Source organism: Capra hircus, chromosome 19, assembly GCF_001704415.2.
Source record: "Capra hircus breed San Clemente chromosome 19, ASM170441v1, whole genome shotgun sequence".
NCBI classification, from domain to species: Eukaryota; Metazoa; Chordata; class Mammalia; order Artiodactyla; family Bovidae; genus Capra; species Capra hircus.
In genome coordinates, this window is record NC_030826.1 from 34,367,441 (window position 1) to 34,489,336 (window position 121,896).

Sequence of the window (121,896 nt, forward strand, 5' to 3'; positions counted from 1 at the left end):
TGCCCGCCAGCCTGGCCGTCCCACTCTCCTTGGCCCCCACCTCGCGTCCCCCCAGGCCCCTGTCTGTCTGGCGGGAGGGAGGAGCGCACCCCACGACCTCTGTCACTCGGTCTTTGCTCTTCAGTGATGGCCAGACCCCTGTCCCCACCTACTAACCGCCCCTCCACTAAGGGCTTTGTACATAAGGGCTTCTCCCCGCCCTGCCGGACCTTGGCAGAGACCTGGTGACTCCCTGGAGGGCAGGGGCCAATACCACATCACACCACTGCTGGAGCGCCTCCTCAGCCCACCACCTCCTCAGCCCACCACCTCCTCAGCCCAGCCCCTCTGGGCTGGGCAGGCGGTGGTGGGGAGCAGCGAAGTGGGGGTGGGGGTGACGAGAGTGCATCGAGAAGGGGTTTTATGAAAGACTGCCCTGCCTCCAGGTCCTGGGCAGAAGGCTGTGCAGGTCCTAGTGGTCCAGGGGTCATTAGGACCCCGGGGGCCAGAACAGTCACCCCAAACCTGCCATTTGTAGGTTGTCAGCTGAGGAGGAAGAAAACAAGTTCCTGGTCTCTAGCCCAGACCTCATCCATCCAAGTGGCCAGAGCCCCTCCACGCTCTTCCTTCTGCCTGGGAATCAGCATCTAGCAGTCAGGCGTGGGAAGCACTGGCCAGGGACAGCTTCCAGTCTGCCCAGTCCTGAGGGTGCCTGCCTGGTGCCAAGAGCAGACCACTCCCAGAGACAGACCCTCTGCTGACTCCGGGCTCACCTGGTGAGGATGCAGCAAAACCTGCAGGTGCCAGATCCCCCAGCCAACCCTGAGCACCCCAAGCACCCCCTCCTCTCTGGGCTCTAGCCCCACCCACTTCTAATATGCAGATGCTTAGTCTTCAATTATCTGGCCTGGGAACCAGGGTTACTCAGTCCTGAGGCCACTGCATGCACCATTAAAACAAAAAGTCCCAGTTCCTTCTGGGACCCCCGACTCAACCTTAGCGCTGCCTGACCCTCAGCCTGTCTCTGTCACATCCTGACTCAGCCATCTCCTCCAGGCAGCCCCCCAACAGGCCAGGTGGTAGGTGGGGCAAAGGGTGGTGGTAGATACCCACTTTCCCTAAGGACAAGCACACTCACTCCCCTGCGCCCTTCACCACTGTCTCATTCTCACCTCGGGGCCTTTGCACTTGCTGATCCCTGTGCCTGGAATGCTCTTCCCCACCTTCTAATGTACCGTATGTAATGTATTTTGTAGGCGCTTTTGTTTGTCTGCTCATTGGCGCCTCCTCCATCCCTGGGATGGTGCCTGGCACAGATTCAATAAGTATCTGGTGACTGAACGACTGAGCCTGATCCAGACGCTTCCTCTTCTCTGAACCCAGGGCCCCTCTGGAGAACAATGGTAGAGAATGAAGAACAGTGGGGCAAGGACAGGTGGTATGACTCATCCAAGGTCACTCGAGGGCCCTTTATAGATTCTGGATTCCGATCACGTGTCCAAGGGGTTGGGAGAAAGGAGATGGTGGAGCTGCCGCTCATCCCAAAGGAGAACGGAGCCCTTTCCCAGGCAGAGGACAGACGCCCCCACCTGGCCAAGGCCCTTCCATCAGTGCTGTCAAGGCAGGGCTCTGCCCACCTCTGAGTGAAGCCAGGATCAGAGCCATCAGAGGGCTTGTCAAGAACACACAGCAGGACAACTGATCCCCACCTGACTGTAAATTTCCAGACTCTGGCTCAGTGCCAGGCCCAGAGCAGGCATTCAGGATGCTCTTAGCAAAGCAATGAATGAAGCAACAGCACCAAGATTCAGACTGAGGTGTGCCCGGCCCTGGACCCCTTGCTTGTTCTCTCAGCCCCTACCAGCGGGATCTGCAGGATGGTGGGCTGGGCCCACCACACAGCAGGTCTGTTCGTCCATGCTGAGGGGAGGCTGCCTGGCTGCTTGGCTCCCTGCTCCAGCCAGGGGTCTGAGTCCATGCCCTGCCATGTGAGTCCTGCTCCAGGCTTGGCAGGGAGAGGGAATCCTGCACTTGGCTGGCGGGAGAGTCCCATGGGCCAGGGTGAACATTCACAGTCTTGGTGAGGGGAAGCTGTTTCTTGGGGAGAGATGTGGTCAGAGCCTGAGAGCCTGGGCCAGGATGGTGCCCATTCGCTTGCTCAGCACTGTCTGCAGAGCCACTTTCCTACAGACCCAGTGTCCAGGTGCTGTTCAGGGTGAAATAATAAATAGGGGCCGAGGAGGGGGGCCGCCCAGGCAGATCATGCAGTCGGGGGGCTGCCAGATGCTGGGCTCACTGACAGGCCACCAGAGAAGGGGTTAGCCAGGGCCCACCCTCCTGGTGGGCACGAGAGGCAGAGAAGAGGGACACAGACTCCAGCCATCAGGCCCGGCAGGTGCTACCAAGACCCAGACGTCTCGTTCAAGCTCAGCCCTGGTGTGGTGACTCCCAGGCCTACTGGGCTTGGAGGGCTGTGGCTCGCGGAGGAAAGGACGCGGCACTGGACGCCTGGTCTGCAGGTGCGTGGGCCTCGGGTCAGAGGTGCGCCAGCAATTTCAAGTTTCCATCTTGTCCTCAGCTCGGCCACCCTTCCCATCTCAGAGCCAGGTCTCTGAGGGCCAGATGGCTGACTGGCCCCTGGCACCCAACCACTTGGGCAGTATTTATGGAGCACCTCCTATGTTCCAGGGACCGTTCTACGTGTGAGGAGTCAGAGCAAGGAGCAAAATGGAGCTCCCTTCTTCCTTGTCAGGACACAGTCACTTAGGTGAGGTGTGCTGCGACAAATAAATAAAGGAGGGCTTCCCAGGTCACACAGTGGTAAAGAACCTACCTGCCAGTGCAGGAGACATAAGAGATTCAGGTGTGGTCCCTGGGTCGGGAAGATCCCCTGGAGGAGGGCATGGCAACCCACTCCAGGATTCCTGCCTGGAGAATCCCATGGACAGAGGAGTCTGGTGGGCTACAGTCCATGGGGTCACAGAGAGTCAGACACGACTAAGTGACTGAGCATGAGCGTGGGGCTGGGAGTACGGGGTGGGGGAGCTGGTTTCCAGTCGGTGCCCAGGAACTGGCACTTGAAACAGGTGACAGCAGACCTGAAAGACGAAGGCAGGAGGCAAGCAGCTACCTGGGGGCAGAGCTGCCCAGACAGAGAGGACAGCACAGGTGGAGCCCAGAGGCTGGGGCAGGGCGAGAGCCCTCATGGAGCCGCCAAGGCTGGAGTGCAGGAGCCAAGGGGCACGTGGGAGGAGACGGGGACACAGAAGTGACAGGAGCCACCCACAGGCCCTTGTGCATATCTGTGAGGCCCCCGGGTCTCCTGAGGCGACAGATGAAGTATCTCTGGAGCAGGCCTCACAGGGGTGGCGCCTCACGGGGTGGGGCCTGGCCAGGGTGGGGGCTCAGAGAGCCAACAGGGCATCCAGTTCTGGGTTTATTTTGGAGGAAGGGCTGACAGCATTAGCTGTAGTGGGCAGCCAGGTGGGCATGTGGAGTGGGCTCTCCCATGGGCGGACCATTCTCCTACCCCTGTGACTGTCAGTGACCCTCCTGGCCATCTGTCAGCTTAGCCAGCCTCACTTCTAGTGGGTGTGCTGGAAGCCTGCCTGATCTACCATGGTGTCCATGCTGAGCCTCATTTTCCCCCTTTCATGCATCTGTGGGCAGGCCCACAGCCCTGGGGGCTGGCTGGGCTGGGGTCTGCTCACCTTGTTTGCTGAATGTCAGGCCAAAGGCCAGTTTTTTCTCCTCTGCCTTTGATCTATAAGGGCTTCCCTCATAGCTCAGCTGATAAAGAATCCGCTGCAATGCAGGATGACCCTGGTTCGATTCCTGGGTCGGGAAGATCCACTGGAGAAGGGATAAGCTACCCACTTCAGTATTCTTGGGCTTCCCTTGTGGCTCAGCTAATAAAAATTCCACCTGCAATGCGGGAGACCTGGGTTCGATCCGGGGTTGGGAAGATCCCCTGGATAAGGGAAGGGCTACCCACTTCAGTATTCTTGGGCTTCCCTTGTGGCTCAGCTAATAAAAATTCCACCTGCAATGCGGGAGACCTGGGTTCGATCCGGGGTTGGGAAGATCCCCTGGATAAGGGAAGGGCTACCCACTCCAGTATTCTGGCCTGGAGAATTCCAGGACTGTATAGCCCATGGGGTCGCAAAGAGTCAGACAGGACTGAGTGACTTTCACTTTCACTTGGTTCTGAACAATCTTTGATCTCTGCTGGCTGGGGTTTTCTCTGCTATCGCTCTGTTTGTCCATCCTTCTTTCCTAGACTAGAGCCCACCAGATGAGGTCGTATAGCTTCTGACTCAGACAGGGCAGAACCACCTGCTGCGGACACTGTCCCCTGGGCATGGGACCCAGCTGGGAGGCCCCTGACCTCTCTCTCACACACACACCCCTACTGGTAGACCCCCAGCCTCCCTCTGCTGGGGGGTCTCGGCCAGCACACCTGAAGCACCCCTCCCCCACCATCCTCTCTCAGCGTCCAGAGCACCTGAGATGCTGGACCATCTCGCTGAGCTTGGAGACCGCACGGCCCTGCCTTCTGAGGGCAGAGGCTGGTGGTTGAGGACAGGAATCAGTAGGAGAATGAAAAGGAAAGAGGGAAGACAGACAGACATTTGGGAAGCATGGATGAAGGCCAGAGGGTGGGGAAAGGAGTGAGGGTGAGAGACGGGAGCAGAGTGGAGGGCAGTGGGGACAGGGAGAAGGGAGGCTGGAGGAGAGGGCGGGCAGGGGTCTCCAGGCCCCTATCCCGCTCTGCATTCTCTGGAGACGGCACTCTTGGCTTCTGACTATGACCGTGGTCACCTGCCCCCAGTGCTTCTGGCCTGGCTGGGGTCCCGACTTGGTCCTGGGAGCAGCACCTTGCAGCCTCATGCCTGCCTGGTGCCCAGCGGGGCTCAGCAAGAGGCAGGGGCAGCGGTGTGGCTGAGGACTCACCAGTCCTCTGCTCCAGTGCAGACTGACCCCTGACCCCCATCACAGTGCCAGCACCCCCACCCAACCTCAGCCACAGACTGACCTCTGACCCCACCCCAGCCTGAACCCAGATGCTGGCAGAGGCAAACCATAGTGACCATCCCGTGGACACGTTCCTCCAGGGACTATGTGGGATGAAGGGCAAAGGCCCACTGCAGGGCCACTCACCCCCCAGGTAATAAGCACCATCAACTTGAGTGGCCCCCCAATAAGGCCCCAGACCTGCCCAGGCCAGTGAGTGCAGGCTGGACACACACACACACAACCAGGCCCGGGGCACAGCCCCAACAGACATGCGAAGACACACAGACGTGTGTACACAGACTGTCTCTGCCCCTCGTCCCGCTCCCTGGGCCACACAGCCCTCCTGCCTAGGCCCAGGGGTTCCCCAGACAGCCCCTACTTTCTCACGGGCCCTCCCTGGGCTCCAGTGGCTTCCTCTGCCTGCTGAGGTGGGAGCCCAGCAAGAGGCTGAGCGTTGCAACCTCCCTCAGACCCCCCACTTCCAGGAGAGAAGCTGCCCACATCACACAGTAGATCCTGGCCATCCAGACCTCCACACACACACACCCCTATCAGACACACACATGCACTGTATGCAGGCAAGGAGACGCACACGAAGCATGTACACACATGCAAGGGGCACAGAGCAAGGATACGCAGAGCCTCCTCTCTGTGCAGGCAACACACGCACACACGCCCACACCCGCCTGACTCACCCGTCTCCTACCCCACGCGCACAGGTGTCTCTACCTCTGGTGGTTCACGTGACCCCTCCAGCCCCTTCTTAGCTCAGCTCAGGGCTCCTGGGGTCTCTGCTCTCCCTCTCGAGCCCTCCTATCCATGCCTACCTAGACCAGGCCGGCGGTGGCATGTCCTTACTAGGGGCTGAGGTTGCACCCTCCCACATACCCTGAACCAGGAACAGCACCACCCCTGCCGGCCCCCGGGAGCAAGTCTGGCTCTGCCACATGCTGGCTGTGTGTCCCTGGGCAGCCCCACACCCTCTCTGAGCCTGGTTTCCACAGCTGAGAAAGAGGGGTGATGCTCCTGCTCGCAGGTGGCAGAGGTGGGATGGGGTGGGGGGACACGGGCTGAACAGCAGGCTGCTGATGCCTCTCTCCCTAAACTGAGCACAAAGCTCATGGTCTGTGACCCGGACAACCGCCCCAACTCCGCAGCAGCTGCAGCAGATGCGAGGACTAGCCCCTCCCACAGGCTGACGGAGCCCAGAGAGTTGAAGCAGCCACAACGGAGGCTGAGTGCTGCTCAGCCTCCAACATGGTCCCACACCCCCCCAGGACATGCGGCAAGAGACCACTGGCTGCTTCCCCTCGCTTTTCTCAGCCTCAGTTTTTTCACCTCTCAAAAGGGAGAGCAGCAGGGCCTGGCTGTGCCAGCTAACGGAAATGAGCGTGTGGAAGTCACCGGGGGATCTGCCTGCTTGATCTCTGGGGATAGTTACCCCTTCTGGTCAATGGAGAGAGCTGAGTTTTCAGTCTCTGGGATGAGGATCAAAGTCCACTTTCACAGTGACATTCAAAGGCTGCATTTGCACACCCTACTCAGCTACCTGCTGGGGCAGAGGCCCCTCAGCCCCGCTTCACCCCAGAACCTCATGGCCTCTGGCAGCCCAGTGAGGGCAGGGAGGGACTGGGGGGCCCCTGTGCCACAGACCCAGAAACGGGGGCTCAGAGAGGGAGCTGAGGGGGAGGAGAAGCAACAGGAGGACAGCGTCCCCTCCATATAAGGAAGAGTCTGTTCACAGGCAGAGCTGCCCAGGAACGGAATGGGCTGCCTCTGGAGGTGGGGAGCCGCCTGCAGCTGACAGCGTGCAAGCAGAAGGGGGTCTCCGGGTGGGGACACCACGCAGGCCAGGGGAGGGCCGTGGGCATCTCCAGTCCTGTGACTCGACCAAGGCCACGTGAGCAGGCATGGAATTCCAGAAGCCCGGAGTAGCCATATGAAAGCCCGCAGAACTACAGACGGCGCCCAGTGGGCCAAAGAAAGGCACCTCCATCGAGTCCCTAACCTCATCACAGAGCACTTAGTTTTCAGAGAGAAATTCCTAGTTTAGTTTAGAAGTTGTAAGGTATGTGAAAGTAGAAAGGAAAAAAATCCAGGGTTCCCCTCGCCCTGGGACAATTATCACTAAGTCAGTTTTGCTTAGAGTCCTGACGGGTTCCAAAGTTTTAAAACTTGGGTAGAATCCACATACTGTAAAATTCACCCTGTCAAAGCAGTTTTTGGTGTCTGCACACAGTCCTGCAACCATCACCACCATTTCCAGGACATTTTCATCAGAAGGAAAGCAGCCCCACCCCGCAGCAGTCACTTCCTCCTCTCCAGTGCCACAGCCCCCGACAGCCACTCATCTGCTCTCTATCTTTAGGGGCCAGGGCGCCCCCTCCTCCAGCCTCCCAGTGCCCACCGCCCCCCCTCCAGCCCTCCATCAGCCAAGGGATCCACTGAGACTCAAGTCAGATCCCGAGAACCATCAGTGGCTCCCAGTCCTGTGTGATCCAGCTTCCTCTGCTTCAGCCACACTGGCCTCTGTCAACCAGGTCCCACCTAGAACCTGTGTCTCCTGGTCTCTGCTTTCCCCACCTCTCCCAGTAGCTCCGCCTGCCTCCCCTCCTTGACCAGGACATATCGTCTGACATTCCTTCTGTCCCACCTTTTCCACTAAAATGGCAGCTCGCACCTAGCACGGAGTCAGAGGTCAGTGAATATTTGGGCTGTTTCCAGTAAAACTTCCCTGGTGGCTCAGACGGTTAAGCGTCTGTCTACAATGTGGGAGACACGGGTTCGATCCCTGAGTTGGGAAGATCCCCTGGAGAAGGAAATGGCAATCCACTCCAGTACTATTGCCTGGAAAATCCCATGGACAGAAGAGCCTGGTAGGCTACAGTCCATGGGGTCACAAAGAGTCGGACATGACTAAGTGACTTCACTTTCACTTTTCCAGTAAAACAGGCACATGCTAAGCCCACACACCCACAGGGCACTTGGATGAACTGGCAGTGTCTCTGCTGGTGGGCACGCCCAGTATAGACCACGCAGTGCCCCTCCTAACCCTGCCAGGGGTTCTCCTGACACCTCAGATCCGGTCGCCTGGGCCGCAGGGCCTCCGGACATGCAGCCCGGTCCCTTCCCAGGCCCCCAGAGCCCCCGCCACGCTGGTGGCTGCTGTGCCCTGTGCCTGCTCTCGCAGCCCTGCTAAAGGGTCCACCTGACCTGCCTGCTCGGGTCCCCCCGCACACCCCCTCTGACAGAGCTGGGGGCACCCTGTCCACCTGGCCTCCCCTGGCCTCAGCTACACCCAGCACAGTAGGGCTCCTTAGGAGGCAGGCTTCCTGCCCCGAGGGTTCTGCTATGACTTGTGGGTGAGAAGGGTCCAGCTGGGGTCAAGCTCAGCACCCACACTTGTCAACCACCTACTGTGCGCCAGCGGGAGGCACAGTGTTGGAAAACTCGGGGTTGGTGCCCGGCGGGTGGGGAGGTCAGATCTAGAGAAGAGGTGGGAGGGCTGGAGCCCAGAGGTGCTGCTGCAGTTGGGCCCACACGTATGTGTGTGGGTGTGCCTGTGTGTGTGCATGTGTGCGCCTGTGTGCCGGTGTGTGTGTGCGCCAGTGTATGCATGTGCCTGTGCATGCATCTGCCAGTGTGTCCGTGTGCACACATGCACGTGTTTACACGCATGACAGCAGGCTCCACGGTGGCCAGCGCCTGGAGCTCTCCCAGGGCCTTGGTCTCCCCACCTGTACGCAGGGCCCCCTGACTGCCAGCCTCCCTGGCCCCCAGCTCAGTCCGCCTCCCTATCCTGGAGAGGTTTCCGGTACTGCAGCCCTGCCTCCTCATCCATCAGGATTTTGCTGCATTCCTGTGAGTCATTCTCCAAACAAACCGTGCGAGGGAGAGAAGGGAGAGCAGCAGAGAGGAGAGGAGGGGAGGAGAGGGGAGGGGAGGGGAGGAGAGGGGAGGGGAGGGGAGGGAGGGGAGGAGAGGGGAGGGGAGGGGAGGGGAGGGGAGGGGAGGGAGGGGAGGGGAGGCTCGTTGGGAACCCAGCCCCACCTCCTCCCTCCCACCTGCTGCCCCTCCACACCCCTACCATGCACACATGGGGCCCCCAGAGTTCTGGTGTAAGTCTGGTCAGCTGTGCCATGGACTTGCTGTGTGACCTTCGGCAAGACACTTGCCTTCTCTTGGCAGTTGGAGAAAATGGCCCTGAAGGTCCTATTGAAGAATGCACAGGCTTCCCAGGGGGCAGTCTCAAAGGAGGCAGGGCTGGGGGGGGTGGTGTGTGCCCAGCTCCCTGAAGCAGCCTATCCCCACTTCCTTGTCTGTCTCTCCACCTCCGAGGTAAGGGAGGGCAAGTCCTCGGTAGGCACAGGTGCTGCTGGGCAGGTGCCAAGGTGAGGGCGGAGCAGCCCGTGCCAGTCACAGGGCCTAGGCCTGTCGCGCCCAACATGGGGCCAGCGGGGCCTCCAGCAAAAGGCCCATCTCCTACATCAAGAACGCTGGGCAGGTCTTCCCCATGGGCCAGGCATGAGGGGGTCTCCCGGCAAAGCCCAGCTCTGGGGAGAGGGTGATGAGACACGGTCAAAGCCAAGAGGAAGAATCCCCACAGCAGCAGCAGGGAGCAAGCCTCTGGCTGTATGTAGGTGTGCATACGTGTTTGTGGGCAGAGCAGCACCCGCAGGAGCCAAGGCCTGCTCCTCAGTGACCAGCTTGTTATTTTCACCGCGGCCACCAGGCCTGCCTGGGCTCTAGGGGCCACAGAGCCCAGCAAGTGTGCGCGTGATTGTGTGGCCAAGGCCAGCTGCATGTCTGTTCACAAGGTCCTGCAGGGTGTGGGAGGGGTGTGAGTGTCCCTGAGCTTGACCAGTGGCAGGGGACAGCTGGCGACCAGGGGAGTGCGGGCTGGAGGGCTTTCTCCTGAAACAACGAGTCTTGGAACTGCCTCTTCAGGCTCCCACCCTCTGGCACCAGGATAAGCAGATCCCCTCCCCAGGAGCTGCAGCCACACGTATGCCCCAGGCCCAGGGCTGGTACCCAGGGGCCCCTGAGACTCAGAGCAAAGCTGCAGGCTTTGTGCTCGGGCACCCCACAGACACGCCACTCTGGACCCGATACCAGGGTTCAAGGAGCCAGAGCAGCGACTTGCCTTCCCAAAGTCCAGCTGGTCCTCGGTCAGGCCTGGAGGCCACAGCCTGGTCCAGAGTGGGGAAGTCAGGGTCTGCAAGGGCACACAGAGCGGGTACACACCCAGGGCTGCATAGGATAGAGACTGGGGGGCAGTCGGGGTGCTCAGCCGCTGCTCCAGGCTGGGATGGGGGGCAGCCATGTGGTGGAGGGTCAGCTTACAGGTGCAGTGGAACAGGGGTAACAGGAGCTGGAGGCCAAGAGGCCCGCAGGAGGAGGAAGTGGGGACCGAGGCGGCTGGGGTGGAGAAGGGGCATTTCTGAGGGAATGGGAATGGCTGAACCAGAGGAACTGCGAGGGGCAGGGGTACTCCCAGCTCTGTTCCACACAGGCTGGGACAGGACCGTCCTCAGGTGGAGGCCGGGGCACAGGGGAAACCCCAGGTTGCAGCCCCACTCCTGCCGCAAGCCCCTTCTCCCTGGACCTGTCTCCCCTCTCATAAAAGGGGCAGCCCAGCCCAGCCCATCTCGAGTGCGCCCCCCGCGCCTGGAGCTGGGGGCAGGGGCCCAGGGCTCACCCCACCCCCAACAGTTGCAAGGTCAGGACACTGTGGGCGCTTCTGTCAGGGCCGAAGGATTTGAGACAGCACAGGCTCGGGTGAGTGGGCTGGCACCCGGCCCAGGGCAGGGGCCCGGTTTCCAGGCTCTGGGCCATCGCCCTGTGTCCCTCACCATGTCTGGAATCCCTGGTCCCTAAAAGGGAGTGTGGTAGAGACAGCCACCCCTGAAAGACAGGGACACAGGGACACAGAACCTCTCTGAGTCTCAAGCGTGACAAACAATGATCTGCTGGGGACGTCACAGCAGGTGTGCAGGACGTGGGAGACCATGACCACCCCCTCCTCCACAGACCCTCCCAGGAGCACTGAGATCTCAGTTCCGCCTGATCTGCAGCCTCACTGGGGAGGGACAGCAGCCAGAGGAGCAGGCAGGAAGACGCAGGAGCCCAGCCTTGCGATCTGGGCTGTGAGTACTCACATTCATCAGGGGGTCTCCTCCTGGAGAGGCCAGTCCCACCCCTGCTGCCTCCCCCAGGTCAGGCACACTTGGAGAGGATGCAGACCCACAGGCTGAATGGCCCTGGGGTCAAAGGGAGCAGAGAGGAGGGTGTAGGGAAGCTGGAGGTGGGCGAGGTGGCGGGGTGAGGCCTGGGATGGCAGGGTCCCTGCTGGGGAATGGGGTGGCCCCAGGGCCTGAGGGCTTCAGGAACCTTCTCTTGCTCTTTGGGCTCTGCTGACCCCTCCAGTCCCCAGGGAGCCTGTGAGCCCAGGGCAGCTCTTGGGGTGAAAGCCGGAGTTCAGCCAGGGCCTGGAGGCCGCTCCCAAGTCCAGACCCCCCGCCCCCACACTCCACCCCATCACACTGGCCCCTTCGTTTGTGCAACACAGGAAACACGTTCCTGCCTCAGGGCCTTTGCTTGGCCTTGTTCCCCCCAGACATCTCCCTAGCTCCTGCTCAGTGAGACCTTTCCTGACGCCTGAATTTAAAGCTGCAAACGTCTCCCCAGTCCTGAGCCCGTTCCCTGCACTGCTTTTTTCTCACTGCATCTATCACCTTCTGACATCCTCCCCCTAAAACAGACATTCCAGCAGAGCAGGACCCCCATTCTGTTTCCCAGCGTACACCCTGAGTGGCACCTGGCCCAGGGCAGGGCTCAGGAAACACACGTGCTCTGCTGTGCTCAGTCACTCAGTCGTGTGTGAGTCTTTGCCACCCCATGGACTGTGGCCTGCCAGACTCCTCTGTCCATGGGGATTCTCTAGCCAAGAATACTGAAGTGGCTTGCCTTTCCCTCCTCCAGGGGATCTTCCCAACTCAGGGATTGAACCCAGATCTCCCGCATTGCAGGCGGATTCTTTACCAGCTGACCCACAAGGGAAGCCCCAAGAAATACATGGGAACAGGTAGAACACCTGCTCTCTGGGAGAGGAAAGCCTCCACTCCAAACCTTTATAACGCTCCCCCTGCCGGAGGACCAATCGGTTTTCTCCCGAGACGGCCCAAGGAAGACATGTGCTGCCCCTCCCAGCCCAGGCCCGTCCCCAAACCAGTGGTCAGATCTGGGCCTGGAAGGGTGGTCACCCTTTGCCTTCAGTCCACTGACGAACCTGCATCCTGGACGTCACCCCTGGATGTTGCTCAGGCACTGACCACACTGGCCCCCCAACCTTCCCTGTCCCTGTGCAGGATGTCCCCAGGACCCACTGGCCACCCCCCTGGCTCTGCCTGCCTTTCTTCTTCAGACCCCGTCTGGCCCCTGCCCACCTGGGTCTTCCATTCAGCCTCCTACCTGGTCTCCCTCTGCAAGAGCTGGTCTTCTGTTTCACCCAAGATTCAGTCTCGTCCTTCAGCCAAAGGCCAAAGTCTCCTCCAGCCTGGCCGTGACCTGGCTCCAGCCCTGCTGGCCACACCCAACTTGCCCAGTTCTTTTGCCACCTCTCAGCCTTTTCTGGGACAGAACCCGCTACCTGACTCTGACAGTCTGGTGCCTACTACCCTTTCAGGTTCCCCACTCCACCCATCCCTCACTGTCGCTCCACACAACGATCTCCAGCTCCCCAGTGTCCTGTGGGCTCCCTTGAACCAGTGGACAGGTGCTCAAAGGACACTGCTGAATGAATGAATGACTGAAATGATTAGTGAGAAGATGAACAGATGAGACTGTGAGTGGACAGACTCCAGGAACAGGCCAGTGACAATGTTCTCTCTGCCAGATCTCCTCCACGGCTCACGGTCTCCCGCACGGACCTGGTGGGGATCAGACCTGAAGATGATGCTGACAACGCCCACCAGGCAGCAGTCCAGGTGGGCTAGGCTATGCTGCTGTAACAAAGCCCCCAGACCTCAAGGGCCCAAAACTACAAAGGCTTATTTCTTATTCACACTGCAAATCTGGCGGGATGGCAGGGAGGCTCCTGCCCCCCAAGGCATCACCTCTCTACCAAGCAAGAGGCCTGGTAGGTGGCCCTGGCAGCGACACACCTGGGCACAGAAGGACCCACAAATCAAAACTGGTCACGTAACCCCCAACCCAACCACAAGACGTCCAGCCGCAAGCTCTTTGTACTGTGGACTCAGGAGGATAGGAAGCCAGGATTTTGGGCCAAAAGCTGGAATGACACCTCTGATGACACCACCGTCAACATGAACAACAAAGACCACTCAATGCAGGGCTTCCTGTGCCCTGGATGCTGGGCTGAGGCCTGAAGTGCAAGTTCCCCTAATGCTCACAGTGCTATTCTGAAGTGGGCGCGGTGAACAGGGCTTCCGCAATGACGGAAGCCCAGGGAGTGAAGTGAACCTCTGAGATCACATGGCTTGGACCCTGAGGTCCCTGCATGGATGACATGCAGACCATGAGGTCAGAACTCGCTTCAGTGATGCTGGGCCCTCACGAACCCCACTGAGGCCCCTCTGCCGGGCACAGGCCTCAGCTTCCTCTGCCGAGACCGGTCAGGGGCAAGGACTGCCTTGCTTTGATGACCGTCCCCAGCACAAAGAGCCTCCTCACCCTGTCGCATCCCAGTCCCAGATACCCCTGACACGGGCTCCAAATCTCACGAGGAACGGAGACTGTGAGAGAGGCGGATGGGCCAAGGTCACCCTGTGGGGCTCCACGTGGCCAAGACGAGGCCACAAGTCCCTGTCCACCACAGCCTGACTGTCCCAATCCCTCAGCACCCACAGCCTCAGCCAGGGACCCCAGCAGTGATGGTGGTGATATACATTCCACCTTCCTGCCGAAAGGTCCACTGAGGGAGTGTCCCCAGTTCCGGGCCAGCGAGCCTATGGCCCTGACTGTCTGGGCCACGCTCTGAGGAGCTGGGCTGAGTGGCCAGCACCTGCTCCCAGAGACAGTCCCATTGGGGAGGCCATAAAGGGATGGAGAGTGGTGCCACCTTCCAGGATGTCTGAAAACAAGGCTGAGGGGCCTTCGGAGAAGCCACACTGCAGGGGGGTCTGTGCAGAGCAGTGAAGAAGAGAAGAAAAGAGGGTGGTGGGGTCAAGAGCAGATCCACCTGGAGCCAGACCCCACCTCACTCTGACCTGAGCCCCACCCCCACCCGAGCCTCTGTCTCCTCATCTGTAAATGGGGTGTGAGTGATACCTGACATACTGGTTTTGCCCCCTCCCCCCACCAACCTGAGCCCCAGATCACAATTCATCCTCTTCCTGGGCCTTGGGGCACCACGCCAGGAAGCTTACAGGTGCAGACTCCCACTGTGGCTGCCAGGAGAAGGTGCTCCTCTCACCTGCTCCCTCCCAAAGTTTCTGTGCCCAGGAGCAGAAAGAGCCCCCCTGCTTCACGCCCCCGCAAGCAGTGCCCCTCAGCCCAGCCTCTGAGGGTGGCTGTCCTCCTCAAGTCTCGAGTTTCCGAGTACCCTGCCCCACTAAAAGCCCCCACCCCTCAGTTACTGGGGTAGGGGCAGGAGAGAGGTGGGAGGCAGAACCTTTCACTGCCTGGGGAAGCTCACACTCACCCCGTCCCGGGCCTCAGCATCCATGCAGCATCTGCTACATGCATCCACCTTGAGAGAGAACTGCAAACGGCATGGCCCCCTCCCCAGGCCCGTGGGAACATGCACAGGCTTGAAGGGGCACAACTCACCCCCACATGAGTGACTCCAGCCGCTGCATCATCCTGCAAGCCTTGGCGCCTCCATCTGCACCGTGAGACGGGGCAGGGTCCCCATTGTGGGTGGCGCCAAGGGCTTCCCACAGAGCCTGGCACACAGCAGGTGCTCAACCACGTGAGCCTCACTTCCCCTGACAGGCCAGAGCAGAGCCTGGAGACTGCCCCCCAGCTTTCCACCACCTCACTAACCGGAGGGGACTGTCTTTCCAGCTGGGCTACCACTTGACACCCCTGGCAGTCTGCCCGCTCACCTCCGTCCTGTCTGCAAGGATGTCTGGGCTGGACAGGGCAGGCTGCCGGGACCCTAGGCAACCAGCAGAGGCCCGCCCAGCAGGCCCAATTGCCACTGAGCCCCACCAGGTCCCTGCTGACCCCCCACCCCCACCTGCCTGCACACGGCCGCCCACAGTACACACCGAGGGCTGTGCTGCTGGAGGGGAAGCGAGGGCTGTGCTGCTGGAGGGGAGGAAGGCTGAGGCCAGACTGTGTCCTGAGATGAGACGGTCAGGATTCGGTTCACTTCAGTTCAGTCGCTCTGTCGTGTTCAACTCTTCGCAACCCCATGGACTGCAGCACACCAGGACTCCCTGAGTCTCCTCAAACTCACATCCATCAAGTCAGTGATGCTATTCAACCATCTCATCCTCTGTTGTCCCTTTCTCCTCCCGCCTTCAATCTTTCTCAGCATCAGGGTCTTTTCCAATGAGTCCATTTTTCACATCGTGTGGCCAAAGTATTGGAGTTTCAGCTTCAGCATGAGTCCTTCCAATGAATATTCAGGACTGATTTCCTTTAGGATGGACTGGTTGGATCTCCTTGCAGTGCAAGGGACTCTCAAGAGTCATCTCCAACACCACAGTTCAAAAGCATCAATTCTTCGGTGCTTAGCTTTCTTTATGGTCCAACTCTCACATCCATACATAACTACTGAAAAACCATAGTTTTGACTAGACAGACCTTTGTCGGCAAAGTAATGTCTCTTTTTAATAAGCTGTCTAGGTTGGTCATAGCTTTTCTTCCAAGGAGCAAGCGTCCTTTTAATTTCATGGCTGTAGTCACCATCTGCAGTGATTTTGAAGCCCAAGAAAATAAAGTCTGTCACTGTTTCCATTGTTTCCCCATCTATTTGCCATTAAGTGATGGGACCGGATGCCGTGATCTTAGTTTTTTGAATGCTGAGTTTTAAACCAGCTTTTTCACTCTCAGGTCAGAGTTCAGAGGGACGAATCCGGCCTCCAGGAGGCAAGGAGCCACTGCAGAGGGTGGGCTGGCCAATGGGCCTTGGCCCCCACTTCTATCCGTCTGTGAGTTCATGCAGTTGTCGCCCCTCCCCTCTGCCTCCCAGGCCTTTACTCCAACTTCCCGCTGCCTGGAAGGCAGTACCAACCACTCTGAGGAGCTCACGCCCTCTCCTGACCTTCCCAGGCTGGGCTTAGAGATGCTCCCTGCTTCCTCCGAATTGTTCCTTCTCTCACTGGGGCACAGGGATCCAGCAGGGGTCTTCGGCAGGCAGAGCTCCAAGGAATCTGACAGGGCCCAAGTCGTAGTCTGCTTCCGAGGCAGCACAGAGTAAGAGCCACTCGGGAGACAAGGGGGTGCAGACCAGAGGGAAGGGGGCTGGGGTGCCAGGGGAAGGGGGAGGGCAGGGTGAAGAAGGGCATCTTGAGGAAACCACTGACCGGTCCTCCTGTGGCCCCTTCCCTTCTCCCCTTCCACAAGAGAGAGGACAGGGTGGGAGGGAGAGACCCAGCAAGAGAAGGGGCCATGGGCTGCCCTGACCTGGGGTCCCCTCAGCAGCTCACAGCAGGCTGGGGAGGAGCAGGGCTGGTCCCACAGGGAGCATTTTGAGCCTCAATGCTCCCAAAGGTCCCCATCACTCCCTACAGCCTCAGGGCCCACAGCCTGGGCAGAGGGCACAAGGCAGCCCCACAGCCCCCCACCCTTGTGCCCGCTGGGGGGCATGTGGGGGCAGGGCAGTTAGAACAGGCAGCCTGGGCTGCCCCACCCCCAGCACGGGGACCAGACTGCACTGCCCCGGACACAGAGGCTTGCCTCAGAGGGGCAGGGCTGGACCTCAGGGACGATGGAGAAAGCCATTGTTCAGGCAGCAGACTGGCCTCTGAAAGACAAGGAAGGTGAGGCCGAGAGGGAGGTGATGGGCCTTGGAGAGGGGACTTGGAGTCTGACCCCGAAGGCCTGGCACATTGTTACTGTGGGTGCGAGAGGGTGAGGCTGGATCATGGGCAGCAGGGCCTTGAACGCCAAGCCGGAGAAGGCCGGGAGGCAAATCAATTATTCTAACCTCCAGGCCAGCCCTACCTCAGTCCATCCAGCTTCCCCCCACCCAATGCCCTTTCCGGGTAATGAAGGCCGAAGGGTTGGCAGTTGGTAAGGGCAATTAAACCCGTGCTCAAGGCCATGAAGCATCCACGCAGCTCATTAGCAGATGAACAAGAGGATGCTCTGAGGGCCATGGGCCCCTGGGGCTGTCGGGACCCAAGTCAAGTCAGCGTGGAGTGGGGGACCCCACCCAAAGGAGCCCAAAGGAGCTCCATTCACAGGGGCTCCAGTCCAGGTCCTGAGACTAGGTCGCTGGACGGCGAGGCACAAGGTCCAACAGGTGTCTCTCTCCCAAAGAAACAGCTGGGTAAATAGGCCTGGAGTTGCATGTTACACACAGGGTCCCGGGCAGTGGAGACAAACCCAGGCTTCAGCCAGCAGGCACCTATTGATTCAACACCAGAGCAGCAGCTGACACTGAAGCCAGTTCTAAGCACTTAAAAATTCTCTCACTCAATTCCTCCTGTGACTCTAGGAGCTCATGGGTACTTCCTGTTGTAGTCCCCGTTTAAAATATATATTTATTTACTTGGCTGTGCCAGGTCTTAGGTGAGGCACACAGGATCTTCAGTTACAACATGTGGGATCTAGCTCCCTGACTGGGGATTGAACCTGGGCCCCCTGTACTGACAGCACGGAGTTATAGCCACTGGATACCAGGGAAGTCCCCTGTGACCCCCATTTAACAGAGGAGAAAACTGAGGCCTGGACAGGGACTTGATTCACCAGGTGCTCTGGCTCCTGAGGCTGGGCTCACAAGCAGGAAGCCACACCACCACAGGTGAGACGGCTGGGCCGCCGGGGAGGTGTGCAGACTGTGGCCAGGAGGAGGCCTGGGCCTTGGGCTGGGGGCCGCACCACCAGCTGTGGCCTTGAGGGAGGCAGATGGCAATGGTCCAGGTGAGCTGTAAACCGGAATTGGGATGAAATCTCCCAGGATTGCTCCCTGGCAACTCATTTGCTTTCCCCCCACTAAACACTGGTGAGCCTTCATACTGGGCGTGGGGGCCAGATGTGGCATGATGACACGCATCATGGCACCTGGTCTAATGCACAGCAGGGAGCCTGGCAATTAAAGGTGTCCAGGACACAGTCGCAGGCAGGGGAACAAGTGAACTGATGCCTCCCTCTGCCAGGGAGGGGCCTGATGCTCTGGCTTCACCTCTTCCAGTCTCCCACAGTACCCCCCACCCTGCCCCCCGCCTCTCCCAGTGGCCTATGTGAGAGCAAAGAAAGGAATGGTGGGCCTCCCGGGCCCCCTGGGGCAGTGCCTCTGGCATTCCAAAGTCAAGGCTGCTGCTGAGATATCCTGAGGGCCCTGGTGGGGAGGGCAAAGAGCACTGGGAGAGGAGAGACCTGCCTTCTGAGTTCCACAGGTGATGGAACCCAGAGGAGGCGGGCAGTGGCCTGGGGCCCACAGCACGAGTGTGGGTTTCCTGACTCCCTCAAGTCCTGGCTGAGCCTTTCAGGTGAGGCGAGCAGCCCCCCTGCCCTCCATTAGTTTGAGGAACTCTGCAAGACTGCTCCGGGTCTGCCTCAGCTCCTGATGAACGCGTGTTCCCATTCCTGTACAGGCCACATAATGACGCAAACAGCTGATATGATTACTGTCTTTCCTGCTTTTGGCAGCTCCATGAGGGTGGGGCGCAGAAACACCCAGATCTCAAGAGAATTCTGGTCACACACACAGTAGGCCTGCAAACACGTCTATAGGCCAAATGAAGCTGTGATTATAAACAGTCGCAGGGCCAAAGGAAAAAAATGTGTGCTGGGGTGGGCTCCAGGACCTCCAACCTCCACACAGCAGGCTCAGGGCCTGGACGCACCTCAAGGCCCCTGTGGCTGGGGGCTGCAAGCAAGAGAGGGGCTCACCCCCTTCCCCAGCCTGACCCTGAGGCCAGCCCACCCCCGCAGCTGCCGGCTGGCCTGCAAAGGTATGGCTCCCAGGGGGGCCCTGGGCATCCTCATTAGGAAAGTAGTGACAGACGCATTAGCTGCTGAGGTGGGGGGAGCTTAGGGCTGTCACGGGCTGAGGAAAACCAAATGCCATGGGCCACGTCTGGGCCGCATCTGGGTGAAGGGCTGCTGCCAGGAAAGGACAGAGGTGACGCCCTGGCGCCGTGCTGCCCCCAGAGCTGGGACTCCCTCCTGGGACTCAGGCCCCAAGCTGAGTGCCCCCAACATCCCTGGCTGTCCTTGCTGCCTGCCTCTGAGCAGGACTCAACTTGCCAACCAAGCTGGTGTCCGCCAACCAAGTCCTGCCTGCCCTGTGCCACAGGAGGATGGCTGGGAATCCACCCCCAGGGCACAGAAGAGGAAGATGAGGCAACAGGGGTGTCGGGGGTGCCCTGAGCAGAGCACTGCAGCCAGAGCCCCGCCCAGCATCAGGGCTGCCGTGGCCATCACAGGCTGTGTGATCTTGGACCCTGGCTGTCCCCATCCACAAGATGTGGGCCCGGACCACCCTGACCCGAGTTCCTTCTGGTCTCTGAGTCACAGGGCAAGGAAGGCTCAGTTCTGCTGGAAGAGTGCCAGGGGCTGCCAGTGTCTCTTCAGCCCCCAACGTCAGTCCTTCCCAGAGCCTGAGGCCCCGCCACACAAGGGTCACAGTACACAAGCGCGTCAGGCATCAATTCCTCCCGGGCCACGGCTGGGGCGGCAGACAGCCCACAACCAGCCAGTGCCACGGACTCTGCCTTTGACATGTAAGTCCTGCACCACACCACGTGCACACAGAAACGGGCTCACACACAACAGACACACACTCGGCACACCTGTGGCCCCACCACAAATGCAGACACACACACAGAAGAACATCTGTCCCCCAACCCTAATCCCATGTTGCGGACACAACCACAGACATGAGCACACAAACCTGCTTGCAAAACCCACTCCCTCAACTCATTCCTCAACCCCTCCCCTCCACACCCACAGACACCACATTGTACACACAGGCACACTCTCAGCAATCTTATACACAGACTCATATACACGCCTGGACACAGCAAGCATGTGAGAACTATCACCCTCCAGTACGGAACCCCCTCAAAGATGGACAGACACACAGCCCTGCAAGCCCAGAAACACAGACAGACACACACTCATCTTGGCGCTTGATTACATTCCATACGGCAGGCAGCACCCAGCCCAGAAGAGCGGCTCCAGATAAATAAGTCATGTTCAGAGCATTAATCTCAGCCCCAACCTGGCTGCCTCCCTGCTACAGGTAAAGCGAAATGGGGCTTCAATATTTCATAAACGAATAAACCTGCTAAGAGAACACAATTTACAAGGCTGTCGGCTGCAGACTCCCGACGGCCCTCACACATCTTTTCACTTTGGGAGCATGTGGTGGTGACTGCGGGTGGTGGCCAGTGGGGCATGCTGCCTGGTACCCCACTTGCCCCCCTCTTCCCGGGGTGCTTCCCAGGGAAGGGTGCATTCTGTGATTTTCCATCCACTAAATCCAGCTGCTGTCCAGGGACAGGGCCCTGCACTCTCTCCCCTCTTCCGCCTTCCTCTCAAGTCTTGGATGCCTTTTAAATGCCAGTCCATCCTTGGCAGCTCTGATTTTCCAAGGTCTGTTTCACGCAGGGATGGGATGCGTCAGAACTGAACTGCTTAGGAATGGAGAAAGAAGGCTGGTAGAGGGGATGGGTAGGGCCAGGGCAGCTTGGAGTTCAAGAGGCAGCTGAGCTGAGGGAGGCTGCGCCTGGTGCCAGGCCCACAGGCCCCTAAGGGGAGGCCAAGCAGCCCAGGGCAGCAGAAACCTGCTCCTAGAACATACAGTGGGAGCAGAAGGGGGCCCCAGGGCCAACCACGGGCTAAGTCTGCATGTGGCTGGGCAAGGGGGACCCGGATGTGACTGAGGTCTGGGACCTTGGTGTGGCCTTGCTGCTGGAGCCTGGTCTCCTCAGGGGCAACAAGTCTTCAACAGCTCTGCACAGGCTGGGTGGCACTGGCTGGGCTCGGTGGCCCCTGCCCAGACTGCCAATTAAGGAGCCAGGGCAAGGGTTCCTGGGGTTGGCAGATGGGGAGAGGTCCAACCAAGTCAGGAAGCAGCCATCCAGTCCGACTCCTCTCTGAAGCTCCCAAGATCCGGTTCCAGTTCTCTCCAGACTCACAGACTCAGGGAAAAGGAGCAGGCTTCACACAGGAAGGGAGAGAAGCAAGACATCAGATGGCTCACGGAGGAAGAAGGCAGCACCCTTTAACAAAAGACCCCAGGACAGGGCAGAGAAGAATCAAATGAGGCTGGCTTCAGGGCCTGGGAGTTTGGGTGAACTGCTTTCCTTTACATTTGCCTTACTTTCCAGAAGTCTATAATCAGCCCATCCTCTTTCTGTAGTGGGAGAGAAAGCTATTAAAACACAAGGGCCTTACAAAACCAAATATACAGCATGACTCCATATTTTATATTTATTACATCTATCGTGTTGTTTACCATATGTCTAGAGCAAAAATGCTGACAATGATTATGTTCTAGGGGTGGAATTATAAGAGGTTTTTGCTTGTCATCTGGCATTTTTAGGTTTTTCTAAAATCAACATGGTCATAACCTGGTGAAAGTGTTAGTTGCTCCTTCCTCTCCTACTCTTTGTGACCCCCATGGACTACAGCCCCCAGGCTTCTCTGTCCATGAATTTCTCCAGGCAAAAATATTGGAATGGGTTGCCATTTCCTTCTCCAGGGGATCTTCCCAACCCAGGGATCGAATCCGGGTCTCCCACATTGCAGGCAAATTCTTTACAGTCTGAGCCACCAGGGAAGCCCTTTATAACCTGATTTTATTTAAAAAAAAAAAAAAAAATGCTCAGGCCTGATAAGTTCTTTTCCACACCAAGTCTTCTCCCGCGGCCGCTGAAGTCCATTCTCACCCTCCCAGTTCTCGAAAGGCCAAGGACAGCTGACCCCGCCCAGGACACCTCTTCCAAGGCCCAAGGCTGCACCCTTCAGCGGCCTGCCCAGGCCATGTGCGGGCGAGCAGAGGTCAGCCGAGTGCCCGAGGGGAGACGGGGGGAAGGCCCGGGAGTGACCAGCGGGACACCGAAGGCGCGAGGCCCGAAAGGGCATCAAGCAAGGGAGGCGGCTGGCGAGGGAAGCGCAGAGCCAGGGCCAGACCCGTAGGGCAGTACGCGACGCAAAACAACAGACCCGGGCCGGGACGAGAACCCGGGGGCCGCCAGCCCCTCCGGAAGCCCCGCCCCATGCCCCGGTTCCCGGAAGCCAGGGGCCGTGAGGGGCGGGGCCTGAGCCACGCCCACAGCCCCGGTTCCCGGAAGTCGCCGTCCGGCGAAGGGAGGGGTGGGGCCTGGAATCCCCACCCCGCGACTGCGCGGGGCACGCCGGGATGGGCGCTGCCATGGCGACACAGCGGCCACCCCGCCCCTCCCCGCGCCCTGGCCTCCGGAGTCGCGGTCTCGGCCCTGGCTGGGCTCGTCCGGCCCGATGCGCCGAGGCCCCAGCGTGGCCGCTTTGAGGGCGCCGCTGGGAGCGAGGGGAAGCCAGGAAGCGCGGGCCTTTGCCCTCCCGAGGTCGGGGAGAAGAGGAAATGGCCCCCGAGGCGGTAATGCAGCTGCCTCTGTGTCTGGCCTGCCGGCTCCTACCAAGCCCCCCCCCCCCGCCCCAGGCGGGGCTGCGCGCGCCTGGACAGGCGGGCCAGCCCGGGCTGCCCTGTTAGGATCCAGGATTTGCCCCCCGAGATGGCCCCTCCACCAGCGCAGGGGATGCTGGGCTCCAGGGCCTAGGACCCGAGATGCCAGCCTCTGTCCACCCACATGCCAGGCATCTGCTACTGAGCAGTGCGAACCCCTTTGCTCCGCTGCCCTCCAGGCCCCCTCAGGAGACCCAGCCAAGCTGGCAGCCCGCCAGGCAGACCCTGATCCCTTCTTGGCCTGTATCCCTGTAGGGTCGGGGTTCACATGACGGGCCAGGCCAGTCGGGCCAGATGACTATCTCCCCAGTCCTGTGTGAGTGACTCTGCCCCAGTAGGTGGGCAAACAAGCCCAGATTTGTTAAGGAGTGAAGTGGCAGGGCTGGGACACAGCCAGGCTGACTCCAGAAGCCTGTCCACACACAGTGGCACTCCCTGCTCCCTGGCCGCCCAGCCTAGGCTGGTCCAGCCGCCTATCTCTGCCCAGAGCACTGGCCTGGCCTGCAGTCCCCTCCTCCCCCCTCCTCCTTCCCCTCCCACCAGCCGGCTTCCCTTCTGAGCCGCCAATCTGCAACCACACAAAGCCCTGTTTGTTTGCTTTCTCTGCTGCTCCCCCTGGATCCTATGTCTCTCTGCTACCTGCCGGCCTGGCTTCCTCTCCAGAAAGCCTTCCCAGACTCCTGAAAGGAAGGAGGGGCCAGTCATCCTCCCTAGAATCCACCTTCTTGGTGCTGGGGGTACCCCGCCAGAGCGGTCTGATGGCTTTGCAGCCCCCTCACTACCTCTCAGAATTTGGGGGTGCCTCCTGGGCAAAGCAGGGGAGATGCCTGCAGCCAGAGGCTGGGACTGGGGAGGGGAGCCAGAGCAGTCCTGCCAACCTCCCTTCTTTTGTGAGCAACGCTTGTTTTGTCAGTCGGGAAGGCTGCCCCTGACTTCCCTCCCAGCAACTCAAGGGGGCTGCCAGAAGATAAGGAGATGAATGGGGCCAGGACAGCCAAATTCAAGGAGGCGAAGGGACACCCCAGGTTCAAGGCCGTCACCCACCCTTGCTCTTCTGAGGGTACCCAGGCTCACCAGGCTCTAGGATGAAGGGTTACAGGCTGCACTGGGAGCCTGGCTTGGGAGGTACCCTCTCAGTGCCCACACTAGGCAAGCACCTGGGCAGATCTGTCTCCATAGCAGACACTCTCTGCAGTGTCTTGAGACACCCTATCAGCCTGAGCTGAAACAGGGCTTTCACAGACACAGAAAAATAAACACCCACATTCCACACCACCTTCTCTACCTGCAGAGTGGGGGCTGCCCTCTCTCCCCATTCAAATAATGAAACCCAACACTGATACTGCACAGAGATACCACAATCTCGCCTGGTTCCTTCTACCCAGGGTTCTTTCACTGCACTCTGTCACGCTGGGTGGCCCAGGGCAGGTCCTAACCTCCCTGGGCCTCTCTCTTCCCCTTCCTGTTCTCTTCCATGCAGTTTAACCCTTAAAAGCAACTCCAGGACAAAGGTGTGGTTGTGCCCACTTGACAGATGAAAGCAGGCTCTGACTGAGAAAGCTAGAGACTGAAACTGCTCTAGTCAGAATTCAAGCCCACTTCTGACTCCGAGGCTTAAAAAAAAAAAATCCCGCCAGGTCACAGTATTATTTCACAGAGATTATCTGCTGAATGGATGAGTGACCACCAGGAAATGAATGAGGAGCAGGCAGGGCCTGGCTTTGGAGCCCAACAGATTGTGGTTTCCAATCTTAAGTCTGCACTTGGTCGCTGTGTGACCTCACGCAGGTCACTTAACCTCTCTGAGCTTCAGTTTCCTTGATCCATAGGAGTTGGTTAATAAGGCTTAGAGAGGACCACCCAGTGCTGAGCACAATAGCAGGCACTCATTAAATGACGGCTTTTCTCCATGATCCCTCTCAGCAGCCAAAAAGCCAGGCATCCACTTATTAGAGGAACCAGGTCTCTCCTACCTCCACTTTCACCCACCTGGCCCTGCTGCATCCCCCCAGTCACCTTCTCTGGCCCTCTGCAATGCTCAGGCTGAGCTCCCCGGGCTCCTGTCCTGCCTGGGAGAGCAGGGCCTCTGTTTAAGTAGCCAGCCCGGGGGCCCCAGGGGGTCACTGTCATCCCAAGGGAACAAAGTCAGCACCGTCCACATCCTGCTGGACTCGAAAAAAGAGCCAATCAATTAAGTGTGATCTGGCCAAACGTCTGTTTTTCGTGCTATTTCGGTCCACGGTGGGGATTTTCTGTGCTCCTCTCAAAGGTGTCCTAAACCAGATTCCTTCCCACCTCCCTCATCCCTGTGTTTGAAATGAAAATATTGTTCTTCCTCTTCTTTTTTTCCTAGTTCTCTTTCCCATCTATCAGACAGATGCAAATGAGGGAAGGGGCAGAGCTGGGACCTCTCCGGAGGGCAGCAGTGCCCTCCCACCAACCCACCAGGCCTCCGCAGGGCACCCCCCACCCCAGTGCCCTGGAGCACAGCATGCTGGGAGATGCAGTTGCCTCAAACCAGGCAAAGCAGAGAGGTCCTTGGCCTTGAGGCTGCGTCACTCACTGTCTGCTGTTGCCCCAGACACACACCAGGCATCTGCCCCTTCTACCACACACCTCTGCCTTTCTGCTTCTGAGCCTTTTCTGGGGCTGCACCCCTCCACCCCCACCTCTACCTGGATGCCCTCCCCCAAGGCCTCCCCTGCAAGGGGCACCTTCTCAGCTGCAGCAGGGTCACAGGTGAACGAACCTACATCCACACAGTCATGTCTCTGAGGTCTGCTCACCTACCAGACTGAGGGCTTCACAAGGGCAGGGGCACAGCCGTGTCGTCATGTGGCTCCAGGACAAAGCTGCCCAAACCCCTCAGCACTGCTGACGTTTGGGGCCAGGTAACTTGTGGGGGTGTGTCCTGTGCATCCCAGGATGTTAAGCAGTGTCCCGGGCCTCAACCCACTAGATGTCAGCACCCCCTCCCCTGGTGGAGGCAACCAAAAACATCTACAGACAGGGCCCCAGGCCCCCCGAGGGACGAAATCACTCCCACTTGAGAACCACTGCTCCAAGGCCTGCACCCCAACCTCTGCCCCCCGCCAAATGAGCAAATATACATTTCTCCCTACCCCACCACCCACCAACAGAACAGGTGATTTTTATTTTACCTCTTATCATGCATGCATGCATGCAAAGTGACTTCAGTCATGTCTGACTCTTTGCGATTCCACGGACTGTAGCCCACCAGCTCCTGTCTATGGGATTCTCCAGGCAGGAATACTGGAGTGAGTTCCCATGTCCTTCTCCAACCTCTTAGCATCATCACATGCAAATTTCATTTCCCACCATATCAGAAGCTTCCACAAGACAGGCCCACTTGAGCTCAGCTGTATATCAGTGCTGATCCGCGGTTACCATTTGCTGCAGGAATAACTCAAAGCATCACAGAGCACCTGAACAAAAGCCAACTCTGTTCCCACTTCGGCACCCTGCCCTAGGCTCCTGTGTTACTGTGCTTCAGCAGCTAAATGTCTGGGCCTCAGAGTCTCTGCCTCATTGTAACAATTCTTTGTCCCATGCTAGTGAGAGGCTTACAACTTCACATCTCCAAGGAGCTGTGGCCCTCAAGAAGAAATCTTTCAAGTGTTTGGTGTTTTTAAAAAATATTTATTTATTTATTTGGCTGCACTGGGTCTTGGCTGTGGCATTTGGGATCTCCTCTCTTCATGTCAGCATACAGGATCTTCATTTGTGGCATGTGGGAGCTAGCTCCCCGACCAGGGATCGAACCCAGGCCCCCTACACCGGAAGCTCAGAGCTCCAGCCACTGGACCACCAGGCAAGGCCCTCAGGTGGTTTTTAATTGACATATTCTGAGAACTATTATCACTAATAGGCAACATTTATTAAGCATTTTGCTGTGCCAACTGCAGCCAAGTGCTTTGTAGGCATCCTTTCATTCAGTCCTCTTAGAAAAGAAACTACGAAATTGGTACCATCATTTCTGTTACCTGATATATGAGGAAAGAGAGGCTCAGAGAGCTGGAGGAACCTGCCTAAGAACACCCAGAGGTGGTCTGGTGGCCTCCGTCAATTGAAGGTGTCAATCGAAGGTGTCAATCGGAAAATTCATTCAGCTTCAGTTCTCTTTTTAATTTACTTGCCTGCATTGGGTCTGCAGCTCATGGGGTCTCCCTTGTGTCACGTGGGATCTTTCATTGTGGCAGGCGGCTTAGTTACTCCAAAGCATGTGGGAGTTCAGTTCCCCAACCAGGGGTCCAACCCAAGTTCCCTGCATGACAAGGTGGCTCTTCACCACTGGGCTACCAGGGAAGTCCCTCAGCTTCAATTCTTGATACTGAAGTTACTTTCTGAAGTCTGAAGCCCACCTGGTGCCAGGCAGGGTTACAGCTTCCCACGTGGACAGGCCTCACCCTCTGGGCTCCTGAAGCAGACACCTGTCCCCAGGGCTCCTTGGAAGGTTCGACCCCGGAGGCTGTGGCTTGCCGGGGTGAGGGCTTGGGGGCGGGAGTTCGGAGGGCTACCACCTGCTTCCTGGGTGTCAGGCCTCTCAGGAAAGCCCTGGCTGCACTGCCCTCCCTCAGCAGGGAGCGGGTGCCGAGATTCTTCAGGGCAAGAATAAAAATGAACCATCTTCTAGCACCTTCTATGTATTTGTATGCATTAAACAGGCTCTGTCTGAAGAATTTTACCTGCATCAACTAATTCTCCCAACAAACCCATGAGGCGAGTGCTGACATACCCCCAACCCCCCGCCCCATTTCACCAATGAGCAAAGAAATAGTAAGCAGCAGGGCCACGATGCGAACCCAAGACACTGAACTCCGAAAGGCGGGTGCTTATCCGCACCGTATTAGAAGTGTCTTGAGTTGACAGCTGTGTTCCCCGCACTCCGGTCTGAGCGAGGTACTCACTATGTGATTTAGGAACAAATGCACGAAGAAATGAATGAGTCTGTGGTTACGCTGCCACCCGAGTCCACCCCACAGCACCAGGGCCAAGCCCCTTTGCAAGCAGAAACTCTGGCCGGAAAACTAATTCTCACCTGCCCCAACAGGTGACCAAGACCCACACGATCCATCCACCTCTACCTGGCTGGGGAAGAAACAGGCAGCAAACTCTCAGTTTCAGCCCACGTCACAGCAGGACTGGAGCGGTCACAGCGACCTCTTCCCACAAAGTCCTTCAGCGGGAGGAATAACGACTTGAGTCTCCGCACAGCAGGCTCCTGGGGCCGGGGACTGCGCCCATGCGAAGGTGGGGAGATGGAGCCCCCAGCAGGATGGTCACGCCTGGACTGGACCCTGGGCTTTCCAGAGGACAGAACATGCTGCATGCAGAGCTTGGACAGGAGGGGCAATGTGCTGGGGGGCGGGGGTGACTTTCCTGCAGCAGCAGCTGGAACTCAAACCCTGTCCTGACTCCAAACCCAGGGCTGTGCCACTGCTCAGCTGTGCTGCCCCGACCGGACCAGACGAGACCGAGGCATGGTCTCCAGGGAGGGGACCAAGTATGACAGAGTCTGTACACCTCACGTGGGACCCCTGTCTGGGGCCCATCCCGGCCCTGAGCGGCCCCAGTCCCCCACTGACCCCCACCTCCCTCTCCCCCACTGGATCTGCTCCCCTCCCGGGTCCCTGGGCCCCCTTCCTGAGCCCAGTCACCACGCGGAAACTGGATGACTGCTGTCCACCAGCCTGGAGCCTCTCAGCTCTGAGCCCTGCAAGCCCAGGGCCAAGAGGTGGGGACTTGGCAGGGAGGGGGTGTCTGCTGGGTGAGTGATGGTCGGCTGGTCCCATGGGAGCCCTGGTGCTTCTGGCCCATCCTCCTGTCCCTCCTGACCAAGTGCCCTTTCCCACGTTGCTCTTTCCTCCCCCCCACCCACCCCCACACACACTCTTCACACAGATTCGAGAACCAGCAGAGCAAAAGCTCTCCGCTGGCAGCCGAGACAGTCTGCGCCTCCGGCCGCTGGCACCCACCCTGGTGTCACATTCCAGTCTCGGATCCCGGTGACCCACCCAGGCACAGGGCACGCTCTGCCTCAGTCCCCAGGGAAACAGGATGAGCCAGTTCTTCCCACCCGCCCCATCCCCCCTCCCGGGGAGTAGCAGGGGCCCCTCACTTGTCTCCTCTATGGTCTGACAAACAGAATCCTCTGACCAGCACCCTGAGAGTCCCCAAGATCCCAATAGGACCCCCAAAACAACACTCCGCCCCCCCCAGCTCACCTTCTCGCCCACCCCTTCCTGCTCGGAAGGCTTCTGAGTGCTCTGTGCTCCCCCGCCTCGCCCATGGAGCTGATGGGGCTGCAGAGAGGAGGCAGCCAAGCCCTGGGCCTCGATGCCCCGGCCTCCTGGGGAGGACAGATACCGACAGAATTACCGCTAATTCCGTGATGAACGCTATGCTTCAGCTGTAGACAAAGGGGGATGACTCAGTTCTGCCGAGGAGGTCAGAGCAGGAGACAGGACGTCTGTTTTGGTCCCAGGAGGCAGGGAGAAAGGTGCAGGGAAACCCAGGTGGAAGGAACAGCTGGGGCCAACACAGCACAGAGGCAGCAATGTCAGGGCTGTCTCCGGGGAGGTGGGGGTGGCGGTCTGCTGTGGCAGAAGGGGAAGGGGCTTGAGTCGGGGCAGAGCTGGCGAAGGACAGGAGAGGCCCCCACCTGGGAAGGACTCCTGAGCAGACCTTTATTCAGAGGCAACAGGAACCCCAGGGCGACACTGCCATGGTGGAGAAAGGTCACCCTGTAGTGGGGCCCACACAGGAGGGGGCAGGATGGAGGCAGGGAGGCCCATGAAGGGGCTGGGCAAAAGCTAGACTCTCCCGTCACGGCCTTTATGAACCAAGTCCTCCCTCTTGGCCACAGGCTCCATCTGCTGCAGCCACCAAAGAACCACTGGTGTGCTCCCGCCGCCAGGATCGCCCCCTTCCCCACCTACCTGGGCTCCAAGTCCCCTCGGCCATGAAGCTTCACCTCCACAAAGCCCTCCACCTCTGGCCAAGTGAAGACACTCTCACCTCTGGACTTCATGCTCAGGCTATCTGTCCCACATCCTGAAACTGATTCATGTGGTCCCCATCTGCCCCTCCTCACAGGAAAAAGTCCCGCCAAAGATGCTCCTTCCCTCATTGTCCCCAGCACACCTGCCAGCTCTTCCATGGGAGGCCCTGCTTCCGGCCAAGACCTGGCAGGAGCTCCCACTTGTCCCTTTGGGTACCTCATGGGTCCCAACCCTGGGCTGTGACCTTGCAGGCAGGTGTATTCTGCTGCTAAGTCGCTTCAGTCGTGTCCGACTCTGTGCGACCTCATAGATGGCAGCCCACCAGGCTCCCCCGTCCCTGGGATTCTCCAGGCAAGGACACTGGAGTGGGTTGCCATTTCCTTCTCCAATGCATGAAAGTGAAAAGTGAAAAGGAAGTTGCTCAGTCATGTCCTACTCTTAGCGACCCCATGGACTGCAGCCTACCAGGCTCCTCCGTCCATGGGATTTTCCACACAAGAGTACTGGAGTGGGGTGCCATTGCCTTCTCCAATATTAAGCACAGGACTTCGAAACAGTGGGCCCTAGAAATACCTGGTGGGCCCGCAAGCCCAGGTGCCTCTCCCATGGGAACACTGCCAACCTGCAGGGCTCTACCTGGTCCTGCCTGCTGAACCACATGTTGGGGGCCGGGGGAGAGACATCCATGCACAGCCACATGTGACTATTAAAGCATGAGGTACAAACACAGATGGCCATGGAAAGGCAGTGGTGACAATAACGGTGTCAGGGCCAGCTGGCATTTATTGGGACAAACACTGTTCTCAGATTCATGGGGTTGCGTGGACTCATTAAAGCTTCACCATAATCCAGTGAGGCTGGAACTGTTATTAGCTTCATTGTACAGATGGGGACACTGAGGTACAGAGATAACCCATTCAATACGTGGTAAAGCCAGGAATCACCCAACACCTTGCCCTGGAGCACCCCCCCATGACCCCCGCATGACCCCAGGAAGGGAAAGGGGAGCTGAGAAGAGCACGAGGCATGGTCCAGATCGGGGTAAGAGGAAGCTCTGTGTTTGTGTGTGAGACATGTATGCACAAATGAACAGCAAACCACATTCAAAGTGTTAACTGGGGTTACTGGGGGCACTTATACCCTATATACCTCTGGGTTATTTGCATTTTTCACAATGAGAACAAATTCATGTGTCACCTGAGTAATTCAAAAAGAGAGACACTGTCAGGGCCTCAATTCATGTTTGTCGAGTGACTAGAAAGCAGACTCATTTTCTAGGCCTGTTTTTTCAAAATCTGGGAATGACCCATAATCAGATCGTGACATCAATTCAGGGGTCACAGAATGCTATTAAAAAAATTAAATAGACTAGAACAGAAAATATCAGACCAGGACACAAAACAGAGGAAAGAGCTCTTTCACTCGACTTTCGTTTCAGTTACACATAGTGGGCGTGAATGAAGCTGGGACCTGAAATGTGTTTCTTACTGCAGGTCACAGGTGAGGGCTTGGAACCCGCAGTCCAGACCCAAGAGTCTGAGGAATCAGCCCAGGCCCTGCTGCACAGGCCTCCTGGTCCAAAGTGGCAGAGTGGGTGACCTCCTTGTGTTTAGGAAGCTGTCAGGACGCCTGGCTGTTGGAAAGGTCACACTCAGCCCACTCTGGATCACCCGCAGACACACAATCCTGGAACCAAGGCTTCTGACTGTGAGGGGCTCCCCCAAACCACAATGTCTGTGTCCACTCCCTCCGGGTCACCCAAAAGGCCACTGCTCCTAAAGACTCACTCCTGGATGCTCCTGTTGGGGGGCGGGGTGGGAAACTAAAAGATTCCTTTCCAGTTTCCAGATGCGAAGCCACGTCCCAGGGAAGCCTCTGGAAACGCAGCCGTGTGGTCAGTCGGGAGGGGCCTCCACTGAGTCTGCAGCGAGGGCCGCTCCCACCCAGGGTGGGCCTGACCCCAGGCAGAGTCGGTCTGCATGGAGAATCTGGTGCGGGCAGAGAAGCAGAGCCCCCAGCCCGAGGCTCCCAGGGCGCTGGCGCCTCCACATCAGAGCTCGCCTAACTCACCCCGCCTCCCTTCCCAGGGCAGCAGACAACTAAAAAAAGATAAAATAAAAAGAAGTAATTCCCCTGCTTTGACGTCAGCTCGAGGTCTTAACAGCCCAGCAGCGGCATGAAACTGGATTGCAACCAGATGTAATGCCCTTGAATCCTCCACACGCCACTGCGTTGGAAGACAAATGGCAGGGGGGAGAGCGGGTGGAAGGAACCGTGCGGGTCCCGCGTGGGTCCCGGATCAGAGCCTGCGGAAACCCTGGGAAGCCCAGGCCCGGGTCGCCATTCAGGCGTGCTGCCTCCCCTCCCCCAGCCCCCCAGAAGCGCATTGTTACTCCGGATAGAGTCTTCATTCAGGGCCAGAGCCCCAGCGCCACCCCCGTCGGGGGCTCCCCGGATCAGGGCACGACTCGGGCCGCGCTCCGGCCCCGGGCGTGGATTTGAGGACGACCCAGAGCCCAGGAGGGGAAATCGCTCGCTGGGAAAACGGGCGCCCCAGGAAGCTGGGGCCGCCACGGCCTCGGGCCTGCGTGGTGTTTCGCTTCCCCTCCGCCCCTCCTGGGCGGCCCCCAGCAACCAAGGCTCCAAAGTCACCCCCGCGTCCTGCCACCCCCTCGCCCCCGCCGCGCTTGGCGACGCCGCCTTGAGCCCAGCCCTCGCGTCCTCCTCCGGGTCTCCTGTCTCCCAGGCGCCGGCCCAAGGACCTGGCCGGTGGTGCGCCGCCGTCCGTCAGGGGACTCGCGTGGCCGGAGCCCCCACCGTGACGTCACCCCGAAAGGCCCCTGCGCCCCGGGCCTGGCCGAGACGGAGCTCCCCGGCCTCCCGGGCTGCTTCCTGCCCGGTCGCGCGGCCTGCGCACAGGCCCGGGCGCCCCTGCCCGCGTCGGGGCACGGATGGGGGCTCCCCAGAGGGCCTCACACGCCGCCCCTCCCCATCACGGCCCTCGCTGCCCCGGCTCCCACGCCAGGGCCCCGATAGGCCCAGAGTCCCCCAGAGAAGTCGGCTCCCCGCCCCCCACCCGGACGCCCTCACAAAGCTCGCCTCCGGTCCCGGCGCGGCGCGAATGCCCCGGTCCCTACCCCGCGCTCGGCGTACCCCCGGGGACAAGCACGCGCACAGCCCTCGCACGCGCGACCCTCGATCCTCGCGCCCCCGCCTCGCACCAGCCCCGGCCCTCGTCCCGCGGCGCGGGGCGCCCCCACCCCGCCGCATCTCCTCAGACTGCCATCCGGTGACCTCGCGCCCTCCGCACACAAAGCGACTTCCCCGCGGCCCCGCGCCCCCGCCCCGGCCCTCGGTGCTCACCTCGGCGCGCGCTCACTCGGGGGCCCGGGGTCTCGCGCTGCGACTTCGCGGCCCGGAGGTCCAGGCGGCCATAGGGGTCGGGGCGCGGCGGCCCGGCCGGCCCGCGGCCAGGCAGGAAGGAAGGTGGGCCGCGGCGCCCCCTCCTCGCGCCAGCGCTCGGGCGGCGGACTAGGCGGCCTGCTCGGCGCGCTCTCGCCCGGCCGCGCCTCGCTCCGCGCCTCGCCTTCCGAGCGCAGCCGCGGGCGGGGGCGGCGCCCAGGGCGCAGGGACCAGGCCCTGGCCGCGCACCTCTGGCGTCGCAGGGCCGCGGGGAAATGCGGTCCCCTCCGCGCAGGAAGAGCGGGCGGCGGGCGGTGCGCGGGGGGGAGAAGGCGGCGAGAGCGAGAGGAGAAAAGTTCCCGGCCGCCTGGCCGCGCTCGCTCACCGCCCGGGCGCCAGGTGGGCCGTGCGCCCCGACAGCGCCCCCTGGCGGCCCGCGCCCGCTGCGGGCCTGGGGCGGGGGTTTGGACCGGGGGACCCCAGGGGCCCTCAAGGACGCGGGGGCCAGGGCCGGAACCTCGGACGAAGGACGTGGACTGGCACCGGCGCTCGGGTGCTCCGTGCTGCAGCCGGGTCCCGGGGCCAGGCCCCTGCCTTCACTCACCACGGCTCTCCCTGTGACGTCCTCTTCCCCGTCTGGGAAACGTTCCGACCTCTAAGCTAGGACGCCGCCGCGCAGAGCTCTCTTCACTCACTGGCACCTCGGAGGGCTCAGAGTGAGCAGAGACAAGTGGTCCCTGCCGTCCGGGTGCTGGCGGCCTGGTGGGCAGGGACAGAGCACGCGTGAAAAAGGCCGCTCCCAGGAGCAGTGAGGGCTACTCGGCGAAGTGAGAGGCAGGGGTTGCTTAGCTGGCTGTGAGCGGAAGGAGCCCGCCACGTGGAGCCTCAGGAGCAAGTGCAAAGGCCCTGAGGCAGGTGGGACGGGGCGGGGGTGGGGAGGCGGACAGGCGGTGGGCAGCAGAAGTCAGAGCCTTGGGGAGGACCAGGGTCTTCAGGGCTACCTGAGCCTAGTGGGGAATTCGGATGCAATCCTAGTGCCATTGGCAGAGCCAGGGCAGAGGGATGTTGAATGAATGGGTGAGTGAACCTATTGTGACCCTACAGACCCCCTGGCAGTCCCTGCCCCAGGCCTCCACTCACCCAGGTCAGGCAGAAAGTCTCCAGCCCCCATCCAGCCTCTGGGGTCTGCTGGTCCTGTGGTTGGAGGGCCATCAAAGCCTCAGGCTCCCAGGGGACTCAGCCTCCTCACCTGTAGGTAAGAACACATGGTGGGGAGGGTGCCCTTATGCTGTAGACTGTCCCCCTGTCTGCATGTCCTGTCATCTGATCCTGGCAGCCCCCTGACGGGCAGACCCACTCCTTTTGTTTACAGGAAGCTGAGGCACAGGGTCTCAAGCTAAGTTACAGGCAAGACCTGCACCCAGAGCCCTTCCCACCAGCTCAGCCACCCACTGCCCAGGGCAAGGGTAGGAGCCGGACAGAATCAGGATCAGACGATGGACACTGCAGTTTTCAGCACAGGTTCTGGGGGAGACAGACCCGATTTCTAAGTCTGGTTGCTCTGCGCCCAGCTGGGAGGGTTTGGAAAAAAAAAACAAGTTAACTTGCTAAGTGTCAGTTTCCTCATCTGTAAAATGGAGGCAATAGTAGCGCCTACTTCCTGGGGTTCCTGAGGACTAAAGGAGGTAGGTGTGTGGAGCATCAAGCCTGGAGCCTGGAGGCTGTGAATTCTGTTAGAAGTGCTTTCTGTCACAAGCTGGGGAGGGGAGGAGGTGTGGGGACAGGGCTTCCGTACACCCAGGGGCTCCTAGCCCCTGCCCTCCCTGCCCTCACCTGCCCAGGGAGAACCCAGGGCAGTAGGGAGCTCGGAGGAAGGTGAGAAGAGCGGTGTCCCAGGGGGAGGAGGGGATGGCGCAGTCCGGGCACTAGTCGCTGCCATTCTGAGAGCACCCGTCGTGCGCCAGGTGCCTTCTGTGGCTGTTTCCTTGGGCTGCTGTGACAAATGACCCACACATGTAGTGGCTTAAGACAACCCTAGTTTATTCTTTACAGCTCTGGAGGGCAGAAGTCCAGAATCAGCATCAATGGGCTGAAAGCAAGGTGTCAGAAGGGATGCACCCTGGAGGTTCCAGGAGGAACATCCCTTGCCTCTTCTTTTTTGTTAAAATTAATTTATTTATTTTAATTGGAGGCTAATTACTTTACAATATTGTAGTGGTTTTTTGCCATACATTGACATGAATCAGCCATGGGTGTACATGTGTTCCCCATCCTGAACCCCCCTCCCACCTCCCTCCCCATCTCGTCCCTCAGGGTCATCCCAGTGCACCAGCCCTGAGCACCCTGTCTTATGCATCGAACCTGGACTGGCGATATATTTCACATATGATAATATGCATGTTTCAGTGCTATTCTCCCTTGCCTCTTCTGCCTTCTGGAGGCCACCTGCTTGTCCTGCCCCCTCGGCGCCTGCCCTCCAGGAGCCAGAATACACAGGAAGTCATTGCTCCTGTTGCCACACCTCCTACTTCCTCTCCTGACTTTCTTGTCTCCTCTTACTCGAACTTGTGATTCCAGTGGGCCGTCTGGAAAATCCAGGAGACTCTCTCATCCTGAATTTAATGCATCCTTAATTTAATCACGTCTACAAGGACCCTCCAGGGCTTCCCTGGTGGCTCAATGGGTAAAGAATCTAACTGCAATGCAGGAGACACAGAAGATGCGGGTTCAATCCCTGGGTCAGGAAGATCCCCTGGAGGAGGGCATGGCAAGCCACTCCAGTATTCTTGGCTGGAGAATCCCATGGACAGAGGAGCCTGGGAGCCTATAGTCCCTGGGGTTGCAAAGAGTCAGACACGAGTGAAGCGGCTTAGCATACACGCATAAGGAACCTCCACCCACACACCCTTTTTGCCACACAGGTTCCAGGTATTGGGACCCGGATATCTTTGTGAGCCGGTGGTCAGCCTCACACTCCATGCATCCTCTCAATGCTTCCTCATGACAACTCATTTTACAGGTCAAAGAATTGCTCAGAGAGGTAAATCCCTCATCCAAGGTCAATAGCAGGTGAGTTTGTTCACCTCTCCCATGGATGTTAATTGAGTGCCCACTGTGGGTCAGACACTAGGTTAGGTTCTGGGTTGCCATATAAAAGACACCTGTGAAACATGTGCTCTGGAGCCCAGTTACAAAGTGTCATAAACTGAGGAATTCAGGGAAGGCTTAATTGAGGAAGTCAGGGAAGGCTTCCTGGAGGATGTGACCGCTCAGCTGAGATCTGGAAAGTGTTCCTTAGGTCTCTTCAGAAGGCTGGGCAGCCTAATTTAGAGAGGGGAGGCTTCTGAGCAGGGGAGGGCTCAGACTGCTGGGGGCACCATTAGAGGTCAGTCAGCAGAGCCAGCCCCCAGGGAGATTTCTGCTGAGAAGCTACTCATCATCCTTCATGGGATGCAGGTAGGAGGTAAGACAGGTGTGGACCCAACACAGACACACAGTAAAGACAGTGTTAGTACTAAGGTGTTGAACTTGCAGCTCCAAGGTGGGATCCAGGCTGCCAACTTGTTTTAATTGGAAGGTAGAGCAGTGTCTAAAGATTTGGAATTAAAATAACTTTAAGGAGTCTAACCACACCCACATTTAAATCACGAACTGCCCCCCAAGGCACTGGATTTGAGAAACCATCCCCTCTCCCCAGGGGTCTTAAGATTCAGTTCTTCAGTTCTGCCTTGGCCTCCAATTTCCCCTGGGTTTTCTCTTTGGTCAGAAGCATACAGTGACTCGTCTCGGGGGAGAGAGGTCCCCAAGGGCTGGGAGACAGGGAAGGGGGATCCACCTCCAGACAGAAGCCCAGACCCCGAGGGACTGGCCTGTCAGTGGCCTACCTCCACTTCCACCTCGGCCAGTCGGGTCATCCGTGGTTCAGGAGACCAAGCACAGGGAGGGGCAGCACCGGGCACGGGGCATGCAGAGTGGAGTGGCTGCAGGTGTGTCCGAGGGCCCCGCCTGAGTTCAGTGCCCAGCCAGCCACCTCCCCGGGGAGGACATGCTCCAGGGCTGCGGCGTGCCTACACCGGCATCGTCTCCACCTGTGCGGGGCGTGCCGTGGGCCGCCCTCGGTGAGGACGGAGCCGGCGTCTACGTGCCAGGCCCTGCGCACTGGGGTCTGCGAAGTCGAGGCTCACCTCCGTTTGGTAGAGGAGAAAACAGAGGCCTGGAGAGAGCAGGAAACCCTCAGTCACAGAGGAGCAAGGTAGAAGGCAGCCGGGACTGGCCCAGTTGCCCCGCACCCACAGCACAGCCTGGCTGCACCCCTAAAGGGGCGTGGCCTTGGGAGACTTCGCTCTGGGGCTCCTCCCCACCCGGTGAGTCAGGCCCTTGAGGCTACACCACCCCCACGAGGAAGGCGGGAGAGGAGGAGGCACCCCTCTGCCTGGGGACTTTGATGGTGAGCAGGGCAGGAGAGATCCCTGGGCCTCCCACCTCCAGCAGAGAGGTGAGGAGGAGGTGATAGCCCTGCTCGGCTATGCAGGGCTGGGAGGCTCTGCCAGTGCCCAGGACTCCCTGGGCCCCATCACACGCCCATTCACTCCCCCACTTAATGCACAGGCATGGAGCCACGCCCATTCCAGACTTCTCTCCAGGAATGACCCAACGTGGGCCCCACCCTCAAGATACCCAGAGTCTGGACCCGTGCTGGGGGCCTCATGAGCCCAAGAAAAAAAACGCTTTGACCGCAAATCCCCTGCCACTGGGAATGAGCATTTCTTAGTAACAGAAGAAAACTGTTCAGTTGGGATTTTATTTTGAAAAAAATGAAGCTATGAAAATACCTACATTTTATCTTCCAGCAAACAAAATTTAGGTTAATTTGCTAATTCTTAGATTAATGTACTAATTCTCAGAATGCAGAAAAGTTCATTGGAGGAGGAATGGTTTTCCCACAGAAATGCCCAGGGGTCTTTCCTTGGCCCTTCGAGCACTAACTACTCAAAGCACCCTGTGCACCGCATGCCTCTGAGTTCTGTGACATTCAACTCACTCTGGAGTACAGTGTTGTCCTTCAAGCTGGGTGTTCTCATTCTTCACACATTGCTGGTGGAGCAAGAAAGAGCCTCAGCTTGTCAGAGACTGTCTGCGGGATCCCTGAGTTCTCCAGCATCATCTCCCAGCAAGTTCAGAACATTCTACAGCTTCAGCAAGATGTGAAGACTTCCTTTGTCATCAACTTGTATATGTGACTTGGACAGAAAAGATCCTGAGGGCAGAGGCGAGGAGACCTGCTGAGCAGGACGGATGTTTGAGTGGGAACTGAGTTTATAAGTGGCCAGGACAGCAGCAGCAAATGTGGTCGTGTTTTCACAGCTTTTACATCCAATGTGGATAATACTCAGCTGCTGGGGCCCACTGTCAGAAAGAGTCGCATCAGCCCAGGACTGATCGCATCTAAGGAACGTCAGGGAAGATAAAGTTCCACCTTGGCTCAGCTGCTGCGGATCTCTGGGACAGAACCTTGGTCTAACTTACACACCTTGTCTCTTGGTGGTAATAACACCTTGATTTCTCGGGGGGAGCATTCCTTCACACTTTCTGCCCACGTGGTTCAGCCGGGGCTGACACTGCCTCTGGGATGCACTGATGCTCCTGTGATGCAGGTTTAACCAATCAGAGTGCTCTGTTTCCCAGGCCACAGTGGCAGGTTCAGGGATGGCCACATGACCCAAGCCTGCTGGCAGTTTTGCAGGGAGCATCGAGCCTCGCTAGAACCTCCAGGGAATGTGAAGCTGGATGGCTGTGGGCCTGAGGATAAAGCCAACATGTTGGAGAGCAGCGCTGAAACACACAGAAACACCAGCTGGGCACCTGCATCCAGCTATGCCTGAAGCTTGTGATACACCTGAAGCCAATATAGTTTACCTGTCTGCATAAACAGCCTAAGGTTTTGCCTGGAGAAAGAAAAATTGGGGTGAGGAAGGCAGGGGTCTGACATCCTCAAAGACCTGAGGGTTTCCCTGGCCATCTGTATTCACATGCACACTGATTTCCAGCAGGTGGAAGAACTCTTCACGAAGCAGGACCTTCCCATAGTGAGAAGTGTTCAAAGAGGGCTGTGCACTGGCTCAGTAGGGAGGGAGACCCCCTCCTCAGGGCTGTGCAGACAAGGAGCCTGTGGTGAAAGGGAATTAGGTTGGCTGCAAGGACCATGGTCCTGTCATTGGATGAGTATGGCCTGGGACCTCAGACCCGCTTTAGTGGACAGCTGGGGAGCATTAGTGACTCCCGTGCTAAACTGTAAAAATGTTTAGGATCGTCAAGAAGGTCCAAGAAGTGTTCGGTGATCACCACAGCATCCACCACTGTCAGCTCAAGAAATAAAACCTCACCTATGCAGCTGAGCTCCTGGTCACGGAGCCGCCTCCAGCTGGAAACTCTCACTGCATGTGCACCGGCCTAAGGGTGATGGAACCCACAGGTCTTTCCTAAACAGAGAGCGAGAACTGTCCTACCTTCAGGCTCTGCAGATTTTTTGTTTATTAACAGTGGTGAAAATAAAAGTGCTTGTTGTTATTGTTCATCGCTAAATCTTATCCAATTCTTTGCGATCCCATGGCTGCAGCACACCAGGCTTCCCTGTCCTTCATCATCTCCCAGTTTGCTCAGATTCGTGTCCATTGAACTGGTGATGCCATCCGACCATCTCGTCCTCCGCTGCCCTGGTCTCCATTTCCCATCAGTCTTTCCCAGTATCAGGGTTTTCGTGCTTAGCTGCTAATAGAACATGTAGTTTTCCTTTCTTCCTTTCTTCTTCCCTCTTCTCTCCCTCCCTCCCTCCCTTTCTTCTTTTTCCAAAAATGGTTTTATTTATTTATTTAATTTTGGCTGCAGTGGGTCTTCATTGAGGCATGCAAGCTTCTCTAGTTGTGGTGTGTGGGCGTCTCTCATTGCAGAGCCTGGGCTCTAGAATGCACAGGCTCAGTAGCTACAGTGCTCAAGCTTAGTTGCCCTGTGGCATGTGGGATCTTCGTTCCCCAACCAGGGATCGAACCCATTTCTTTGCACTGGAAGGCAGACTCTTAACCACTGGACCACCAGGGAGTCCTTCTTTCTTTCTTCCTCCCTCCCTTCCTCCTTTCTTTCTGGTAATAAAAAACTATTACAAAAGCAGTCCTCAAACCCTTTTTTAATCTAGTTAACATAAAAACTATTCCACCCCCCAGGCCCTGGCCCCCTTGCACCCCTGCTCCGTGTCTGGGCTCTGTCTCCCCTCCCCACCCCACTGCCCGGTGTGGACAGTCACAGTGTCAGGGCTGAGACTGAGATGAGCCTCCCCACTCCTTGGCACGTCCCCAGGTGTGTGAGTGGTGTGGGCTCTGCTCTGGCATTAGAGGTAATGATGGTCATCCGGGCAAGTTGACCCAATCTCCCCCTACCCCTCCCTGCTCATCCGCCTCATCCAGGTGGTCATGAAATCCTGTCAGTTCCACCCTCTGCTCACCCCGGGCTCACAGCCTCTGTAACTTATTTCCTGTTTCAACACCCTGTCTACCCTTCTTACCGTGGCCTTATTCCTTCCACTGTGTTTGTCCCTGGCTTGCAAGGGCCCCCATACTCCAGGGCTGACCCATTCACATCCTTCCCTGCTCGTCCCTCTTGGGTGCCTTACAGGTCCCTCCATGGCCTTGTCTCCCTATTTTCCGAGCATACCCCCTGCTGTTACCTCTGCCAGAGACACCCTTCCCTCTTTGTCCTGTCTGGCTGCTCCCTCCACACCCTTCCAGGCTCAGATCAAGAGTGGACTCCTCCAGGAAGCCTCCGAGACCCCCGCCAGTCCCCTCGGTTGTCCTGTGACCTTCCCGGTGATCAGTACCCTTTGCGAGTCTCTCTGGCTCCAGGTGGTGAGTTACTTGAGAGCAGGACTGCTCTCCTCCTTAGGGCTGGGCAGACCATTTTTTGCACAATCCTTTTAAAAACAATACTTCTTGCTTTTTTAAGCTCTTTGCACCTACCAGCTCCTGTAAGCCTCCCAGGAGTACAGGGAGGGTGGAAGAGTGTGTTGGTTCACGTAAATTCAGGGGCACTGGGTGGGTTTGTGCCTCTCCCATGCCTGGCGTGACCCGTGACCACTGACCTGCCGCCCTAGGACTGCATTGATTGGCTCCTGCGGTCCTGGAGGTCAGCAGTCCAGCTCAGCACCACCGGGCTGACATCAGGATGCCAGCTCCTGCAGCTCCAGGGCACGGCCGTGTCTCCCATCAGGTTCTGGGACCGCCTGCCTCCCTCGGCTCGTGCCCGCACCCCACCTCCCTGCCTCTGTCATCGTCCCTCCTCCTGCCTGTGTCAGTCCTCCCCAGCTTCTTTCTGAAAGGACACTTGTGATGACATTCAAGGCCCACCCAGCTAAGGCAGGACCCTCCCGCATCTGAAGACCTTCCCTTGGTCACACCTGCAGGGCCCCTTCTGCCCTCTGCCGTCACACACACAGGTTCGGGGCTGGAGCGTGGGTATCTTTGGGCCATTATCCAGCGGCCGCAGGAGCACCCCTGCGCACAGAGCTGAGACACCCCCTCACCCCCCAGTCTGGCTCCAGTCTCTGGTCTGTGTGTATCACTTCCCGTCCTGAAGGTTTGCAGCCTGGCTGACCACACGGGGCTGGGCAGTCCAGGAGGAAGGAGGAAGAAAGCCCCCGGCCTGCAGGTAGGAAGAAACCCCATGCGGCCCTGTGGGTGGAGCGGGGGCACCAGTTACATGGACCTGGTGGGGCATCCCTCTCCAGGGCGAGCCACACAGAGGCGGTGACCAGGTAGCCTTCACGGAGGGCGGGGCACACCTGTCCCTTCCACCTCCTCCCGCCCCACACCTGGTGGTCAGCAGGTGCTGGACGATGGTTCTTCCAGAGGATGCACTGTTTAGAACATGTTGGGCAGAGGGCCGGACGGTTTCCCCCGTCTCCCACTTAGATCTCACAAGTATGATCTCTCATGTACCCATTCTATGGGCATGCAGATTGAGGCCTGTCTGCTGTGGTTGGTGTTTCTTGACCAAGCCTGTGCTCCCTGCCTTACATGTCCAGGCTCCAGGGTGCCCACATTACCCTGTAGGGACATACTGTCCCCCGTCTGATCTTGCAGAGGGGAAACTGAGCTTAGTGATCAGAGAAGTGTCACAGACACGGAGGCCAGTGCCTGGCACGGGGATGGGGCCAAGCTGGCCTCAAGAGCTGCACTTTGGTGTGGAAGCAGAGGGCCCCAAGGTCCAGGGTGGCTGGACCTGAGGGCGCGAGGGCCACTCCCTCTCAGGCCCACAGAATGGCAATGCTGCAGCCACCAGGCTGTGTGCAGCCACCAGACAGCAGCGCCAGCTCCGTGGGAAGGGGAAAGGGGACTGGGGGCGTCAGGGGAGGAAGTGGAAGAGGGGGCAGGGAGGGGGGAAGGGAGTGGGAAGTGAGGGGACGGGGGGGGGGGGGCCAGGAGGGTCGCCATAGTAATGGGAGCCAGCTCTGCTCTCAGGCCGGCCTGCCCCTGGGGAAGGAGATAAAACGTTTTCTATCGATTTCTGTCTGGAAAGTCATTGGTGATAAGCTCTTCCGGTGGAGACTGGAGGCCCGGCTGCTGGGAGCGTGCAGGGCAGAGGCACAGCCTGGACGCTTGGGTGGGGAGGTGACCAAGCCAGCAGGGCAGGCTGGGCGGGGAGCCACCTGCTGGGCCTTGGTCTCCCCTCCCGCCCGACGAAGCCCCCACACCTGGGTGGCCTGACTCCCTTCTCCGGCTGTGGTGGGAGAGGAGAGGCCAGGGACTTGGCGCGTGATGGACGGTGGAGCCATGCACCTGTGCCGTCTCCGGGACTGTCCGCCTGTGTCTGCAGCTTCTTGTGCTCCACCGAGGTCATCCTGGAGGAGGCGGCTGGCTACCCCCTGGCCTCGGACCAGAGGCCACAGGACCTCAACACCCTGACGTTTGCTGAGGGCTCTGGAGGAGGGGGAAGCCCCCAGTGCAGGGCTGAGCCCATTCACGTGTGTGCATGTGTGTGCACATGCTGGGGTGTGGGGCACAGGTGTGCAGCACTCCCATGCAGAGCAGGTGTGTACACCTGGCACAGACCTGGAGGGAAACCCAGGTGTGCCAGAAACAGCCTGCTTCCTTCCTATCCTTAAACCGACTTCAGTCTTGTGCTGAGACCGCCTCTAGCTGCCTGGCAGGAAATTGGATCTCAGCAGGTGTCCCCTCCAGGTAAGAGAAGGTGTCAAGGCCACTCTGAGTGCGGCCACCTTGCCTGGCAGGGCCGCAGGCCAGCACAGGTGACCACCTTTTCCTGGCTGGCAGAGACACCAGCAAAATGGCCCGAGGAAGGAAATGCCCAGCAGCCTGCCTGGGGGAGTGGGGGAGGGGTGGATAAAGCGCAGACAGAACTAGGAGGAGACCCTGACTGAAGTCTGGAGCCCTGGAAGCTGCTGCTCAGAGCGATGTCAGCAGCCACTAATTAAAGGAAATAAAAAATGTTTTCTGTGGTTCCCAGTCACAACAGCCACAGCTCAGGTTTACGCTACTGCTGTCCAGCACAACACAAGAACCACACTCATGAATTAAGTGACCTGCCCATTCTACAGATGGGAAAGTTGAGACCAGACACAGCTCCAAGCCACTGGGACCTTCAGCTCCCCAAGGCTCCATCTGAAGTATCCCCAGGGCGGCCTGGCAGAATGGCCCTGGTCACCCCTGGAAGGATGTAGGCTTTGGGACAGTGATCCTGCCCCTGTGGGAGGAGGACACCCGACTCTGGCTGGCCCGACTCTGGCTGGCCCGACTCTGGCTGGCTGAGTGGCCCTGAGGCTCCAGCCTTGCCTCAGGCTCGGCACCTCACTTCTCATTGGCTCAGTTTCCCTTCCAGGTGATGGAGCTGGATCTAACTATTCCTGAAGTTGGTTTCTTTCCAGTTATGCTCACCAAATAATTTTTTTTGTCATCTCGCAACTCAAAGACTAATTCGAGGCCATCTCATCCAACCCCTTTCCTCCAGTGCCTAATCCTTTTCCATAGCAACTCTGACAACTTCTGTTTGAACGCCACTCATAATGGGGAGCTCACTACCTTGCAAAGGGTGGCCAGGTTGCTTGCTGCTGGAGAATCCATGCTGGCTGAGATGAGGCCCAGGGCAGTGGTCCAGTTTTCAGCCCTGCTGACTAACTGCTGTGTGACCCTGAGCAAGAGACTTTCCATCTCTGGGCCTCAGCTCATCACCTGTGGCATGGGCTCCCTGGCAGTGCTCATCTGAAGGACAGTGAGGAGTCAGGGAGAGCACACGTGTGAAGTGCTGGGTCCACGCTGCGCCTGGCACAGATCTTGGGGAGTGGGCGTCTTGCCCCGGAAGTGGATGAACAAGTGCAGTTTCCACATGTCTGAGAGGCCATCTTGTCCCCAGGAAAGGCTGGCGCCAGGCTGTGGAGAGCCTGGGACCATTGCCACAGCCCTGACATGCACTGCTCAAGTCCTTCCTGGCTGCTGTTCACACCCAAGCTGGTGCTATCCGTTGTCATGGTGACGGAAGCCCATGCAGTCCTGGGCTGTCAGTCACCCAGGCCTGTGCTTGGGAGGCAGGCATGCGTGGTTTGTGTGCACATGTGTATGAGTGTGTGAACAGATGTCTGCGTGAGGCTGTGAGTGTGTACCCATCATGACATGTGGGCAGCAGGCGTGCGTTGTGTGTTTCTGGGTCTCTGGCCGGAGGCGGTGTGGACAAGCGGCAGCCCAGGTGTCTGATCACGGCCGTTGTGGTCACCCCTCCCCTTCTGAGCCGCAGTTTCCTCTGTGGACATAGCACGTTGTGAAAGACAGTCTCACTCGCTATTTCACATTTCATTCAGCATGTGTGTATTGAGGGCTGACTCTGCATCAGGCCCTGAGGACTCAGTGATCTCAGGTCCTCTCCTGGGCATCTTCAGTCCAAGGAGAGGTGGACAGACCAAGTCAGCTAATGAGTGCCCAGTGTGATGGGGGTGGTGGGGGCAGGGCTGCCAGCAGTGGCCTGAGGATGGAGGGACAGGCAAGCAGAGGGAACAGCAAGTGCAAAGGCCCTGAGGCGGGGCTGCTGTACTGGAGCATCATGGGCTCCAGCCTGAGGGGCTGCCAGGTCACAGGTGGTGATGGGAGTAGGGAGAGCGACCAGGGCTGTCCACAGGACTGGGCAGGCCAGGGCTTGGATGCCAGGCAGGGAGAAGGGATTTAGTCCAGGCTAAAGAAGCCTGGACAGCTCTTCACTTTGGAATGGCCCAGTGAGCCTGGGGACTGGTGTGGAAGACGAACGGCAAGGCGGGGTGGGCAAGAGGTGAGTGACAAAAGGTGTTGGTGGCAGACAGTTCTCCTCCCCTCCTGCCCAGAGTGACTCTGCTCAGACCCCTCTGCACACTCTGCTCTCCTAGGTGAAGTCAGAACCCTCCCAACTCGGTGAGAAGACGAATAACCCAGCTGAGACGAGCAAAGGTCCAGGTAGATGGCTTCCCAAAGAAGAGGTTCAGTGGGAACCATGCCTACAACAGCTGCCAACACGGCCACGAGGGAAAACGGGTAACACCAAGTTCCGGTGAGGATCCAGGGCTCGGATGGCGGGGGTGCTCACACGTGGCTGCGGGAACGTGAAATGTGCAGTCACTCTGAAGAACAGTCTGGCAGCTCCTTATACAGTTAAATATACACTCCCCATACGATCCAGCCTTTCCACTCCTAGGTGTTTACCCAAGAGAAATGAAAACATATGTCCGCACATATGCTCGTGGCAGTTTTACTCATAATTGCCCCAAACTGAAAACAACCCAAATGTTCATCAACTGGTGAATGGACGCGCCAAACGTGACACATCCATACAATGAAATATTATTCAGCGATAAAAAGGGATGAACTGCGGTACAGACAGAGCTGTCCCTGAGCTGGGAGCACACTATGCCAGGTGGAAGGAGCCAGATCTCGAGGCTGGAGACTGTGGGATTCTATTCACGTGATGTTCTGGGTGAATGGAGATGCCAGGGACAGAGAACGAGACAGGGCCTGGGCGTGGGGGAAGGCCAATCTGTAACGCAGGAGACCCAGGTTCCATCCCTGGGTTGGGAAGATCCCCCAGAGGAGGGCATGGCAACTCACTCCAGTATTCTTGGCTGGAGAATCCCCATGGTCAGAGGAGCTTGGCAGGCTATAGTCCATGGGGCTGCAGAGTCAGACACAGCTGAGCAACTAAGCGCAGCACACACTAACACCCGGTGAATTTAACTGTATGTCATTACACTGTACGGATCTGGTCACAAAGGCTGATGCTGACCACTTCCTACCATTTGCTAGAGCCAGGAGGAGGTCCAGAGGCACAAGCTTGGCTGCCAGGGCCTCAATCTGGCTCCGCAAGCAGAGCCATTTCTCAGTAAATGTTTGATCAACTGCTTAGGAAATAATTCCCTCCTCAAACTGAGGGTCCTTGCTCTCAACACCTGAGGATCAGCTGATCAACCGATCAAACAGGTTGGGTGTGCCGAGGAGTCGTGTGTGTGTGAGTGCACGAGTGTGCATGAGGCAGTGTTCCATGTGGACCAGCAGACTGCGGCATGTGGCCGTCACAGGGGCCCTGGCTCACTCCCTGCACCAGGCAAGGTGGCGTGGATGCCCCACTTTCTTTGATGTCAGGGTGGCAGGAGACTGGCTCTGGTCAACGAAACGTGAACAGAAGTGGGGACACCGTCTTCAGGAAGCAGCTTCAAGACCAGGATTGCAGTTCCCTTCTCCCTCTGCCCAGAGCTGCCCGCCCTCACCAGGACAGAGCCCCATCAGCCTGGGCCCTGGGGTGACTCTGATGAGGGTTGTCTCCCAGCCCCTCGGGTCAGACGTGCACCCTGAGAAGTCATCTCCTTTTCCTCCTTTCTGCCTGTCTCATCCTCTTGACAGTGCCTTTCACAGAGCAGAGGTTTTAAATTTCAGCGAGGCCCAACTCATCAATTCTTTCTCTGATTGACCATGACTTGGAGATGTATTTAAAAAGTCATTGTTCAGGACTTCCCAAGCAGTCCAGTGGTTAAGATTCCATGCTTTCACTGCAAGAGGTGAGGGTTCTATCCCTGGTCGGGAAACGAAGATCCTACATGCCTCCCAGTGCAGCAAAAAAACAAAAAAAGTCATTGCTCAATCTTTGATCTTTTAAGGCTTAAAAGTCACTGAGATCTCGGGGCTGCCTGCTATCACAGCACAGCCTCACCTGTCCTAACTAACACAGCAATTAGAACTGAATTGTCAAACTGTCATCTGGCTCACAGAGTCAGGCTACAGAATGGACTGTCCAGCTCTGCTATGACTGGGACAGTGGGGAACCAGGGACCCTCTTGCCACTACAGCAGCCCCCCAACACTCGCAAGCCTGGACCCTGGAGGCTGGGTGGCAGCAGCGGCAGCAGCAAACGCCTAAGGCGGGAAGAAGCCCCTTGCTCACTCTCCTTTCTGGTCTTGGGGGTCAGCACACTGTATGGTCGGGCCAATTTCTAATCTGGAACCTAGCTACATGGGATCAGGAGCAGGGTCCCAGCTTCTGCCTCTGTCCAGGGAGGCAGAGAAGGAGGCAGGAATGGTGCCGAGGGCCCCTTGACTCTGGTCCACTGTGGGGGTGGGGAGGAGGGTACCGCTGCCAACAGAAGAGGCAGAGAATGAGGCTGGGGGTGACTGGTGGGAGGGAAGAAAAGCCTGAGTGGGCAGGGGGCAAAAGTAAGAGGGAGCCAAGAGGAAGGGCAGGCTGAGGGTTGGCTCTGGAGAGGGAGGCAAACTGGGGAGAGGTGGGGGTTGGGAGATGATCCTGGCTGTGGAGGTTCAGCAGTGCCCACTCCCCCAAATTCATGTTCCCCTGGTCCCCCAGATGTGACCTCCTGTGGAAATGGGGTCTTTGCAGCTGTAATCAAGTAAGGATCTCAAGGTGAAATCACCATGGATTTAGGCGTGAATCCAATGGCTGGGGTCCTCAGAAGGGGAAGAGGGGACACAGAGACACGTGGAAGGTGATGGTCACCATCATTCCCGGTCAGTCAGCGACCCCAGGGAGCAGGGACCACCTGCCTGCATGACAGGATGAGAGGACACTGAAGACTTCCTCCAGCGTCCTGGCTTCCTGGGCCTGGGGATTCCTGAAAGGGAACAGAACCAAGTCCAGATTGAGGGTTAGGGACCACGACACAGCCCAGCAGTCCCAGAGATGCTGTATCCACGACACAGCCCAGCAGTCCCAGAGATGCTGTATCCACCTGCTGGCTACTCACAGGTTTGCTGACCTGCCTGTGGCTGATTCTCCACACCGGGCCTCTGGAAGTGAAAGCAGGAAGGACCCTGGGCATCACTGGGCTGGCCAAGCACGTGGCTGCCTCTGTATCTCGTCAGTGACACGCCTGCTGGTCGTCAGCACTGAGGCAGGGAGAGGGCTGTACGGGGCCCACTAGTCAGAGGCACCCTGAGCTTGAAGGGCCTACCCAGACTGGGACCTTGGGTGGTGTCCGCGAGGGGCAGAACCCCAGGAAGCATCGTCAGGAAGAAAGTAAAGAGGAACCAACCAGACAGTGTTGGTGACCAGGGCGAGGCGAGGGCAGTGGGGACCGTCCCCCCACCCGCCACCGCCACCGCCACCCAGCGGCCAGTGCCGGTCATGCTCCCACTGTCCACCAGGTGGCGCTGCTCCCCTGGCGATGACTCCCTCCGTCAGTTTCCAAAGCGCTGTTGACGCCCGGGTTCCACCTGCAGCCCTTATGTCTGCTCTCCCAGGCTTAGCTCACCTTCTAGTGGAGGAGGCTTGGCAACCAGCCCAGGGCGAGCCGCCAGGAGGCTGCAGAGCCGGGAACTGGGCCCGCCCGCCTGGACGCTGAGCTTTGGCGCTGCCTGGGGCTCAGGATCTGATGCTGAGCGCCTGGCCAGCATACCCCGCCAGCGTCAGCTTGCTCCCAGCGCTTCTGGGGGCGGCAGCCACCTCCCACAGAAGTCACTGCTCTGGAACCCTCATCTTGGAGTCTGCCTCCAAGGACACCCAGCCTGAGCCCCATGTGGGCCAGGGCAATTGCAATGTGGCCCGGTGAGGGGTAGGGAATGGGGGGGGGGCTGCAGCAGCTGCAGGACAAGCACCTGGTGTTGATCTGGGGACAGAGGTGGACACGGCCCAATGGCTCACCTGCCCGGGCAGTCTCTAGTCACAGCCAAGGGGGCCGATGGTGGTAGTGCAAGGACCCTAGGGCGTGATCCTCTCGGCACCTCATGGCATAGCCCAGTCCTCCTGCCTGTGATATAACCAGGGCTGCCCCTCTGCCTCTTGCAAACCTGGCCCCCAGATCCTCACCTGGGCCACCCCCAGGTGTGAGTGAGCAGATATGCTTACTTTCTAGTCAATACACATCCCACAGAAAGGACCTGAGAGTGGACAGCCCACCTCCCGGTGAGCACTGTGCGTGTCCGCCTCCTCCCAGCCATAGAGGTGTGTTTAAACACTTCTTTTGTTTCTGTGAGGTCAGCCCAGAGCTGGAGCTTGTCATCAGGGTGGTTTGGAGGGGTCAGCTGTGGAGTGGGTGATAACAGCACAGCGATGGGTGGGAAGGAACTGGTCAGGCTCATAAACCAGCCACTGGGTGTTGTGCTCACATGTCACCTGGACCACTATCTCAACAATCACACGAGGAGGGAAATCCTACCACCACTGAATCGATGCGGAAACTGAGGCTTAGGGGGATTTGTTCCGGTCACACAGCTCAAGGGCTCACTTCCTGCCAGCCCTGTTCTGAGCACTTCACCTGTGTTGATACTAATACATAGTTTTCCCAGTGAGCCTAGGAGGTAGGTAGTGCTATCATCCCATTTTATAGATGAGGATACTGAGGCACAGGGCTCATGTACAGCCAGGGAACAACAAGCTGGGGGAACCACAGAGCTCACATCTTCACCCTGACAGCCGTGGTGTCCGATCTGTGGATCAGGGAGACGACAGAGCTTCCTGAGCTGGCTGAAGGGCCCAGTGAGGCCCTGGTACCTGGATGAACCTATGTCAGCACCTGGCACACAGTAGGTGCCCTGCCCCCAGCCGCTGTCTTTACCCTGGACTCGTCCCCAACTCCTCTCTCTGCTCCTCATATTTGTCTAAATGTTGTCTGCCTGGGAGCATGTCCTCCCGCCTCTGGCTATTTTTAGGTCCGTTTCTTTAGAATTCTAGATTCTACATGTAAGCCCCACAGTTATTTGTGGCGAGATGTGACAGCTGCTCAGATGGAGTAACTGGGAATGCTGTGTTTATTCTGCAGAATCCACTGACCCAGCCTTTGCTGGGCAGTGACTCACGGACCATCCTTCCTTCTCCTGGGGCGCAGTGCAGCGTCGCCGAGTGACTGGATGATCTCTGCTGGGAGAGGCCTCCTGGACAGGTGTCGAGGATACACTGAAGGCTTCCTGGGAAGATGCACAGGACGGAGCTGCAGGTGGACAGGGGAGGGTAGGCACAGGAGCCATGGGCTCTCCCCTGACTTACCCCCACAGAGCCTCGGGCCTGGGAGGAGCAAGCGTGAGGGAGAAGCGGACTTTTCAGTAGCAGCCCCAACTATAGGACTGGAAATTGAGGCGGACACCATTGGTCTCATTCCTAACACCTATTCCTTTTGACTAGTTTTTGATACAGTGCTCTAAGCCAATCATGATCATTTTGTCATCAAATTTCCCAGTTTTTAATGCTGGTCGTGTGACCCAGTTCTGGCCCATCAGTCCTAAAGTGACAGTATGCTGGAGACATTTCTGGGAAAGCATTTGCTTACCTGATGAAAAGAGGTGCAGCTACTGCAGCCCTTGACCTTTCCTTTACCTTTGGCTTGCCTGGAACCCAGGTGTGATGACTAGAGTTATGGCAGCCATCTTGTGACTGTGAAGTCAAAGCATAAGGCTGAGAGGTCAATTGTATTAGGGATAGTGGAGTCAAGATGCCTATGCTAGCAACTGCCTATTTCTGGTTGTGTTAATGGGGATAAAAGAACTTCCTACCCATTTGTTTGCTTCTGTTGGTTGTAATTTGGTGCTTTGCAGTTAAATGTGTTCCTCCTAACTGATACAGACATGAAGGCCAGGTGGGCAGCTGTGAGGCCCATCCATGCTCAGAGGTCCACAAACAGCTCCTGGGATGGCCCTGGGCTAAGGCCTCTGCTGGACTTTGGTGAGGTGGGGTGATTCAGACCCACCTAGACTTACCCCTCAGGGTGTCATGGGCCACCAAAAGAGGCAACAAGTTGTGTAACTGATCTGAACTGCTCCCAGTTCTCAGGGGGCAGGAAATCCCTTTTCTTTAGGAAATCAGATTTAACTCTACCTTCGTGCTCATGTGCCAGGGTTGGAAGACCTGCACAAGAGCGTGATGGGGGTGGGGTTCTTAGGGTCAAAGGGGCCCTAAAGCTTCAGCTGTAAAAGCCCGGGGACCTGGCCCTGCACACCTGAGGCCTATGCAGATCCAGGAATGTCTGGGTCCAGGTCTGGGCCTGGTTTACACCAGCATCTCAGGGGCTCCCTGCGTGGACGGGAGCAGAGGGCAGGAAGCCACACAGGGTTGCCCTGGGCAGGCCTGCATTGGCCAGACAGAAGGCAAGTGGGTACCACCTCCTCCTGCTCCTGCTGGAAGGCGATCACGTGCCCCCGCCCCTGAGCCCCTGTGCCCTGGATGCACCTGCATCTCCCAGTGAGCGCCCACAGGACCCAGGACTGCCCTTGCCCTACCCCTACCTGGATGGACATCTGCCCGCGTTGGAAATTTCCTCGACCCCCTGGCTCTGGGCCTGGACCCCGCGTTGTAGGAGGCTGAGCAGCATCCCAGCCTCACCGGTGTCCATGGCACCTCCCAGCTGTGGCAACCACGGATGTCTCCAGATGGTGCCCAGTGTCCCCTGATGGAGAAGCCTGGACTTGCAGAGGGTGGAATTTTGGAGAGAGAAGGCAGCTGCCTCCTCCTCCCTGGTAGGGGTGCAAGGCGGGGGGTCAGGTCTAGGGTACTCTCCCTGCGCCTGCAACAGGAGAAGGAACGTCAGGATGGCAGTTCATTTCCCAGAAAGTCATAGAAAACACAGTAACTGAGTGAGATCGGCATTGTGATGGGGTCTCCAAAGGACTGGAGGTGTCTCAAAGGCAGAGCCAAGGGCTCAGCTCCCTGGCCCTTTGTCCACTGTGTCCTAGGCCCTCGCATACAGTAGGTGCTCAGAAAACTGAATGAACCAATAAATGAAGGAGGCCACTCATGGCGGATCGCCTGTGCCGCCCTGGGAGGCCTGGGTTTCTGTCTGAGCAGTCCAGAGCCACTGCAGGGCTCTGAACAAGGGCCACCTGCTGTCGGCGGAGGATGCTTTGGAAATGGGGGAGGGAGGCTGGAGAGGCCAGCCGCCTCCATTGTGCAGGTGGGAGGTGATGAGACCTGAGTCCCAGAGGAACAGTTTCAGGAGGTGAGGACTGATTCCTTGTGGTGGTGTTGGGGGGCGGGGAGGAGCAGAGGTCGCTGGGTGGGGGACCAGGGAGTAGAGAGGGCTGGGGGCGAGGTGCTGGAAGATACCACTCTACCCCAGGTGAGGAGCTCGGCAGGTGGAAAAAGTCTGGAAAAGAAATCTAATGAGAAATGGAAAATCACGAGTTAGTCATGTGTAGTGACTGGCAAAAAAGAAGCCACTGTAGCTATTTCTGTGTTCATAGGAAGCGGCAGCAGCACTGATGCTTAGAGGAAGGGCAGCTCTTGGCTGGGAAACACTTTCAAGAGCCCCGGATTGGGTGGAAGACCATGGGTTTTCCTGGAAGCAACCTCCCAGGGGAAGGATTGATGCTGGAGCTGAAACTCCAATACTTTGGCCACCTGATGAGAAGAACTGACTCATTGGAAAAGACTCTGATGCTGGAAAAGTTTGCAGGCAGGAGGAGAAGGGAACGACAGGATTAGATGGTTGGATAGCATCACCAACTCGATGGACATGAGTTTGAGCAAGCTCCAAGAGTTGGTGATGGACAGGAAAGCCTGGTGTGCTTCAGTCCATGGGGTCACAAAGAGTGGGACACAACTGAGCAACTGAACTGAACTGAACTGAACCTCCCAGGGGAAGCTGTGCTCTATCCTCCCTGGATATGGGGGAGAAGGGCAGCCTGCACAGCAGGGGCTCGTGTCCGGCGATGGAAGCTGAGATGTCCTGCCTTCTGCTTTAAAGACTCCGATGTGTGATGACCCCTTACCTTGGAACTCAATAATAGGAAGGCAATAACTCAGTTAAAAATGGGCAAAGGAGCTGAAAAGACGTGTCTGCAGAGCTCAGAGCTTTCTTTAGACATCAGGGAAAGGCAAACCAAAACCACACTGAGGCACTACCTCACCCCTGTGAGAATGGCAGTCATTACAAAACCAGGGAGCCGGCATGGAAGATGTGGAGAAACTGGAACCCTTGAGTGCTGTGGCTAGGAACGTGAAGTGGTTCAGCTGCTGCAGAAAATGGTCTGGAAGTCCCTCAAAGAGCTAAATACAGAGTTGCTGCGTGACTCAGCAATTTCCTTGCTGGAGCACATCCAGGAGAAATAAGTGTCTGTTAGAAAACACCTGTGCATGAATGTCCACAGCAGCCCTGCTCACAGCCACCAGAAGGTAGAAGCAGCCCTGGCATCCATCAGCAGGTGATCAGAAATGTGTGTCCAGCCGCACGGTTGGATGTCTGTCATTCAGCTGTGAAAAGGACTGAAGTACAGACACCCGCCACCATGGGCGTGAAGCTCACAAACATCACACTCAGTGGAAGAAGCCAGACATAAAAGGTCACCTGTTGCCTGGTGCTGTTTGTATGAAACTTCCAGGACAGGCAAACCCCTGGAGACAGAATATAGATCAGAGGTTGCAGGGGTAGAAGCAGGATGGGGAGTGACTGCCAATGGCTTCTGGCTTCCCTGAAGATGCCAGGGATGTTCTGAAAAGAGAGGTGATGACGGTCACACAACACCATGAAGGTGGTACTGCTCCTGCTGCCAAGTCGCTTCAGTCGTGTCCGACTCTGTGCGACCCCATAGATGGCAGCCCACTAGGCTCCGCTGTCCCTGGGATTCTCCAGACAAGAACACTGGAGTGGGGTGCCATTTCCTTCTCCAATGCATGAAAGTGAAAAAGTGAAAGGGAAGTTGCTCAGTTGTGTCCGACTCTCAGCAACCCCATGGACTGCAGCCCACCAGACTCCTCCATCCATGGGATTTTCCAGGCAAGAGTGCTGGAGTGGGGTGCCATCGCCTTCTCCGATGAAGGGGCTAGAGCCACCTAACTGTAAACTTTGTTTTTTTATATATATTTCTATTCCATTATGGTTTGTCACAGGATATCAAATATAGTTCCTATGCTATATAGTAAGACCTTGTTGTTTATCCATCCTATACATACTGTTAATAGTTTGCATCTGGAAGTAGTGTTACTTTATTCATTTTTAAAATTTTTTGGCTGTGCCATGTGGCTTGTGAGATCCTATTTCCCGACCAGGGATCAAAAGCATGTTTGGAAGTTCAGAGTTGCATTCACACTTTAACATGGTTGAAATGATTGCTTTTATATCAGTACAAAACCATTTTTTAAGTATATGGGAACTGTCTGTACCTTCTGTTCAAATCTTCTCCAAACCTAAAAGGACTCTGAAACATAAAGTCTGTTTGAAAAAGCAGAACGGAACATGAAGTGGCCATGAGCAGGGTGCAGTCCTGTGGCTCTGTGCCCCACGGTGCCACCTGCAGGCCTCTGGGTGCCGGGACACTTCCCGTCCACTCAGGGTCATCAGCACTTGAGGAGCCTCCCCAGTGCCCCAGCTCACTCTGTCTTCTTCCTGAGCGTCCGACGGTCAGCAGAAGTCATCTGCCTGGAGCCAGATAAAGGGCTCCTGCCTTTGACCCTCATGACAAGCTCATGAGGACCTGGGGGCCTGGGGAGGCCGGGGCATCCTCCTGGGATCAGTCAGCAGGTGAGTGCAGAGCTCGTGTGCCTGATCCCCGCAGGGCAGGCGGGTGCTGCTGTCGGGTCAGCTCCCGGCCTCTGGACAGCAGTGCTCTGAACCCTCGCATCTCTCTGGAGGAGATGCCTGTGCCCAGAGGTCAAGCTCGAGCAACAGGCAGGGCAGCTGGACGCAGACTCAGAGGACACAGCACTGAGAAGGCACTCTGGCCCCAACACCACCAGACAAACCCACTCGAGGGCCGGTCTACATAGCAGGACAGTGGGTGGAATGTTGACAGGGCCTCGGTGTTAGCTGTGCTCTGGATCAACCGTAAACCTGATTCTGACACGACTGTATCGAGGTTTCCTAGCAGAATGTTTTTGTTCTTAGGAGATATTCAGGGAAGGGCCTAGGGGTGTAGAGTCTGCTACATATGCTCAAATAGTTCATATAAAAATAACTTTATGAAGGGACTTCCCAGGTGGTCCAGATGTTAAGATGCCATGCTTCCACTGCAGGGGGCACAGGTGTGATCCCTGGTCGAGATTCACATGCTGAGCAGCACGGCCCCCCCCCCAAAAAAACGCTGAGGAATAATAAGGGGTCAATCGAGGTGAAGGATATGGAGGTGTTTATTTCATAATTTTTGCAAATTTTTTGTGGGTTGGAAAATTTGCAAGGTAAAAACAAACTTTTAATCACTTAAAAATTACAAAGGCCCAATTCATTTAATTAAAAAGTTCATGTATTTGCTGAGATTGAAGCTCATGGGTTTTTTGGAAAGAAGGCCCAGGAGATGCGCTGGTAAATACTGCAAATTAAACACTATTCTGATCAAAAAGAAAAGCCCATGGGAAAATGGCCAGCATTACAAACAATGGGGGAAAAGACAAGTTAAATAAGGTATAATTATTCAACTATTAAATTAACGTAAGTGTGTTTGGAATACTAGGAGACCATGCTGATGAGTGAGCCAGGCACAGGCCTGTGGACGCAGCTGGACTGACTGCGTCCTCTTAACTCCTAGAATCCCTTGCTAAGGAAATGGCCCTAAGCCAGATCCCACACTTCGAGCCAACCCTGCGCACAGGCGGCCCTGCCGAGCCTTGGCTCTGACCAGAGGTTTCTAGCCCCTGCTCTGCCTCCTTCCTGTGCATGCGCCCTCAGGGCGGGCAGCAGGGTCTTCAGCCTGAAGACCTGCTGGTGTCCCAGTCGTCCTGAGCTCTGGGCCAGGACTGTGGATTCCCACACCTGATCAGCCCCTTGGAGTCCCGCAGCCCTCAGAGCACCCAGTGCTCTTCCCCAGCCCCTCTCCTTGCTCGCTCCTAGAACCTGGAGTTAAACAGGAAAAGCTGCTTTTCCTAGAGTCTCCTTGCTGCCCCCTCCCCCGCCCAAATCACTCCAGGTAAAGTTCTTGTTGGTCCCTGGACAGCTGGCCCAGGTAGAAGCACCTGAAAAGCATCACTGGGGTTTAAGTAAAATGTTTTGGTTAGTTTCCAAAGGTTGGGATGTGAAAGTCACTGAATTGTGTCCGACTCTTTGCGACCCCCGACTGTATATGTATACTCCGTGGAATTCTCCAGGCCAGAATACTGGAGTGGGCAGCTGTTCCATTCTCTAGGGGATCTTCCCAACCCAGGGATCAAACCCAGGTCTCCAGCACTGAAGACTGATTCTTTACCCACTGAACTATCAGGGAAACTGATAGTTGTCTTCCTGTTTTCTGGCTTAATCCCACTGTTTGGGAGAATAAACCGTGTGATCACAGTCCTTCCAATTCTGCTGAGATTTGCTTTATGTTCCAGTGGTTGGTCGATTTGGGGAAATGCTCTGAGTGACCTTGATAAGACCACATGTTCTTCTGCTGATGGGAGGAGGCTCTGTGGAGACCAAACCCTATGGGGCTTTCCCTGACCTTTATGCTCCGTTACCAAGGTAAATATTCTAACCCCCACAAGATATTGTTGTTACAAACATCTAATATCAGATTTACTTTCTTGTGCTCTTCACTCCTTCCTGCATCCCCGGGCTCCCAGCTGGGATCCTGTTCCTTTTGTCTGAAAACACCTTTTCTTTGCCTCCATTTTTGAGGGATAACTTCCCTGGACTGAAATTCAGCTTTGACCTTTGTCATTCACTTGTGTCTTTGACGAGAGCTGACTGGTGCTGAGCGTGTGCAGGTGCAGGACATGCTCTTGCTCTCCAAGAAGAAGGGGACGGGTATGCATGGAGCACCGGGAGCAAGAAGGGCTGCAGAGTGGCTGTGCCCGAGCCACACGGGACCTCGGAGCGAGGATCACACTCTGCCCTCATTCTTACAGGAGCAGTGAGGCTTCTTGGAGAAGACACGGCTTTAACTGGCCCACAATGGGGGCAGCGGCATGTGTGAAAAGGAACCAAGGAGACGGCAGAAACAAGATGGGTTTGAGCACTGAGTGTCCGAACCAGTGCTGGCTCCAGCAGGGGTTCCCTAATTGGGCTTCCTCTGTCACCTGCTCTAGGCTGGCAGGTTCCAAGCCCGCCATTCACTCAGCTGTGTGATCATGGCACTTCCCACGTGAGTCCACTTCCCCTCCCTCTCTCTTCCCCTCCCTCCCACTTTCCCTCCCTCCTATTCTGCGGCTCAAAGAAAACTGCACTGGGCTCTGGGCCTGCAGCTTTGGAAGAGCTCAGACTTCTTAGCTCTGGTCTTTACAGTTAGATTTCTTCTTCTGAGAGTCAGAGAAGGTTGATCAGTCACTTGCCGGAGGCCACACAGACAGGATCCTTCACCCTCTCCATTCCACAGATGGGGTCTGTGAGGCCCAGGGAGATTGTTTCCAAGGATGCTCCAGACTTGGGAGTGGCTGAATGACTCATTCACTCACTGTTTACAGAGTGCCTGCTTCATGCGTGGAACTAGGAACGAGCCAGGTGCCAGGGAGAGTTGTGCAGGAACAGACAAAACCCTGCCCTCTGGAAGCTCATCTTCTCCTGGGTGAGGGGAGGGGGGACTGACACTATACAGAATAAATAAGCAAACTAAGTCCGAGTCTTTGCGACCGCACGGACTGTAGTGCGCTAGGCTCCCCTGTCCTCCACTGTCTCTTGGAGTTTGCTCAAACTAAAGTCCACTGGGCTTCCCTGGTGGCTCAGACAGTAAAGAATCCATATGCCATGCGGGAGACCTGAGTTCAATCCCTGGGTTGGGACGGTCCCCTGGAGGAGGACATGGCAATCCACTCCAGTATTCTTGCCTGGAGAATCCCCGTGGACAGAGGAGACCGGCGGGCTGCAGTCCATGGGGCACGACTGAGCGGTTAAGCACAACATCCATTAAGTTGGTGATGCCATTCAACCATCTCCTCCTCTGTCATCCCCTTCTCCTCTTGCTCTCAATCAGACTGATTCCATGAACAGAAAGGAGACTCAAGAGTACGGAACGGTTTAGGCTTTACCCAAGGCCACCCGTTAAGCAAATGTTAGCTTTAGTAATAAAAGGAGCCAGGTGCTCAGATGCAGGGCCGCTGGGGGAGGGGACAGTTGGAAGAAATAGCCATTAGCTTTGATCCTCTCCCAGCAAAAGTCAAACTCCTGGCCAGAGAGGTCATCTGGAGACGTTTGCCCTGGAGCCTGTGACGGTAGCTGCTCATGATAAACAGCTCCGGATATGTGGAGAGCCATCTAGGGGTAAAGAGAGATAACCCCAGGGTCGGGTGTGGGGCCGGCTGGGGGAGAAAGGAGCTATTTGTTAAAGCTCCAGAAACAGGGACTTTGGGTCGGAATCTGGAACAAATACTTTGTCCACAGAGAAGCACGCTGCCTCAGAAGTGACTTCTCTGTTTGCCAGGGATGCGGGAGGAGGCATAGCCCCTGAAAGAAGTCAGCCTGGGTGGCTTCCCTGCAAGCTCAGACAGGGGCGTTTCAAAGGCCCAGGCTGTACTTCTGGCCCCAGATACCTTCAGCAAGAGGTTCTTGACCTGAACAGTTCCAATCCACCGGCCACACTGGAAGCTGAGTCCAGTTTCTGAGTTTTGGTGTGCTCCTTTCTAGGAGGGTTGGAGTGGATTCCGCTGGTTGCATCAGCTGTGCTGTGATCTCTGACATTTTCTTTGTTCCCACATAAACCAAGCACACAAAAACTAATTTTCCTGGCTTAATAAAAGAACAAGGTGGGGGCGGGGGGAAAGAATGGCCAGGTGGGGAGAAAACTGGGGCTTGGGTGAAATGGACTGTGGTGGGTAGGGAGTGCCCCCCCTCTTGGTGAGCTCCCCAGAATCGGCTCTGGTTCCAGCAGGCCCTGCCTGGACAGCCTGCACGAGGTGGTTGTTGGGCAAACCAGCCCTTCAGCACCTGCTGTGCACCCAGCCCAGTGGTGGCTAGTGGTTCTCAAGCACTTTCCAGCAGTCAGGTCCTGTGCTATGGGTTTTACCAACAGGTACCTCATTTGTGCTTCTGAGGAACTGACAGCTGCCCACAACCACGGAGCTGGTGTGTACACCAATGCCAGCGTCCTTCCTGTATCATGGTGGGCTTGCCTCTGCCCCATCCCAGGGGTGTTGTGGAGGTTGCACATGATTGGGCACACGGTGGCAGCTCACAAATGCCCTGCGCTGGCAGGTGCAGGGTGGAGGGGAAGCAAGGGAGAGAGGCGTGGGCTGGAATCAGATGGCTTGCCAGGCTTCCAGGTATGTGGCAACTAGCTACAAAGAGGGCTCTCTAGGGACCCAACCAGCCTGTAACCCACCTACTTTCCAAAGCCTGTTCCCTCCCACTATCCCCCACCACCACTACTCCAGCCTTTTCAGGATTTCTGAAGGACCCCTCCTGTCTCCTAGCACCTGCACAGGTGAGCCCCTTCCTACCCCCAAAATCTGCATGTCTGGCACCTTCTCCAGTTCTCAGGCCTCCCTCGGGTCCTTCCCTGAGCATTGCAGGGCAGTGCCCCCTCACCTCCCCGTTTTGCCATCCCAGCTTGCAACCATTTATTGCTGCTCGGCTCTCATACCCCAAGGGACAGTGAGGGAAGCCCCGGTGAGTGCTCGAGGGCCACTGGAGGAGGGTCGTCGACTGGAAGCGGGAGGTGAGGGGCGTTCCCACCCCTCAACACTCCCCCTCGTGCCACAGTCGGCCCCCGGGAAGGACTAGGGGCTGAGTCGGCCAAAGTCCAGGTCCTCGGGTGCTAGGCAGCACGCTACTTAAACCTACGACCCGCCGCTGGCGGCCTCCAGCCAGACGACGGCCAAGAACAGGAACGCCAGGTCAGTTGGCTGGCCGAGTGGGTAGCCGGGGGCTGGGGGTCGGGGGCCGGCAATCGAGGTCTCCGCGGCTGCGTGGCAGCCTCGGGACCGGCCAGCGCCGCCGCGCACGGCCCTGGGACTTGTAGTTCTCGGCTCCCGGAGAGGCTAGCGCGAGCCCGAGAACTCGGCGCTGCGCGGGGACGGGGACTACATTTCCCAGAAGGCCGAGGAAGCAGGGTCACGGCGAAAGGACACCGGCCGGCGGCGCTTCTCGGGCCCGATGGGGCCGGTTCTGGGTGTCGGGGGCTTCCTCGAGGCCCCAGCGCGATCCCTGCAAGGCAACCCGCGGCCAACGAGTCCGGGCCGTGCGGGGCCCGTGCGCAGCTCGGTGGCTGCGCCGGACTGCTGCGGAGGCCTCGGCAACCTCGACTTCAGGAAGGTACCGGGCGCCGGTTGGGAGGGGTGCCGCGGGCGGGGCCTCTTCCTACGCCGGGGGGCGGGACCGCCGTTACCAGGCAACGGAGGCGGGGCGCCGGGCGGTGTCTAGGGCCCCGCGCCTGGGCGCGTACACCTGTGCACCCCGGGATCTCGAGGCTCTGGGAGGCCGGCGCCCTTAGCCGAGGCCGGAGGACTGGCCTCCTCCCCGGTGGACTAGCGGGGAGTTCGCGGCCAGCCGAGCCCTGCACGGGCCGGGCCGGGATGGACTGGGCGGACCCGGTGCTGGAGACCCTCCGGCCCCCGGACCCCTCCCTCGGAGCCGCCTCTGAGACAAGACAAACACGTTTCCGGAGTCTGGCACTCCTGGTGGAGCCCCAAATAGGTCTCTGCTCGAGGCCACCTTTTGTGGTCCATTCGTTTGTCCCGCTGGTCTTGATCGAGAGCAGGTGTCCATCGAAGAAAAACGCACAACCTCAGGGTTGCGAGTTATGTTCTGTTTAGCGTCTTCCTGCGGACTGGAGCCCGGGAAAGAGCCTCTCAGGAGCTCTGAGAGACTGTTCCGGAGAGGTTAGGGAGGAACCAGGATATATAGAAGTTTTTGCTGGAAACACAAAACCCCAAAACATGTCGTGGAACATCAAAAGATTACTGGTAATCACACACACACACACGAAACAGACATCTCTTTCATGATTTTAGCACATTTCTGGATCTGGGAAGATGCAAGAGTCTGGGCTCCTTGAAATTATTCCTTAGATCTCATCCTGTCTGGGGCCAATCTCCTGTTTTTCTCCATCCTAAACCACCTCAGGGCGCACCTGGGTTGGCAGCAGCGGCCAGTGGCCTGATGGGGCAACTTTTGTTCTCACTGGAATGGCCGGTGACATTCTTTGTCGGTTCTCACTGACTTTTCACTCTAGTGAGACTGGAAACCTAAAATTCTCTCCCAGAGATAAAATTGGACACTGTTTTAGAGACTGGCTGGTGGGGAGGGGGACTGCGATCCCGAGATAGCTCGTCCCCTACCTAAGGAGGTGACCTCTGATCTGAGCCCTGAGAGGTAAGCCAGGGGGTAAGGTGCTCTGGTGGAGGGCTGGCAGAGCCAAGGCCGTGAGGAGGTGGATTTGTTCCGGAACAAAGAGAAGCCTCATGTCTGTCCCCAGGAAGTGCCGGACAGCCCAAGGGCATGGGAGGAAAGCAGAGGAGGGGAGGAAGACTTATTATTTCAAAGAACTTTCCGTGAAGTGCTGGGTCACTCTGCATGACTTGGGCGGTTCAGAGCGAGCTCTCTGGTGTAATGGGCACCCAGATCCAGGTGAATATCACCAGCTGCCCTGGGAGGACGAATGTATCTGACGGCATCCTTTGAATACTGGATTCCTGATGGCGTTAGAGGACTCGAAACCCATGAGGTCCATGGTGTGCCGTGCTTTCTATCCTAGCAGATCTCAGATGAGAAGGGCAGAGATCTTGGAATGCCAGAGGGGACCTTCGGGATTGCCCAGCCTGGGGTGGCTGCTTCACGGATGCAAACTCCGGGTGGAAGGATGGGCACCGTTGACTAGAGGTGGGGAGACCTTCAGGGCTTTGGACAGTGGAGCCCCTGCAAGGTTAAGGTCTGAGCAAGGCCTGGCAGCGGGGGAGGGGGAGACTTCCTGGGTGTGTGCAGGCAGCCCCTTCTCTCTGGGGCTGTGCAGTGGGACTGACCTGGGAGCTTTTGGGAGATGGGTCAGGGTGACCCTCACTGGCTAACATTCCGTTTTCCACCGCTGCCCCTGTTGGTACAGTTAAGCTTCCTGTTGCCAACAACATTCCACGTTGTCTATTTGTGCCTCTTGGCAGCCCTCCTCCCTCCTCTGTCAGAATCTCTGGTTTGGAGAGATATTGTCTCCAGGATGGTTTCTTTGCATCCAACACATCTGAGCTACAGGCTGGCACCAAGCTCACCTAGCCCCCTCCGATGGCCGGGGCGGGGGTGGTGGTGGGGGTAACACAGTCATGGTGAAAATCCAAACTCCTCTAGTAGCCACAGTTTAACAACTAAGAAGAAATCGGTGAAGTTACTTTTAATAGTATATTTGACCCAATACATGAAAAAATGTGATTCTGTCATGCACTACCGCAAGACCCCAGCAGCCACACGCCTGCTGACGTGGGCACAATGCCCTTGACCAGTAGCTCCTGGGCCTGCTGCAGTGGGTTTGGAATCAGGACTTTGTTTTTAGCTTAGAAAGTAGCCCCCCACCCCCTGCCGCCCCCCCAGGCTGGGGAGTGTCCCTGCTGCACCCTCATTGACCAAGGCCCTCTCTACCCTGAACTTGGCTTGGCTCCTCCTTGGCTCAGCAGCTGCGTGAAGCCGACTGACTGGTGGGAGATGGAGCCGGACAGAAGGGCTCCGATGGTGCCTCATGGTGCCAGCTTCTTGGGGAGCTTGGGCTGCCAGGGCACAATCGGAGACTCCGCTCATGCCCGTTTCCAGATGGTTCCCCAGCCCTTGTCCCTTGTGAGCGTGGGTGGTGTAGGTGTCCAAAGGGGCCCTTCAGTTACCTGCTCTGTAAGATGAGAGCTCTGTCAGCTCTGAAGTTCGGGTGACCGCACTGAGGGTGGGTGGTTTTCAGAAGGCAAGGTTCAGGCTGCGTCCAGCCCATGCTTGGGGGCCGGGCCCCTTGGGCTGCACAGTCCCTGTATGTGACTGCTCTGTGACCATTTGGGAGGCAAATCCCAGGGGGTGACGGGCATGTCGGAGCTGCCTTCCCGGGTGAGATGTTTGCCTACTACACAAGAGTTATTTTTCAAATTCTCTTGGCATTATCACGTTGGTCAGAACAAACATCAGGCCATTTCTTTGGACAACTTATTCTGTGAAGTTCTCAGGGATGTAATTTTTGTCTTCAGTGTTTTGGGGTGAGAGTCCAGACCTTTGGCAAGTCATGTCAGTGTACAGAGCGTTGGTTTCTCCTGCCTCTGTTGAGATGGCCATATGGCTTTTCCTCTTCTGTCTGTCTGTGCAGATGTTGGTTGTCACACCAGCCCCACATTTCTGGGGTGCCCCCCAACTTGGTCCTGATCTGTTCTCCTTGTATTCATTGCAGGCTTTGAGTTTCCATCATTTTGTTCAGGGTTTTGGAGGGCTGTGTTCATGAGGAGTATGGTTTGTACTTTTCTTGTAGTGTCTTTGTCCAGTTATAGCGTTAAAGGAATGCAGCCCTCTTAGTGGGAGCTGGGAAGTGTTCTGGGAGAGACTGTGCGGAATTGTGGTTCTTTGTTCCTTCAATGTTTGGTAGGATTCATCACTTTGCCGACAAAGGTCTGTCTAGTCAAAGCTATGTTTTTTCCAGTAGTCATGTACGGATGTGAGAGTTGGACCATTAAGAAAGCTGAGTGCTAAAGTATTGATGCCTTTGAACTGTGATGTTGAGGAAGACTCTTGAGAGCCCCTTGGACAGCAAGGAGAGCAAACCAGTCAATCGTAAAGGAAATCAGTCCTGAATATTCATTAGAAGGACTGATGCTGAAGCTGAAACTCCAATACTTTGGCCACCTGATGCGAAGAACTGACTCATTAGAAAAGACAGGTTGCACCTGTTTCCCCCGCTTATTTTCCCCCCCCCCCAGGGGAGGAGGTCACAGAGGCCCCCTCTGGTCCTTCTGGAGGGTGGGAGGGAGCCCCCAGCCTGGACTGTCTGCTGCCTGAAGACCTTCTGTGCCTGGTGTCACGATCGAGGTCATGGCTGCCTTAGTACAGAACTTTGTGGCCCTCCTTCGTGTGTCTGTGCTAGTGTGGGGCTCACAGCACTGGTTTCCTGGTAAATGTCTCCTGAGTTGCCCTGAGATGGAGGGTCCTGCTGGAGGCCGACACACTGTCCCCAGCCTGTCCCCCGCCCTCTGTGCTGAGCAGTACGTGGGTCCCACCTGCGGTCGATGTGACTTTGACTCCTGGGCCCCTGCTGTTTGTTTGGATGTCACAATGTGACCCGGGTGCTGTTGACCCGCCACGTCTGTGTACCCCTCGCATGGCAAGCAGTATGGTCTAGCCTCTGAGCCCCTCACGGAGCGCTGCTGGGGTGCGGTAGGCGGAGCATCTCCTTTGCATTCCAGCGCTGGGACCCTGCAGCCTGTGACCTTGGAACCGCAGGGGCTGCATCGTTAGAGTTACCAAGAGCAGAGGGCCAGGACTTCCACGGCTTTAGTAAGGTGGGGGGACCCTTCCCATAGCTGAGGTGGCCTGGGGTGGGGTGCAGGGTTCTGGGGGCAGCATTGGGGACCCACCTGCTCTGCTCCTGCCTGACGGGGTTTTGGAGGGAGGGCCTCCTTGAGTCACGGAGATGACAGCAGCCCGAAAGGGACCTGCCGGCCTCAGAGCCTGAAGCCAGGAGGGGCCCCTCTGCTGCCGCCTAGCCTGTTCGTCATTCTCTGCTCCGCACGCCCCTCTGGGCAACGCAAATCCCCCTTCAAGGTGACCAGATGCTTCCCGGGTGATGAGGGCCCTGGGACCTGGGTAGGGGCCATGGTCCTAACGGGGGGTTGGGGGGGACCTGGCTGGATGTCGGCTTCCGGTGGCCTCAGCCAGTGTCTTTCTTCTGCTCACTTGTCTGGCCCCCTAGGGAATGTTCAGAACTTACCTTTGCCCCAGTGCCTGAACCTGGAATCTGGAATGTGGAATCTGGAATCTGGAAGGGCTGGTTGACCTGGCCTCTGCGAGCCCCTGGCTTGCTTCTCTCCGAGCAGGCATGACAACAGGGCTGGTGCTGCTGAGTGACTGCCTGAGGTGAGGCGTGAGCACTGATGCATCAGGAGATGCATGTTGGTCTTGCTGCAGCGGCTTAGCTGGCAGAGTCCCCTCAGAGTAGTGCCTCCTGGGGGTGCTCCGTGTCTGCTGAATGTAAATCCCTGAAACCTGGCAGGAGGACCGCGTCTCTCCCTGGGCCCTTTGGGGAAAGAGGGCCAGTTCCCAGTTCCCCTGCTGACTTTCTTTCCTAAGGTGTGATTCACGTAGTGATGTCTGCCCAGATGGAGAGTTCTCATGTACCCCTGACCACCCAGGCTCCGTCACCCCAAAAGACCCCTCTGCGCCCTCCAGGCAGCCACTGGACTGCGTGCTGGCTTCCTCCTGCTCACTAGCCAGAACCTGGGTGACCTCGAGCCCCTGGCCACCATCTGCACCTGCTTCCCACGTGGGCAGGCCTCACGCTTGACCCTTTGCCCTCTTTCCTTCTGGCCCTGCCAGCCCAGGGTCACTTGTGGGGCACGAGGCACAGCCTGAGGACACAGGGCTTCTATGGGACTGTGGGGTTTCCTATCCTTGTACAGGTGTCTGCTGGCTGGTGGTGAAAAGTGACAGGGGCTGAGGCTGTGTGAGTGGTGGGGCCTGGAAGATCTGACCCGCCGGCAACCTCTGTGAGTTTCCCCATAAAATGTGATGGGTGTCAGGGTGGACACACTGAGTCCCAGGGTTGCTGGCACGGCTGCAGGGAAGGGTTTTTGACTCTCCTCTGCTGAGTGGGAACAGTCCGCCGCCACCTGCGGGCCCTGGCAGTTGGGGGCGTTGGTCTCCCCATGGACACAGTCGCCAAGCTGGAGGCTCCGGATTCTTCCGGTTCAGAGGAACTCCTTAAAACGGCATCTGCTGACAATGACACCCTTGTCTGCAGAAATGCCACAGAAGCTCTCATGGGAGTTGTCGCTGTCATAAACATGTGGAGAAGCACGTTTTGTGTGCTGGCCCTAAGCCAGACATGGTGATTCAGAGGACAGGCCGGGGCTGGGGGCCATTAGCGGGAAGTATGGTTCACGGAGTTGGTGAATGTGATCGAATATGGCTCAGGTCAGAGCTCAGACTCCCAGTACCTCCCTGGGCTCTTCATTGGACATGGCTGCCCCCCCAGCTCCGCCCCCCTGGGGGCGGGAGACTGACCCACCCTGAGTAGGTTCCACCCCTGGGTTTCTAAGGAACTGAGGACTATACCCGCACCCCCGGTCAAGGTTTGAGAACATTGCTTGATTTCTCAGCTTAAGAGTCACCAGAAAAATACATACTTAAGAAGCACAGCTTCTGGCAGCTGGTGCATCTCTGGCCTCAGAAGCAGAGGGGTCGGCAGGCTCAGGGCTGCTCCCTGCAGGGCCCACTCACGCTACCTGGGCTGCTTCCTGTCTCGCTCTGAAGTAGAGGGAGGGGGTTGAAGTCCCTGGAGCACAGGCGGCTGAGATAGTCCCTTACCACCGTGTGTTTTGCTGATGAAGAAACAGGGGCCACCATTCACCCAACAAACACTCTGTGCCAGGCGATGATACAGAGATGGGGAAGAAATGGCCCCTCATCTGGAGGAACCATCACCAAACAGGGACAGATGACAGGGACAGGGACAGATGGGGTACACACAGAAGACACAGGAGGGGGCCATGGGCGAGGGTACCGGACATGCTCTCACTGGGTCTTGAGGGATGAAAAGAGTTTGAGGGACAAGAGGGTATTTCAGAAGGCATTTGAAAAGGTTCAGAACACGCTGTTTGTGGGTGAGGGTGGCAGGAAGAATGGCAGGTAAGACTGGTGGAGGGAAATCCATCAGAGATGTTGGGCTGGGTGGGGAGGCATGGGTGCTGGTGTGGCAGGAAGTGAGGCTTGGGAGCCAGCCCCTTCCTGGGGGCACTGGGACACTTGGCAGAGTTTTGAGCAGGAGGATGATGTGGGCACCACCAGAGAAGACTTGCTGTGAGAGGAGGGAGCTGGCAGTGAGGCAGGGTGAGCAGGAGGAGCACTGGGGCCAGTGAGGCCCCCTGGCTGCGAGGGTCTGTTTTCACAGAGGGGGCTGGTGCCGGCTAAGCAGGACCCAAGCAGGACTCTGGTCCTTCCCGCCCTCCCACCGCACCGCCCCCCGCCCCGCAACAGACAGCATATCAGTGGGCGGAGCCTCACAGTCAGACATGCTTAACCACTCCTCAGCCACTCCTCAAGGCTTTGGGGCTGGTGGGGTCTCCCTCAGGCTGAAGCCTGTCCTTCCTAGGGGCTTCCACACCTTGGCAGCCACCTGGTTGGGGGGGGGGCGGGGCTAGCCGAAAGGGTGGCAGCGTACAGGGTGCCTCGCTGTGGCCCATCCAGGCAGGGTCCTGTGTCCAGCCTTGCTCCCCATGGTTGCTGAGGGGGCTTGGCCATCCTCTGTATCCTGCACCTGTGCTTCCGTGGCCCTGGCCTGGGCCAGTGCGCCCAGCATTCCCGCAACCATGCACCTCTGGTTCTTGACTCAGCTTTTCTCCTGTCTTGGGCAGTCAACTGAGTCTGGCTTTTCCCTTGTCCCTGCCAACTGACAGGCAGAGGAGGCCACGTGGGAAGGACATGCCAGCATCTGAGCTCCGAGACGTTCCTGAATCTTTCACAGCCATGCTCAGTGGCATGGCGGGCCGAGCCATGCTGGGAGTGGTCACCTGTGGAGTGTCTGCAGGGCTGGGTGGCCTGAGACAAACATTTTCCAAAAGAATGAAATGTGTCTCTGAGAGAAATGAAGTGCAAACGCCATTGCAGGTGATATTATAGGAAAGACCAGAACCCCCATGGTCCTGACTTTCTTCCCAGTTGAGGCTTATTTTTATTGTGGATTGCATGTGGACTAAAGAGCCTCTTGATAAGAGTGAAAGAGGAGAGGGACAAACTTGGCTTAAAACTCAGCACTCAAAAAACTAAGATCGTGGCATCCGGTCCCATCACTTCACGGCAAATAGATGGTGGAACAATGGAAACAGTAAGAAACTTTATTTTCTTGGGTTCCAAAATCGCTGCAGATGGAGACTGCAGCCATGATATTAAAAGACGCTTGCTCCCTGGAAGAAAAGCTATGACCAACCTAGACAGCATATTAAAAAGCACAGACATTACTTTGCCAACAAAGGTCCATCTAGTCAAGGCTACGGTTTTTCCAGTGGTCATGTACAGACTGAGAGTTCGACTATAAAGACAGCTGAACACCAGAGAATTGATGCTTTTGAACTGTGGTGTTGGAGAAGACTCTTGAGAATCCCTTGGACTGCAAGGAGATCCAACCAGTCCATCCTAAAGGAAATCAGTCCTGAATATTCACTGCAAGGACTGATGCTGAAGCTGAAACTCCAATACTTTGGCCACCTGATGTGAAGAACCGACTCATTGAAAAAGACCCTGATGCTGGGAAGATTGAAGACGGGAAGAGAAGGGGACAACAGAGGACATGAGTTTGAGTAAGCTCCACGAGTTGGTGATGGACAGGGAAGCCTGGTGTGCTGCAGTCCATGGGGTCACAAAGAGTCAGACATGACTGAGGGACTGAACTGAAATGAGCTACATGTGGAGAGGTACCATAGATCTCTAAAAAGAAAAACAGAGAGTGATGCAGTGACTTAGCACTCAGAATGTCAGTGGTGTCTCATCCTTTTTAAAGAAGGAACTCAGTGCTGGAAGCATCTGGCTGTCTCCTCCTTGTCCCCAGAGGCGGGTGGGGGGCAGATCTCAGTTCTGTCCCCAGGGATGTCTGGGCCGTGTCTGGAGCCGTTTTTGGTTGTCATAGCTGCGGAGGGCTACCAGCGTGGAGTGGGTAGGGCCACAAAGAGTGAGTGGCCAGAGGGTGGACAGGGAGAAGGTGGGAGAGACCCAGCCCAGGCACAGGAGGGGTGCTTAGCTGTGTGGTGGTAGTTCCTGAAAATGCACTAGGGCTCTGAGGTGCTGCAGCTTCCTTGTCCATTTGATGTGTGTTTGAAATCAAGGCAGGTTGGCACAGACCTGGTCTGTTTAAATTCTCTAGTTGCCTTGGGAATAGTGCATCTGGTTTTCCCAGGCTCCTGTGATGCACACATGTTGCATGCGTGCCAATAGGAGCAGCCATGCACACATGTGTATGTTCCTGGGGCTGGTGCCTGGGGTTGGGGACCCCCCACCAACATTCAGGAGCGCAGTCCAGCAGGTGGGAAAAGCCACTGCTGCTCTTTTCATCTGGTCCTCAGATGCTGAGCATCTTCACACAGGTGTCGGCCCCTCGGGTTGGCTCTAAACACCTCCGCAGGGTCCTGGTTACCCTAGTGGGGTCGCTGCCCTACAAGGTGCTGGATACTCACCTTCAGAGTCACTGATTTTCTCCCTGGCTTCCACTGTGGCCCCACCGCCCTCCAACAGGCACAGCATGGCTGGCTGGGTTTTGCTTTTTATCTTCAGATTTATGAGATTACACTGTAGTAACTTTTGCCGGACTTGGACGCACCAGAGCCTGCTGGCCTGTTCCCGGAGGGTAACTTTGCTTCTGAGCTCTGGGCTTGCCTTCTCTCTAGTGTTGGCCAGGCGGGGCCAGGTGGGGCAGGCCCGTCTCCCACTGACGTCACTCTGTCCCTTCAGGCAGACCTCTGCATTATGACCCGGCTGCTTGGCTACGTGGACCTCTCGGAACCCCACTTTGTGGCTGCTGTCCTTGCCATTGTCTTCAATCCACTCTTCTGGAATGTGGTAAGTGCACCCAGGGCGGGCTGCACGGACAGACAGGTGGACAGACGGACAGACTGGCAGCTCTTCCCTCCCCATCTGTCTCTGGTCAGCGTGGGAGCATCCTCCTGCTTCCCTGCCAAGGTCGGCACCTGGGGAGGACACCCCTCCCCTTGGGGTCCTGCCACATCTTGGCTTTAGCAGACAGCCCAGGGCTGCCCTGCATGCCTGAGGGGGCCGTGCTGTTCCGGTGGGTGAGTTGGAAGGACTTGGCTGGGGTTGGCTCCCCTCCTGCTACGTGCGCAACAAAGCCATCGTCTTGTGAATCTCCCACCCCAGCACCAGATGTGCTCTGTAGCCATGGTCACTTTTCCAAAATGCGGCTTCCCTCAGAGTGGTCTGCAGCCCCTGGGCTGCGGGCAATGGGGAGCAGGAAGGAACCCACAGCAAGTGAACTGGGTGGCAGACCCCCGCCAGGTCATCTGCGGGCATGGGGCCTTGCACAGTGGGCTCTGGGCCATCCCTCTGCCAGCCCTTCTGGGAGACGCCTCTCCCCGGCAGGATGAAGGGAAGCTTTGGGGGCCTCTGGTCTGCTGTCTGCAGCAGCATCTTGGGGGTGGGGGAGAGGCCACCCCCAAGGCGCCGGCTGGCAGAGCTGTGGACGCCTTATGCTCACCTCCAGGGCGTTGGCACACGCTGTTCCAAGCTTTCTTCATCTCAGGTAGCCGCTCGGTCCCCGGGGCAGAACAGGACATATTTGCATTTGGTTGACGAGTTAGGTCTTCACTTCATCTGGTGGGAGCAGGGTGGGGGTGGGGCTGCTCATCACAAAGAGGCCACAGCCAGTGTGCTGTCCCTCCCAACAGAGTGGTCTCCTTGAGGGGAGGGACACGCGTGATCAACGTGCCGTCCCTCCGTCCTGACAGACTGGTCTCCTTGAGGGGAGAGACATGCCCTGGTCAATATGCCTTCCCTCCCGACAGACAGAGTGGTCTCCTTGAGGGGAGAGACACGCCCTGGTCAACATGCCATCCCTCCTGACAGACAGAGTGGTCTCCTTGAGGGGAGAGACACGCCCTGGTCAATATGCCGTCCCTCCCGACAGACAGAGTGGTCTCCTTGAGGGGAGAGACACGCCCTGGTCAACATGCCATCCCTCCCGACAGACACACTGGTCTCCTTGAGGGGAGGGACACACGCCCTGATCAACATGCTGTCCCTCCGTCCTGACAGACTGGTCTCCTTGAGGGGAAGCATTTGTGTCCTTTTCCACATGCCCTGCTGGTTTCCCTGACACGTGACCACAGGCTGGGTAGTCCAGAACAGCAGGGATGCTCTCCCCCAGATCAAGGGGCCAAAAGCCTGAAACCAGTGAGCAGTTACACAGAAGCTGGTGTCCGGAGTTGTCCTGGAGGCAGGCAGCCAGTGGGGTCGGGGCTCCTTGGTCGGACTGAGCTTCCGGAGGAGCCAGGCAGGGGTGGGTGGGGAGGTGGACAGGCCGGCTGTCCTGAGGAAGGACCCTTAGTGCTGGCCTGCACCCTGGTTGTGTTTCAGGCAGCACTGAGATGTGTGTGAGAGGTGCACACGTGGCTGTACATGCATGTGCACATGTGAGCACGGGGAGCTGGGCTGGGTGTGGACAGACTGTCTGACACCCTTGCTCCTGTCTGGCTCAGAGTCTCTCTCCGAGGGCATGGCTGTGCACGCACTGGGCTCCACTCCGAGCTGGATTTTTACAGAGCTACGGGTTGTCTGGCCTCGGCTCCCAGTGGGGACGGTCAGCCCGGTGTCACCAGGCCCCACACTCGCTCCTCTGGCCTGGCTGTGCCATGTGTATATGTGTGTGCTTCTTAGGATGCTCAAGCAGCCCTGCCTGCCCCATGGCCTGAGCCCTGAAGGGAGAGCTGTGTGGAGCAGCGGGCAGCAGCTGGGCTAACTTTAGAGTCTAGGGGTCTGAGCAGGGCAGCATTAAAGCATACCCTAACACTAACCCTAACTGGTACGTATGGTACCAGGTAGCTCGCCAGGTGCCCAGACCGTGTGGTGGGCAAGGGAGCGAGGAGGGAGTCCCAGCAAGACCCCACCTGATTGGGCTTCTCCTCCCCCAGGGTCCTGACGGTCCAGGGGTGCAGCCTGAGTTTCCTCTCAGTCCTGCCGGGGCGTGGGGATGGACAAAGCGCCTCCTCTGGGGTGCTTCACCGCTGGAGGTGGTGGTGGGCAGTGGGGCGACATTTGCATCCAAGCTTGTGTTGATTTGGTAGGACAGGTGTGGGGGGCTAGTGGGTTATCTCTGGGGTCCCTGCTGCATGGAGGGGCAGTTTGATGACACATACCCCCTGGGTGTCCTTGCATGCCCCCTACCCCCCTGCCTTTGCAGGGTCTGCTCCCTCTAAGAAGGGCCTCCCCTCTCCCACCAGCCCTCCCTGAGCCCTGGCCCCAGCAGACGTCTGTGGGTCCTGATCCTTGTGAGTTTGTGTTTCACCCCACCCCTCCTTAGACCGAGGGCTCCTGGGAGCTGAGGGCAGGGCCTGGACCAGTAAGTTGTTGTGGGTGAGCCCTGAGTGGCCTGGGGGCCAGAGGCCAGCCAGGTTGTTTCTCCATTTGGGGTGAGTAGTAGGTCCTCCCGCTGACCTACAGTGCCAGCCTGGCTGTGTTGTTGACTTTGCACTATTCCCTAGTCCTCCTCTGACGCCATCTGAGATTCAGGAAGAATGTCCAAGGCATGGGGTTTGTCTCTATTTACTGCCCACTTGCTCTGGCCTGGGCCTCAGCTGTATCATCTGAGGTCTGGAGAGTGTTGGGGCAAGGGGTGGCCTTTGTCCAGCTCGCCTCCAGGGTGGCTGCCAGGCAGCAGGGGAGGGGAATGGGTGTGAAGGGTCTGGAAGCCCGGGCCACGCTTGGCCAGGAGCAGCCGTGGGAGCCTGTTCCTGCCACGTTTCCTCTGATCCCGCCTCCTGGCCCTGCCCTGGCTCCCTGAGCCTCAGGGGGGCTAGGGTGGGAAGCGGTCAAGGCCCAGCCTGAAGACCCTGGGACTCGATGCCCAGGGCACCTCAGGGAAGGACCCTGGGCACATAGTGTTTCTGGACCTGAGATCCCTGTAGTTTCTCCAAAGAGGCATTGGCCTTGGAGTGTGGGCTCCAGGGCATAGAGGTCATGAGAGGGGAGGGGCCGGACCCAGAGTCCTGGGCAGAGCGGGTTGGAGAACCAGGCCACCTGATGCGTCCGGGGAATCAGGGGAGGGTGGGACTGGGGCTGCAAAGCTTCCTAGACTAAATTTGTCCAAATCCCATGCTTGTTGTCTGAGGTTCCAACCAGTCTTGGAGGACAGTCCCTGTGCCCACGACCAGCTTTGCAGGGAGGGGGGCTGCCTTGGGAGATGATGAGCTGGTGGGGGGTCACCCCGGGGCTGGGCCTGTCCTCGCTGCCTCTGGGACCCACCTTCCTCGGGGCAGACCCACCCTTGTCCGCGGTGGGGACAGGTGAATTTGCCTGAACTCAGCTTTCCCTGTCCTCTCTCAGGGTGTCAGGCACGAGTGCTGCTCAGCATTGGGGAGCATGGGAGGAGAGGGTGCAGGCAGAGTGTTCCTGCCCATTCCCTCTGCTCTCAGCTCTGTAGAGTCCAGCTTTGTCCTGCGGGTCCTGGGCGAGGTGGTGGGCGGGGGTCAGCCAATTGCTCTCAATGTCCCCAGCAGCCTTGGGTGGGGGGTCAGGGGGCTGCTCTGCAGTGAGGTGGGCGGTACAGAGACTGGGGGCGCTGGGGGCAGATGTACTCACTGATGGCCATCCTGGGACCAAACATTGTTGTCACCACCTCCCCAAAGGGATTTGATGTGCAGACTCCTGGCGGGGGGGATGGGCGGGTCCACCCCAGGTTTTTTAAGAAGTGGCAGCCAAGGACCAGAGAGGTTGCTTGACCTGCCCAGGTCACACAGCTGTGAGAGCAGAGCTGAACCTGACAGCCAGAGCTGCTGCTCCTGTGCGTTACCCCCTCCTCCCCTGGCCCCCCTTCTTCCCCAACCCTCCTCCAGGAGGGCCTGCCTGGTGCAGACACAGACGTAGCCCTGAGTGGCAGGCTGGCTGGCCCAGCTGGGGCAGGACCAGGGGCCCTGCTGGCAGGAGAGGCCCTCCTGGTCCCTGTCGGGGGTCCAGCCTTGCAGCCCCACCCCCTGCAGCTTAGGGTGCGCCTACTGGGCTGGGGTACACCCCGCTCTGACAGTGTGTAGGCTCTCTGTGGGGTGGCCTTGAGAGGCAGCCACCTGGGAGGGGTGCCAGGGGCAGGACGGCTCCAGTGACCTTGGGCCCATCCTTGGCTGCTTCGCCCCAGAAGCCAAGTGCAGCTGTGCCTCTGCCCCCTAAGTCCTCCTGCCTGTCTCGCCAGCCCAGGGAGGAGCATGGGCCTCTGAGCACAGTGGCCTGTCCTGCTGCTGTGGTCGCCTGACCTGGACCTGGGTGGGAATTTTGGCTTCTCTGAGCCAAATTTTGTTTTTTCTCAACTGTAAAACAGGCACAGTTGTCAGGGACTCGAGGTTGGGACTAGAAGTTTGCTTGCAGCTGGCTGGCAGCTGCCACCCCTCCTCCTCTCCAGCCACCTGGCACTCTCTGTTGGCCTCTCCTGGTCACTCTTGTGGCTGGGCTGCCCAGGCAATGGTGCTATCCTGCAGTGACAGGGCTCCACTTGCGGCTCAGCTCGGGGCAGGTTCTGGGATGGTCACTCCCTTGTCAGCCACACTTGGATGCCACATCAGTGCCTAGCAGGTGGCTTGGAGGCAGGGCGGGAAGCGTGAAAGGGTCAGCCCTGACTGTGAGGCTGCTGCCAAGGGACTGGCCAGGTCTCACAGGTCGGCTGGTAGCGGAGGTGAAGGGTCCTGACCGCCTGAAGCTGTCTCCTTGTACCGACAGCCAAACACCTGCATGAGCTGCTTTCTGAGAAGCAGGTGTGGGGAGAGGGCAGGTGTGGTCGAAAGCACCAGGTTTCTCGGCTGGCAAGACCGTGACCTCCCTGAGGCGGCCCCATGGATGCGACAGGCAGGGGCAGGGCCCTGCTGGGAGCACCTCGGGGTCCCTCCAAAACGAACCCTGATGGCAGTGGGAGAGTGTTCCATCGTGGGCTCAGCCCTCCGGCAGCCGAGCCCTGACGGCAGACTGGCGCCAGGTTTCGGGCAGAGCGCACGGGCAGGTCTTCCCATCTGGGGCTTAGTTGGACCCCTGACCCTGGTTCTCTGGCCCAGGTCTAAGCGTGGCCTACGGGGTGTCTCAGCACTTGGTTCGAGGACGTGGCGGGGACCTCACAGCCTTTTTATCCCCCTGCCTGCCAGATGCCCTCATGTTTTAAATTGTGCAAATGGTGATAGGGCGGCTGGGACCCCGGGGGCTGTGGCATACAGGCAGGCAGCCAGCTACCTGGCGGACGGAGCAGCGTGTCCAGAAGATGTTGTTCCTGATGCAGATTTGACACCTTTCTGGATCAGCGCTGACCCCCCCTTCCCTGGGAGCTCAGAAAGTCAGGTGTGAGATCCAATGGCCTAATTTTAGACCTTGAGTGTGCATGTCAGAACAGCAGGAGAATTAGAGAGGGAACAAGGAGAGCCCGGCCTCACCCCTTGTTAGCTGTGAAGCCAGCACGTTCCCCAGGGTGGAGGAGGCACCACCGGTGGCCTCCGTGGCGGGGGAGTGGACAGGAGCAGAGCTTCTCTCTCGGGGCCCCTCCTGAGTGGAGCTCGATGGAGACACAGAGAGGGACTGGCCAGTGGGTGGGCCATGGCCTCCATTGCTGGAGGGTAAGTCACTGAGTAGACAAGGCAGGTTTGGCCAGCACCTTCTGGGAGGAACCTGCTTCGGGCAATATTTGCCCAAACTGGTCAGGGAAGCACTTAGGTCGCCCGGCCCTGCTCTCCTTGGGAGCCCAAGGGCTCAAGAGGACGGGGCACAGGGCAGGGGGTGAGCAGGCTGGGAGGTGGGCCCTGGGCTTATCCAGTGGTTCTGACCCCTCACCTGCTGACATGTCTGCTGCCAGCATCTCCCTCCTGGCCTGCCTCTCGCCTGCTGTCTGGGGCTCCTTAGAGTTGTGTGTGAAGTGCAGCTGTGTCCACTGGAAGCAGTAGTCATCGTTCCCCAGGGGGGGTTCACCCGGGAAAAGCACACGACCCCCATCTCTTTGGCCTTGAAGATGTAGGATCTTTCGGCTCCAGCTCCCCTGGGGTCCCTGCTGTCTGCCCCTCCCCCAGGGAGGGGAGGACGGTCTCTTTTTCTTGGTCTCTCTGAATTCAGTATGTTGAAAGTTTAAATGTTGGCCACGCACATGCATGGCCCACGGCCCACGGTCTGCAGATGGTGGATGGTGAGAATGGCTGTCTGTCCCCTGCCCCCAGCCCTGGCCGTGCTCTGCATCAAGGCTCGGGTGCATTGAGATGCCTCCTGCTCCCAGCCCTGGCCGTGCTCTGCATCAAGGCTCGGGTGCATTGAGATGCCTCCTGCTCCCGTGGCAGGCCCAGTAGGCCCCTCATTGTCTCCTTCAGAAAATCGGGGGACGCTGACCTCAGAGCAGTCATGGGAACTGCCCTGTGTTGGGGTTTCCTAAGTGTTGGGCCCTGTTCCCATGACCCTCCACGGCAGAGGCCTCTTCGCTCTCTCAGTCCCTTGTGGGGACATGCTATCCTCAGCTCACCGGGCTCCACCAGTGGATGAGCACCCAGTCTCAGACTCGGCCCATAAACAGCTCTAGAGCAAATATGCTCGTCCTGCTTATCTGCTTACGTCCAGGATCCACTTCGGGGACCTGGCAGCTCCAGGTCCCGGGCGGCAAGGCTCTGATGGGGAAGATGGCCGGGAGGCCCAGGCCCTGTGTCCCAAGGCTGAATGGAGGCCAACCGGCCAGGTGGCTTGCGCATGATCCTTGACCCTCAGGTACCGCAGGAGTCCCTGAGCCCCTCAGGAGGCCGTGCAGCCTCTTCCTGGAGAGAGCGTGCTGCGAGCGGGACCACACTGTTCCGTATTCTGTCTCATGTGTCCTCGGGGACACAGAGCCGTGATCACTACCCCCCGCCCAGGTCCCAGGCATGTTCCTGCCCTGCTGGAGGGGGAAGATTAGCTAGCCCAGAACACAGTATTTTGACCCAGGCTGTACCCAGCGAGGAGAGATTGTCCCCAGTCGCACAGCTCTGTGAAGGGGATTGGGTTTCCGTCAGGATGAAGCCTCTCTGTGCTTCTCTGCTGGGGGTGGCGTGGGTGGGGGAAGCCGCTGCTGTGTCTCCACAGCCTCTGGAAGGGCTCAGGCCCAGGCAGTCCGTGGCCGTGACCAGGATGTGCTGCCTCGCAGCGCTCAGGCCCAGTGGGAAAGCACAGCTTCTGCCCAAGGAAGGGGTGGATTATCTTCCCCACTTGTAACAAGTGGGCAGGGGGTCTGGGGGGCGACAGCTTCGTGGGGAGGGGGGCAGTAGCTGGACATGGGGACCCCCATTCTGTCTCTGCCACTTTAACAGAAACTTACTTGAGTCCAGAGTAAAAAGCTAGGCTGCGGTCACTGCAGAGCTGGACCCAGCGCCAGGTCAGGGAGACCTCTGGACACGTCATAGATTGGGCACGTGTACGGCCAGTGCCACCTCTACGTCCACTGCCTGATGGGCCTCCTGTCCATCTTCGAGGCCTGTATCCACACCTTTGGCCACTGACCGTGGGGCCTCTGGGCCTCTAGGGGACACAGGCATGATGACTCCTTGTCCTTCTCAATGCCTCTTGAATCTTCCACCATGGGTCCCCCTCCCGTCGAAGCTCCAGGCCTCGTACTTGCTCCCCACTGGACACAGGCAGCTCCCAAGTCTGGTCTGTGGATGGCAGGGCCTGATTAGCTGTGGTCCCAGTGAGGTGGGGTGGTGCCGATGGGCCTGGCCATCATGGGTTCCCCCTCTTGGCCCCCGTGTTTGCCCTTCTGACCTGCTGCGTCTGGGGTAGGAATTTCCCTCTGTCTCTGGCTCCTCTGCTCTGCTGTCTCCTCTGGTTCTGTGATGTCCCTTGTTGCTGAGACTGCCTGGCCCTCCTAGCACCTCTGGCTCTTCCTGATAAAGACACCTTACCTGCCAAATACCATGTCCGAGGTGTAGAGCGGAACCCCGGCCTACTCTGTCTACCCTGCACTGAGGCCACACATGACCTGGCCAGCTGGATGGGGCTTGCTGGTCTGGTCAGGACAGCGCCCCGGAGCATGGCAGGCTACCTGCTCCTGCTGCAGGACCCTTTTCTCTGCACTGTGTCGACCTCCTTTTCAGCCCTTAGGCCTCCAGTGAGGGTCACCTGCCAGGGAGGCCTCGCCTTGCCCCCCATGCCAAATTATTCTTCCTCCCAGCACCTGTTCTCATCCAAGGTGATCACATCCTTGGCATGCCTGCCCACACTGGAGGCCCCGAGGGCAGAGACCACACTCCCCTGGTCGCCTCAGTGCCCAGCAGCTGCTGGGAGCCTGCCCTGGCCTGGACTACTCTGTAAACACTTCCCTCTGGTGCCCCTGGGTGCTGGATTAACTGTCCTGAGTCTCTGCCCCAAGGAGGCCAGGCCCCTCTGTCAGCAGCTGCAGCAGGAGGGGTGCTCAGCTCCGGCCCTTGAGGAACCGCGGGCTCCCCAGCCTCAGGGGGTCACCAGGCTCAGCCCTGAGATCATGTAGACTTGTGCAGAGGCCCAGCCGCCGGCCACCTTGTTCCTGTCCTTTAAAAGGAGAAGAAAGAACATGTGGCCAGGGCCGGGCTAGGCATGTGGCAGAGGGCATGACCCCAGCTTGGTGCTATAGCAGCTGTGAGAGCCCAGGCGCACCTGTCAGTACCGGAGCCTGGCAGTTTTCAGGAGCTCTGGGACTTGGTGGAGGCCCCAGGTCATAAGCCTCAGGCTACAGCCCTCCCTGGGATGGCAGTCCCTCTTCCCCTGTTACAGCTGAACCCCAGGGGTGACCAAGGTAGTGTTGATTCCCACCCCACCTGGGGTGAACAGTGGGGTCCCCCTCCCTGGGCTCCCCTGGTTCCCAGCATCTTTGTGCTGATCCCCGGCCAGAGGCTGGTGGCCAGCAAGACTGTGTGTGACACAGTCTGTCACGCCCACCGTCCCCAGCCTGGCCATGTGCATACAGCTTCATCTGCTTCTGCTCAGAAAGTCCCACTGTACCTGCCAGGGCCCCAGCTCATTTGAATGAGTGCTCAGTGAGTTGGTGGGTTCTAGGCTGCTGGGCGGCACCAGCCCTGTGGGCTCCTGCCAAGCCTGGGCTGAGTGACACACTCTTGCCGACATCGTCACTGCCCTCCGTCCCCCTCGTGGCTCCAACTCCTGCACACGCAGAGGTGGCCACGGATGTGAGCTCTTAGCGGGTTGGGGATTCAGCCCGTGTCCACACACAGGATGCCCAGGAGGCTCAGGGAGGCCGAAGTGGCTCCTTGTGGCTCCCAGGCTGCTTGGGGGGGTGTTGCCTCTGGAAAGACTCGGGTTCAGAAGATGTCCCGGGGGGGAGCAAGGTACAGCATGTGGGCCCAGGGACGGAGGGGACAGGGTAGAGACCCCTGAGGATGGGAGGCAGAAGGAACATTGCTTTTAATTGGCAAAATTTACATCCTCGGAACAGAAAGCAGCCCGCGTCACCCAGGTCCCAGGACACCTTGCACAGTTGCTGTCCCCACGTCCCCAAAGCTGAGGACGTCTCCTGCCTCAGCACGGCCTCATTATCAGGAGAGGGAACATCGTGAGCAAAGTTTGGAAGCAAAAGCAGGGCTTGTTCTGTGTTCTGGAACGAGTAGCTGAGTCACAGCTCACCCCGGAGACGGGGGACAGGAGAGGCTGTCCAGACCCTGCGGTGGGGAGTCTGCACACAGCGAGGCTGGGACCCAGTTTGCAGGATGAGGTGGAGAGGCTGCCTGAGGAGAGCCTCCGTCATGGCCGACAGCATGCAAAGGGCGGGGGTAGCCCCTCCAGGTGGCAGAAATGGGCAGGAAGCCATGGTGTCTGGGCAGATGGATGTCAGGGACACGGGGCCTGAGGCCTCTTGCATGGGTTGAGGTGCCTGGGGTTGACCCACGTGGCTGGGCTCTGTCTTGGTTATGGCCAGCCTGCCTGAATTACCCAGGACCAGTTCAGCTCTGCAGGGTGGGGCTGTTCGGGGGCCCGGCGACCAGCAGCCCTCAGGAAGCTGGGGTGCCGTGGCCCTCATGACTGGGAAATGCCTGGTGAGGCTGAGGGCTGGGGCCAGGATGGCTCAGGAAGGAGCTCAGGGTTGTCACCTCCACCACCAGTGTGCCAGTCCTCACTCCCACCAGCATTTCAAGCTCCCATGATGGACACTGAAGGCTTCTGCAGAGCAGTGGGGTGCGTCCCCGCCCTTCCCCCTTCCCTGACTTCACATGGGCAAATTCCTGGTCTGATGGGAGAGGGCTGATGGGCCGCCAGCCTGTCCCCCGGGAAGTGGGGCTCAGAACCAGCAAATCAGGGGTGGGGGATGCCTGGGCAAGAGGTAGCCAGGAGGCCCAGGGGCTTAGTGGTTAGAAACAGGCTCTGGGTTCAAGGGTGGGTTTTTCCACTTCCCAGCTGTGTGGCTTTCGGTGGGCCACTCAACCTCTCTGCCGCTGCTCCTGTGTGTGTAGACTGAAGCGCTTTCCTGGCGGGCGGTGGCAGGGACTGAGATGGTCCCTGGCTGGTGCTGCTCACAGCTGGTGCTGTGTCCTGTGAGAGGTGCCGACCTCTCCCGGGAAGGCATTCCTGGGACCCCTCAAAGGGGGATCTCCATCTGTGAGCTTGTTAATACAAGTGCCTGACCACTGCTAGGGTCCCCTGGAGAGTGCCGTGTGTGGTCAAGCTCAGGCATCAAGGAAAGCAGGAGCTTGGTTTTGCCGTCTGCCTCCAGCCGGCCCCAGGGGTATGTGATGCCATGACTGCTTCTAGGACAGCAACCTTCAGGGGTCATCCCATGGGTGGAGAGAGCTCACACACCAGCTAGGACCCGAGGAGTCAAGCGTCAGCAGGGCGGTGAGTGTGCCCCAAGGGGCCCAGGGCTGGCTATGGAGGAGCTGAGTCAGTGGTCAATGACTTCTGGGCCCCCACCTGTCCTGGAACAGCACAACGCTCCTCCACAACCCCAGGCGTCTGGTGGAAGTTCAAACTCTGACTCGGTGGCTACGCTGCTGTTCTGGGGACCACGCTGGGTTTGATGAACCCACTTAGAGGCAGCGGGAGGCCAGCCTCAGAGGGGAGGCAGTCAGGAGGAGCAGCACCCTGTCCCCAAGCCCTCCTGGCGTCAGGAACCCCAGACGGGGCTGCATCCCCGACGGATGGCACCACCAGGCCAGCCCGGAGGCCTCAACCTGTGCCCCCGATGACCTCAGGAAAGTGAGGGTTCCAGGCCCGGCTTGTCCCGCTCACACCCGGTGCCAGAAGGGGTGCCGTCCCGGCTGAAAGGTTCAGGCCATGCTCCTGCCTTTCTTCCTCGAAAGACAGTCCCACCAAGCATGAGACCCTGCCTTGGCCAGCTCACTCAGGGAGGCCAGTGGTGGCCAAGAGACAGGCGCCTCCCAGCCCGACGCCTGGCCATGTGCGTCCTGGAAGTGAGCCGGGATGAGGGCCCCGGCTGGGTGAGTGCCCTTGGTGGCCTGAGCTGGCCGCCTCCCTGCAAGCCGGGCCTCCTCAGGCTGTGTCACTTCAGTCCATGGAGACCTGCCTCTCTCCTGGATTAACTGTGAGAAACACAATTAGGCAAAGCACTTTGCTCAGTGCAGCGCTGGCCCCGGGGGATAAGAGGATTAGCTGCACCCTTGGGCTCAGCACTGATGTTCTGATAGTCCCTGGGGGGCTTTGCTAGCCCCATAGCACCTTCTCATAGGCAGCACTGGGCACAGGCCCATCCTCTCTGGACAGGGGGCTCACAAGCAGGCCTCTGTAGACCTGGGCACAGCCCCGCTCTGTCACTCCTATCTCTGAACACTGAGGTCTCCCCTGGAACATGGACACATAGCTGTTGATCTCTGGGGCCTTCTCTCCCCTTCCCTGCACCCTCGCCGGAAACCTCCTGCACCCTGCCTGTGGCCCCACTGGCCGCCTCTGCCCTGGACCCCTCACCCCTTTCCTTTCTGTGTTGCTCTCCAGTCTCGGGAGGGGATCTTCGTGCCCCACGCCTCGGCTCCTCGCAGTCTGTTGACAGGAGTCCTGCCCCCACCTGCTCTGAGCCTCGGGCTGTGGACTGTGGGAAGCACCCCCCGAGGGTCTCCTGCCCACCCTCCTGGGGTTGCACAGCAAGGGGTGGGTGGTGGGCACAGGCCCCCAGGCCACTGAAGCCTGGCTTTCCTCCAGCCCCGCAGCGATGTGTGCTGTAGGGCCCCGGCCGGGGCTGTGGAGCCAGCTGAGGTCCATCCACGCACAGCACCCTGGATGATCTGGTGGCTGAGGGAGGGCAGCTGCAAAAGGCGGACTTCCATGTGGACAGGCGCTGGAGAAGGCTGGACAGGGCAGAAACCAGAGCAGAGGCTGGTGGGCAGGGGCGGGGGTAGGTTGAGGGGAATTTCCCAGTGCAATGGAAGTGTCCTCTGCCTCAGTGAATTTTACACTACCTCTAAATCTGCCCTGAAAGAGTCTCTTCTTCTAAAATAAACTACTCTTATCTCAGAAAAAAAAGAAAGAAGCCTCCTGGCTGGAGGTGCTCGTGCTGGGCTGACACTGACGTTGATGTTAGTGATGGTGTTGGTGGTGTGTCCCACCCAGCCCGCCGATGCCGAGGGAGGCCCAGCCAGCTGCTTATTGCACCCACATACCCACACAGCCACCCAGCTGTCGCCAACACGGCCAAATTTCCTTGCCGGGGGCTGAAGTCCATGTAAATATTGATCAGAGAAGGAAGCTTAGGTTTTGCTCTGTTTGGTTAATAGTTGAAGAGCCACTTGCCCCTTGGCTGTTTTCCCAGTGGCTTCTTACCGGTGGGCCTTGTTTCATTTAAAATTTTAAAGAGATCCTAAAATGCTGTGTCATTCAAACACTGTAAGTGCAGAAGGAAAACCTGCTCATTTAGGTGAATCCCCGAGGACCCCTCTCAGTAAGAAGTCTCCCTGTCTGTTTAGTGTATTGATTATGTAAAACTTAAAAACGGGCAAAGAGAATTTTAGAACCACTCTGTCAATTTGCACCAAAAGCCTGTTAGGATTTTGGGTTGCTTTAGCAAAGACCATGTCGTTGGGATGCGCGGCCCTGCCGGGCCTGGGGCTCTTGGGCCATGCAGCCACCACATGGCCTACTGAGGATGTGAGTAGCTTTCTTGTGGGGGTGCTGGGGGTCTTACCTGCTGCCTCCAGGTGGGCATAGGTGGGGTGTCTCCAGCACTGGCCCCGTCGTGGGTCCAGGGAGGGTGGGTCAGACAGGGTGGGCTGCCGGTGGGGCCTCACAGCTGAGCCGTCCTCTGAGGAATTTGCCAGTTGAGAGCCTCCAGACCACCCCACCCCAGACCCTGCAGTGGGAGGTGGAGGGCAGCTCACTGCCCCCGGGGTAGCATGATAGCAGCCCTGGCCCCTCCCTCAAGTTCGTTCATCACATCTCCTCTGCAAGTCATGCGTGTCTAAGACGTCGCTACATAACTCAGGGTCTACAAATTTTCTAGTATGTTTTCCTCTAGAAGTTTTGTAGTTTCAGGTTTCATATTCAGACTTTTAACCTGCTTGTGTTCATTTGTGTACGTGGTCTGAGTTATGGGTTCTGCGTGTGACATCCAGCACCATTACTTTCTGTCCTCTGAACTAATCGCCCTCGAACGTGGTCACACATCAGTTAACCCGACACACGTGGTCCTACTTCAGGACTCCCTGTCTGTTCCGATGGTCCGTGTGTCTGCCTTTGCACCAACACCACAGTCCTGATCCCGGTCGCTCTATAACATGGCTCAAAATCTGCCGAGTTGGCCCACCTCTGTTCTTCTTTTTCATTTGTTTTGGCTATTCTGAGTGCTTTGCATTTCTGTGAGAATATTAGAACCAGTCTGTCAATCTGCAGCAAAAAGCCTGTTAGGATTTTGATTGGGGTAAGTTGAATCTATAGACCAATCAAGGAGAATAGACTTCTTACTAATGTTAAGCTTCCAGACCCACGGACACTCTATTTTTTTTTTTTTTTTTTTTTTTGATGTGGACCATTTATAGAGTCTTCATTGAATTTGTTACAGAATCGCTTGTTTTATGTTTTGTTTTTTTGGTCTCGAGGCTTATGTGATCTTAGCTCCCTGACCGGGGATCAAACCCACATCCCTTGCTTTGAAAGGAGAAATCTTAACCACTGGGCCACCAGGGAAGTCCCTCTTCGTTTACTGAGGTCTTTTCTCAAGTTCTTAGCGAAGCTTCAGTTTTCGGGGTGCACACCCTGCACTGTCTGTCAATTTCATCAGTTTGTGTAGGTGGTTGCGGGTCGTACGTGTTTCAGTGGACATGAGGTCTTCCTGGTCTATGGGAGCATCTGGGGTGATGTCAGTGGCTGGGTTTTCACAGGTGCCTTGTGTTCGGACAAGGGTGTCCCCTATCACACCTCCCGCACTGACTTTCTGTCAGGAAGGTATGTTGGATTTTTGTCAAATGTTCTTTTGTGTCTCTTAAGGCGATCATAGTGTATTCTTCTTATGTAGTTTGTTTATATGGTGAATTACACTGATTGGTTTTCAAATGTTAAACCAACTTTTCACTCCTGGTATAAACCTCACTTGGTTGTGTGATGTATTATCCTTTTAGTATATTGTGGATTCCATTGGCTGATTCGTTAATGTTTTGTCTAGAATTTTTGCGTTTTGTTCGGGAAGGGTCTTTTTCTCTAGTTTTTTTTTTTGTGATGTTTTGGTATCTGGTAATGCTGGCTTCATGGAGTGATTTGGGGAGTGTTCCTTCCTTTTCAATTTTTGGGAACAGTTTGTACATAATTGGGATTATTTCTTCCTTAAATGTTCGGTAGGATTTACCAGTGAAGCCCTCTGGACCTGGAACTTTCTTTTGTGAAGATTTTTGGCTCTATGTCAAAATATGTGGATGGACGTACTGTATGCCGGTTGAACCCTCTGCTTCATTTCCTGCACAAGCTTTGGTCAAATTTACCTGTGTAAAGTTTTTCATGTATCCTTTTTTGCCCTTTTAATGTCTGTAGACTCTAGGCTTGATGTTGAGAACCTGTGTCTTTTTTCTTGCTCAGTCTGAGTAGAGGTTTTAGAGAAACAGCGCTTGGTTTCATTGATTTTTCTCTAGTGTTTTTCTATTTTCTATCATCGATTTCCACTCCACACTTTCTCCTACTTACATGGGTTTCATTTTCTCTCCTTTCTCTAGTTTCTTGTGGGAGCTGAGACCAGTGACTGGGACCTTCCTTCTCTCTCCTGTGGGTGTTCAGTGCCATAAACCCTCCCAAGTCGCAGCATCCCACAGACGTTGGTATGTTGTGCTTTCATTTTCACTCAATTCAAAATCCTTCTTGTTTCCTTTTCCATTTTTCCTTTCCCCCAGGAGTTGGTTTTTTGGGAAATGTGTTACTTGGTTTCCAGATGTTTGGGGATTTTTTCAGAGAGCTTTTTCTGTTATTAATTTCCGATTAACTCCATTGTGGTCAGAAAACACACGTTGTGTGATGTGGAACTCTAACCGTGACTTGTTTTACTTCCCGGAATGTGGTCTATCTTAGTAAACGTCCTGTGCGCACTTGTTGTTGAGTGAGGTCTTTTATAAACGTCGGTATACCGAGTTGGTTGACAGTATTCAAATCTTTATCCTTACCTATCCTTACCAGTACTGAGAGAGGGGTATTGAAGTAACTATTTCTGTTTTGCAGATTTATCAGTTTTACTTCATGGACTGTAAGCTCTGGCATCAAGTGCATGAATGTTTAGGATGTTATGTCTTCTTGGTTAACTGTGAAACAATCTTCTCTATCTTGGTAATAATGTTTGCTCTGAAATCTACTTTGTCTAAAATTTATAAAACCACTCAGTCTCCTTTCCACCAGTGTTAGAGTGACTATTGTGCCAGCCTGTTGTGGTTAGCTGGTTTGAATCTTTATAAGTAAAGTGTATTTTGTGTAGCCAGCATGCAATTGGATCATTTTTTATCCAGTCTGACAATCTCTGCCTTTTAATTGAGATGTTTGGCCATAAGCATTTAATGTTTTTATTAATGGAGTGAGACTTAAATCAGTATCCTTCACTCCTTCATGTCCAGTGTTTGGAAAGCCCTTATGTATTTGTCTGTTGTGTGTGTGTGTGTGTTTCAGGCGAGTGGGTAAATGCCATCCTTCTTGGCTAGAAGTAGAAAGGACAGCAGTAATAAATGTCACTCGATACTCAGTGCGTGTTCAGTTTTTCTCAATTGTGTCAAAACTGTCTTGTTCCAGTTGGTGTGTATGCATCAGGATCCAAATGAGGTCTGCATGTTGCACTCGGTGGGCATTGCACTTGGTGGACGTGACTCCTGAGCCCCTCACTTTCCTCTATGTCATCTACTCTGGGAGGAGTGAGTCACTTGTCTAGTAGGGTGTCTGGCTTTGGGTGATTACATCTTTGTGATAATGCACCCCACTCTGTCCAAGGGTCCCATTCAGTGGTGGGGGGGCAGCTCTGAGAAGCAGAGCAAGGAACACGCTTGGTCCCACCGCACCTGGTGGTCCCCGAGTGTGGGGGACAAGTGGCGGCCTGGGTCTGTGGTCCTCCCACTGGCCTGCAGGAGGGGTGAGGACGTGACTCCATGGCTGATTTTGAAAGCATTACCTCATCAACAGGAAAAAAAATTAACGGCCTTTAAATCTGCATCTTGACATACCACATCAGAAACAAGGTTTTGTGCCAAAGATAGCATTTTTGAAGAACAGCTGAGCCCCTCAGACAGAAAGGGTACTAGGCTAGGAGCTGAGGAGCCACTCAGAGTCTCCTCTTATGGCTGGGTGGCCCTTCTGGTCACTCCTGAGGAGCCCTGGCTTCCCCACATATAAGTGGATCTCACCCCACCCACCCCAGGCTGGTTTTGAGTGTTAAGTGAGCTCAGGTGAAAACACTTAAAATTGTCAGGTTCTGAGTTGATGTTGGTGTGATTTTTACTGTTGGAATCTTGACATCCCTGGGTTCTTGGAACAGTGTGGAAGTCCTATCCATCCTTGTAGCTTGAGCCTAGGGTCCATGTGTGAACACAGGCTGCTTCCTCTAGCCGAGGACACTTTACCCTACGAGGACCTCTCGTCACCCCTCAGTGGACCCCACCTTGGTCCAGCTACTCTGGAGGGGGATGGTCCCCCAGGCCCCCAGAAGGAACCATGTGCAGGTTCCTGTCCTGAAAACTGACCTTCCAGATGCCCTCCCTACTGTGAGTCGGCCAGCTGGTTTTCATGCCAGAGAGACAGACAAGGGGATTGGGGACAGTAGAGGCAGGAGGGCCCCTGGGGAGCCCCCTCCCACTTTGCTCCACCATTAGCTGCAGAAGGGTGAGTCTGGGCCTGACGAGTTTGGAAAAATAAAAGGTTTCTGTGGCTAAAAAGTGAAAGCTCTGGGAGTGTAGAGTCGAGGGTCTGGGACAGTGGGCCTGTCCAGTGGGAAGGGGTGGCACTGGCCTCCTCCCAGACTCCCCTCCGCGGTCCCAGACCCCAAGTCCATGGCGCGTGTTATTCCAATGTGTTCCGGACCCTGGGTGGGGGAGCCGAGCTGCTCAGGGCCGAGGGGCTCAGCTGCCCCCGGGTCTCCTGGCCTCCTCCTGCTTCAGTGTTCAGCCGCTTCCAGAAGGACTTTGTGTTCTGTTTGCACAGGTCGTCCGCCCGCCGTGGAGGTGGGCCGAGACCCTTCCCCGTACCCCGCCCCTGCATGACCCCTCCACCATGTGACCCCCCCACTCCACCCCCCCAACAAGGGCCCCTTGGGTCTCAACTGCTCTCTCTGCACGTAGGTTGCGAGATGGGAACACAAGACCCGAAAGCTGAGCAAGGCCTTCGGGTCCCCCCGCCTGGCCTGTTACACCCTGGGTGGGGCCATCCTGCTCTTGAACGTCCTGCGCTCCCACTGGTAAGGACCCCTCCCCTCCCCCGCTACCCCCACCCCACTCCAGGCCGCGCCCCACCCCCACCAGGGAAGAGGTGGGAGGCACCTGGAGCCTACGCAAGGGGCCGGGTGGGGCGGGGGGAGGGGGGACTAGGCCGGGGCTGCTCTGAGCCCATCTCCCGCACTGGCTCTGCTGGCTCAGGGAAACCCCCACTTGGGCTCCACCTGGAGAGGTGGCCGCACACAGCGAGCAGTGACCTGGGTGGGGGGCAGGGCAGCTAGGCCAGCTTGGTGGACTCCTCCACAATGGGGTTGGCTGCTGCACACCTCCTTCCTCCCCCAGTTACTCTGAAAACTCAGCTTATGGAGGGGTATGCGGGGGTAGACCCAAACAGCCCCACCTGGTGGGCAGCCCAGTGCAGGAGCCTTTGCAGGCACTCTGGCCCTTTTGAACGGGTGAGCGAGTGAATGAATGAATGAGTGAGCGCAGAGCATCCCCCATGGCCCCTTCTCGCTAGCTGTCACTACGGGGGCATTTAAAGCTCCTGAAACATCGCATCTCAGGAGACGGGACCTGCTGCCTGTTTCCCTTCAACAATGTGCTGTTTCTACTTCTTGTGTATTCTTGGCCTCCTGAGTCCACCATGTAGGGGGAAAAAACCCAAGACCCCAGGCCCAGCCTCGCCACTGTTCCTATGGTGTGGAGCTGGGTGGTCCATCCTACCCTGCAGGTGGGCTGCACCAAGGTGGGCGGCCAGGTGGGCATGGGGGGAGTAGAGGGGCAGAGGGCAAGGTGATGGAGAGCCTGTCTTCTGGAGGGCTGATGGGGTCCTCCATGTGGCCCCGACTTGAACCCCGGTTGGCCTGCAGAGGCCAGCAGAGGCAGGTCTATAGACAAGCTGCTATCCCTCCCATCCTACCACAAGGCTGGCGCTGGCAGGACGTGTCGTGTCCTGGGCCCTTGAGAGGGCCTGGCAGAGGAGAGACCCAGGCCCAGCTCCTCTCCCTGCGTCACTGTCAACCTTTTGGCTACGGCTTTCCCCCCAGATGAACTAACCACCCAGGAAATTTGGGGGCAGAGAAAGGACCCCTCCACCGCAAGCAGGCCTGTTTTCCCTTCTCCCCTCTATGGTCCTCCTCCTGTTTGCCCCCTGCTGACAAGTCTGGCTGGGGTTCAGGGGCAGGGCTTGTGGGAGTCCTGCCCCATTGCCGCTCCCCAGCATCCTTCACCTGTTGCTTTATGTGGTTCCTGCACGTGGGTTTCCTGTGCCTGGGTGTGGGTGTGGGTGTGTGTGGTAAAAGACCCGTTACTAAAATTGACCATTTCAGCCACCCTGAGGTATAGTTTTGTGACATTTAGGACCTTTCCCTGGGAGTGGTGTCCGTCAGTCAGCTCACAGGGCTGTGTCCAGCCCACTTGCTCTACAGACAGGAGAGGTGGAGAGGTGGGAGGGGGCTGAGCTGTGGCCCAAGCTGCCAGCTCTCAGATCTGCGGGTTTATCAGAGGCCAGGGAGGGTGCAGGGGTGGGGCATGGGCGCGGCCACCGGGCACCACACGGGGTGTGCGGCTCTGAGCCAATCCCAGCAGCTTAGCCTGGAGCTGCGGGGTGACCCTGAGCCCAGCAGCAGGAGAGGTGGGTGGAGAGCAGGGGGCGTGGGCAGTGTGACCGAGGGCCAGCTGTGCCCTGACACATGTGCCGCTGTTTGACAGGTCACTGTGCAGGCCTCTGCCCGTGGTGTCCTGTTTGCTGTTCGAACAGATGCTTCTCCTGCCTCCCTGTTCCCCTTTCTTCACTTTGGGGAAGGGGGCTGCTTTTCCTGGTTGATGAACACAGACTATGACCCCTTCTGCCTGGCGTGGACTGGCGCCAGGGAGGTGCTCAGGGGAGAAGCCTCTGTTCTCCAAGAGCTGACCGTAGTCTGAGGAGAGAGTTATAGGGAGGCGGGCTTTAGCTCAACCTAAAGAGTTTGTCCCATCACTTCATGGGAAATGGATGGGGAAACAGTGGAAACAGTGTCAGACTTTATTTTTGGGGGCTCCAAAATCACTGCAGATGGTGACTGCAGCCATGAAATTAAAAGACGCTTACTCCTTGGAAGGAAAGTTATAACCAACCTAGATAGCATATTCAAAAGCAGAGACATTACTTTGCCAACAAAGTTCGGTCTAGTCAAGGCTATGGTTTTTCCAGTGGTCATGTATGGATGTGACAGTTGGACTGTGAAGAAAGCTGAGTGCCAAAGAATTGATGCTTGAACTGTGGTGTTGGAGAAGACTCTTGAGAGTCCCTTGGGCAGCAAGGAGATCCAACCAGTCCATTCTGAAGGAGATCAGCCCTGGGATTTCTTTGGAAGGAATGATGCTAAAGCTGAAACTCCAGTACTTTGGCCACCTCATACGAAGAGTTGACTCATTGGAAAAGACTCTGATGCTGGGAGGGATTGGGGGCAGGAGGAGAAGGGGATGACAGAGGATGAGATGGCTGGATGGCATCACCGACTCAATGGACGTGAGTCTGAGTGAACTCTGGGAGTTGGTGATGGACAGGGAGGCCTGGTGTGCTGCGATTCATGGGGTCACAAAGAATCAGATACTACTGAGCAACTGAACTGAACTGAAGGAGTTTGACAACATCCGGCTAATGGAGTGGACAAATGGAGATGGAACTTGCTCTGCTAGAAAGAGCCTGGCAGGGTTGTCCAGTGGTCAGCACTCCTGCGTCCACTGCCGAGGGTGCGAGTTCAATCCTGGTCAGGGAACGAAGATCCCACAAGCTGTGGGGTGTGGCCAAAAGAAGGAAAGAGAGAGAGGGAGGAAGGGAGGACGCAGGGCGGGTGGGCGTGCTCATGACGGAGGGCGAGTTGGGTGGAGGCATGAGTCCAGAGTCTCCTTGCCTCTGCAGCGCTAGTCACCCTCAGACTGAAAACCTTGCTGTCCTGCAGAGTCTAAAATGTTGTCATTCATAATCTGTTTCTAAAAACTACTGTCACAAGTCAGGATTTCTGGCTTCTCTGGAAGCAGGCACCAGCCCCATATTCCGATCACTTCTTCTGTGGTGGCCCCTCAGCAGGCCACTTGACTCACCCTCGGGACTCGCCTGAGACCCCTGGACAGGCTACTCTGGGGGCCTGGGGGCAGGGTGGGTGGCCCCTCTGTGTGGCGGTGACCTCCCCGCCCTGCCTGCAGCTTCACACAGGCCATGCTGAGCCAGCCCCGGATGCAGAGCTTGGACAACCCTGCCGCCTACCACGTGGGCCTGGCGCTCCTGGGAGTGGGCGGTGTGTTCGTCCTTTCCAGTTTCCTAGCGCTGGGCTTCACCGGGACCTTCCTAGGTAAGACCCTGAGTGCGGGGGGCCGGGGCCCTGCTCCCCCCAACTCCAGGCCTCAGCCTGCCCTGCTCAGCATGGGGGGCCAGACTCTCAAGCCCCAGCCAGCTGCATGGCCTCCAGGACGGGACGGGCTTCTGTCACTGTGTTCAGGTCTGATCGGGGCTGGTGACAGGTGGGGGCGCTGGCCCCTCTGCTTGCCCGTGGCTCTGGAGCTTTGGGGCTGAGAGCCTAGTGCTGGCAGGGCTGAACGTCCTACAGACACCAGCTCCCAGTCTGGGACTCTAGGGGGCGGGAGCAGGGCGGCTGATGTGCGGAGGGGCAGTTGGGCCAGAGCAGAAGGCCAGCCAGGGATCACATCCCTTGAGTCCCTGAGGGCCATGCAGGGGACTGGGGCGTCCTCCCAGGAGGAGGGTCCCACAGGGGAGGTCCTCTGGGGGCCAAGGAGCAGGTGGAGATCATTGTGTGAGCCTCACAGGGGTGGGGTGAGGGAGGGAGCCAGGGGAGGGAGGGGTGGTGCTGTAGCCAACCTCAGGAGACCAGGGGTTAGCAGCCCCACAGCAGGGGCGGGGGAAAGGGCAGCCAGGGTCTGGAGGAGGGAGGGGGAGGGGCCTGGAAGCCACCTGGAGGGCCCCAGGAGAAACAGCCTGGAACATGGGCCCCTCAGGCTCAGGAATGTAGGTCAGAGTGGCCGAGTCCCCGCCCCGCTCCCCCCCCCCTGCCATGAGCCACCCCACCCTGAAGCAGACTTCTGTGCCACCGGGAAGAAAGGCTCCCCGGCCGCGAGCCCTCTGTCCCCAGACAGTGGTGATGGTGATGCAGCTGCTACTCCTTCAGGCCCACCTGTGCCTGGAGCGTGAGGGACAAACCAGGGGGCCCTAGTGAGCAGCGCTGCTCCCTGTGGGCCATGCCCGGGCCGGGCTAGACTGCGCTGGACACTGGGTCTGTGTCCGCTGCCTCTTGGACTGCCGCACCCTCCCCTGGGAAGCTCTAGGCTGGCTGCAGGGGGAGAACTGATCTTCAGGCTGGTGGCCCAGGTGGGGGTGGCCCAGCCAAGGGAGGAGGGGGAGGTGGAGCAGAGATAATGAGTAGGGGTAGGCATGCTTTAGACGGTGGGGGCAGGTGAGGGGAAGGTCGAGAGGAAGTGCCACGAGCCGAGGAGATGGCAAAGGAGGAGAGGTGTCCAGAGGGCGGGGAAAGTCCCCAAGCAGAGGGGACAGAACATGCAAAGGCACAGAGGCAAGAGCAGGTGGGGACGCAGCCCCTGGGGACCCTCAGTGCCTGCATACCTCCCGCTGGATGGGGCAGCCAGGCTGTGACCCTCCTTCCTGCCCGCCCTGTTTGCAGGCGACTACTTCGGGATCCTCAAGGAGGCCAGAGTGACCATGTTCCCGTTCAGCATCCTGGACAACCCCATGTACTGGGGCAGCACAGCCATCTACCTGGGCTGGGCCATCGTGTGAGTCAGCCCTCGTGCCCTTGGAGCCCAGGGCACTGGTCAGGGCTCCTTTCCTGGGGAGTTCCTCACTGGTGGGAGCAGAGAACATCCTAGAACAAGGTCGGCAGACTTCCTCTTAAAAGAGCAGGAGGCTCCTGGGCAGCAGGTGACGGAGTGGCCGTGGTTGCGAAATTTGAATTTCACGTCATTTTCACAAGTCACAAAATATTCTTTTGATTTTCTTAAACAATTACAGATATAATTGGGGGGTGGGGGACCTTGGCCTAGGGACCATAGGCTGCCAACCCAGTGGCAGGGAGGCCTCCTGCCCGCAGCCAGCCTGCAGGATCCACGCCCCACTGACTGGGGCTCCTCCGGCCAGCAACCCACAGTCCAGGAGCCTGGCACACATGCCCCCCAAGGCATCTCCTATCTGTCCATTTTCTGGATGAGGATTTCTTCCATAGAAAGGTTTTCTTTGTAGAAAGAATTCTGCTTTTACTGAATGCTAGAAAGCAACTTTCCAGGAAGGTCACAGGTGACCCCAGAGTCCAGAAGGACGATAGGACCTAAAGGAACAAACTTCGATGGTGGACCGTCTGGAGTGGACGTTCCCCCACCAGCCCCACCTTCAGGGGTTGGGGGGTACATGGGATCCAGGCTCTGGGCTTTGAGTGACAAGGAGCTGGAGGGGCACTTGTGGGTCTGCTGGGACCCCCTGCCTGTGCCCACTTCAGACCAGGAAGCCCCCCACCCACCTGCCTTCAGCCTGGCCTCTCTCTCTTGGACTGGGGCAGCGGGATCCAGGGAGGCATGCTGCCTCCACAGGCTTACCCACTCCCCATAGTGTCTCCTACCTGAGACTGGCAGGGCGAACCCCACAGAGGTTCTTCTGCAAAATTCCCTGCCAGCACACCCACCTTTCCTCTCACTTTAACTCCCAGTCAATCTTTCCAAACCCAACTTGAGGTGTCCCCTCCTCCAGGAAGTCCTCCCTGACCTCCCACAATATGCACACACACACAGGTTCTTCCTCTGTGCTTAGATGGGGCCTCCCAGGGCAAAATCACAGAGTGGGTCTTCTCTGTCTCCAGGAGTGAGAGAGGTTGCCCCCTCTACAGGGCTGTTAGGCCAAGGCTCTCAAGAACACATGAGAAACCCTAGGGGCCCAGGCTCCCACAGGCCCCTCAGGAGGGTACCAGCCATGTGGTGATGAGGGGCCTCAGTTGTACAGGGGAGGGAGCCCTTCCTCTGAGAGCCCATTAGACATACTCCATTACCCGGGGCTGCCAGACGCTGACCCAGCAGGGCTGCTCCCAGGCCTTCCCAGCCCATCTGTCCCTGACCTGGGGCCCCACAGACAGAGCTTCCCGTTGGCCCAAGCAGCCAGGTGTGTGGAAGCCCCAGAAGGTCCAAGGCGCTGGGATTCCTGGGGCACCAGCTCGTCAGCCTGAGTGAGACACCCCTCCCCAAGGTGCACAGCTGGGTCCCTGGGACTCCCCACCCCCACCCCACTCCAGGCTCTGGCACATGGGTCCCTGTGAGCCTCAGTTTCCTCATCTGCAGTGTGGGATGATCACTTGCACACGGTTGTTCAGTGACAGTGCTTTCAAGGTGGGAAAGTTCACACAGACAGAACAGAGAAGGGCATTTGGCTCCTGTTCAGGGTCTGTGCCCAGCTGACAAGGGACCGGCTTCCCAGGCTGGGGCTGGCCACCTTAGGGATACTGTGGCCACAGAGCCCTGGCCCTGAGGTCTCCTGGTGGGTTGGGGGTGGGGTGGGGGGAGGCTCTGCCCACTCCAGGAAGCAGCACCAGGGCCGTGAGCAGGGGCTCAGGAGGGCAGATCTCGTTTCAGCCCCAAAGCATTTGTGCCCTTGGCATGTCCTCGTGGCAGTGCCGAGGACCAGGTGGCCCAGCTCACCCTCAAGGTCAATTTGAATGGAGTCCACAGAATCGAAGGTGGGGGTGTCATAGGGGGCACTTGGCCTTCACTGTCCCTGAAGCCCCCGGAGAGACAGTGTGAGGTTCTGGGGAGTGGGGGTGGGCAGGCAGAGGGTCCCTGGGGGGGTACCCATATGGCTGCCTTGAGCCCCCCAGCCTGGGCCTCATGCTCCCCTCCAGCTCCTGGGCTCTCCAGGGGCTCCTCTCGTCTCCTCCTCAACTGTCTGGATGTGGGGGCATAGCCCCAGCAGCGGTCACCAGCAGAGAGCCCGTGAAGGGGCTCACTGGACACTCCACCTGGCTTTGGGTGCCCTGGCCCCATTTCTAGAAAACAGCCTGAGAACATGGCTTCCTGTGGGCAGAGGCCCCACGACCTCCTGTGCGGAAAAAAACATGCCGACCGCTCGGGTGATTCGGGGAGGCCAGTTGTTCATTTCTCCCCGTGTTCTCCCTCCACTCTGTCCTGAGTGAGTCTCCAGCTGCAGCTGGAGGCCTGAGGCCCGGGCCTGGATGGGCAGTGGTGAGGTGGACCCCCGTCTGAGAGAAGGCTGGCCCCGGGCTTGCCCCTGACCCAGCGTTTCCCCGCAGGCACGCCAGCCCCACCGGCCTGCTGCTGACCGCGGTGGTGGCACTCATCTACATGGTCGCCATCGTGTATGAGGAGTGAGTAGGCGCTGTCGCGGGCTGGGGACACCGTGTGCCTGTGCGACCCGCACTGGCCCTTCCTCTCCCTACAGGGCCTCCCTATGACCCTGGCAGCTGGCCACGGCCAGGTCACTGTCAGAGCAGCAAATGGGCAGCTGACCGGGTATAGGACAGGCCTGGGAGCCAGGCTGACAGTGCTGGCTCTTTCTGGTCATACACAGACCCCCAACCCTGTCCACCCTGGGTGGGGAGCATGGGTGGCAGCGTCAAGCTCAGCACCAGCTGACCGAGCCTCTCACCCCTGCAGGCCCTTCACCGCCGAAATCTATCAGCAGAAAGCCTCCCAGGCCTGCAAGAGGAGCTGACGGCCACGGCCACTCTGGGAGAGTTCCCACCTCAGGCCTGCCCCGAGCACAGGCCCCTCGAGGGGGAGAGCGGTGCTTGGCGAGGACTGTCTAATGCCTTGGAAACATGGCTTGAGGGCTCTGGACAGGCGCCTTGTGGCCCCAGAGCGCCCTGCCCTGCTGTCCGCCTTGTCCTGACTAATAAAAGGCACCTGACCCATCCCCCTTTGGTCTCCATCTGTCCAGGTCAGGGAGGGGCAGGCTGGGGTCTAGGAGAGGGTCCATGAGCTGGGATGGGTGCCGCCATCCACAATGGACAGTCGGGGGACTGTCCAGGCCTTTGGGCCTCCTGTGCTCCCTGCCTCGCCCCACTCTGCCCTTCCGGGGGACAGCCCAGCCTCAGCTTCCTGGGAGGGAAGCACTGAGCCCCTCCCTGGCATCTCTAGTTACTCTGACATTTCTCTCCTAATGACCCGTGGACCTCATGTGGCCACAAGGATCAGCAGCCATGGGGCCCCGGGCCTGTGGTCAGGCCTGACCACAGAGCTGTGGGCACAGGGTGGGGCCCTTGTCCAGGCCCAGCCTCACCTGCACAGCCCCTGGCCCACCAAGGGCACAGAACATACTTTACTCCCTTTGGGATGGGAGACTGGGGGCTCCACCTGTGCACCTGGCCCCCTAGCCTCAGCATCCTCACCTGTGAAGTGGCCCCTGTAGCCATGCTCACCCTGGGCGCTGTGGGCAGTGCCAGCTGGCCTTGCCATGGAGCTCCTCAAGGCTGCCCTCTGGTGTCTGGGATTCAGAGGTCTCAGGGTTCGAGGAGCTGAAGGAGGCATGGAGGCAGGTCTTACCAGTGCCTCTGCTTGCATACCTGCAAGGACAGGAAGCTCACCCCTGTGGGCACCTCTGATGTCCTGGCCCCCATGGCCTGAGCTGTCTCTCTGTCAGGGCAGGACTGCCTGACTCCTGGGTCACGCAGCTGTGGGAGTCAGGCCCGGGGCAAGGAGGGTCTGCTATGATGGGAAAAGCCCACAGCTGAGGAGGAAACTGCTGGACAGCTGTGACCTCGGCTGCGGAGGCAAGGTCAGAGGGGAAAGCAGCTCTAGTTAGCTGTGTTCTCTTCGTCAGGCCATGGCTGTGAGCTGGGGTGACACAGGACCCTCTGTGCAAAGAGCTCCTGGGGGTGATCTCGGGGGGCGGGCCAGCACTCCGCATGCCTCAACACAACTTTCAGGAACCTTCTAAACCGCTCTTTACCAGCAGACCAGGCCATGGTGGACACTTCCTGCCTTGGGGGCCAGCTGTCTGCTTCCAGCCCACCCCCAATATTTTACCAAATGGTTTAAAAGTTTCCCATTCCACTCTGAGCCAGAAATTTGCTGCATTGCAAAGAAATCATACAGGCAGGTGCCCAGCCCCAGAAAGCAAGACCATCGGTATCATCATAAACCTGGGCAACCTAGAATTAATGCAATGGCTGGAGAGTGGGGGCACACTCTGGGGAAAGAACGGCAGGTGGGCTCAGGGCCTAATGAACTTAGCTGACTTGAGGGACAAGTCCCAGAACCTGGCATCTGTGGGTGGAGTCGCGCCCAGGTGCTGGGAATTGAGGTTGAGAACCCAGGCTGGGCTCAGTACCTGCCACTGTCACCAGCTGGAAGGGGCCAGAGGAGTGAGATCATCCCAGTCCTGACATCTGACCGGGAGATGGGGGGAGGAAGGCTCTGACTCTGGGCTCGGTCCTGGCCCACTGGCCTCCCTAGGGAGAGCTGGACCCTGAAGCTGTGGGCCCTGGGCAAGTCATTCCCCTGCCTCAGTTTCTCCGTCTGTAAAATCGAGTTAGTAATAGTTTCCACCCCTCAAGCCTGCCACGAAGAAGGACTTAAGGACTGTGCCTGAAGGTGAAAGTCACTCAGTCACGTCTGACTCTTTGCGAACCCATGGACTATACAGTCCATGGAATTCTCCTGGCCAGAATACTGGAGTGGGTAGCCTAATCCTTCTCTAGCAGATCTTCCCAACCCAGGAATCAAACCGGGGTCTCCTGCATTGCAGGCAGATTCTTTACCAACTGAGCTATTTAGGGAAGCCCAAAGACTGTGCCTGGGATGGGATAAATGGGAGCTAACATTTTCCTGGCTCTCCTGCAAAGGGCAGGAGATTCTGCTGGAATCCCGGTCACACAGGGCTGCCTGAGAAGCCCATGAGAGTCCAGAGGCCCTGTGCAAACCTGTGTGCGGACTGGTACCCTGTCACTGCCCAGAGCTCGGCCTGTGTGGATGGGTTGGTGGCACTAGGTGATAGCCCTGGCTTTCTCCCAAATCAGAAGCAGCACAGCCCAGCCTCGCCTGTCACCATGGGGAGCAATGGCCTTTCCACCAGTTCCAGGCTGCAGTTGGCCAGCTCCGGCAGCCTCTTCCCAGGCCTTTCAGCAGCAGCCCACTCCTGGTTACTGATCAGCCTGCTGCCCCCTGGTTTGTTCTGCGGCCTTGTGGGTCATTTACCATTGTTGTTATTACCACACCCCTACACTGTTTGCAAGTTCCCAACCAGAGCCAAAGCTCCATTTTTCAGGAGAGGAATACCAAGTCCAGAGAAGGCCAGCGACTGCTGTGATGCCCACGCAGCATTCAGGGTCATCCTGGCTTCCAGACTATCTCCCCCCAACTAGAAAATGGAAATGCTGGCCCATGGGACTCCAAAGGCACAAGACGTTATGGGGAAGGGAGGGAGGGGACATCGGCCTGACTACTGAAAGGCAAGCCTCTGGTCCTTCCAGGCTCCAACAGGAACTCCTGCCAGGAATCAGCGCCTCTCTGGTTGGGAGAAAGGAGCTGAAGCCTGCCGTGGGGCGCGGGGTCCGGAAACTCCGGCTTCGCAGATTCCAGCCCCTAGAGCCGAGCTCCGGGATCCCGGCTCCGCCGGCGGGGCTTCGGCTGCCCTCTGGCGGCGGGAGCGCGCCGCGCCCACCTCCCGCTGACACCGCCGCCCGGGACGCCAGGGGGCTGGGCCAGCCCCGTTCTCAGAGCTGGTCCGAAGGTGCGCAGGGACCCGGGCGCGGTGCCTGGCACCTGGCACACACCTGCCGTCACGCTGCCCAATGTTGTTATTCTCCGAGGAAAGTGCGTTCCAAAGAAAGCGCGCGCGTGTGAGTCCTGCGGTGGGGAAGCGGGGGCGGGGGCCGGGGTCCTTGCAAGGGGTCGGAAGCACAGCCAGAACTGGGTCCCCGAAGCCCTTGCGGCCGCTGAAGCAGCGGAGAAGCACAGGGTCCGCGTGCCCGCAAGCCGGAGGCAGACCCTGGGCTGCTCTTCCCAAGTCCCGCCAGCGGGAGAGGGCAGCGGCCAGCGGAGGTGGACGGAGGGTGCAGTGGCGCCCGCGGGAGTGCGCACCGTGACGCGCAAGGCGCGGCGGGGCGGGGCGGCCACGCGGGCTGCATATAAGGGCGGTGCTGGACGCGCAGAGCCAGAGCTTTTGTCCGGAATTCAGAGCCCCGCTGAACCCAAGCCCGAGCCGGCCGAGCCGAACTCTGCCCTGCGCTCGTCTCACGGCCCTGCGCCCGGCCCCCTCGGTCCCTCTGCTCAATGAAACTGTCTGCGATGATCAAGAAGATGTGCCCGAGCGACTCGGAGCTGAGGATCCCGGCCAAGAACTGCTACCGCATGGTGGTCCTCGGCTCGTCCAAGGTGGGCAAGACGGCCATCGTGTCGCGCTTCCTGACGGGCCGCTTCGAGGACGCCTACACGCCCACCATCGAGGACTTCCACCGCAAGTTCTACTGCATCCGCGGCGAGATCTACCAACTGGACATCCTCGACACGTCCGGCAACCACCCGTTCCCCGCCATGCGGCGCCTCTCCATCCTTACCGGTGAGCCCGGGCGGCCAGCAGCGGGCATGGGGAGGGAGGGCGCCGCCTCGGTGACGGGAACCCGTTGTCCCGGGTTGCGCTGGCTGGAGGCGCGGTCCGCCCGCCACTATGGGCGCTGGAGAGGGCACCGCAGTGCCCCTTGCGGCGGCCGGAGCCCCCGAAGTCAGCCCGCCTCAGCTGTCCCCTGGTAGCCGCCCTCACCCTCTTCCGCTCTGTCCCCCGCAGGAGACGTGTTCATCCTGGTGTTCAGCCTGGACAACCGCGACTCCTTCGAGGAGGTCCGGAGGCTCAAGCGGCAGATTCTCGACACCAAGTCGTGCCTAAAGAACAAGACCAAGGAGGACGTGGACGTGCCCCTGGTCATCTGTGGCAACAAGGGGGACCGCGACTTCCACCGCCAGGTCGAGCCGCGCGAGATCCATCAGCTGGTGGGCGCCGACCCCCGGCGCTGCGCCTACTTCGAGATCTCGGCCAAGAGGAACAGCAGCCTGGATCAGATGTTCCACGCGCTCTTCGCCATGGCCAACCTGCCGCGCGAGATGAGCCCGGACCTGCACCGCCGCGTGTCGGCGCAGCACAGCGAGGCGCTGCACCAGAAGGCGCTGCAGGGCAAGAGGCTGCGGCGAGCGGGCGGCGACCGCGACGACGCCTTGGGCATCCTGGCGCCCTGGGCGCGCAGGCCGAGCGTGCACAGCGACCTCATGTACATCCGCGAGAAGGCCAGCGGCGGCAGCCAGGCCAAGGACAAGGAGCGCTGCGTCATCAGCTAGGAGCCCCCGCCCCACGCGGCCGCAGAGCCTCAGGAGGCCCTGTAGTTCGAGTGTCCAGGCCACGTGCCCCAAACCTCGGGCGTCCTCCTTCCCGGCGCCCCAGCCCGTGCACCGGGGAGACTCAGTGAACAGAGAAGGGACCGTCATCTGCTCGGGGAAGGAACGAAAACTGGCTGAGGCCCGACTCCCCCCACTTCCGATGCCCATTGGCGCCCAACACTCCGTTTCTCACAAAGCCCTAAAAATGGGGGCGGGGGTGGAAGTTAAGCTTGTCCGGCCGGCAGGAGGAGCGGGGCATTATCTATGTGATTGGGGGTTGCCATGACAGCTGGCCTGAAACCGAGGGTGGGGTCAGATCATAGGGAGTGACTTGTTTACATGTGTGTGCAATTGCACAAAGCAAAACATAAAACTTGCACTTTATAATAGAGTTCTGGTGTCACCCTGGACATGAACAAGATCTTACCTAGGTGTTTGTACTGCGTGTTGAGTCTTTAAAGTTATTGTTACTGGTTTTTTACTATAAAATAAATAATTTAAACTGGAAAACCATGCTTCCTCTGGCTTTAGAAATGGGGGAGGAGGGAGGGCAGGTCTCTACTTCTGTGGAACTGGACTCACTTTTCCCAGAGCTGGAGATTAACCCTGGCCTGAAAACAGCTCCCTGGAGAGAGGCCCCAGAAAAGCTCCCAACAGCTGGAAGCCCTTCTGTTTAGGAGCCATTCTTGAGAAAGCCAGAACACAAATAAAGGGCTTCAGGGTTTAGCCATGCACCACCTACTTGCCCCCCCACCCCCTGACCCCCCAAGGGCCTCCGGGACTGACCAGCATGTCCTATGCTTAGCACAGGCCCAGGGCAACAAAACATCACCAAACCTGGAACTATCAACGGTTCAAGGGGTCACTCAAGCCCTCCTTTGTGCAGGACCCTTATCCTGAGTCGGCTGCAGACTCCACCACCAAGCCACCTGGATCTAGTCACCATTTGTGGCCCTGGATCCTCCGGCTTCCCTCCCTCCTCAGGGGGGTCCAGCACCCCCTCTACAGCTGAGGGCACCGGCTCCCGCCTGGTGACCCAGCTCCCTCCACCACGAGACTGCACAAGCCCGGGGCAAGGGACAGCTGGCAAGCCCGACTTTCCACCTGTGAAACACAGAGAGCAGACACTTCTGCTGGGGGCTGCTCTGAGGGCTGTGGGCAATGCCTCCACATGGTGCCTGCTGCCCAGGAATCCAAGTGAGGAGTCCAGGTGTCCCAGGGGAGGACTGTAACTCTGCTTTAGTGGACTGCTCCCTGCCAGGACCTGACCTACATCCACAAGGAGGGATGATGGCCCAGGGGCTGATCACAGGCAGGACGACCCTCCGGACCACCTGTACCCTGGAGTCAGATGCCACTCCCAGAAGGGTCACCCCATGCTCATGCTGGTGTAGCTGGTGTGGCCATGTCCTGGGGCTGGCGGCGGGGCATGGAGTGGAGGTGCTCCCAGTTGCTCAGTCTCCTCTGCGTAAAGGAGAGGTTTTCCTCTCAGCTATCGCGGGGATGTCCTAATGTGAATGTCTCAGTACAGACCCAAGATGTCCTGACAGCACAGCACAAGTTCTTTTAATCACATTCTTGCAAAGCGTCACAGGTCACAACACTGGAGCACAGAGGAGACCCACGAGGAGCCCGTGTCCACTGCAGTCTCGCAGCAAGGCCCAGCCGCCTGGTATTTCTGAGCTTCACATTCCATGGTTATTTGGTTGGAGCCTTAAAATCGGCCCACACAGTACTGTACTCTTGAAACTTCAAAAAAATAACTGATTCAGTTTATAACAGCCCCGCAGCAGAGCTGGCCTCAGGTAACACCCATTTAAATTCAGAGCCTGCTCCTCTGGATGAGGCTGCTGAAACTTCATCCTTCCCCTGGACACCTGACAGGTGGCTGCCAGCAGACTCAGACAGAGCTCCTGCTCAGAACACCCTTAGCCTACATTCCTGCCAACTGGCGGGTGCCTGTCAGCCCTGACGCGGCTGGCACAGGGATGAGCCCACTCTAGATCTGAGTGATACTCGCCACTTGTCCCCACATGTTTCAGAGGCTTTCACCTCAGGCTGGTCACACAAACGCAATGTCTGTCTGGAGAAAACAAGGGTGTTTATAAACATCTATGAACCAGGCCTGGGCCACACGATTGCCAGGGCCAGCTTCCCCCACCCCAAGAGGCCATCAGAATCATGGCCCAGAGCTGTCCTTTTTCATGTGACCCCCCAGTGCACGCAATGAGGCCGGAGGGGAGGTCATTGGTGAACCAGGGACAGGACTTGGGAAAGCTGAAGAGGGTGTCTGTTCATCTCATCAGACCATGGCTGATGAGACCACGTGGTCTGAGGTGGCCTGGCCATTCTCGGGCAGTAGATGGCTAAACAAGCTGACTGAAGGTAACAGGGGACAAAGAAGCAAGAGCTACAAGTAACAAGGACATGGGTAGCAGAGAACCTAGGCGGGGGGTGCCTGGTGGGCTCCTGGTTGATACCCATGAACACCCATGCTTCAAACAGAAAGAAACAACTATTCCAGGGCAAAAGGCTACCGCATAGTCTCTGAAACCATGCCTTTCTCTCAAGGCCTTTCTCCATACGTGTGCAGGCCTAACTGTCCACAGACACTGCTCACTGGACACCAGGTTCTTGGTACAACCACCGTCTGGGTTGGGTGGGGAGGGGCATAGGGAAGCCGCCTCCCTTCCTGCTGTGTCCCTCCCCAGAGGCAAGAGGAGGCCCCACTCCCAGCCCCAGGAAGGCTTCCTCCTTCAGCAGGCAGTTACTGCACATCTGGACGGGGGGACAGCACACAAGGATGCCCAGGGAACCAGCTCGGGCACTGGCTCTGCAGTCAGGGGTAAAGTTCAGCTAAGCAGGCAGTACCAGAGCCATTCCACAGGGCTGGGAGATAGGACGCCGGTGCCCCAGCACTCCTCCTGGGGTCGGCTCGTCACTCCTTGGGGATCTCAAACATGCACAGGCTCTTGTACTTCTGCAGCAGTTCGTTCTTGGTCCGGACTTGCTCTCGGAGGCGTTGCAGCTGCTGCTGCTGCTGCTCGGGGCTCAGGTGGATGCCAGGCATGGTGCTGACCACCTTGCGCATCTCCTGGAACTTGGTCTTCAGGGTGTTCAGGTCCTGGTGGACGTCAGGACTGTCCTTGTCCATGCTGCGGGGGCAGAGGGCAGGCGTTAGCACCAGCAACCTGGGAGCTCCCTCCTCACTGGCCCCAACCCCGCATTAGAATGCCTGTCACTTGCACATTGATCAGTGCACTGGGGGATGGGCAGGCACCCCTGCCCCCCCTCCCCACAGCAGGTGCACATGGGAAGTTGGGTCTTCCTCCAGGGCTGCCTCCCCAGCCCAGCCTGCAGGCACCAAAGTTACATTTGCTGAAAGAGTGAACACAGGTAAGTTCCTACATATCTGCTGAATGAATGAAAAACCATCACCAACATCAGGCAACAAGTGGAAAGTAAAACCTAATGAAGTACCACATTCCTTCTAACGTGAGACACTATAGGTCATTCAGGAGACGATCAATGAGCAAGAGCTAATTTTAGCTGATGTTCTGATGCCTGAACCTGTTAACATGCAGTCTGATTTCCACAGAGCTATTCATAAATTTTACATTAGTCACAGTTACTGGAAAACTTTCAGCAGATACTCGCTCTCTCCCACCTTTCCCACCAACTCAGGTAAACTGAGCCTTCTGGTCCCACTCACTTTAAAGGTGGGATATCTTCACTCGTAGCTATTGTCGGCTGCCTGGAGACCCATGTTCCCTGTCTCGGCAAAGTTAAAAGGAAGCAAGAACAAAACCCTTCACCTGAGAACACAGAAACAGCCCATCAGTTGCTCCTGTATATTTTTTAAAAGTTAGGAAATGGGTAGATGAGCCTTTGAAAACAGGCGGTTGAGACTAAAATCTAAAAGCCGATGCACAGGCTGTTTTAAAAGTCACCCAATGAGGCACAAGAGGGGAAAGCTGTCAAGGATCATTTCTTTCTCTCAATAAACGTTCATCCCTATTGGGCAATTTCAACCCAGATGGTGCTAATTCATGTTTATTATTCATCATTTCTCTGCTTACGCAGACAGAATAGCCATCTTTCCTGGTGATCCGCTAGTTAGAGCTCATTCCTGAAAGATGAGATACACTGGGGCCTGCTCACTATTTATCAATAACTCGAACTTGGAAGCAAGATCTGGAGAATCAATAGTTTATTCTGGGGCACAAATAAAGACATTTCCTGTTGTCTTCTGAGGTCCTCGATTCACACACACCAACTCTGGTGCACCTCACCCCAGCTTCAAGGAAGCGTTTTATATTCTGTTTCCTTCATGTCTCAGCTCTGATCTACAACTCTTGACAGACACCATCTGGACTTCTGAAATCATTCCACTTGGATGGCATATGTGCTAACACATTGTTATGAATTTAAGTCCCAAGGCAATTTTGAAATTAAATTATAGTTTTAAGAAAACTGATTCACAACACATAAGTCTGAAAGGACAAGGTATAAACAAACAAAAAAATCAAAATTTTCTAAACAATAAGGTTCTACCATATAGCACAGAGAACTATACTTAATAGCCTATGATAAACCATAATGGAAGAGAATATTTTTTTAAAAAGAATGTCCATATATGTGTAACTGAATCACTTTTCAATTTGTTTTGACAAAAATGTAACCACACTACACACATGGTTCTGATTCTTGCTTTTCTCACCTGAAATGCACCTCGGACAGCTAGATGACATGGCTGTTATGGGTATGTGGATGTTTGTAACTGATCACCTGCGGTCTGAATGGGGATGACCATCCCACACCTGCACCTGTGTGTGCTGGGCACCCACCGTCCCCTCAGTCAGTGCTGCAGCTCTGCCTGCCACCACCTTCAGTTCATCCCTGTTCCTCCTCCTACTCCCCAGCTTCCTGTGGACCCCAGTCCTCTCCTCCTCCTAAAGCCCTCTGTCCCATCTACCTTCACAAAACCCAAGCACTAGCTCAAAAACTTCGGATGACTCCTCGACTCCCTGGCTCAGTGTCTCTGGGGTCAGACACCCAAGAGAGTCTATTTTCTTTGGCTGTCAGTTGAGAAGCTGGGGACAGGAAAGGGGAGGTATGGGTGAAGGGTGGGGCTGGGTCTCAATGTCCAGTCTGTGGACTTGCTCTCAAGCTCCTATTCTCAGTATGGCTCCCTTCCCCCAGCTCCCACAATGTGCCTAGTGTTCCCCAGTCCAGACACTGGCTGACTCTCTCCTAAAACAAATCTTGGGAAAGTACAAGCCTTTAAGCTGTCTGACCAAGGTCATTCAGCTGGTACCTTATAGAGCTATCATTTGTGGTTCATTTTTGCATGGCAACACCTATTCAATGGACATGAGACTGAGTAGACTCTGGGAGATAGTGAAGGATGGGGAAATCTGGTGTGCTGCAGTCCATGGGGTTCCAAAGAGTCAGATACGACTGAGCGACTGAACAAAGAACAATTATTACTCATATATTAGATATAAGAAAATCAAGGCCTAGAAAGGCTATGCACTTAACTAAAATTCCAACACAAGCAAGCATCAACATGCAGATCTGAACTCAAGAAGATCTGACTTCAAAGCCCATGTTCTTTCTCACAGACAATACAGTTCCATCTTTAAGGCCAGCCCAACCCAACTGCTCTATCAGGGTCAAAAATAGACTCGGAGAATGTGTACATTGTGTGTTTTCATTTTTCCGTATTTTTTCTAAAACCCGAATAAGCATATTTGGCTTGATCCTGGATAATGCCTGGGACTCCAGGGCTGCTTCTGTGTGTGTTTGCTTGGTCACTCTGCCTAGAAGTGCTACCTGATCACAGGCTCCTGGGAACAGAACAGTTTGCCTTGCCCGATAAACACTATGTTCACACCAAGTGAAGCCAGATGAAGTCAAGGTCTACTGTGACTACTGTGAGAACAAAGTCTTCACAGTCGTCTGAAAAGCAGTGGAAGTGTCAGGTCATCCCAGGGCAAGTGAATCTAATCCGCCTCAACTCTAAACCGGCTAGGCCATCACCAATACTTTTGTATTGTGAGTATCAATTCCATTTCAGCAAAACATCCAAGAGCATGTTGATGTTCACTTGAATGTTACTGTAAAAGTAACAACTTTGTTACTGTAAAAGATTACAACTTTGTTGTAATCCACTTTGCTTTTATTTTTTAACAGCTGAATAAAAAGTTCAAGCCCAGGGGTTTAAACTTTGCTATCATGTGGACATAAATAACAGTTAATAATTTGGGCAAATGTGGGGATTGGGGAGATTTTGGCTGTGTGTGTGTGTGTGTTTTCCTTCTAATGATAAGTTTGAAAACTCAGGTGATCTGAAGACTGGCCAAAAGAAGACAATCACCCCGTGTCGCCGGGACAGGGCACCCCAGTGCTGTCCGGAGGTCAGTGTCCTACTCCTGTAAAGTTCCCAACATCACCCCTATAATCTCTTTGCATTATGGGTTATTCCGCTCATGAGTTTCTAACTGGTGAGCAAGGTGGGGATGAAAAGTCGACCCCTCCACGTGTACACGCCACAGCACTTAGCAGTGTGCCACACATGGAAGATGACCCGTATCTGTCGGATCTGTGGGAAAACAGGCTCACCAGGCTGCACCCGAGTGGTCTGCCCGCAGCGTCTGTGCACTTGCTGTCTACATCGGCTTCGTTTTAAGAACGCTGCTTGCCAGCACGGGGCCTGGTTACTCCCAGGAGGGACTGCTGAACTCTTGGGACTGCTCGCGGTGGCCTCGGCGTGGCCGCTCCCCTCCGGGTGTGTCTCCCCCTTGGTACCGCGGGGCGCCCCTGGATTTCGGACATGTGATGGGCAGCGGGGGGCGTGCGGGCTGATTCCCCCGGGCCCTTACCATTTGATGATGCTGTGAACCAAGGGAAGGAAGGAGCAGTTCTCCTCCGCCTTCACGCCGGCAGGGGATGGAGGCTTCGGCGCGGGCTGCGGCTGCTGCGCAGAGACAGACGGAGGCGGCTGCGGCTGCGGCAGCGGCTTCATCTCCGGCAGCGGAGGCTCGGCGGGCGGCGGCAGCGTGTCCTCAGCCTGCCGGCCGGCAGCAACCCCTACAGAAGCCATCGTGTCCCGGACCCCCGCAGCCGATCAGGGGGCAGGCGGCTTCGCGCGCCGGAAGTGTTGCTGATTATGACGTCACCATCGTGCGCCGCGGAGGCGGGGCCGGGCCTGGCGGTCGTTACTAGGCAACAGGCGGCTGGTCCTTGGTAGCCTGGATTTGGTGGTGCGCAGAGACAGCTAAATTTTTCAATAGTCAGAAATAGAAGGTATACTTCAGGAATAACATCTCATTCCTATTCACGTTACAAAGAGAATCCAAAAGCAACCTGTAGAGGAAGATAAATGAGGCCTCAGGAAGAGTGGACAGCATCTCTGCACCTGCGGATGTCAGGCCCTGGGCCCGTGGAGGATCCGAGGGGAAAGACCCATGGCTCCCCCCCGCGCAGAAGCCTCCAGGGACGAGGTCTTGCACCTACCCTATGGACCCTGAAATAAACCGAACAGTTAATATGCATCTTCTGGGTGACACACGCTGTGCTAACTGTGGGGGAAGGGTGGGGTCTGTCTCAACTTACTCCGAGCAGAGATGGCCGAAGGGGATTAGTACAAGGAATAAATACTGTATCCGAGGGAGAAGTCAATGTCAGCTACTCTCTGTACCTGTGGGCCAGCTCCTGAAGCCCCCGGTCTCAGTGTGCTCACCTCTAAAATCTTTAGTTCAGGGTCATGGCAGAGCCCAAACCACTTTCCAATTTCAGACACATGGCTGACCCTTGAAGGTGTCCTTTGCATGAGCCCTGGGCTCTTAGGCGGAGAAGGCAATGGCACCCCACTCCAGTACTCTTGCCTAGAAAATCCCATGGACAGAGGAGCCTGGTAGGCTGCAGTCCATGGGATTGCTAAGAGTCGGACACGACTGAGCGACTTCACTTTCACTTTCATGCATTGGAGAAGGAAATGGCAACCCACTCCTGTGTTCTTGCCTGGAGAATCCCAGGGGCGGTGGAGCTTGGTGGGCGGCCGCCTATGGGGCTGCACAGAGTCTGACACGACTGAAGCGACTTAGCAGCAGTGGGCTCTTAGGTCAAAGTAGGGGACTCCTGGTGGGTTTGTGGGTATGTTCCTCAAAACAAGCCCTGCCGAGCCACAATGAGGGGGCTGTGTGATGGGGACTGGCATCCTAGCTGGGAAGTCCCCCCCTACTGAAGAGCAAGGTGGCCGGTGCCAAGGAAGCATCAATGCTGGTATTTCAGAGGCATCTAGGAGGAGTCTGTGGAGGCAAGTCCCAGGGGAGGAGACTGTGGAAGGAAGTGGGGAGGGTGGACGGTGTGTCAGAGGGCACTTTGGTAACAGCCTTAGCACAGCTTTCTTATAAAAACTGCACCCCACAGGTGAGCACAGGGAGGTGGGGGGCTGCTGACTGTGGGCCTCTCCCCCTGAGGGAAAGTTCAGGGTTCTGGTGGAGAAGGAGGAAGAAGGTCCTCCTGGGACAGGACCAAACGGGCTTGAAGAGGCTGTACACCCTTGGAATTGCCTGGGGACATAAGGGCGGTGTAATGATAATAATAGTAATTACCACAAATACTGTGGATTGAAAGTAGGTACAAGGGACAGAGCACAATCATCTCATGTAATCCACAAAAAACTCTGGAAAGTAGATGTTAGCGTCTCTGTTTTATAGATGGTTAAGAATCTGACCCAGGCCACACAGCTATCAGACAGCAAGACTCTGGTCTTAACCAACACAGAGGAGACCTCAGGTCCCTACCAGCCCTGTGACTTTGTGGTTCAAAATGTTAATGTGAGGTTTTATTCAGAGTTGGAAAAGAATTCCACATTCATCAATAATCTCCCAGTAGAAATCACACGTCATCTTTCCCTCCTGGCATTTCTATAACTTCATTACCAGCCCCAACTTTATCATTGGTAGAATGATGAGGGTATCTCTTTAAAAAAAAAAACAAAACACTTCAGGTATAAATAGATATGGGTAAAGAAAATGAATTGAAAACGTAGGAAGCAGGAATGGAGTAGGTGCCTTGACAGTTTGCCCTAAAAATAGTTAATTAGTGGTGAAGAGTGGAGCTGACCTCATAACATTTCAGGCAGATGTCAGAGAAACACTGCCTGTGCTGGCTTCATTAAAGCTGAAATTAACAGAAGTGTTTGTCTGCTCAGAACTTCTCTGTTGAAAGTAAAAAAAAAAAAAAAAGAAGAAGAAGAAGAAAAGCAGAAACCCCACAGAAACAACCGTGTGGCATTGACGCCCAGAGTAAAGCTTGCTGAGTCCTTGGGCAGCTCTCCCTGCTTCTAAGGACCCTGTGGGCTGCTGGTGGCCAGCCCAGGCCCTGCTCAGCCCGTCTGAGGCTCATAGCTTCAGACTCTGCATAACCTCCCAGGAAGACTGAATGGGTTATTCCACATATATCACTTAGAAAAGTCCCTGGGAGCAGTAACAATCACTTCTGACTATTGAGACTTTCTCCCAGACTTAGGGCATTTAAGAGGAGTGAGCTGAATGAGCGCCCTCGACAGAGACAGAAGGCAAAATACTTCTGTCGTTTTTAGTATTCTGGTAGCCACACACAAAGAATCAAAAGAAACAGGTGAAATTGATTTTGGTACTGTATTTTACTTAACTCGTGTATCCAAAATATTATCATTTCCACATGTGATCAGTAAAAATTATCAAAGAGGTATTTGAAATCTGGGCTTCCTCGATGGCTCAGAGGGTAAAGAAGGAGACACAGATTTTATCCCTGGGTTGGAAAGATCCCCTGGAGAAGGAAATAGCCACCCACTCCAGTATTCTTGCCTGAAAAATCCCATGGACAGAGGAGCCTGGTGGGCTGCAGTTCACGGAGTCACAAAGAGTTGGACATAACTGAGAGACTAAGCGCTCTTTGAAATCTACTCTGTACTTTACATACATAGCACATCTCAGCTGGAATAGCCACGTTTCAAATGCCCAGGAGCCAGGTGTGGCCAGGGTCCACGAACCTGGGTGACACATGTCTATCTGGACAGATCTCAATCCTAACCATGAGAGGAAAAAACTAGCAAGCGATACAAAGCAAATAGAGTATATTGCTACTTATACATATGTTTGCAACGTGAAAAATAACAATGTATATGATCCATAGATATAAAACATACATGTCAAAATGTTTGTAAAGAACTGAAGGGTGCACCTCATGGTCACAGGGCCGGTGAAGTTGTATAACAGGCCCTGCACCTTTCTGTGTGGTGTCAAATTTCTTTTATAGATTATAAGGAAAACTGTGAACAAGTGCCAAGTGTGGGAGTGGGTACTGAGGAACCCAGGCTCTGCTCTTTCTGGCTGTGTAACTTTGGACAGGTCTTCCCGTGCCTCAGATTCCTCATCTGAAAAATGGGATCATAATGGCTCCTAATAGGAGGTTACCCAGGAGGTTACAGGAGAATGGGTTACAGGAGTTACCTTGTGGGGAGGACCCCAAATGGTCCCTGACACGTAGGAACCACCATTGAAGCTTTAGCTACTACTGCTACTGTTCTCAGAGGAGGCAATGGCACCCTGCTCCAGTGCTCTTGCCTGGAAAATCCCACTGATGGAGGAGCCTGGTGGGCTACAGTCCATGGGGTCGCACAGAGTTGGACACGACTGAAGCGACTTCACTTTCACTTTTCACTTTCCTGCATTGGAGAAGGAAATGGCAACCCACTCCAGTGTTCTTGCCTGGAGAATCCCAGGGACGGGAGAGCCTGGTGGGCTGCCATCTATGGGGTTGCACAGAGTCGGACACAACTGAATCGATTTAGCAGCAACAGCAGCAGCAGTTACTGTTCTCATAAACGTCTCAAAAACCCCTCATGATTACTCCTGAAACAAACTGTTACTACAAGAACACACTTGAGAACCAGGCTACATCAAAACCCTGAGCTCTCTGATTCTCTCAGTGGACCTACACCACAAATAGCTGTAAATAGGCTCGTGATATATCTCTGCTACGTCAAATCCAAAAATAGTCATTCCTCTGTCAGACAAACATCGTGGGGATTGTTAAACTGATCTTGTCATTGAATGATCGGGCTTTTTCTTCAAACCTCTATCTTACAATGATTCATCCTTTTCTTTCATTACCTGGAGCCTCAGGCAAGTTGGAAAACTACATGATACTTTGATTTTTGCAAGTAAAAAAAAAAAAAGGCAGTGATCACAGTTCAGACCAGCACAGTGCTACAGATACCTGGAATCAGCTAATCACAGCCATGACTCACTGCTCAGGCCTTACCTCCACCCACCCTGAGGATGGCCTTTCTCCTCTCCAAATATTATTTCATCTTCTTTTTATTCCTTTCAAGCACCCTCTTCTTATTCTAAGCTCCTCCATGATGACCAGTTTCTCCACTCACTTATCTTGGTGTTTCATTTCTCTGAAGCACTCGTTTCAGCACACAAATTCGACTAAGTCTCTTTCAGACTCAGAATTTTCTCCATAAAACCTTAAGTCTTTATTCCTTCTTCTTTTTTTTTTGCCAGACCTCCATCCACTTTGGATGTAATAAAAATGAGAGGCAATCCCTTCCAGGAAGCAGTTTGGTCTAAAATGGTTCGTTACGTTCTGATGCCTTACGCTGGCTGACCTCCTTACTCAGTCATTTTCTCTCAGAGAATATGTGAGCCAAGCTTTTCTGTCTCAATGGGCTCAGCCTGAGCTGGTCCTGTTAACCCTTTTCCTCCCTTGAATTCCTCTCTTTTCTGGTAGTTACTTTGTTTCTCTTATCGGATTTACTGTAAGACTTTTGACTTTTGATTACTAACTGCAGTTGCAAAACTACAGTTAAAAATTATTATGTAGCTGGCTGTGCTGCTGGAGATGACCAGGCACGCTGCCTGTGAGCTGGTCAGGTGGCCCTGGTCCCGTGGCTGGGTTTCTGACCTCTTGGGATGGGAGGAGGTGCCTGTAATAGCAGACATTTAGAATGTCCCCAGGCTGTAAGAGGAGAAGGCAATGGCAACCCACTCCAGTACTCTTGCCTGGAAAATCCCATGGACGGAGGAGCCTCGGGCTGCCATTTATGGGGTCGCACAGAGTCGGGCACGATTGAAGTGCCTTAGCAGCAGCAGCAGCAGGCTGTAAGGACAACAGGCTCCAAACTGAACCCTGGAAGTGGCGTCGAGAAGGACCAGCAGCCTCTGTCCGTCTCTGCTCACCGCATCTCTGGAAAGGTGTTCCTGTGAGTGCTGAACATGTCCTGCCAGTCTTTGGCTCAGCCACATGGTGTGATCTGAAGAGTCATCAGAACACCTGCCTGCTGGTCCACACACCATGTCCTGGCCCTTGGTCTGTACCAAGACCTGCCGGACAGGGAGGAGAGAGACCCCAGGCCCAGCCGCAGAGAACAGGCCTGGGGGTCCCGGCTTGTCCCCGTGGCACCCTCATCTCGTAGACTAGGAAGCAGGGCCTGGGGAGGTGGAAGGAGTCGCCTGTTGGTGGGGGAACTGGGAGGAGCCTGCGACGCTGACTCAAGGGCAAAATCAAAATCGGGAGGGGATACTCAGAGACGACGGCATTTCCGGTCTGCATGTGCTTCCTCCACGGCATCTTCACTGGGTAGAAACCTGCAGGAAGTGCTCGCTGTTGCTGGAAGAACTCAGGGCTGGTGGTGAAGAGAGTGCTTAGGGGCTCAGAGCAAACGGGGAGTGGGTGTCACACCTCTGGGAGCATCCCTGGCTTACCTGAGTCGTGACTTTTCTGGTGGCCTCAGTGAAAGCTGACCAGAGGGCCGGCTTTTGTCACAGTCTGACCAGTGGCCACTGTGGATGCAAGGAGAGGAGACAGTATGGAAGACTTTTCCCCTAACTTGAGGTTCCAGGAGCTCCCTGCCCACTTTTGAAGTCTTGAGCGGCCAAATTACAGAAAAACCAGGCTTGGATGGAGGGCCCTGGGGGCCAGCGCTGCCCTCCAGGTGGACCTTGGTGGATGCCAGCGGGTTTCCTGGGTGACAGCTGGGTTTTCGTACAGTGAGAATCGGGGGAGAAATAGCCAACGTTCAGAGTTAACCTGAAGCAGTGACAGGAGCCCCTCCACCGTGTGACCTCAGGCTGTAGGGGACAGTGTGCCCTGGGGACAGGCCTGGAGAAAAGGCTCCCACCCCACATGTGCCAGGTGCCACCAGCTCTGTGCCCTCAGGCAAATGATTCCACCACCAGTACACAGGCATCTCAGTGGTACCCATCCCTGCCCACCCAGGCATGGGGGCGGGGAGAGACCACCTCGTCCAGGGTGAGGCACAGTGCCTGGGGCTTGGGCCCAGGGAACGGGTTAAAAGACAGTTTCCTGTTTGTTCTTCCTGGTCTGTGGCTACACATCTGGGAAGCTGTCCACACGTGGCATCCAATTAGCCAGCAGGGCAGGAAGAGCAAGGCAGACATCAGAGCAAATAGAATCGTCACTGCGTCTTCTTTCCTGCTCTTTCTGCATTTCAGCCCTGGTTTCAGCGTCGCGTGCAGCCAGGCTCACAATCTCATCATCGTGTGATGCGGTGCTGGGGGCAGGAGGTGAGGGGTTAGTCAGCACTAATGGAGCCTGGCCGAGAGCAAGGAGAGGAGGCTGAGAGCGCTGGGTGTGACTCAGGAAGTGATTTGTCTTGTGTATGGGGGTGGGGGGGAGAGAGCATGACCCAAGGCACAGGGCCGTCTGGCATTGGGCCATAACTGATTTCCCCAGGGGTGATGCTTGCTGACCCTCCATCCCCACATATCAGGGGCAGATGCCACTGCGTCTGGTCTGAACAATGTGGGCCCCACCAGCTCAGAGGGCAGGGAGACGGGAACGACAAGCTCTCTTCAGGTGGCCTTGGTGGAAAGATGGGATAGGTGTGGCATGGCTGGCCAACCTTCACACACCCAGCTGCTGTGCAGCAGCCACCCCCCAGAAACTGCCAGGTGTGCTCTCGGTGAATGAGATGTGGTCGCTGCTCCTGGGTGGTGGTGGGGGAATGGGGAAGTAGTTGGGGTCTCTCCTTGGGTCTCTGATGGCCTCATTTCACAGCAGCACATGCAAACTTCCAGGCTTATTAGGTGGGAAAAAGAGGACTTTTAAGGATTTCTTTTTTAATTCTAAAAATAATATTCCCTATTTTAAAGTCTGGTAACAAAAAATATTCGATGAAAGAATTTTGGGGAAGTGCAAAAAAGCACACAAAAGAAGAAAAATACTGTCTTCCAACACCTAGATATCCATGCTTAACATTCTGTTGTCTGTCTTCGCCTACGTTTTAAATATATACTTTTTTTAAAAGCAAATTTGACATCATGTTGTTTTGTCATCTGTTTTTTTCCTCAACAATTTGCCATGAATGGCATACCATAGAAGCTGATATTTACCTACAACTTGGTTTTCAATAAAAGGATACATGCAAAAAAAAAAAAAAAACCCTAAACTAAACCAAGGAGAAAAAAACACAAATTCCTTAAAAGGGGAAATAATAGCCAAGACTCCACGAGGAACTGGGCTCCCTGAGAAGCCTTGCAGAGTTTGGGGAATCACAGTGATGGCAGGGAAGCTCTGGGGACCATTTTTATCGAAATGAAGCAATTTTCACTTCCTCTGAGATTACTGTTTTTTTTAATTTTTTTTAAAGTTATCTTGGATTCTAATTTCACTCTCTTAAACATTTTTAAAAGGAAAACTGGTTTTTATCAGTTTCCTGTCATCTCTTTCTGCCAAAGGGCCTAGGCACTGGCTCTTAAAAGTGACATGTGTCTGTACACCCACCTATGGCTCTCCAGCAGAGCCATGCTGCTCGCGGCTGGGAGCAGGCGCCCAGCAAGCGTGCTCTATGCTGGTCTGGTCTGTGGCCTCTGCCTGATGATGGCTGTTTCAACTGAGTCCTGAGTAGATATGTCCTTGCTTTAATGCTCTTCCCTCCACACGTGGTTCATCAAGGTCTCAGCAACCAGGAGACAAAACAGTGTTGCCTTAAAAAAAAAAATCACTGGAGAGGGACACAGGCCCCCCATCCCCTGCCTGGCTAGAGCTACACCTGCTCTGTTCACCCCAAAGGGCACCCCTGTGAAGCCCCAGCTTTTAAGCAGCAACACACAGCCTCCCTCCGTGGGCTCAGTGAGACCTAGAAGGGCTTTGAAGGACATCATGTCACACCTTCGTTTGTTTTACGAAACAGAAACGTAACTCAGCTCTACCAGGTGAGTTTATCATCTAAACACACACCCACATCAGAAAGAAAAGATTAGAAATTATGCTCAAGGACAGAGTTGTTTTGTTTTGTTTTCATTTGGGAATTAGAGAACAGGACATTGGGATTCCCGAATAGGCCATCAAGAGGTCAGTTACCAGATAAAACTAAGTTTTGCAATGTGAGAATGTGGTCCAGCAGGCAGGCAGAGTTCGTGTGAGCAGCGAGCTGACTTGCACATGGTTCAGTGTGAAGTGACAAGCTGTTCCCGTGTGTCCAGGTGCTGAGACATAGCAATAAACTCAACAAAAAAAATAAAATAACCTGATTAAAAAATGGGCAAAGGGCTTGAATAGACATATGTACAGCGATGATATACAAATGACCAACAAGCACATGAAAAGATACTCAACATCAATAATTATTAGAGAAATCAAATCAAAACACCCACTAGGATAGCTACTATTAGAAAAGAAAAAAAAAAAAAACCTAGGGGGGAAAAAAACAACAAAACTAGAAACTCAGCATTAAAAGAACTAAGGTCATGGCATCTGGTCCCATCACTTCATGGCAAATAGAAGGGGAAAAAGTGGAAACCATGACCGACTATTTTCTTGGACTCCAAAATTACTGCAGACGGTGACTGCAGCAATGAAATTAAGAGAGGCTAACTCCTTGGAAGGAAAGTTATGACAAACCTAGACAGCATATTAAAAAGCTGCCACTGCTGCTAAGTCACGTCAGTCGTGTCTGACTGTTTGTGACCCCACAGATGGCAGCCCACCAGGCTTGCCCGTCCCTGGGATTCTCCAGGCAAGAACACTGGAGTGGGTTGCCATTTCCTTCCCCAGTGCGTGAAAGTGAAAAGTGAAAGTGAAGTTGCTCAGTGTCTGACTCTTAGTGACCCCATGGACTGCAGCCCACCAGGCTCCTCCGTCCATGGGGTTCTCCTGGCAAGAATACTGGAGTGGGGTGCCATTGCCTTCTCTGATACATTGTATACATTACTGTATTAAAGCGAAAGTGAAAGTCGCTCAGTCGTGTCCGACTCTTTGCGACCCCGTGGACTGTAGCCCTCCAGGCTCCTCTGTCCATGGGATTCTCCAGGCAAGAATACTGGAGTGGGTTGCCATTTCCTTCTCCAGGGGATCTTCCCGACCCAGGGATGGAACCCAGGTCTCCCGCATTGCAGGCAGACGCTTTAACCTCTGAGCCACCAAAGCAGTTGATATTACTCAGCCAACAAAAGTCTATATAGTCAAAGCTATGGTTTTTCCAGTAGTCATGTATGGAGAAAGAAATGGCAACCTATTCCAGTATTCATGCCTGGAAAATCCCATGGACTGAGGAGTCTGGTAGGCTACAGTCCATGGGGTTGCAAAGAGTCAGACACAACTGAGCGACTTCACTTTCACTTTCATGTATGAATGTGAGAGTTGGACCATAAAGATAGCTGAGCGCTGAAGAATTGATGCTTTGAAACTGTGGTGCTGGAGAAGACTCTTGAGAGTCCTTTGTACTGCAAGGAGATCAAACTAGTCAATCGTAAAGGAAATCAGGCTTAAATATTCAGTGAAGGACTGATGCTGAAGCTGAAGCCCCAATAGTTTGGCCACCTGATGTGAGAGCCGACTTATTGGAAAAGACCCTGATGCTGCATTCCCTCCCTACCTGAAGGCCCTGGGGGCTCCCAGTCTCACCACTCCTCCAGCAAGTGGTTCTTATAACAAGTACAAGACACACCTCAGCAATAACCATCAGGGAACTTTGTAAAAACAAGGTTTATTACTAACAAGTCCTGGAAGGTACATGGCACACCCAGGGCCACCCAGCAAGATAGGAGAGAGAGAGGGGCACAGATCTGGGGTTCTACCTTTACTGGGGTGGAGAGTGGAGTACCTAAAATTTTGTAGGTTTAGTCTTTGTTGATGAATTTAAAACATAAGAACAAGAGTTGGTGTGTTGGAAAGGAAAAACGGGGTCCCTCAAACAGGCAGTTGTCTGGGTCATCCAGGGCTTTCTGACTGGAGACTTGATGGGTGAAGCAGCCTGGCTCTTCATCTGCTTGTGTAGCTGGTAACTGTGTCACACAGCTGGCAGTATGTTTATTCGAGATGGATGTCTCTGAATCGGCAATCAAAAGCTTATTGTCCAGGCACTCTCTTTATAGCAGAGATGGTGACTGCTATTAACACCTGGGGGCCTATTTCTAATCGGTCTCTAAGGCCTGTTCCTGGGGGTCTTCTGTGAAATCTTTTATTATCCATAGAATCAACCCACGGTATCAGCAGCAGGACCACATGTCAGCAGGGCCCTGGGCTCCCCTCTTCCAGCCCAAGGTTAGCTTTCGTGGCTCACTCAGGCTACACAGTGACAGCCAGACCTACTTTCTGGGATGACTTGTGGCCTTGCAGATGTTAAACTTAGCTGCGAGTCCTGGTTGGGCCTGGCCACCTACACTCTGGGCTACAGATGTACAGAACAGTGACCCACGGGCCCCTATGTCCCTCCAGAGAGCAGACCTTGTCTGTATCTTTGTGGACAAAGCACCAACTTCCCGGACACCTGGTGAACTAGCAGGCTGACTCCCAGGAGGCCCCACCCCATCTGCTTCAGGGCCAAGCACTTCACAGGTTCCCAGCACATGGCAGAACTTCCACATTCTCCTTCCTCACCAGCAAGGTGTCTCCTGGAACCTTGGGTGATGGCCCTGATCTGTGCTCTACCCTTGGTTCTCTCGAGGTCTCTGCAAAGCTAAGGTGGTTTTCTTAACTTGCCTGAGAATGGGGCCAAGGGCCAGAGGCCAGGCCACAACCCCGTGATGGCCCTTACCAGTCCTCAGTCTTCTTTCTCCATTTCCGGCCACGTTGGAATGCGCTCTGGCTTCTGACGTCCAGTCTTTCGAGGACACTCATGGGGAGGTTGTTGCAGCTGTCATTTAAAAAGTCCTTTTCTTCTCCATCTGTTCCTCAGGGATCATCCTGCTGACGGGGTCAGGCCCAGGGTGGTTCCCTGAGAGAGAGAGTCAGTCGGTTTCTGCTTTTGGAGAGAGGTTTTTGGGTGTGTGTCTTTTTAATAGTTTTAAGCCATTTGCTCATTTTATTAGTTTTATGTATATATTTTTGCCACGCCTTAATGTGAAATCTTAGTTCCCTGACCAGGGATGGAACCCACACCCCCTGCATGGAAGCGCAGAGTCTCACTGGACCACCAGGGACGTCTCTGGAGGGAGTTTCCCCAAAGCATCCCAATTTCTGTTTGGACCCTCCTCAGACCGAGCTGGAGTCTGCCTGCCAGGAATGAGCAGAGCATTGTAGACAAAGTGCAGTTGGCACCCCTCCTGCAAGACATTTTCTTCCTTCTCTAAATCCAAATTTTTTTTCTAATAAAGGAGGATTGGGGGGAAAAGGGTCTCAATGTAAATAGATTTAATAGACACCTGTTGGCTTCGGCTGGGCAGGCTTTCCCATTTGCTCTTTAGGGCTTCCCTGAGAAAAATACCCAAGGCTTCCTGAGCTAGATAACACCTGGGAGCCAGTTTCATGCAGGGATGTGATGAGAATTACATTATTGAGAGTGAGATAGAGAAAATCTCTGGGAAAACGTCAGGAGTGTTTTAAGGCTCCTGAAACGAAGGCATAGTCCTGGCGGTCAAGCCACCGCCCGAGCTGCACCCAGGAGAGCTCGGAGTTGGCCAGGGAGGTAGGCTCAGTCCATCCTGAGGCCCAGGAGGAGGCCCTGCTAGGAGAGAGGCCCCCACTAAAGGCCCAGGAGGGGACCTGACAGAGGTGAAAAGCTGGGCGGAGCTGTGCCTCCAAGCAGCCCACCTACGCTCACCCCTTGGACACACCCCTGTGTTTCTAACACCAGTGACTCCAGCTGGACCCCGCGGGTCAGGGCCACTTGAGGCTGCTGCAAACTGGCCACTCCTCCTGCTGGCCTGCGAGCTTCCTGAGCTCTGGCACCTCCTGCTGCAGGTCCCTGGCCCTCTAGGGGCTCCAGGGGTTCCTCCACAACACCTGCTCCAGGGACTTCAGTGATGCTGAACTCATGAGTCAACATGGTAGGCAGTCACTTTCTCCCAAACTCCCCAACATATCACTATCTGCACTAAGTGCTGAACACTGTGGTAGATGCGGGGAGGACACAGAACAAAGATGGGGTTCTGGCTCCTGGAGCCCGCCCTCCCCGCTTCCACCAGGCTTGGGTGTGCGGCAGTGGCTCTCGGGGGAGTGGGTGCAGGCCACACAAGGACTCTTTGGTGCTGGGTCACTTTCTGCTCACAGAGGACCTCCCAGACACCCCACAAACACCTCGCCTTTGTCTCTCCCACTGCACCCATGGGAGGAGGCAGCTGGACAAAGGAGATTCAGGAATTGACCTGAATCTACATGACTAATAAATAAAATGAGCCCTTGTCGGCTTCCTGTCTGTGGAGAAAAAATGAGGACAGTTCCTTCTAAAGATTTGCTTTGCTCTGAAAAACCCCATGAAATTAGTGTTTTTCTGTAATTGGGGCAGTCACAATGGAACAGCGCAGCACTGCCTGCCCTCTGCTCCCAGCTTGCGTTTGAATGAGGCCCGTCTGTCTGGCCCCCGGGTTGGGATTCAGGGGAAACTGGGTTTCTGAGGCTGCGTGAGTGGGATGGGGAAGGCAGCCGTGCAGACAGCCCTCGGTCCCCCATTCTGACCCAGTTAGCAGCACAGGACCAGGAACAACCCCACAGGGAACCTGGGGGCACCTCGTGGGCTGAAGGAGTGTCACCGGGGTCCCTGGAACCTGCACCTGCAAAGGAAACCCAAATGGGGAAGGGGACAGGTGACACGCCGCCCCCACCACAGGGACACACCCCTGTCACATCCTTCGTTCCCAGAGTTTCAGGCGTGAACAGGTCTCCACCTATCTAGTTCTCAGCCCCTGCCCCGGGCTGTGGCTGGAGGGTTCTCCAGGCCTGATCTACAGTACTGACATCTGGGTCAGGAACCCTGATGCTGCAAGTCCTTGCATGGAGGGAAGGGTCACACCCAGAACTCCGGTCTGAGATAACACTTGGCAGGGCCTCCGGGCTTGACTAGGATGCTAGGTGCTAAACAAGTAGCCACATTCTAAGCCTCTAGGCAGACAGATCTTCTAGATACATGATCTTTAGTTTAATCTTCGAAAAATTTACATTCAGGGAACTTCCCTTGTAGTCTAGTGGCTAAGACTCCACGCTCCCATTGAAAGGGGCTCAGGTTTGATCCCTAGTCTGGGATATAGATCTCACATGCCACAACTAAGACCCGGCATGGTGACCCCTGAAAAAATCTACACTCAGTGACCAATCTGCTTCTAGCCATGCATTGTTCTAGGTGCGAGGGGTACAGCAAGCAGCAGGAAGATGCTCAAGAAGTCTTGGTCTGCATAATTTCCAAAAGGGGAGGAGAGAGGCATCATGTAACAAAACAGCGTCAGATGGTGAAACTATCAGCTTTGATTTCCAGCTGCACCCTTGGGTTGCCCCCAGCATCTATGTTCTTCCACACCAGTAGCAGCCCAGGCTTCCCTGTGTGCGTGGTAACTTGAAACACAGACTTCATTTCCCAAGGCCTCTCTTTCTGCTGGTGAAGCAACTAATTTGCAGCCAATGGGATGTAAGCTGAAGTCATATGCGAAGGCAAAGGACATGACCTTCCTCCCTTTCCTCCTTTTGGCTTCCTGGATTGTGGCTGGAGCTCCAGCATGTGGTTTGGACTATGAAGAGAAAAATAAACTAGTTTGATAAACTGTTTATGAGTCTTTGGGGTTTTATTTCTGTTATTCACAGCTGAACTTAATCTGAACTACTTTCGTTGCCTTTACTAATTCATTCCCTCTTAATAACTGTGTAATTTTGAGCAACTGGCTCAAGCCTTCTGAGGTTCCTTTACCTCGGCAATAAAGCAGAATACACTGTAGTGCCCACTTCACAGGGCTGCACAAGCCAGTGGCTTTCACCTGAGCCAGTGGCCTGAGGTGCAGCAGTTACCCGGAGGTCATTAAAGCACGGAGCACTGAGCCCCACGGGCAGAACTGATTCA

General features: G+C 56.6%; 4 protein-coding genes and 1 long non-coding RNA gene across 13 annotated transcripts in view; 2 read left to right on the forward strand and 3 right to left on the reverse strand.

Moving 5' to 3' along the window:
- The window catches only part of RAI1 (retinoic acid induced 1), a 104,329-nt gene extending 71,036 nt beyond the window's left edge, over nt 1-33,293 (reverse strand). Inside the window, exon 1 of the mRNA XM_018064786.1 lies at nt 33,190-33,293. The gene's annotated coding sequence lies outside the window, so the exon portion shown is untranslated. The remainder of the gene's footprint in view (nt 1-33,189) is intronic.
- On the reverse strand, nt 33,809-39,779 carry LOC102170729. The gene is made up of 3 exons (XR_310790.3): nt 37,113-39,779; nt 34,369-34,477; nt 33,809-33,987 (listed from the first exon to the last, which is right to left on the reverse strand). It is a non-coding gene; the product is annotated as an uncharacterized LOC102170729 (long non-coding RNA).
- Nucleotides 59,908-96,156, forward strand: PEMT (phosphatidylethanolamine N-methyltransferase). 9 transcript variants are annotated; one of them, XM_018064793.1, is made up of 9 exons: nt 64,807-65,013; nt 65,429-65,592; nt 66,135-66,221; nt 70,174-70,281; nt 88,146-88,261; nt 91,425-91,570; nt 92,912-93,023; nt 95,534-95,608; nt 95,898-96,156. In XM_018064793.1, the coding sequence occupies exons 4-9, from the start codon at nt 70,189-70,191 to the stop codon at nt 95,953-95,955; spliced, it is 600 nt and encodes a 199-aa protein (XP_017920282.1). In that variant the 5' UTR covers nt 64,807-65,013; nt 65,429-65,592; nt 66,135-66,221; nt 70,174-70,188; the 3' UTR covers nt 95,956-96,156. The 9 variants fall into 9 exon arrangements, with proteins under 9 accessions (XP_017920287.1, XP_017920288.1, XP_017920280.1 ...); XM_018064797.1 differs by lacking the exon at nt 66,135-66,221; XM_018064798.1 differs by lacking the exons at nt 64,807-65,013; nt 65,429-65,592; nt 66,135-66,221 and adding an exon at nt 59,908-59,995.
- On the forward strand, nt 98,750-101,120 carry RASD1 (ras related dexamethasone induced 1). Its single transcript, XM_005693625.3, has 2 exons — nt 98,750-99,801; nt 100,027-101,120. Exons 1-2 carry the CDS (start codon nt 99,516-99,518, stop codon nt 100,569-100,571), a joined length of 831 nt encoding a protein of 276 aa, XP_005693682.1. The 5' UTR covers nt 98,750-99,515; the 3' UTR covers nt 100,572-101,120.
- On the reverse strand, nt 102,152-107,771 carry MED9 (mediator complex subunit 9). Its single transcript, XM_005693626.3, has 2 exons — nt 107,495-107,771; nt 102,152-103,765 (listed from the first exon to the last, which is right to left on the reverse strand). The coding sequence occupies exons 1-2, from the start codon at nt 107,713-107,715 to the stop codon at nt 103,549-103,551; spliced, it is 438 nt and encodes a 145-aa protein (XP_005693683.1). The 5' UTR covers nt 107,716-107,771; the 3' UTR covers nt 102,152-103,548.

What these genes read in the sequence shown, in the direction of transcription:
- MED9 (XM_005693626.3), bottom strand. Translation starts at nt 107,715, where the DNA reads ATGGCTTCTGTAGGGGTTGCTGCCGGCCGGCAGGCTGAGGACACGCTG. An exon ending in GTTCACAGCATCATCAAATG is followed by an intron (nt 103,766 to 107,494) that starts GTAAGGGCCCGG and finishes CTGCCCCCGCAG; the next exon opens with CATGGACAAGGACAGTCCTG.
- RASD1 (XM_005693625.3), top strand. Translation starts at nt 99,516, where the DNA reads ATGAAACTGTCTGCGATGATCAAGAAGATGTGCCCGAGCGACTCGGAG. An exon ending in GCGCCTCTCCATCCTTACCG is followed by an intron (nt 99,802 to 100,026) that starts GTGAGCCCGGGC and finishes TGTCCCCCGCAG; the next exon opens with GAGACGTGTTCATCCTGGTG.
- PEMT (XM_018064791.1), top strand. Translation starts at nt 60,667, where the DNA reads ATGGGGCCGGTTCTGGGTGTCGGGGGCTTCCTCGAGGCCCCAGCGCGA. An exon ending in AACGTCCTGCGCTCCCACTG is followed by an intron (nt 88,262 to 91,424) that starts GTAAGGACCCCT and finishes CCCTGCCTGCAG; the next exon opens with CTTCACACAGGCCATGCTGA. An exon ending in GTCGCCATCGTGTATGAGGA is followed by an intron (nt 95,609 to 95,897) that starts GTGAGTAGGCGC and finishes TCACCCCTGCAG; the next exon opens with GCCCTTCACCGCCGAAATCT.